We start from the raw sequence: 127,393 nt of genomic DNA on the forward strand, positions 1-127,393 counted from the left end.
CCCCCCCTTCTAAGCCCCTGTCTGTAGGCTCTACTATCCTCAGACTGAATGAAGAAGCAAGACTCATGTTTTAAAGAATGCCATAACAAAAAGTTCAAAATGGCTGCAAGTCCTTAACTTTATGAATCTTGATCTTTTAACTATGTTTTAAATCAGGCATCCTGAAACTTCAGCCCTCCAGATGTTTTGGACTACAATTCCCATCATCCCTGACCATTGGTCCTCCTAGCTAGGGATCATGGGAGTTGTAGGCCGAAACATCTGGAGGCTGCAGTTTGGGGGTGCCTGTTTTAAAACAATTTCTAGCCCCTGTGGAAACATGTTGGTGCAGGCAACTCTCCCTGGCCATCTAACCCAGAATGTCTCACTTTGAGAGATGATCCTCTTCCGCAAAGCGAGTGTCTTCAGCTGCATTAGTGTCAGCAAAGCATTTTCGAAGTAAAAGGGGGAGAGGAGAGCAGGCAGTGTGACAGTTTTGCTTTGTTCAGAGGGGAAATGTAAGCTTGATTTCTACAAAGCAGAAATCCAGTTTCTCATCTCAGATCCCCTTACGTTGAAATTTGCCCCCCTACATATCAACACAGAAAATTCAGTGTTCAAGAATGAGTCTTCAGGCACATAGCAAATGCATTTCCTTTACTTGGTGGAACTTAATTGAACACAAGGGCGTACCCACCATGGGGCAAGTTAGGGCAGCTGCCCTACTCTAGAAGCAGGGCTGGTGGGCAGAGGCGGAGCACAGCCCGGCGGAGCGCGAGTTCGCCATTCCCGCCGCGCCGCGCCGCACCCTCCCTCCAGCTCCCCGGCGCGCCCTCAGGCAAGGCCAAGCGCGGCGGGGAACCAGGGAGCGCGGCGCGGTGGGCGGGAACGCCGAACTCGTGCTCCGCTGGGCTGGGCTCCGCCTCCGCCCACCAGCCCTGCTGTTAGGGAGGGGCACAGCCCGGCGGAGCACGAGTTCGCCGTTCCCGCCCGCCGCGCTGCGCCCTCCCTCCAGCTCCCCGTCGCGCCCTCTGGCAAGGCCAAGCGCGGCGGGGAACCAGAGAGCGCGGCGCGGCGGGCGGGAACGCTGAACTCGCGCTCCGCTGGGCTGGGCTCCGCCTCCGCCCACCAGCCCTGCTTCTAGGGAGGGGCACAGCCCGGCGGAGCGCGAGTTCGCCGTTCCCGCCCACTTTGTGGCCCCTCCCCTTCCGTGCCTTGGCCCCTCCCCTTGCCCCCCCTAGTTTTGATCCTGGGTATGCCCATGATTGAACACTACAGAAAATAAGATAAATGAGGTTAATAACATAAACACAGTATAATATGTTAGCAGTACAAATCTGAAATATTGTTAAGGCTGGGAAACCTTGACTAAACCTTAAGCAAATCATAATTGCCTGAATCAGCAAGGCTAGAATTGGGCAGGAAGCAAAATATTACATAGGCCAAATGAGAGAGAGAGATGCTCCAAGGAAGGGATATTTATTCCCAAATTCTCCTTTGAAGGAGGTGGTTTTTCCCCCTACGCTTTCTGAATTATTGAAGAAAAGCAAGACTGCATTCCACAAAATCTGCAACTTTATTATTATTATTATTATTAATTGAATTTATATACCGCCATATACCCAGAGGTCTCAGGGCAGTTCACAGAAAACTTCATGAAAGAAAAAAACTATATGCCCAAAACACCTACACTTCAACTTCTACATTAATTTCGATTATTGCCTACTATCATCTAATGAAATAATTATAGCAACATCTAATAAAACTACATCAAAATCAAACAATTCTCTTTTTTAAAGGCATACCTGGGTAGAAGTTACATAGAGAGGTTTCGATAGGATGTTACATCAATATGACAAATGTGTCTAGTTTTACATATGAGTATATTTTAAAAGTATCAGTTAAAAATAGCATTCATTGTGGACACGACATGTTTAATGAATCTCTAAGGGTGGGATGACCAATTCAATTCATAAGAGCAGTGGTGTACCTGCCTGGCACGCTTGTCTCCAAAGGACTTTACAAAATTGAAAGTTGCTTTTTATTTCTACTTTTAAAAGCTTGATTGTGTTGTATTGCCGTAGGCATATCAGCTATAAGAACTGGCCAAAATGGGTATGAAAAAGGGTGCCAAAGTGGGAACATTTTTGTCATCAGAGCAGCAGCAGTTCCTACTTCACCTTGAGTTGCATCATGTCTACCTGGGTGCTCTGCCTAGTGCTCTGGTTCTAGGGCTTTCTTTCGAACCCTTTCAGCATCCTCAGCTAGATTATTGATGAAGCTCAACAGCATCCAATAAGTGCTGGTAAAAGACACCCCTGCTGCTACCAAGCTTCTAACTAGTTAATGCGGGATTAATGTTCTTGCAGAATCGGTTATTTTCTTTATAATGAGATCCCTGGTAATTTCTTCCATCCGAGGAGACTTCATCACGGCCTTCAATTTCTCAACAGGCTTCCTGGCCAATTTGGCCCGCCTAGCCAGGGAGTCATCATCCAGCTCAAATCTCTTGCAGAAGGCAACCATGGACCCAAGCAAGAGGGCAACATCACAAGCCACAGGAAGGGCTGGAATGGGAATAGCATTGATGCCAGCAGACGCCAGGGATATTTTCCATATGTGGCTCTTCAGCACAGATTTCTTCTTTTCCGTGACTTCAGGGGAAAACATGGGAAGGCTGAGCGGGAATGCATGTCTCTTTAGGCTGGGCAGATCTTTCTCCAACGTCTCCACCAGTCGGGGGAAGTCATACTTGGCAAGGTCCCAGGAGGAGATCAGAAAGACTTGAGGGATGGTGCTCCTGAAGCACTTCTTAAGCTGCTTCTTTAAGTCATTCCTCATCTTCTCAAGGACTTCCTCTTCATTGAAGGTATTTGGGTAAGTCCTTTCCATGTTGTCTAGATCTGCATCTACTTTGGAGCGCACAAAATAACACTTCTTCTCCATCTCCTGGATTGCCTGAGCTAGGTCAGTGTGGTTGGATCGGAATTTCTCTGAGCCAACAATGATAAAGAAGTCATAGCTGGGGAAATCCACCATCTTAAGGTAACTCTCTGGGGAGAAATCTGGGGATCCAATTCCTGGCAGGTTCCAGAATTTCACTTTGGGGTCGTTAGAATGCGTATAAACCTTTGGATTCAGTGTAGTTTCTGTCACTCCTACAGGGGCAGCACCATCATCTTCTGCCTTCTTGCCTCGGAGAGCATTGATGAGGGATGATTTCCCAGAGCCCGTCTCTCCAGTGATGGCAATGTCAAGCTCAGTGTTTTCCATCTCCTCCATCTCCTCTTTCACCTCAGAAGTTGCTTCCTTCATTCCACCATCACTGAAAACCTCCATAAACCTCTCATATATCTTGATTGCTATATCTACGTTCATGTCTGTATTTTTCAATATAGTCTGGATAATCTCAGTCAACAATGAAAGTTTTTCTGCAAATGAATTTATCCTAGAAGAAAAAGGGAGAGCTCAGACAGGCTTTGTCAATACTATTGGCCCTTCTAGCTGGGAAACTCAGTGATGATTTACACTCAGCTCAAATATAAATATTTTCTACTCAGCAAAAAATGTTTGAATTTTTATATTGTGGGTATTTCAACAAGGAATTCCTTTTGTGCTCAGTGTTGCTCTTAAATTTACATTCTTCTCAGTGTCCACACAACTGCATCATTATCAAAATGCCATTTTATATTTCACCCCCCTTTTAATCCAGACTTTCAATTTCCTTGTTTTTTCTGTTTTTGTTTTTACATATTGAGTTTTGTGTAGAAACTGTAAATTCAGATTAAATGCCAAGAAAACATTGGAATTTTGATGAGGACATTGTCATGTAGACACTCAAAAACTTCCATGTATAAGTAGAAAGAAGTCCTCTGTAAACTGTGGTGTGGAAGCTTCCTCCCAGAAGTGGCTCACTCAGTGGGGCTGAGACACAATGCTAGTTTACAGGCACACCTGCTGCTGCTTACCGAGAGGGAGAGGGCAAGGCAGCAGAGAGGATAGTGTTGCATTCCTGCTCTGGTAGGAGCACTGCATTTGATCGGCTGGTGTGTCTGCACCATGCTGAACTCCCCACCCCTTTGCATCACCTGGTAAGACACAGGGACACACCGATTGGTAAATGAACAGTGTGGCTACACCCCACAGAATGAAGCACTTCTGCTCTGTTCTGATTTTTCTTAAAAACAAATATTTGCTTTGATCCAATCCACTGTGCTCACTTGCGCCCACACTTGAAAGGGTTGCCATAAGGCATATCAGAGCCCAGGATTTCACAAAATACACATATATGCATACACTTTCATACCTTGCAACTACCATTACACCTAGAGTTCTGCAGCAGTGGCTCAACTGCCAGGACCCCTGGGAAATGCCATTCCCCAGACTCCTAATTCTTGTATTTGTCAGGGACCCTGATGCTCAACCCATTGCTGCTGTTGCATTTTTGACATCATGGGAAGCCTACTGCGGACTCTCCCTATTGCCTATACAGTCAAACCTCGGTTTGTGTCTACCTCGGTGAGCGACTGCTTCGGCGAGTGACCGCCGCGGACCCGGAAGTGTTTACATCCGGGTTCCGCAGCGTCGGATGCGCAGACGTGATCTGCACAGCTCGCGCATGCACAGAAGCACTCTATGGGCGCTTCGTGCACACACAGAAGCGTGCCTTCGGTGAATGACCGCTCCGCAGAACGGATTGTGGTCGCAAACCGAGGTACCACTGTATAGTATTATAGGACCGGAGGCTGGCTTGAATGATATATTTGGAGTGGGAATGTTCAGGGATGTGGATGAGGAGATATCATTGAATATATCCTCTCCTAGCTTGTGCTAACAAGCTCCAAACTTAGCATTTCCACAAAGGGTTATTGCGGCCCAGAGTTGCGTATTTTGTGTATTTTTGAAGTATTTTTCCCTTTATCCCTCTTAAAAGAAAAGACACGACACAATGCTCTTAAAAGTATAAAAGATATTTACTTACAAGCATCTCGAGATACAGCACACTCAAGAGGTAGACTGGCTTAGGTAAAAAGTGATATATACATGTGAAGTTCACTTATAGGAAGTGAGACTCCATCTCATCTCTCTCTGGGCTGGAAGCCTAGAGAGAGACTCACTAAGATGTTGCTTCTTAGATGTGTGTAGTCCAAGAGGTCTGGTCCAAGAGAGTGAATTTATCTGCCGCGTTCCCCAACTCATTTGCATGTGGAGGAACAGGAAACCAAGTTAGTCATGTGTTCCTCCACAGTCCTCCAAGTGGACTCTCTAGGAATTGTTGTGATTTGACTGCACCTGTTTCACATCCCACATTTGGGTGCCCTCTAAGCCTATGGTTTCATAACTGTAAGATTGGAGTCTGTAGTAGAAGGAACTGCTAAAGTGGTCAAACTAGTCTGTTCAAGTTCATGGGTCTGCCAAGTCTGTTAGGCATCCATTTGCATGTCTAAAGAGTTGGTCAAGTAAAGATGTATTGCCATAGAAATGACTAGCTAGTGATGATTCAAGAAGGAAGGGAGAGGTTTTCCCTGCATCCGCTGGCTGGATGCCACATCATTACCATGAGCAAGGCTTTGTCTAGTCTCATCTGGAGCTGGGAAGACACAGAGACCAGACCTACTCTCTGTGCTGGTACCAAGGATTTGGTTTAGACCCTCACCCTGCAATAAACCTTAGGGAATTAACATCTTTTGAAGTCTCGCCCCACACAGTTACACATTGGGGTGAAGCCAGTGGACCAGTTAATGTACATAACAGCCAGTCATTGTTCACTTTTGCCTAGTTTCATTGGCAATTTTTTTTGGGGGGGGGGCTTCAGATAACTGTTTTTTATTTCCAGCCTCTTTTTATGCACTCTAGCTCTTCCCTAGTCAGCTCAACAGCCCAGAAGGAAGTTGCAGACAAAGGAGAGTTTGAAACTTCCCCTCCCCATCCCATGATTCTGATGATAATCCTTCTCCTGACAATGCTATTACCTACCTTCTTGGTAGCGGCACGCGCCCTGTGGAACGCCCTTCCATCAGATGTCAAGGAAATAAGCAGCTATCCTAATTTTAAAAGACATCTGAAGGCAGCCCTGTTTAAGGAAGTTTTTAATATTTAATGCTTTATTGTTTTAATACTCAATTGGGAGCCACCCAGAGTGGCTAGGGAGACTCAGCCAGATAGGTGGGGTATAAATAATAAATTATTATTATTATTATTATTATTATTATTATTATTATTATTAACCTTAGGGCAGTGGTGTCCCAACTTTTTTCATAGAGGGCCAGATTTGATGAAGTGAACGGCCGTGGGGGCCGGCCAAAGTTGTTGACCTTTTTTTTGTTGAGTTTTTTTTAGCATTTTAACTGCCACAGGGGCCGGATTAGACCTACCAGTGGGCCAGATTAGGCCCCTGAAATGGACTTTGGGCATGCCTGCCTTAGGGGAAAGCTTCAGAGCAGCAGGAGATCAAACATCATTGGGATCACAAGCCTGCCAACCAAGCAAAGGGAAAGCAGGCTGGGAGGGAAAGACTTTGAAGGAACTCTGTTAGACTTACTTGCTCCTCAATATCCTTGATAAACAGTTGTTTGATGATAGGGTAGTTTATCTTCTCACTTCAGCTGCGCACACTCTCTCCTGTCCTCTCCGGACTTTGTGGCAGAGGACTTAGTTCATAGTTTTACCTAAAAACAAAGCAATTGTCCCATGGTAACCACAATGAAAAACCTGTGAATGGGCAGACCTCAGAAGGCTGTTGAACCAACTTTGTCTTTCTGTCAGGCCGAGATGTATCCCGTAATAGGAAATGTAGGATAGATCCACACCACACATTTATAGCACATTCAAAACACGTTTAAAGCACATGACTTCCTCCCAAAGGATATTGGGAATGCTAGTTCCTCAAACATAATTTTTTTTAGCACCCTTAAACTACAGGATTCCTTGGGGAAAGCCATGTGCTTTAAATGTATGGGGAATGTGCTTTAAACAGGCAAGTGTAAGAGTGTGGACAGGGGTGAAAAGCAAAGGTCAAGAGAACTTTTAACAAAGAGTTTCATTTGTTTCTGCAGTGCCTCAAAGCCATCCTTGGCCACAAAGAGTGAGCAAATCTCTCCTGATTATGGCACATGTCATATGTCTATGTGTACATTATCTCTTTCCTTATGGAAGCTTGGGGAGGGGGCTGACCCTTAGCACATCTGGAGCTGAGGGAGTACATCATGCAGTTACTTAGGGATTGCTTTTTCTTATGTGGGTGAGTAATAAAGAAACCTTTTGTGAAGTTCCCAGAGTCTCGTAGATGTTGCCTGGCAAACAGAGCCAAGAGGTGGATTGAAAGCTGAGCAGGTAAGGTCACATCCCCTAAAATCCTCCTGCTACACCACAAAGGAAACTTCTGATTGCCCCAAGCCAAATGCCAATGGGTTTCTCAGGTAAGAAAACGCCCCCCAACAAATCAGCGTTGCATACCTGCAGGCAGGGACCTGCTTTTTAAAACTTATTCTGCAATGACACATGATATTAGGTAATTTATAGATGATATATGGTGACGATAAAGGCTCAGGAACCATGCCAGGACCGAGAGGAAATCTTTTGCAACCCAAAGAGGCGTTTCCACTTAATGTCTTTTGAAAGTTTTATTGCAAGCTAAATATAAGCATTCTAATTTTAGCACCCACCTAGCAACATTTGCAGTGTGGGATCACAGGCAAAAATATGCTGTTGCCCATATTTGCTCTTCATAAGGCACACTAGCCAAGCACAACCACTGTGGGGAAATGAAAAATACCTGTTGCTGCTGCCCCTTCTTACCTCTTTTTCAGAACATCTCTGGAGCGCAAAGGCTGGTCAGCAGTGGAGGTTGAGACAGGTTGCAAATGTCTCCATGGTGTTCTGCAAGGGTATTCAAGTGCAGGCAAGGGAGAGATAACCTAATCAGTTACGGGAAAATGTTAGGTAACTCAAAGTGAAACAGCAGTTTCTTCAGACCGCCTGTGAAGAAGGCTTATCTTTCTGTTCAGGCTTTCCCTGGCCCATAAGATTGGACCCTATATATTACAGTACATGTTTGAAACTTTCGAATTTCTGTTTCACTTTCTTTAAGGTGTTTAGGTTGGCTTTAGGTTGAGTTTTTGTTTAACATTTTCATGTGTTGTTGCTGTTGGCATCCGCCTGTCTCGGGAGGCAATGGAAGAGTGTGCCTTCGGGGGTGAAGTCAAACTGTTGGAGAGACATGCTTTGTTGCAGCTGAGGCAGGTGAAGGCGTCTGGCTATTGCTGATGCAGGCATACCATGGCGTTTCTCTTTCTGCAATCCTCCCAGCGGTCGTTCCTCCTCTGGTCACTGCTGTGGATACACAACTTGATTGTCTCAAGGCACTGCAGTCACCTGCAAGGGCAGGGTTAATGTTGCCAGCCTTCATATCACGTTTGCATACATGCAGAGTTGTTTTAATGACATATATTAATTAACCTTTTGCAGGTGAGCTCCCATTGCTCTGTCCCAGCTTCTGCCAACCTCACAGTTTTAAAGCATGCCAGTGCAAGTAGATAAATAGGTACCGCTGCGGCAGGAAGGTAAATGGCGTTTCCGTGCACTCTGGTTTCCGTCACGGTGTTCTGTTGCGCCAGTAGCAGTTTAGTTATGCTGGCCACATGACCCCAGAAAGCTGTCTGTGGACAAATGTTGGCTCCCTCGGCCTGAAAGTGAGATCAGCGCCACAACCCCAGTCACCTTTGACTGGACTTAACTGTCATGGGGTCCTTTACCTTTACGGCTTAAAAATAAGCACTTCCATTTTGATCACTGTTTAGCACCTTAAAAGCAGCCAAACTGATGCATTAATTTTATTGGTAGTGAAATAAAATATTCTGCAATAATACACACACACACACACACACACACACACACACACACACAGAGAGAGAGAGAGAGAGAGAGAGAGAGAGCAATGTGACATACGAACTTTTGCTTACTTTGCATGCATGCATTTTGCACTCCAGCTGACTTTCTTCTAAGGTTTTGTGTGGTGCTTTTTTAACCTCACATCTCCCTCCCTCCCCCATCTCTCCATCCTCCCCCCCCCCATCTCTCACAGACATCCTGAGCCCCCTGAGCGATCTGCAATTGCTTCCAGCAACTTGTTCAACTAGAACTTGATTCATGCCCTGGAACTATGTATGCGATTTGGCTAAGCAGTGAGAGGCCTTCCCCAAAGCCATGCTGATGCCAGTGTACTGCCAGCTTCAAGGAGCGATCAGTTGCATATGCCTAATTAATTCCACAGAACTCAATGACACCTAGAACTCATCCATCAATCATCCAGAGTGAGTGTAGGAATTCCTTTCAGCAAACGTATCATGCTTTGATGGACAACAAATGCCTTCTCTCTCATTTATTGAGAAATATGAGCCTGCTCCTTTTCAGCAAGGACAAAACTATTCTAATTTGACGAGATTTGACCAGCCAAGACTCTTGTCTGACTCTGTTTTAGACCTATGGCAGGAAACCTACGTAACTGATGCAGTGGCTACTTTTTTATTCTTAATATGTGATTGTACTGTACTGGAATTTCTTGTGTTTAATTGATATTAACTGATATGTTCTAATGGTTATTTTATAATGAATTTGAAATGGCATGTCTACAGGTGAAACTCGGGAAATTAGAATATCGTCAAAAAGTGCATTTATTTCAGTAACGCAACTTAAAAGGTGAAACCAATATATGAGATAGATGCATGTCATGCAAAGCAAGATATGTCAAGCTTTTATTTGTTGTAATTGTAATTATTTGTCGTTAGGTGGGTCAATTATAAAAGGAATGTAATTTATGAAATGCAATAGCGATGTTTATTTTTGTATTATTGTAACTATTTGTTTTATTACTGTGGAATTTCCAAAAGAAAGCATTTGTAAAAATTAAAAGAAAAATAAAAAATAATAAGTTGCATTATTGAAATAAATTCCATCTGGCTGTGGAGCAGAGGGGAAGAAGCACAGGAGGGCTGTTTCACTGCCTCTGCTCAAAGACCAGCTCTGATTGGTCCACCACCATGAGCAGGCCTACTGAACAGTTTCCAGTTCCTTCCCAACTAGTCCTTAAAAGGACTTTAAGAACTACTGTAGTGTGCTGGTATGCTTCCTCCACCATCCCCACCCCTTTTCCTTGTGTCTATTTTGGGTTGAAAGCCTGATCATATAAGTTGCTCTGGGAGCCTTTTTGGCTAGAGTATTGTATACATGTTGTAAATAATAAATAAACAAATAAAAGCAATTGGGGCTTAAGATATCCATGTTGGTCCATAGGCATAGAGCTACCTAGTCTTCCTAATCTGTTTGCATCACCAATCTCCAGAGGGCATAGCTGCCAAGTCTGTCTGGACATGCGTAGAAGCGACTTCCAGTGCCGCTCTGCCCAATTTCCAGTGTCCAGACATGGGAAGAGCAGCACCCGAAATCGGTTCTGCGCATGTCCAGACATGTGCATAAGAAGCCTCCTGGCAGGTAGGAAATCGGGAGATTTACGGGATTTTTTTCTATTCGGGATAACAGCAGGAAACGGATTAAAATCCGGGGGTTTCCCGCAAAAAACGGGAGACTTGGCAGCTATGCCAGGGGGGTGTTTTCCCAACCACAAAGGTTCCCTGTGAGAAAATGTGGCTCTTGGATTGGAAGTTTCCTAGCAGTACATGGATCAAAAGGAAGCTATTCTTCAAAATCAGTGCTTATCAGAATTTTATCAATGCAGTTTCCCCAACTCAAAAATCCTGTTCAAAAATGCATAAGGTATGGCTGAGCGTGCATAAAAATCCATGAGTTTGTGAAAACAACATACAAAATGCATTTAATTTGGGAGGGGGGACTGTTTGCAAAAATGTGCACATGTTCTGCCTCTCTCATGTACAACCAGGGGAAACTGTGAACCAGTCTTTTTAGAAACAAGGAGAGGCAAGCTCCTTTCTTAGCACTGATCTCACTCTAGTTGCAGAGGCTTCCTCGCATGTGTTTGCACGTGGTCCTTGTTCCCATGAAAGAACCGCACGATGCTGGTCCAAGAACCTGAGATCCTGATCCGGTAGTGAATGAGGCCTCCCCGCACGTCGTAGATATTGATCTTATTCTCCCCTTCGCCAGAGGCGAAGTTCAGCACCTGCCCACCGCAGTCTACAACCATGTAGGCATTGTCCTGGACACAGAACGGCTCCTTGGCAAACTCTTCCACGGCAAACTCCAAGCAGTGCCCTAGTTCCTCGGAAAGTACCCCCCAGGAGCGCAAGCTCTGCCTCACTCTCAGCAGGTCTCCGACGCTCAGTGGCTCCTTGTGATTGGCCAGCCTCGCAAGGTACATTTCGGCCGTCCGCTCCTTGATATCACACTGGATCCGCTTCTTTATGACATATACAGAAATCTGGCAGTCCCCCTTGCCGGACCGAAACTCTATGGGGGGTCCATCACACTGGATGACCAGCTGGGCATTTTGCTGCACAGACCAGGGCTCCTGGAGAAAGGTATCAATGGCCTTGGTGAAACAGGCTTGGAGTATGTAGTTGACGCCATCCAGCCGATCGCGGTGCCTTAGGAGATTCTCAACTGTCAGTGGTTCGTAAGAGGGCAGTAGGTTAGCCACGTACAACAGGGCATCCTTCATGATACTGAGAACACTGGTGGGCTTCCACAATTGCTTGGTTGTCACGGCAACCTCGTGGTCCGTGCCCATGGGGGAATAATCCGCTTTGTTCACAGCTAGCCACATCGTGGAGAGGAGAACAGCGAGCGCCACCACGACCGCGACGGTCAGCAGTTTGTTCATGAATCTCCAGAGCTGAGCTGTAAACCACGGGATGACGATGCTGAGAGACCATTGCAAGACAGTGCTGAGGACAGAGGCCATGTTTCCTTAAAAAAGAAGGACATATCATCAGCGCTTGGAGGTGGAATTCATTGATGGTTTTTGTTTCCACAATTTAGGTTAAAGGTTCAGTATCTGGAGAACCACAGGTTCCCCACCTCTGGTGCCTAGGACTGCAGCCTTTGTCAACTGATCACCTGGGTGAATCCATTAAGCCATCCATCGATATACAGTAGAGCAGGCATCCCCAAACTGCGGCCCTCCAGATGTTTTGGCCTACAACTCCCATGATCCCTAGCTAACAGGACCAGTGGTCAGGGATGATGGGAATTGTAGTCCAAAACATCTGGAGGGCCGAAGTTTGGGGATGCCTGCAGTAGAGCCTTGGTTCTCGAACGGCTTAGTTGACGAACAAATTGGCTCCCGAACACCGAAAACCCGGAAGTAAGTGTTCCAGTTTTCGAACACCAAATGTCCAAAGCTCCTGCAGCCAATCGGAACCCACGCCTTGGTTTTCGAACGGTTTCAGGAGTCGAACGGACTTCCGGAACGGATTAAGTTTGAGAACCAAGGTTCCACTGTGCTAGAAAGGTGCCTTCACAATTAATTGATCAGCAAATCCAAAACAATAGTTTTTAAATTTAAAAATACAGCTGGTGCCACCCATCATCTTAAAAGAGGCTTTCCCACCTGTGTTTGTGTGAGAGAAAATAAAGAGCATATCGATGTAACGTATGCATGCTTGCATCATCTATTCTAACTGAAAACTTTGCTGTGCAACTCAACAGATTTTGCAATGGTCCTAAAAAAGGGAGGCATGCAGGCATTGTACAGTATGTCACATTGTATTATGTGTGACATTCCTGATCCTTTCTTACAAAAGACAGTGAGGGTGGGATTGCAGCCTCATGTTGTGCACACGCTCACCCGCTAGTGCCACAAAAATTTAGTTTTTCTCATTCATGTTCATCTCTAAAATGCTTTCAGTCCAGATTCATTCTAGATCCTGCCATGCACAACAGTGGGCGTGGCTACTTAATTCTTATAGGAAACCCTCCCTCAGATCAGATAAAACAAGCACTTATTCATGCAGAACCTAGTTAAGCTATGTAACTCCCTCCCACAGGAAGGAAGCGATGCTCACCAACTTAGATGGCTTTAAAAGCGGATCAGGCAAATTAATTGAGGAGAAGGCTAGCTAGACTGCGGCAGAATGTGAAGGTTACAGGGAACCAGGCAGAGGGCCTTCTCGGTAGTGGCACCCGCCCTGTGGAACACCCTCCCATCAGATGTCAAGGACTATCTGACTTTTAGAAGACATCTGAAGGTAGCCCTGTTTAGGGAAGTTTTTAATGTCTAATGCTTTGTTATTTTTTATGTGCTGTAAGCCTCCCAGAGTGGCTGGGGAAACCCAGCCAGATGAGCGAGGTATAAATAAATTAAAAATTGTTATTACAATAAGCCAAACTGTTTCCCAGAAGAGAACTGCTCCTGTTGCAGCTTCCGGTTTCTATTTTGCACATGTCCTATCAATAAATCCTCCTCTGGTTCTTGCCAAACGAACCACTGCGTCCTTAACGTTATAAACCAGACGATTGCAACCCGGATGAGCAGCAGAGTCACCTGCATTTCTGTGTGGACTGTGATCCTAGAACAATAACATCTGGGGAAGAAATAAAAATCTCCTACCGGTACTAAAAATTGCACCTGCCTCCTCTCAGTGACTGAAGTACTTACATATCGCACGCCGCCGTTTCTCCGTCCTCCTCTCCTTCAATGAGAACAATCCTACTTTGTTAACTTTTCAGTTTCGGGTTCCTGCAATGCATGTGACTCCACATTGGCGCACGGTGCTGCCTCTAACGGCGCGCAACGAACAGGTCCTAAAGCCGGTTTCCCCTTACTCGGTTCAGGGGAAATAAAGAAATAAAGCGTTTCAGTGATCTCGCCGATTGTCGCGATCGTGCCATTTCTCTCCCTTGAAAAATAAAAAATAAATATTTAAAAGCATTTTACCTGCTTAGATTACTGCCTTTATAAATAAATTTATCCGCGCGCGCCCCCGGCCGCACACTTCGCACGCCTTTTTGTATATACACCACACAGCAAATTTTAATTTTAACCCCCACCCCCACCCTCGCTTAAAAATAATAATAGCGATTCTGTTGCGGTCCGAACTCATTCCTTCCACCAGGAGGCAGCAAGGAACAATCAGCAGCTTGGAAACCGAAAGTAGATCGTACATGTACAATCAGGGCGCTTCTGGAGCCGGCGCGCGGGCAAAACAAAACGGCCCCTCGGGAAACCCCCTCAGTGCCCCCCCCCCGACTCCAAACGATCTGCTCCACATTCTCTCCTAGGTCACTCTGCTGAACGTCTGGATCTCCACGGATTTGCCTTGAAAGGTATGTGGGGTGGATGGGGGCTGGAGAGGAGCTGGGGGCGGCTGGCCAAAGTTTAGCCAGAGCTGAGTTCAGATCGCGAGCAATTCAGATTACAGGGAAAGGGAGATTTCCCCCAAAGCGGCTGGCTCCGCAAGATCAAGAGATCCCCTTCGCCCACCCCGCCTCCCGACCGGTGGATCGCTGCGAATCTGCCACTGAGGTCGCGGGAGGACAATCAGAGTCCCGCCTGCAAAAGGACGGGATACAGCGGGAGGAGTTGGAAGGAAAATGTGGGCCGGCGGCGCACACACTTGACTCGGAAAGCCAGCCTCCCATCCATCTGGATCCCGGGGAAAGCGAAGACCCGGCTCTGGCACGTTCGTGGACTTTTCAAAGCCTTTTTGTTTCTGCTTTTTCGGAGCGGGGCGAGGGGCGAATGTCGTTTCAGTAGGTGGCCCTTGGCTTAAAATGTTTGGAAACTGTTGCTGCCTTGGCTTAAAATATTTGGAAACTGTTGCTGCGTTGGAGGTACTTAAGAAGCAGGAAGTGGCTCAGGATACGACGCTGAAAAACAAGAGCGCAGGACAACAGACGCATTGCTATTAGTCATAGGGAATCTCCAGCGGCAAGTGCAGTACTGTATATGCTGCCAGGTATTAACTAGGAAGCAAATAGCTCTCGCCTTCCTGTATGCTTCTGAGAAGCGTCTGCTTAGCCACACTGGAATGCAGGATGGCAGAGTGCATTGGACTTTGGGCCGATGCAGCAGGACTCTTAATAATAATGATAATAGCAACAGCAACAACTTATTCTATCAGCGCAGAACACTAGCCAAGGAGGACCAAAATTGAGAAGATCCATAATTGGTATAGGACTGTAAATTATTTGATGTGTTAATGCGAATGGAAGTCGATAAAATTGCAGCTGCGGTATAAGGGCTTGTTATTCTGACTAGTGTGTATTGGAATTTATAAGTTTTTGGAGTGCAGAGTTAAAGTAAATCATCAAATCGTCAATTCTAGCACGGGGGGCAACAAAATAATATAATTTGGCATCTGAACAATTGGCATTATTAATTGGATTATAATTTGGTATGGGCAATGAGGCATTTAATGAGTTATTGTAATTGAAAACTAATAGAAATTATTACCCCCCCAAAAAGAGAAGATCCATAATGGAGAAAATCCGGGGGGGGGGATTGTAGCCTTGCGCAAACAAAAATTTTGGCCTTGCTCAGAACGCCATAATTACGAAAGATTACCAAAGTCCACCCCAGATTCTATTACTATGCTTCAGCATTAGTACGTACTGTGTATTTTGTAAGTGATTATAATGTTCTATAATTTTTTCCCCTTCCTTTCTTTCTAAAAGCAAACAAAAACCGAAATGCAATGCTCCCTCTTTTGTGAAATTAGCAGAATCTCACAAGGCAGTCAAAGTGAAATGCTCTCACTGTGTGTGTGTGTATGTGTGTGTGTGTTTTAAAGGTCAACGTGCTGTATGTGCTAAGGCAAACTGTCAGTGAAATTCCTTCTGATTTGTTTGCAGAGTTATGCAAATAACTTTCTGGTGCACTTTTCCCTTATCACAAGAAGTGAATCTTAGTGAGCCACTGCTGGTTCATTGTAGACAATATTAGTATTAATCCAGTGATGGCGAAACGTGGCCCTCCAGCTGTTTTGGGACTACAATTCCCATCATCCCTGACCACTGGTCCTGTTAGCTAGGGGTGATGGGAGTTGTAGTCCCAAAACAGCTGGAGGGCTGAGTTTGGCCATCACTGTATTAATCCAAATCGGCCAATGGTCTCAAGTCGGGAAAAGGCAGCTGTGTGCAGAAGAGGGGGTTGCTAAATAAAGAGCTTTTTTCACCTCTGGTCCAGCATCTTGTATTTATCGTGGTCAACCACATGCCCATAGTTTTAACTGCACTGCCTGAATCAGTGCTTTCTTTTCTCTGCCCTAAATCTTCCAACATGCAGCTTCCTTGGAGTTCACAAATTCGGGGGGGGGGGGGGGAGAGAGAGAGAGAGAGAGAGAGAGAGAGAGAAACATTTCTCTTGAGTACTTGTTCATCTCCAGAGCTCCTTGCGTGAATTAGGCCCCTTAAGTTGGTTCTGAAAACATTTAGCAGGGAAGTAGCAAAAGGAAGTGGTTAGGCTGTGTGGGAATAAAGCTGAGAGGCTGGGCTGTGAGCAGGTGCCTGCATTTTGAGGATGTGCATTTAAAGCAAAGGAGAAGAGGAGGAGGAACTGAGATGCTTTGAAGAGAGGTAGTGGCCATTTCTGATGCAATGGTGCAAGGATGAAAAGGAGCTTGCCAGGACCAAGTTGGATAGGGTGAATTGTTGGTTCGCTGTCAGCCAAATACCGTGGCACTTTTCAGGTGGAGAAAGTCAGGCCTGAAGTAGGGAGAGAGAGAACTCCCCTTGACTAAGACTATAAAGGTGCAAACTAACTGATGCTTTGTTGAGCAAACACCTGCTGGCCTGGGCCCTAGTCCAAGATGGCTGCCAAGAGACGACGTGAAACAGAGGTTGGCAAGAGCAGCCCCAAAAGGTGTGTTTTCCTTCAATGAACTTTCACTACTAGCACACTGGGGTTACAAGATCAAGGAACAGACAAAGAGCGTTTTAGCCACGTTCTTTGAGTATAAACAGTATTTTGTTATTCATACCTCGCTGTCTTTCTCTGGGGGAACTTTTTCATTTTTAATCATTGCGTTTTCCTATGGAAACTTAAAGTTCTGCTCATTCTTTATTAATAAGAATAATAAGAATAATTTGATTTCTCACCTGACCCTTTGCAATAAAGGCCCCGGGGTGGATTGCAACAATTTAAAACACAATGCTAGAAACGGTTTAAAACACCCGGAGGTGTTGCTTCAGGATGCAAACACTGTTGAACGGGAATGATACAATGAAGGTGTTAGGCGCACACTTGTAGGGAGGGGATTCCACAATTTAGGGGCTACCATTTGGGGCCTAAGTCATTTTAGGGCGTTAATCACTAGTGCAAGTGTTTAAATTGGCTACACACCAACAGTTTATGTGATGCGTCTCTTTCACCCTGGGAAAAATGAAAGTCAAGATTCTAAAGTCAGTTTGAGGGCCAGTGGCCACATTCCTTATACAGTGGTACCTCTACTTACAAATAACTCTACTTACGAATTTTTCTACTTACAAATGGAGCTCCGTCCGCCATCTTGGATGCGGTTTAGATAGGATTTTTTCTACTTATGAATTTTTAGATAGGGTTGCTTCGACTTTCGAATTTTTTCTCCCAATGCATTCCTATGGTATTCGACTTACAATTTTTTTCGACTTACAAATGTGTGTTCGGAACGCATTAAATTCGTAAGTAGAGGTACCACTGTACTCAAGCAAGAGGCATTATCAGAGTTCAATGGCAAAACCCAGAAAAAACATGGAGGTGTAGGGCAGCTGAGGGGTGTGGCCTGAGGAGAGTTCTGAGGGCCATATAGAGAGGCCCAAGGACCTTTGGTTCCCCACCTGTGGACTAAACAAAAGGGAAGCAGGCTATTGGTTCTTGCTTCAGAGGTCGGAGCCAGGCAGCTCTAATTTCCCCTATCCTGATAACCTCTCACATAACAAATTTTGGATGGAATAAGGCCCTATTTATAACATAAACATTATTCAAGACAACGTTGGCCCCTTTTCTCTTTCTCCAAATATCCAGCCCAGAGTTGAGCTGGCTGCATGGCTCTCTAAATGAAAGAAAGGTGCCCTGTCTCATGCTATCTCCTCAGATGATGTCTCAGATGTGGAACACATTGTCCCACAATAAGTGAAGCCTGTTCAATGTCTCCTTATGTGTTACATTCTCTCCCTTTCCTGCCAGGCCTCGACACGATCCTATGGCAGTTCAGCCGCCGCCGGATTCTCAAAAGCAAGCCTCTGCATATGCAGAAGAATATGATATCATCACCGAAGAAGACATCGAAGAGATTAGGGACGCACTTGAAGGAGGAAGAATGGCAGAAGCAGCATCCAAAATATTGGAAAACCTGCAGGCTTTGGAGAATGCCCAGCTGGACATTGCAGTAACGGGAGAGTCTGGCGCCGGCAAGTCCTCGTTTGTCAATGCCATTCGAGGCCTAGGGGATGAAGACGAAGGATCTGCCGACACTGGGGTTGTAGAGACCACGATGGTGCCCACTCCTTATCCACACCCCAAGCACCCCAACGTGACTGTGTGGGATCTGCCCGGAATCGGCACTCCAGATTTCCAGTCCAGCACTTACCTGGAGCAGGTCAACTTCTCCCGCTATGACTTCTTTATTCTCATTGCCTCAGAACGCTTCAAGTCCAACCATGCCCAGTTGGCGAAGGAAATCCAGCGGCTGGGCAAATGCTTCTATTTTGTGCGCTCAAAGGTAGACTCAGATCTAGAGGCCACCAAAAAGCGCCGGCCAAAAGCCTACGACGAGGAGGCGATACTGAGGAAGATTCGAGAGAATTGCAAAGCGTGCCTTCAGGCCGAAGGAGTGGCTGCTCCCCAGGTCTTCCTCCTTTCCAGCTGGGAACTAAACAAGTATGACTTTATACAGCTTGAGGAGACGCTGGAGAAGGAGCTGCCGAGCCACAAGAGACATGCATTCCTCATGGCCCTGCCAAACATCTCTTTGGCCATCTTGCAGAAGAAGAAAGAGGTCTTGCAGAAGCAAATCTGGAAGCTGGCTACCGTCTCATGTGGAATAGCAGCTGTGCCCATCCCAGGCCTCTCTGTAGCTTGCGATACAGCTATTCTGGTTAAGTCTCTTTCGGAATACCGTCAGAACTTTGGCCTAGACGAAGAATCCCTCGGCAAATTAGCTGAGAAAGTTGGCAAGACTGTGGAGGAGCTTAAAGAGGTGATCAAGTCACCACTGGCCAAAGAAATCTCCAGGGACCTCGTGGTGAAGATGCTAACCAAAGCCGGTGGAGGAGCGTTGATGCTGGTGGAGTACTTTGCCAGCACAATCCCTGTATTTGGCTCCGTGACAGCTGGAGGGATATCCTTTGGAACCACCTATTACATGCTTTACAGCTTCCTAAATGAGGTGGCAGGTGATGCTCATAGTGTCCTCATCAAGGCCTTTGAGTCTGATGTTTGAAAGAGTTCTTCGGATCTCGTGTAGTGGAACATGATGGGTGCTTAGCTTCCAAATGTATGGAACGGCACCAAATCAAACAGAGCTCTGTCCTACAGTTCCCGGGGTTCTTTGGGGAAAGCTATGACAGTTAAACTAGAATGAAGCTGGTTGAAACTTGTCGTGTAGATGTGAGCCATATGCATTTGACTGGAGGCCTTTTTGAATTGGCTTGCTTCCTTTAGTGAAAAACTGGATGGTGAATGTTTAATTTTGTTTTAATGTTACCCCTCTAATGACTTTATAACTAAAGCCAAGATTGTGCTGTTTTATAGTGAAGCTCCTTGGGCAACGTTCAGGGCTTAACTTAACAAAGAACTGGAACACAAATCAGTTCCTTTTTTACTAGTGGTTCAAGCCACAGATTGTGACAACCTGAATCTTTAGGCCTGTCTTGCTTTCCTTTCTTTTTTCCTTTTGGAATAATAAAATGTGGCTAATGTAAAGCATCTAGAGTGGACAAGTTCCTTGGTTTGAAGCAGAAGATTTAAAACAAGTGGCATCTTCTCACTCATAAGTAACTCTGAGCCAGGTCCCATTGTCCTCTAGGAAAAACTTTTATCTGGCCAGCTCCAATCCCATTAGCTATATTGGATCTCCAGGTTAACTTCTAGATTCAATATTAAAGCAACAGCCCATACTAAGGAGGAAAAAAATAAAGGCTGGGAGAAATTTTAATGGGATGGGGCACACATTTCCCACGAGCCTTTTGGGAGCTGTAGGTAAGCCCAATAACATTTTGTTCAGATTTTAAAAATGCATTCTTTGGCAAATGAAATACTGAGCTTGGCTAATAACCCAAGGAAGTTTAACCAATTTGTTCAGCAAATCCTCTCGATTCTGAGTACACGTGTCGCTTAACAAGTAAGACTAGTAAACCATGGCTTTGGTTTTATAAACTGAATTCATACAAGACATGTTGGAGCTACCTATTATGAGCCAAAATCTAAATTTCCATGTTTCTTATAAATCCTGCTCTAATCAAACATGGTAAGCGTTTTTGAGGGGGAGGGGCATAAGACAACTTATGAAAACTAAGTACAGAAACCATACGAGAATTCCAGGTCTTGTCAGATCTCAATTGCTGTGATGTAGCTTTCCAGACAGCAGAATGTTTCATGTTTCCTGGGGCACTGCTCTGCCATCTAACATTTCTCTGAGGCCAAAGCATGATGTGGTTATGTCTACGAACGTTATCTCCAACCACTTCTGTCAGGGTTTGTTGTGACTACTCTTGAGTAACGACCGTCCACATGCTTGTCTTTCAGACGTTTTTATTGGTGCACATTATTTACAGTGTAACGGATTGCTCATTTCATGTCTACCCACTCAAGTCAGATTCCTGCACTAATTCCTTCCGCGTTCGCGACCAGCATAAAAGCCTCGGAACTGAGAAGCGCCTCCCTTTCCTCCTCTTTCTCAATTCCGGCGTCAGAGGGACGGGTCTTCTGTCTGACCTATTCTTGTCCACTCTTCCCGCCTCCCTCTCTTCCTGCCTATGGAACAGGGGCTCTTTAGTGTTGCCAGAGCCCTGATACTCCCTCTCCGTTTCCTGACTCGCCCATTCAGACCCCTCGCTCTCATGACTGCTTGGAGACGGGCTGCTTCTGATGAGGGGGGGGGGGTCTCTATAATCCCTTCCCCCTTACAACATCTATGAAGCATGACAGGAATCATGTCACAGACGAAAACCTCTCAAGGGATTTGGCTGTAGTACATGTACTTCACTTCTGCCACAAAGTCAGTGACAGTCAGCAGAACAGGCTGTCATGACGATGGTAGGAAGCGATGGAGGGAAAAGCAGTGAAGTGTTCCCTGGAGGAAATATCCTGGCAAAGCAGCACCCAGCACAGTTGACCCCTGCATCCCGCCCATCAGCTGATTGACAGGTGGATGTGGTTTTGTGGATATCATTTTGTGGGTCAGATTACACCCAAAAGTGGCCCATGGACCAGAGATTCTCCACCCCTGTGCTAAAGAGATGTTCTGCCACCTCCAAGGTGGATTGGAGGAAATAAAATATATATTTTCAAGCCAACTTTCATTTCTCACATGAGCACATCGCTTGAGAATCATGCTTGCTTATCTTTTTCTAGGTCAGGGTTTCCCAAACTTGGGTCTCCAGCTGTTTTTGGACTACAACTCCCATCATCTCTAGCTAACAGGATCAGTGGTGATGGGAACTGTAGTCCAAAAACAGCTGAAAACCCAAGTTTGGTAAACCCTGCTCTAGGTTGAGTCTTCCGATACCCCTTCTTCAGAGGGATGCAATGATGGACATTATTCTTTCAATAATTATATAGGCCAGGCTATGCTCAACATATAGGTATCTATGCATATCCACACTGGAGATACTGTTAGCAAAGGAGGCAGTCCAGAGTTTTGGGGGAGAAAGCCACACACAATGTGAAACAGCACGAACAATTTATTAAACAAGAATGTCATATTCCCCAAAGGGAAGTTACTCTTAACTCACATTGCTGCAGGAACAAGAAAGCTAGGCTTGGATCGAGGAAAGGGGCAGAGACTTGAGGAGGGGGAGATGTGTTGGGGTCCACATCCCTCCAAATGGAAGGTTATGAGCAACACACTCGACTACAGGGAAGTACTATCTCAACATATACAAAGCAACAACTCTCGCTCCCCACTGACCTTTGCCCTGACCCACCACTGCAACTGCGGATATATATTTTTTCTGCCCAGAAGGGTAGGAGGAGGTTGCAGGTGGTTCTGTCATAACTCCTACACTGGCTTCTGCTTTCTGGAGGGAGTCGCAGCCCATGAGAAGACATGCACAGCTCTCTCGTCTTTGCATGTACGTAGGAACGGAGCAAGACCCATGCTGGGCGGCAGGCAGTACGGTGGCCCAGTAGGGACACCACACCAATCCTGCGTTTTTGCTCCTTGCAACTTGCATAGAATCACCGAAGGAGGGCTAGGGCCCACCCCCAACAGCTCCCTCTCTGGGAGACACACCTCGCTTTGCGCCTCTGGATGCCAGCTCAGATGCCCTGGCCCACCCAGCTCGGGGGGGGGGGAGCCTGGCTGCTGTTCGGCAGCTACCAATGCAAGGATGTCACGCTCAGGCCAGCAGGCGGCTGTACTCGGAGAGAGCAGAGGATTTCTTCACACCATCCCAGATGCGAGCTGCATAGTGGAACCTGCCCGGGAGAGGGAAAGTAACATGGCAGTCAGCTTCAGCCCAAAGGCAAACAGAGTTATCTGCTCTGTTCCACAATAGCATCACAATACCCATAATGTTATGGCAAGTTAATCTGTATACGTATATTATTTATTTCTACTTTCAACTGGCAGTTACAGATATATATATATATACACACATACACATGTGTTTGTGTTAATTTTTTTGGAAGCAAGTAACAAGGGAGAATGAGCACACTAGAAAGATACAAGACCCCCAGAAAACCGAGGCATGCAAAAAGAAAGAAAGAAAGAAAGAAAGAAAGAAAGAAAGAAAGAAAGAAAGAAAGAAAGAAAGAAAGAAAGAAAGACAGGGTAGAGAACCCATGCCCGACGCAGACAAAACTCAGGTTTGCACGTTTTTGTCAGCCACATCCTGTTTCTAAATTTATGTGCGCAGGAGAGCTAGAAACTTGCTTTAATATACAAAATGTGCTTCTTCAAAGGCAGATTTTACAGTTGAAATCTGATTCTGCACTTATGCAGTGGGCCTGCATGCAGAGGAAATTGTGCAGCTCTTTCTCTGGCATACCAGAACAGGAGAAGGGCAGGCCTGTTCACTCCTACATAAATAAGGGTGACTCACAACGCTACCCAACTGCCTTCGGTGGCTCACAACACTACCCAACTGCCTGCAACTCCGTTTACTGGGGCAAATGAACCTCTTGCACCTCCTGAGGGTGATCTATATAGTGCACAACAGACTGAGAGCATGCCCACTCGCAGGAGCGAAACGGCGAAACTCACAATGCGTTTATAGTAGAGGCATTCCTGACTCTCACCCCTAGGTATAAAATCCTCTTAAATCACATGAAAAGGTTAAGATGGAGCCACTTCAAAGGATGAGGCACATCTTATACACAGCAATTTTTGCTCTGTTCTGAGTGGAAGTCTTCAGAATAACATACTTTTAGACATCACGAAATGTCTAGTATGTATCTCAGCATTGCCAGCAGTGCCGGATTTACGTGCAGTGGTACCTCGGCTTACAGACGCTTCAGGTTACAGACGCTTCAGGCTACAGACTCCGCTAACCCAGAAATAGTACCTCGGGTTAAGAACTTTGCTTCAGGATGAGAACAGAAATCGTGCGGCGGCGGCACGGCAGCAGCGGGAGGGCTCATTAGCTAAAGTGGTACCTCAGGTTAAGAACAGTTTCAGGTTAAGAACGGACCTCCAGAACGAATTAAGTTCTTAACCTGAGGTACCACTGTATAAGCTAAACAAGGTATAGCTTATGGCCCCACTCCCTTGGGGGCCCCAAAAAAAATTAAAGGGAAAAAAACCTGGATGTACTTTGATAAAATACATATTTTGGTATGTGCAAATGGCTTTAGATACCTATTAGGTCCATAAATTACCATATAGCATATATTCAACACAAAAACAGCAACAATTTGTTGTTGACAAAGGACAGCTGGACATATAAAGGGCCCCATTACCTTCAGTAGCTTAGAGCCTCATCAAACCTAAATCTGGCCCTGATTGCCAGTTAAAGAGTCTGATGCACAGGTTGCTATCTCTGTGAAATCGAACTGTTCTGGCTAATTGGGAGCAATTAGCAATTTACAACATGTTTAAGTTTATGGCTTTGTTAGAAGTGTGGTTTGTTTCGAGCTTTTATAGCTTTACAATAAGCTTAAGGTTTTGTGGTTTCGTGATGGGTTTGTTTTAAGAAAGAAAATACTGTTTTAAGATAAGGGAATGGGGACCAGAAGGCTGGTAATGCGATTCTGGTCTGTATCACCTGTCTTGGTGCAGACATCAAAGACATGCAAAATATGCCTTCCTCCCCTATGGAATAGACTCAGCTGGGCGACCTTGAGGCGAGGGAAGTTATTAACAGGACGCTCAGCTCTGGGGTCTGAGCCATTGTCTGAAAGCAGCCATGGCAGGGTGGTGCAAAAGGCACCATATTCGCCACGCTTCCTGGAAGGCAGGCACCTGCCAGCACATGAAAGGATGACACATAACTCACTAAACTCAAAAGGTAGCCTAGCTACTAATATGAAGATTTATTGTGACATGAGCTTTTGAAAGCAGAAGCATACTTTGCCAGGTGTGGGAAGCTGGAACGTTATTTAATTACATAAAATGATTAGCATGGAGAGCGACTTGCCTGACGAGAACGGAGGCTGATCAGATGCTCAATGGGCCTTGCAACCCCCCAAGTTAAGCCCCCTCTTAAGTTATTCTCCTATGCTACTTCAACCACCAAAATCACACACACACACACTTTCTTTCTCTCTCTCACCAGTTCTTTTCTGTCAGGATGGTGTGGGAGAGCTGAGGCCGGGACATAGACATAATCTGGCTCCGAAGCTTGGCAATCAAAGACTGGAAACTGGGGTGCCCCTTGTACCCAGGCAGGAGGGAGAAGAGGGGGCCGCTCCCAGGGGCTGCAAAGGAAAGGAAGACAGGCGGGTTACTCCATCTGTTGGCGCATCTGGAGCTTTCACCAGAATGCAAACAGCCCTTTTCCAAAAGGGATTGTTATAAGAGGGGCGGAACTATCACCCTCTTTGGAGGCTTTCAGTGGATGAAACTACACTGGCACAAGTTGGATGGATGAACACCTTCACCCAATCCAGCCCACCCAGCCCAGCACACTGGGGATGCAGATTGCAGTGTTACATGGAGCAGCGGGGAGTAATTCAGTGGATGGATTTTGCTTTGTGCTCCACGGTTGCTGCAGTTCATCATATCAGGGCAGAACTATATGCAATCCATGTGGAAACCTAAATCACTAATGCAACTTAATTCTGCTATTTTGGCTAAACAGGGTAGGCAGGAAAAAAATGTGCTCTTAAAGCCTTCCCTTCCTGCAGTTTTCCCACCCCAACTGTTCTTCTAGTAAAAGCCTATATTTTACCCAGAGTAAAGGTAAAGATAAGGACCCCTGACAGTTAAGTCCAGCCGCGAACGACTCTGGGATTGCAGTGCTCAAATCGCTTTACTGGCCGAGGGAGCTAACGTTTGTCCGCAGTTTTTCTGGGTCATGTGGCCAGCATGACTAAACCGCTTCTGGAGAAACCAGATCAGCGCACAGAAACGCCGTTTACCTTCCAGCTGGTGCGGTACCTATTTATCTACTTGCACTTTGACGTGCTTTCAAACTGCTAGGTTGGCAGAAGCTGGGACAGAGCAACACGAGCTCACCCCGTCGCGGGGATTCAAACCACAGACCTTCCGATTGGCAAGCCCTAGGCTCTGTGGTTTAGACGACAGTGCCACCCACGTTTCAAGTTACCTAGAGTAGACCCACTGAAATTAATGGACCTAACATAGTCATGATCCATTGCAATGGGTTTACTCTGAGTAAAAGTGGAATACCACCGCATATCGGTAAGCTCTTTTTTCGAGAGAAGTAACTTGGCAGATCGCTGGAAGGGAAGGATTCTGAGCACACGAAAGGGCTAAGCCTGTTGCCAACCCCTCCCCATCTTCCAACCAGGAGCCACCTGCAGCTAATTCGTATGAAAAAGAAAGGGGTAGGCAGGTGACTGGATTTCCAGGGCTGATGTAGGACCATTGCTGTGCATTGCTTCTCTTTTTCAGTTTTGATTTAGTATTTGTATCCACCTTTTTAAACAACAATGCTGTGCTTGAAGTGGCTTGCAGTAGCAATATAAAAAAAACGCCAGCAATTGCAATCACTGTAATCATATCTAAAGCATGGCAGCATATAAATAAAGCAGAAAACAAGTTCAGCAAGCAATGCCATTCAATACCAACTCATAATGAATCAAAATTCCAGAAATGGCTGCTGAGCACCAGCCCTGCTCCAGGCGACATGCTGTCTTGCTTGAGTCTCTCAGCACGCATCCCTTACCTGCTCACATGGCGGGTTAAATATTAAATGTGGATTCAATTATGCTGGGGACCAGTTTGAAGAGGAAACTGCCCAGAGAGAGAAGGCAGTGGGGGCTTCAGCCCTTCTACCTGTTTAAATATCAAGCAAAAGGGCTGGAGACACAACTCCAGCTACTCACCTGCCCTGGGCAGAGCATCATCCGAATCGCTGTCCATAAAAGGCAGTAGGAACAGGTTGACCTCTGAGTCCAGGTAACTTTGAGGAAGGCCAGGAAATATGTTGCATTCCAGCATGGAGAGGGTGCCTGGTGGAAAGAATGAGTGCGGTTAAGCAGACAACTGTCTTGATATACCCCGGAATACGGTTTTCTGGGTTTCAGGGGCTTAATAGGTGGCAGCCAGGAAGTCAGTGCTGCCTGCTGGCCCACTGGGTCAGCAACATGTTGTATTTGGGATGAGAAAGCCCAAGTCTCTACATTGCCTCCTTCGGCAGGCTTCATCTTCTAGTATTTTAAGCTCCACAATCTGGCCTTTTAAATATTGGAAAGAGGCACATTACCCTTATATTTCAGGTGAGAGTGCATCATAATCTTGTCAATAACCAGGTGCATCTGCTTCAGGTTCCGGGGGCAGAAGTTCTCTCTCTTGGCTTTGTTCTGGAGAAAAACTAGGCAGAGAGAGAGAGAGTGTGAGAAGATTTACAGGTGTCCTAAATGTGCCTGTCCCCATTGCTCAATCTAAACAAGAAGAGATAGGGCCCTCCCCACCCTAAGCCAGAACTCATCCAATTGTGGCGCTCATATGAAGGGGAGTTCTCTCTTCAGATTTCTGAATTGGCAGCTGTTAACCACTGTGGGAGTTATTTTGCCACATCTACCAGGACGCTGCACAAACACACAATCTAGGGTCCAGCTTGCAGCTTGGGGAAGCTCAGCTGTGTTTCAAGAGAAGAGCTGGGGAAACACCAACTAAGATGCCATCGGTGGCCTCTTTCTGCTTTGCCCCTTGTTTTCACCATCCCTTGGGTCTCTGCCTCCACCACCACCCACCCCACCATCCTTTGCTTTCCTTTTTTTTAAATTCATCTTTATTCATTTTTCACATAAGAAAAACATACAAAAATACAAAAAGCAAAGAAAGAAAAAACACAAAAAGAAAATAAAACAAAACAAAAACACAGCGAGAAAGAAAAAAGAAAAATTATCTAATAATCTTGTATCATCATCATAACATTTGGACTCCCCCGGTTCCCCCCCCCATTGGTTCCCCATTTCCAATTCCTTATAGAACAGTTTTCACATATTACCAATTACTTTCCAATTAATTAAAATTTCCTCTCTAATTATCTCCTTTCAATTTTATCTATTAACTCAATTTTTATATACATATATTCTAATTAATTCCCCAACTTAAATTTTTACCAGAAATGAAATTCCATTTTAATACTTCATTCTTCCCCCCCTTCCCCTGGACCCAGATTACCCAGAAATCCCAGCAAATTCCATATTTCATACCAGTGTCGGACTTTTCCAATCAATCCAGCCTGAAATCACATGATTAAACTTTTTAACCCACCCCCACCCTTACCGCAAGCTTCCAACAGTGTTTTATACGCCCAACATGTTGTTTCCCCATTTTTCTTGCTGCTTCCCAACACTTTGCTTTCCACCCCACTGCCCACTCCAGATCCCAGGGCCAGCTCCAGGTGTCATGAGGCCCCAGGAAAAAGGGCTCTCTGGTGGTCTCCCTCCCTTATTTGTGGGACATTGTCTGGTAGCAATCCAAGCAGCACCAAATGACTGGAGGCTGCTTAAATTCCCACGATGCCCTGAATTGGGGGGTCTGGTGGAAAATTAGAACTGCTGCTATGCCTGGCCACCAGCTGCTGCTCTTGTTGGGAGTACCCAGATATAATTTTATCTTTCTTTAGGGAGGCCCTTTGAGCAGGTGTCAGCTGTAGGCCATCGTAGGACCCTGCCAGATGCAATCACTCTTGGAGACAGAATACTGGGGTGAGGATGGGACAGGCCACTGATCCAGCCCAATAAAGACGTGCTTATGCTGTTTTGTACCAATGTGTGGGTAGTATTCTGTGCCCTCATCCGAGCCAGAGGAGCCGCTGGATTCGTGACTGGGAGACGGAGTGGAGGGTTTTACCATCTCAGCTGTCTGCAAGAACCTGCAACAAAAAGCCACCAGTGGTTGAAGACTAGGAATAATATTTTGCAATGAATATGTAAGATGACGCATTGTCTGAATAGACCTTGTCCCATCTCTAGTGGAGAATGGAAATACTGCAGGATCTTTCTGCTACTGGCCATTTTCAAAATTTTATTGTTGCAAGGGAAACCAAGTGATACCAATTCTGAGCACACAAATAGCTGGGGCAGCTTTAAAGATGGCAAAAGAAGCATGAAGGTGAAAGAGGCATTTTTCTTTTTCTTTCATCCAGAGATACTGGGCTAGCACCTACTGGTTGACATTAAGATGGCCAGTTAGTACCCACAGAAAAAGATATCCCTGTACTGTCTGAAATGGACCAAACCGAACCAGTCCATCACTATCAGACGTACACTCAGAACTTACAATACAAAACGAACATTTTTTCCTCTTGTCAAGACTGCTTCAAAACATATAGCACAAAATGCCAACTTTTCGGAAATACTGGGTGTTTCTCAAGGATTTTAAGTACCAACAAACAGGAGAATCACCAAAAGAAAAAAATCCATTCTCAAGACTGCAAATTTTTCTCAAGATCAGCCCTACAATTTAGCTTTCGAAATCTCTGGATTTTCAAATATACCCGTGCAACTTCAGAGCTTAGGAAACAAAATGAGGACTTCCAAGTGCATATCTGAAATCTATCAATTCCCTTAACTTACTGGTAACAGCATATATAAAGAACATGAGGTCCTATGTTTTGTCTAGTAATCTCCAGTTAAACGACACCCAAATCCAATGCCTAATGAAATCTTAGGGACTGAGTAAATTTCCCAGTACCCAGAGGGTCATATCTTCAGTGTCCTGTATAGCTGGCACCTCTCTGTAGCTCCCATGTGGAAAAGAAATTATGCTTTATTTGTATTGAATTATAGAAGTAGCAAAATCCACCACTTCTGGGAACAAGTTGCATGCTACCCAAATGTAGAATTCAGGTTCAGGTTTGAAGGGAAAGATTATGCCCGGCCCTCTTGCTTAGGCAGCAGGAAAACGAAGGGGCTTAACTGTGATGAGTAACAAGTAACTAAAGAGTTAACTGTGTACTGTAGCACCTGACCACTGAGGAAGATCATGTTACAGAATGTACCAGAAGTGTTTCTGTATGTTGCAGTTGGTTTCGTTTCTGCCTGGGAGACGGTCGCAAGATGTCTGCGCTCTCACCAGGTTGTTTGTTATTTTTCTCTCTAGAATAAACTTAAGTAGTTATTAGAACACCTTGGACTCTGTGTGTTCTTAAGAGGCTTTTTATCCAACGGCTATACAAGCTTTCGCTGTGTGAGAAGAAGAACTCTGCTGTGTGTGTGTGTTTTACTGCCAGCCCGGTTCTACGGAAGCAGAGAAGCGCAGAGGAAGCGCGCCGGGCGATAATCAGAGGCTCCTAATTGAGTCATAAACAACTCAACGGAGCCCTATACCCGTCACAGGTTATGGGTCATAGAACCTAATCAATCACCAAAGCAATAAAAGGTGATTGCAGCTGTAAAAGCCTTGGAGAAAGCCGGTGTAAAGAGCTAGCTGGGAGAAACCTGTTGTTTTGCAGTCGGCAATCAATAGATGCACTCGCTAGCAGGAAGACCCTGTACCAGAAGGCTGGGATCCGCAGTCTACCCGGAGGAGCAACGTGAGCTATTCTGAGTGAGTACACAGACACGGAGCCCGGGGGTGGACAAGATGGCGGAGCAGCTACAGGAGTCATTTGTCGTGCCGTTCCAGAGGTTGAATGGCGACAACTATGCAGAGTGGAGAGAAAGGGCCAGAATGTGGTTGCTAGGAAAGGATTTGTGGACTTGTGTGTTAAATCCTCCAACCCCTGTCGCTGATAATTCAGCAGCTGAAGCACAGAGGTTTGCAGCAGAAACCAGAAAAGACAATAAGGCTCTATGTGCCATTGCCATGAGCTGCGATGCTACACAACTGCCCTATGTGCAAAATGCTGAAAATGCCAAGGAAGCCTGGGACAGTTTGGAAAGGGTCCATCAGAGAAAAACAGCTGGAGCTAAGCTGCATGCTATGAGGCATCTCTTTGAGTTGAGACTGAGACCAGGGCAACCCATTAAGGAGCACATTGCCAATGTGATTGATGCATTCCATAAGCTGCAGCGGCATGAGCTTGTGTTCAAAGAGAAGGAAAAAGTTTATATTTTGCTGTCTAGTTTGGGAAACGCCTATGAACATTTGTGTTTAACATTTGAGTCAATGCCTGAATCTGAACTCACGATTGCTTACGTTTCTGGGCGTTTGGCGGATGAGGAACTGAGACGCCAGAAAGAATCGGCTGAGAAGGGGGGCCGTGGGCGCAGAGAAGCCAGTGGGGGTGCAGTAAAAAGCACTGAGGAATCCACTGTGAGTGCGTGCGCAACAAGGCTTTGCTATCGGTGCCAGCAGCCTGGGCACGTAGCGAGATTTTGCCCAGCTCCGGAAGCAGCCAAGGTCACTCAGCCAGGTGCCAGGCAACCCAGCGGACGTGGTCGTGGGACCAGCCAGCAGCGCCGAGGCAGAGGACGTGGGAAAACTCCAGATAAGCCTGTCAGCCGTCTTTCTGCTGCCTTAGCAACGGTTCGAAACAGAGGACAGGACAGTTTCGCTTTTATTATCGACTCAGGCAGCAGCCATCATCTTGTACCGCCTTCAGGACAGATCCTGAACTGCAGGCCACTTGAAGATGAAAAAAGCCTGCATCTTGCTGATGGCTCTTCTGGAACAATTAAAAGCAAGGGTGTTTTTTATATGCAATGCTTAGACACTAACCTTGATGTTTATGTTGTACCAGGCATGGAAAATGGTCTTTTAAGTGTGTCTTGCTTATTGCGTGAGGGCTTTGAAATAGGTTTTGCCAATGGTGTTTGCAAAATTGCCAGAGATGGGGCTGAGCTGGTAAGTGTTACTGTTGGGTCTGATGGTCTGTTTGTCCTAGATGGGAGGGGGCAAGCAGGTGGAAGTAACACTGGTGATGCTCAGGCTAAAAGTGCCAATACCCCAAAGGGCACAGAGGGCGCTATCCATAAGGATTGTATTCATGCTTGGCACAGAAGGTATTGTCACATGTCTTTTCCTTATGTGAAAAAAGCCCCTGATTTTGTCAAAGGTTGCAGGTTCAAGCCATGTCAAAAACACCTGCAGTGCCGCGCATGTGCGAAAGCGAAGACGAAGAGATGCTCTTATCCTAGGTCTGAGAGGAAGAGCACAAAGCCGTTTCAGTTGGTGCACTTGGATATTTCTGGGCCTATGTCAACGTTAAGTTTAGGTGGTTCAAAATATGTTTTGTGTCTTTTGGATGATTTCAGCCATTTTTCCTGGGTCATAACACTGAAAAAGAAGGGGGAGGCTGCCAGAGTGATACAGGAGTGGGTAGCCGAGATAGAACTACAGTTCTCCGTCACTGTCCAGTGTTTTCAGAGTGACAGGGCGGGAGAGTTTTTGAGTGCAGAACTACAAGGGTTTTTCCGCAGCAAGGGAATTAGGCACAGAAAAACCGCTCCTTTTAGTCCACAGGAGAATGGTTTAGCTGAAAGGAAATTTAGAACGCTGTCTGAACTGGTAGAGGCAACGTTGTTTGATGCAGGACTACCCCAGAAGTTTTGGGGGGAATGCTATAAATTTGTGAATTACTGTTCAAACCGCGCTTTTAATTCAGTTGTGGACAACACACCCTACTACATGTTGTATGGCAAAGTTCCGAAGGTGCACTATTTCAGAACTTTTGGGTGTGAGGCTTGGGTTCTAATTCCAAAGCAGAAGCGCAGAAAGGGAGGATCAAGATCCAGAAAAATGATCTTCTGTGGTTACGAACCAAACTCAAAGGCTTGGAGGTTTGTACCAGCAGAGGGGGACCAAACCCGGGTTCACATTAGCAGGAGTGCTACGTTCTGTGAACAAGAGGGCTGGAGACGCATTCATGCTAACCCCGAAGTTCTTCTTGACTGGTCTTCAGGTTTTGACCAGGAAGAGGAAACTCAGGTAGCTGATGCTGGAGTTCCAGGTGCTGCAGGACCAGATCCAGGTCAGGTAGCTGGTCCAAGTGGTGTAGCTCCTAGGGAAGTGAAGCAAGTAGTCAGAAGCGCACCGACTTCACCCCAGGTCAAGCCTGGGAAGTACAGCAAACGTGGTAGGTCACCCACTTCACCCAAAGCAAGCCCAGAGGGGGCTGCAAAGCGTAGTAGGTCTCTTGACAGTGCTGCTAGTCCGAGAGAGCCACAGTCAGAGACAAGCAGTTCGGATTTAGAGGGGGAAGATGTGGGACCAAGGCGTTCAAAACGCACCACGAAAGGTAAACCACCTGAAAGGTTTTCAGCTGTCAGTGTATGGGCGAACCTAGCAGTGTGTGAGCCTGAAAGCTTTGAAGAGGTGCAACAGTTGTCAGTGGAGGAAGCTAGTAAGTGGAAAGTTGCAATGGAGAAAGAGTTGAAATCCATGCAATCTCTTGGTGTGTATAGCCTAACACAGTTGCCAGAAGGTAAGAAAGCAGTCAGTTGTAGGTGGGTCTACAGGCTGAAACCCACAGTGACTGGAGAGCCTCAGTACAAGGCTAGATTAGTGGCTAGAGGTTTTACTCAGAAGAAAGGAATCCACTACACAGATGTCTTTAGTCCGACTTCGAGAGCGGAATCTTTCAGGATGCTTTTAGCGACTGCAGCGCAGAGAGGCCTAGTGGTCAACCACTTTGATGTGGACACCGCTTATTTGAACTCTGACCTCCAGGAGGAGTTGTACATGTTGCCTCCTCCAGGGTTTGAGAGTGACGTGCCAGGTCAGGTGTGGAAGCTGCACAAGTCGATCTACGGTCTGAAGCAATCCGCTAAAAATTGGAATTCATGTCTTGATTCTGTTTTGAAGAGCCTAGGTTTCAGGAAGAGTCTAGCTGACAGTTGTCTGTATCTCAGAGGTGAAGGAGAACAGCAGGAACTGTTGCTTGTCTATGTTGATGACTTGATCTGCTTAGCAAAGAGCCAGATGCAAGTGCAGAAGTTTGCAAAAGAGCTAGGCAAGAGGTTCAAACTCAAGAATCTAGGTGCAGTGAATGTTTATCTAGGTGTGCAGATAGACAGAACTGAGGATGGAAGTTTCTTGCTCAGTCAGAAAGGCAAGATTGAACATTTGCTTGAGAAGTTCAGAATGTCTGATTGTAAAGGGGTCAGAACACCCATGGAGACAAACTTTGTGAAAGAGTCACAAGTGAAGGACAAAGTAGCGTTTGAGAGTCCTGAAGTGTTTCAGTCAGCGCTAGGGAGTCTGTTGTATTTGTCACAATGGAGCAGACCAGATATTGCTTTTGCAGTCAATTTGCTCAGTAGAGAAGCATCGAAACCTAGCGTGCATGCTTGGAATGGCATTAAGAGAGTGCTTAGGTATTTGCAGGAGACCAAAGAGTATTGTTTGGAGATGTCAGCGCAAGGTGAGCCACAACTCACTTGTTTTGCAGATGCTGATTGGGCCAATCAGGAGGACAGGAAGTCAGTGACTGGTTTGGTAGTCAAGTTTGGAAATGCCCTGATTGGTTGGCGGTCGCGCAGGCAAAGCCTAATAGCAATGTCTTGCACGGAAGCCGAATTCTGTGCGTTGTCTGCGACATGCACTGAATTGGAGTACTACAGATGTTTGGTCCAGGAAATCTGGGGTGATTGTAGCCAGCCCATCACTGTTTGGGGCGACAATCAACCATCTTTGAGACTGGCGGAGTCTGGACAGTTCAAAGCCAGAACCAAACACTTAGATATCCGCTTCCGAAACGTATGTCAGAGCATACAGGTAGGCTTGGTGAAGTTGAGGTATTGTCCAAGTCAAGAGAACCTAGCAGATGGGTTCACAAAACCCTTGAGTTTCCAACGGCATGGGGAATTCTGTGAAGGGTTGGTTTTGGGGTAAGTTTGGATACCCGCTATCCCCAGTGTTCAGGTGAGAGGGGGTGTGATGAGTAACAAGTAACTAAAGAGTTAACTGTGTACTGTAGCACCTGACCACTGAGGAAGATCATGTTACAGAATGTACCAGAAGTGTTTCTGTATGTTGCAGTTGGTTTCGTTTCTGCCTGGGAGACGGTCGCAAGATGTCTGCGCTCTCACCAGGTTGTTTGTTATTTTTCTCTCTAGAATAAACTTAAGTAGTTATTAGAACACCTTGGACTCTGTGTGTTCTTAAGAGGCTTTTTATCCAACGGCTATACAAGCTTTCGCTGTGTGAGAAAAAGAACTCTGCTGTGTGTGTGTGTTTTACTGCCAGCCCGGTTCTACGGAAGCAGAGAAGCGCAGAGGAAGCGCGCCGGGCGATAATCAGAGGCTCCTAATTGAGTCATAAACAACTCAACGGAGCCCTATACCCGTCACATTAACTTCTGACCCTGAGGCACTAGGGCAGGCTTCCTCAAACATGGCCCTCCATGTGTTTTTGGCCTACAACTCCCATGATCCCTAGCTAGCAGGACCAGTAGTCAGGGATGATGGGAATTGTAGTCTCAAAACATCTGGAGGGCAGAGTTTGAGGAAGCCTGGTCTAGGGCCTTTGGTTTGACTCTTTTGTTTCCTACAGCTGTGTGACCAAATGTCTCACCTGTACAGGCTCAGATCAGTAAACCAGTCTTGTACCACGATGACCACATGACAGACAGTGAAGAGGAAAGCAGCAATCTGGAGGGACTGGAAGGAAAGCAGGTGTGAGTAGGAGACGGGTCAGGGCTTGGGACCTCAGGGTACAAGGTATTCAAAATCAGATGCACTTTTGGTGGGAAACACCCTTTGGCATTATATGGGGTCAGATGAGTTTATTGAAGGGACAAGGCCAGTGAAAAAAAGAGTTGAGGGCGAGTTATATTCTAAGGATTACAGAAGATAACAGAACTGAGCCAGGAAGCTGGCTTGAAAAGGGCAGGAATTCCCCGTTTCTCCAGCTTTGTTTTCACTTATGCCTTTGCATTATTGTGAGGACAAATGGGACAGGGAGCCACCTGCCTCTATAGGGAGGTTCACCCCCATCATCTGCCAGAGGTGAAGACTCTGCAGCTTATTCCCTACATCCACATCCGCCACCATTACCCGACACATACAAATGGTCCCTACCTGCATCTCAACGTAAGTATGAGGCAGATTATACTCCGGAGGCAGCTTGCGGTCATTGTTGATCAAGTGATCTAGAATGGAGGGACTGAGAATGGGCTACAGAGAAGGAGAGAGAAAGGAAAAAGCCTTTGGAGGGCTTGTTCACCCTGATTTTTAACCTAAGGCTACCCTGTTGTCAGTCCTCATTTCTTAGCTAAAGCTAGTCCTTTCCTAGGCCACTGGGTTTTCCTACTGAACGATGCTACCACGTTCTCAACAACTCATGGATGAAACATTATATCCTGTGAATTGAGAACGTGACCAATGTATATTCTTATTTGTTTTGTCTTTCTTCACTCACCTAGATGCTCAACAAATTTGGTACTCACATAGCTCCAACCTCTCCTTTCTTGAACGCCATCTAACAAACCCAGTGGATCACTTTCTGCTCTCAAGACTGGACTAGCTGCTCTGTCCTGCTCTCCCACACTCTGGGAACAGATTTCGTGTGGAAGAGAAGCGTTATAAACTGCCTTAAAGATCAGCTGCCTTGATCAAATAAGCTTCAATCTCACAACAAAAACAAATAGATATTTCACCAATGGTGTTTGTGGCAAGGCAGTGGAGGCCTGGCATTTAAACCCATCCAGGGTCTACTGGAAGCTGCATGGAGAATCCTCCAAAAAAAGTCGGAAGCAATTGCAGAAAGATAACCAAAGTAGAGACCTGAGTGTCAAGGAAGATGATACGCTCCTGAGTGATGAAGAAGTCGATACCACTGGTCTGGTTGCCCCCACGCTCCTTGATCTCCTGGCTCTGAGTACGGAACACATAGGTCCTGGAAGAGAGGAGAACGGATTGGCAGGAAAGAGCAGAGTTTATAAATCTATTTTGAATTGCGCTTGTGGCAGTGAAGACTGATCACTGACTGGCTCAGCTAGTGCGAAGGCATGCAATGTTCAATCATTCCTAGTGCTTAAAGAAAAAAAGATGAGAAAACGTCTGCAGCCACACATGTCAGTGTGAGGGAAAGAAAAGCTGTCAGTTTAGCAGGGATTATAATCTTACTTCGGGACACGGGTGGTGCTGTGGTCTAAACCACAGAGCCTAGCTAGGGCTTGCCGATCAGGTCGACTGTTCGAATCCCCATGACGGGGTTAGCTCCCATTGCTCGGTCTCTGCTTCTGCCAACCTAGCAGTTTGAAAGCACGTAAAAGTGCAAGTAGTTAAATAGGTACCGCTCCAGTGGACAGGTAAATGGCGTTTCTGCGCACTGCTCTGGTTCACCAGAAGCTGCTTAGTCATGCTGGCCACATGATCTGTCTGTGGAAAAACGTTGGCTCCCTCGGCCTATAGAGTGAGATGAGCGCCACAACCCGTCGTCCGCGACTGGACCTAATGGTCAGGGGTCCCTTTACCTTTACCATACTTAGTTACTGGGGACAGAAACAGATTCATGAGGCTGTGTTTTAACTGTTTTTACTGTCATGACTGTATATCACGTTGAGATGATTGTGTAGAAGACAATAAACTGATGACGATGGCAACAAGGCAAGCTTAGGGCTGGAAAGAGATTCTGGGATGTAGAGAATCTAAGGGGCAGAAATCTCAGAGGCAAAGTGGTTGAAGGAAAGATTCTAAGTACACAAATGAGAAACAGATGAAGGAGGCTTAAGGGCAGAGGAGATGGGGGGAACCATTAAGAGGAGGTGGAGGATGAATGTTACATATTGACTTGAACCAGTCAGTTATTTGGTTTAAGGCTTCTAGTACCGCTACATCAGCCTCAAGTAATGCCTCCAGCCAATCAAAATCACAAGGCAATAATCTTCAAAGCTTTATTTGCAGCACGCCCAAGATGCATTGCCCTGCATCTTCAGGCAACCCCACCCCCTAAACAGCTAAGAGGATCGCCCAACAGAGGAAGTCTCCCCAACTGCTTTCCTTATTCTATGGAATTCATTCTCTCAACTTCATCATCCAACCCTTTCCATTAAACAGCCTGATTCTGCAGTTGTAGTTACGGTTCCCCTGAGCCAAGCCCCCAAATTACCTTTGATCCTCTTCAGGCTGGTTGGCAGACAGCAGTGACATTACCATGGATTTTCCTGTGCCCTGCAGCCCCAGCACTCCAACCACCAGCACATCTGTTTGGTCCAGGAGATACTAATGTGGGACAGAGGGTGGAAAAAACACTTGTAAAATGTAACCAGCTAGGACAGAAATCACAGGAGTTTTAAAGAGCAGGGTGATCTAGGTATTGTTACCACCGTTTCTCACAGGGAAAGAACCCATCCCCAATGCAGGCATGCTTGATCACAGAACAAGTGCTGAGGAATTAGAAAGTGGGATTACCAGGGGAGCGCAGAAAAGCTGCAGGAAGAGGAAGGGGTGCAGATGAGAGATGACCAGTAGGAAACCCCTGGACTTTCACAGTACCTCAATGGCGCTGTCACACCAGTTCATCTGGTCGTCCACCAGCTTGATGCTGTGCTTCATCTTCTCCGGGGCTAACAGCTTGGCCTGGCCAACCACAGCTGGAATGGCAAGAGGGTCTGAGGTCAACAGGGGCCAGGTGATAAGTCCCACATAAAGGTTAAGTGCGTCATTATTTATTTAACTGATTAGTCGTTTAATGCAAACATTGAAAAAAAAGGTTGCCAAACAGCTTACAAAAAAAGTGAAAAAGGCCTAACGGAACAAAACAACGCATTCCAGTGAAGTCATTCCAATAAACCATAAACAAAATATGGGCAGTGATCATTAACAGCTTTCATAAGTCCCATTTGCTCCCCATTAAATATTGCAGCTCTTTCTAGGAACAGCAATGGCATTTCATAAGGCGAGTCCGACTTTCCCAAGTTCTGCTCTGCCCTACTTCTTGTTTGAACTTTCGCCAGACATTCCCACACAACTGCAAGTCATTCCCCACCCCCACAGTCACAGGGACTAGCACAGTGCTCCCCAAACTTTTTACACCTAGGCACCACCCCACCGCCACATTAAAAGTGAAGGCACAGCACATCCACCCAAGGGAGGATACATGCAATATTTCTCCATTGGCACCTAGAACAATGCGTGGGACTGCCCATTTAACAGCACTTCACAGAGGTCGGACCTCCCTTTGCCCGGTAAATACAGGGTCAGTACCAGGGACAGACATAACTGTGCACCCACAGTGCCTGCTGCCACCCTCCGAAGTTTCCCGATCCTGCAGCTCTTCCTCCTCCTATCACTGCTTGCTCAGTCGCCCCCTTTCGAGTACGCAAGCAACAACAAGTGGCAACTCCTCTGGGCAAATGGGCAACAGTGACTTGGTAGACAAGGGAACACCTTGCCCAGAGCCCCACCACCACCCTACAGCAAAGCAAATGGAATGGGCACCAAGTCAGAAATGGGGCAACTTTCTGAGCTGCTGGTGATTCCAGAGTGTCAGTCCATTTTTGTGTAAGGGCTTTATCCAGGCATCTTAACTCAGGACACAATCCTTTACACGCTTACCTGAGATTAACCCCCAATGAACTCAATAGGACTTAGTAGTTTTGAACAGATGTGGATAGGATTGCATTGTCGCCCTCTTGGGTTAATGCCAGTGCCTTTATTTTGGATGGCCACACAAAGTGCTGGATATATAGTGGTACCTTAGGTCTCTAACGCCTTGGTACTCAAATGCCAAAAACCCAGAAGTAAGTGTTCCGGTTTCCAAACGTTTTTTGGAAGCCGAACATCCAATGCAGCTGTTGGCTATTGTTCCCAGGGCAACCTGCACCAATCTGAAGCTGTACCTTGGTTTTCAAACGTTTTGGAAGTCAAACAGACTTCAGGAATGGATTAAGTTGGGCACTTTTGTTTTCACTATTTATTTTGCATTTTTGTTTTTGAGGCTTTTTTGGTTCATTTGTTTTTGTGACTGTGTGGAACCCAGTTCAGCTACTGACTGATTGATTGTGTGACTTCCCATCCAAACAATGGCTATCATCAGTGCAGGTAAGAAGAAAAAAAAATAATTTTAATTTTTATCTTCTACAATACTGTCTTATTTGTTTTATAGTACAGTACATTGATTGTTGCTTTCATTTTATGAATCAATGATCTCGTTAGATAGTAAAATTCATGTTAAATTGCTGTTTTAGGGGTTGTTTTTAAAAGTCTGGAATGGATTAATCTGTTTTGCATTACTTTCTATGGGAAAGTGCACTTCTGTTTTGGAACGCATTGGTTTTGGAACAGACTTCCAGAACGGATTAAGTTTGAGAACCACTGTATTCAGTTATGTTGGCCCAATTCACCAAAGCACACTTTATGAGGTCCGGTGACACACACGACTAGAAGCTTACACTGAGAAGTGAAAGCAGACATTCTTGAGATGCTTTGCATACCTGACTGGCAGGGGTGCTTCTTAGCACTCTGTCTCTCATGGGAGTTTCATTACAAATCAGGGCCTTGGACTAGTTAATTTTACAGTGGTACCTTGGATTACGAACTTAATCCATTCCAGAAGTCCGTTCTTAAACCAAAGCATTCTTAAACCAAGGCGCGCTTTCCCATAGCAGCGGGGGACTGAATTTACAAATGGAACACACTCAACAGGAAGCGCAACATGTTCTTCTTCCAGGGCAAAGTTCACAAACCAAAACGCCTACTTCCGGGTTTGCAGCGTTCTTAATCCAAGTTGTTCATAAACTAAGCTGTTCTTAAACCAAGGTACCACTGTAGTTGATGCAGTGTGTAGACAATGCATCAGGACCTAATACGGTACTTCCTCCATGTCCCTTCTCTCCTAATCACAGCTGGCCTCTGCAGCACCCAAAGTCTCTACATTGATTTTTTCCGGAACAGGCCAACAAGGCTACACCTCTGGAAGTTGCCATCTCTCGTGACTTACGGTCCATGACGCTGCTGGGTGCGGTTGAGCCCATGCCCCGATTCTGGATCTGGTAGACCGGCTGTGTGGGGCGCTGGCCCTCCTTCTCCACCTTGGCGACAGCAGCGGGGGGCTGAGCGGATGTCTCCGTTGCCCCCGCGGGACCTTTGCCTTCCTCCCGCGACTTCATCAGCACAATCGGCTTCTCTATGGCAGGGGTGGCGGCAGGCGCTGGAGCAGGAGTGGGGGTTGGGGTCCCCTTGGACTGTGAGGACACAGAGGCTGAGGACACAGAGGCCGAAATCCAACATCTCTCTCAGCCAGAAACGGGAGCACAGCCTCATTGGCTCAAACGCAACACTGCCTCCTTCCCACAGCTGGACACATGACTCCCCCCACCTCTGTGCTACCTAAAACAGCCAGGGTGGTAAAGAGGAGTCCCTTCTCTTGTGGGTGTCTATGCTCCAGATTCCTTGTTCCTCCACCTCACCCTATGTAACTTCCAAAAGGGAATTCACGCAGAGAAGATGAAATGAAATGAAGAGGGAATCTCTCTCTCTCTCTCTCCTCCGCCCCCAATCCCTTTTGAAACAGAGAGGTAAGGAAAGAAAGAATTAGCAGCTAAGAAGTCGATATAATATTCCTCTTGAGGAAGCGGATGAGAGTACATAATTTTATATGCACCCCACCTCTGCACAGTTCGCACCATGCTCAAGGCTACTGACAACATGGGGAAAATAAATAACTGCAACAAACAAAAGTAAACAACAAATAAAACATTAAGAAACACAAAACTAATTCCACATCACAAAATCTAAAATAAAGATACAAAAAACAACAGCAACAATGCCCCCCACCTACCCACCCACCGCCCTGTGATCTTCGGCTGAAGGGCAGTATACAAAATAAATAAATGAAAAATAAATAAATTATAAGCTCAACAATAGCCCTGCCCTAGCTGCTAACCTCTAAGCTTTCTATTTATTATATATCAACTGTCGATGACCGACAGCGTCAATAACTTCAGGTAAGCTTTGGATGGCAAGCCTGTTGCTCAGGAGCAAGCCAGAGCAGCCACAGGAGCTCTTACTGGCCTCCTTGGAGGGCAACCATGGGATTGAGCTGGGAACTAAGGCCTATCAGGCTACAGTGTGGTGGCACTATGTCTCCCAACCTACCCTTTCTGCAGGTGGCTTGGCCAGGATGATGGGTGTCTTCTGCATCACGGTTCCCACCGGCTCATCCACTGGGTCCTACAAGGAGTAGAACAGGGTCAACTTGGGGCCCCACATCGTTCCCTCACCTTATTCCCACCGCAGCCAAAGCGTGGAATTTACCCGCCGGTCTCGCTCACGATCCCAGGGGACGTAGTCACGATCCCGACCCGGCCCAGACAGGCTCTGGTGACCCAGCTCCTTGTCACGGTTCCAGCGGCGACGGCGCTCGTACAGCCCAGGCTGGCTGTGCCCCGACTCGGACATGTGGAAGCAGGACCTGGGAGGAGGAAAAACAAGTTAAGAAGCTGAATAAATAATAGTAATATCTGAGAAACAAACTTTAGTCTGAGTACATAAACAGCAACTGTCACCTGTTTCCACAAGGATGCTAAGAGACACTCAACCAGCAGGTTTTGGGGAAGGGTCAGAAAGATGCAACAAAGAGCAGAGGAATATAACAAAGGAAAAGGGCTCTGCCAAGGCCTCTCTTGCTATTTACATTGTGACGAGTCCTTTGCCTGGGGTCTCAGCTTGGGAGAACGTGGCTGTGTATGGAAGAAGGTGTCCTTTTCGAGATCAAGGGCTATACTGGGAAGCCTTTGAGGGTTGGATTTTACTATACCTACCGTACCTCTTGGGTTCCATGATCACTGCAGACGGTGACAGCAGTCACAAAATTAAAAGAAGCCTGCTTCTTGGGAGAAAAGCAATGACAAACCTAGACAACATCTTAAAAAGCAGAGACATCACCTTGCCGACAAAGGTCCGTATAGTTAAAGCTATGGTTTTCCCAGTAGTGATGTATGAAAGTGAGAGCTGGACCATAAAGAAGGCTGATCACCGAAGAATTGATGCTTTTGAATTATAGTGCTGGAGGAGACTCTTGAGAGTCCCATGGACTGCAAGAAGATCAAACCTCTCCATTCTGAAGGAAATCAATCCTGAGTACTCACTGGAAGGACAGATCCTGAAGCTGAGGTTCCAATACTTTGGCCACCTCATGAGAAGAGAAGACTCCCTGGAAAAGACCCTGATGTTGGGAAAGATTGAGGGCACAAGGAGAAGGGGACGACAGAGGACAAGATGGTTGGACGGTGTTCTTGAAGCTACCAACATGAGTCTGATCAAACTGCGGGAGGCAGTGGAAGACAGGAGTGCCTGGCGTGCTCTGGTCCATGGGGTCACGAAGAGTCGGACACGACTAAATGACTAAACAACAACCACCGTACCTGAACAACCCTCCACTGGGTTGTTTCTTGGTCACGCTTGGGTGTGACTGAATGTTGAGAAGCAGCATGTGCAAAGCCCACACACACATTGGTTATTAAGAATACTCCAAAAACCAACAGGGTGGAAATTGCTTTTTCTGCTGTAAACTATCGGCCATGAAAACCAGAAGAACAGAAGTACAACTTGGAATAGAATATTCTTCCATTGTCTCTGAAAATCCAGTCGACCGAGTTTCAACCACTGACCCATCCATCCCTTTCCCAAGGCATAATCCATAACTGTTGAGATACAGGAATTTAGGCCTCAGGCCCTGAAACCTGCTCCAAGGTGGGCTCACAGCTCAGCAATAGTATGCAGAGCACCCTCAGGTTCCACCAATGTCAGAGCTAACCAAACATGGAGGCAGGACTAGGAAAGACCCTACCTGAGGACTTAAGAACAACAGCTGCCACTCAGCGCTGAGCTGGATCATTTGCCTTCACTCACTGAGTGAGTTGCACACTGTTGTTGATTTTTAAAGGTGGTGTTTTGTTTTTTGTAAGGCTAGGACCTGAACCGATGAATTCGAGAAAGATGATTCTGACTAACAATCAGGAAGAAAAATAAAAAAATTCCTTCAGTAGCACCTTAAAGACCAACTAAGTTTTTTATTTTGGTATGAGCTTTCGTGTGCATGCACACTTCTTCAGATACACTTGAAACAGAAGTGTCAGACCCTTATATATATACAGAGGGTGGTGGGGGTGGGTGGGAATGGGAATGGGAATTTTTGATTTCAGAATTTTTCTTTGGTTTTCCAAACCACTGGAAGCTTTGCTGAAGATCGGTATATAAATGTTTGAAAATGTTCCTCAATCTTTAAAGAGCTGTGCTGTATACATTCCGGTAGGCGCAACATTTTCTCCTCTGTACCTATCAAAATTCCCTCTTCCATGCAACTATTAAAAATATAAGGGCCCTGCTCGCACTTTAAAGTGACTAGGTGCAAAGGAAGGGAGTGTTGAACCTACCACTGTGTTGCAGCTTGGGATCAAAAGTGTGACCTGGATCAGCAAATTACTTTAAGGTTACTGGCCTAGATTAAACACCCATCTGACTCAATGGCTGCATCCAGATAGCACAATAAAGCTAAGCCATAAGTAAGCATGGCTGGAATAAACCTAGCTTCCCTCCCAGGGATAGCCACAAAAAGATCCGGAGTTTTTGCTTCTAGTTTTGATTACGGTAACCAGTTTTGGCTTCAGCATTACGTCCAAACTATGTTTAATCCTTCCCAACCTGATGCCCTCCAGATGTTCTGGACTACAACTCCCATGAGCACTGGGTATGAAGACAGTTGCAGCCTAAAATATGTAGAGTAAGGTTACCAGATGTCCCAGTTTCCTGGGGACAGTCCCCGGATTTACAAATCAGTCCCCATACAAAATCCTATCATTCCTACTGAAGTTGGATCCACTGAAAAAAATCTGGTAACCTTAAGTAGAGGTCACTATGGTTTGCTGAAACTCAAGCTACCTCCCTAAGCCGCAGTGTGAAGTGACTTTGTTTCAAACACACCATCGCTGAGCTTAATGTGGACAACATGGCATGATGTGGATGATCAAAACATGAAGCATAAGCTTCCTTATGTCTACGCTGGGAGATAAACAAGGGTTATACCAGCCTGAGGGGAGGGGAGGCTTGTTATTGTCACAGTAAACCATGGTTGTTGTTGCTTTTTATTTTTGCAATGTCTGAACACAGCTAGTGTATGGCAGCTTTCCCAGATCTCGTTTCAAATGTGAGAAATCAACCCTGCGGTGCTCATTATAGCTGTGCATTAAGCACCTCAACAGGCAGCTGCAAAGAGCAAGATGGAGATGAGGAAGAGGAGCGGACCTGGAGGAAGAGGAACGGATTTAGTCCGCTTAAAGTTTCCATGCAAATAAAAGAAGCTTGTGGGGACAAAGAGCAAAGTAAACATGCCTTGCTTAAAAATAAATACGTAAATAAGAGTGGAAATGGAGCATGGGAGACACATGCAAATGATAATGCTTCTGAGCATGTGCAGAGTGTCTCACGACTTACTAATTTAACCACCTCCATTTACAGGGAAAGTTCCAGGTCTGAAGTCATAGCTTCTAGGCAAGGTCTAACCATAGGTTGTTGTTCTGGTGGGGAGTGGGGGGGGGGCAAGCAAAGGGACTATATTAATTGGCGGAAGGATCCACGCATATAATTCAGTTTTTAACATCACTAATACAGTACTGTATACAGCGGAGGGATATACTGTACTGTATATAGAGGAAAATAAGAGCCAGCAACCAGCGGATGGATACCGCAAACTCATTTTAACGTTCAACGAATGGATACTAGCGCAAAGCCCGAAACTACCCACTCTCCGTCCCAGAGAAATACCTGAGCGGCGGGGCGGTAAAAGCCAGCAGCCCCGCTTACGCAGGAAAGAGACCTTCCGAGCGTCCCTTGAGGCAGCCTTAGGCGGAGGAGGTAGCCTTAGGCGGCGATAACACCTCGTTGAATGCCGGTTAGAATGCGGTCCTGCGAATCAGCGCATCACGGAAGGTAGCAGGAGTGCGAACCTCGTCGGCCACCGTTGCTTGAACCAACGCGCATGCGCTGGGCGTCATTTCTCGCTCCGGGGACGGGTGAGCGCCGTTGGCTTTGGATTGACGCATGCTCAGTCTGCGGCAAGTGTGTGCATTGCAGCGCTGCTTTCGGAGCCTTTCGTTTGCCTAGGCAGCGTTGCCGAAGTAGTTTCATTTGTACGCATGCGTCGGAAGCCGACAGACCACTCGTAGTGGATCTCATTCCGGGGGCGGGGCGTGAAACCAGAGCGAGGCTAAAGGCCAGGCAGGGCGAACGGGGTAGGCGGGGCTTCCCATCTGGGAATGGTAGTGGCGTGTAATGGTTGGAGCAGAATAATAATGATAATGATGATGATTACAACACAAAACTTTCCCCCAGCTATTAACTAGAACTTGCCATGGGGGGAGTATTTTGGTGGTGTTAATAAATACTGTAAGATCATAAAAAGAAGTAGAAATGTGTAGCAAAAAAATAAAATAAAAACCCTGGCTGGCTAATTCAATACTGTACAGCATTCAGTGCAATAAGCTCGTTTACCCTGGAGTAGCGGGACCCACTGAGCTACAGGCTGCGTCTGGTCAATCATGTCTTCACTGAAAAAGCTTTTTTTCTTCCTGCATTTGCCTGAATCCCCGTTTAATTCAATCTAAGCTAAATCCAAATCAAATTGGAAATTCACAAAAGGCACACAAGCATCTCTTTGAGCCCCCCTTGGGGCGGGGGGTGTCACAATACTACATTGGCAGCAAAAAACCGCTCCTGGAAGAATTATTCTGTGGGGAGACTGAAAACAAGAGCAGCCAACTAGGATCCGAACTCGCAGCAGCCTTATCCACTCACTTTGTTCTCACCCACTTCCTTTCCCTCAATCCGAAACGACCGCAGCTTCGTAAAGCCTGATAACGATCAGCGCTGCGGATCCTTGAAAAACAAAAGACCGCCCCCCCGCCCCCCCCCCGCAGCTTTGCTCAGGCTCAGAGTTGGAATAGGTAATACAAGTCCTAAAAGGGTCCCTCGGAGCATGTGCAGAGTGTCTTTGACTTTGCCCCATCCAATGAGCTTTGTTCACAGCATGAGACTCGGGGTCGTGGTTTCGAGCCCCACGTTGGGCAAAAGATTCCCGCCTCGCAGCGGGTTGGTCTGCACGATCTTTGCGGTCCTTTCCAACTCTACAAGTCCTTCCAGAGCATGTGCAGAGTGCCTTTCAGCTCCCACGGGCTTTGAAGCATCCTGACTTGGAGTGGGGGAAAGGTCCCCTTGACCACGAAGGATGGTGAGCCCCAGGCGAGCCTTCGGCGCCATTAAGCTGAGGGAAGGAGCACGGGGCGGGGAGTTCCGCAGATCACCTGAAAGCGCTTGGCTGGCTCTTTGCTGGGCGGAGTGTTAGGGGGAAAGGAATCGAAAGACTACAACTCCCAGCAGCTCTTGCGCCGTCGCCACACCCACCTCCCCAGCAATCTCCGGGCTCGTTTCCGGCCGGGCTGGAAGCGCCGCCGTGCGCTTTGCAAAGGGGGAGGCGGCTGCTGCAGTAGGAACAGCAGCGGCCGCGGTGCAGCAGGTCGCGTGCGGCGCGCTCTCCCCGGAGCGCGGGCTCTTGCGGGTGCTCCGGGGCGCCGCCCTCCGAGCACCATGCGGGAAGGTCTGCTGGGCTGGCCCGGAGCAGCGGCGAGGCCTGCGGGACACGCCCTGGTAAGGTCGAACTGGCGCAAAAGGAGGCAAGTTTGCAGCCCGGGGAGGGGGGGGCGCGCCAGCAGGCGACCCTATCCCTGCAAGGGAGAGAAAAAATGTCCGCGGTTAGATGCTAGGCGGGGCTTGGAAGGGGAACTGGCCTGGATTCGCTCCGTCTGTATAAAACGCAAAAAGGAGTTGATTCACAGCGGAGGCTGCTCAAATGGGGCGCTGCCCCACCGACTTCAGCCTGCCCCAGCTGCATGCCTTCGTACTTACTGCTAGTCCAAGGGGAATCACTGGCCGCCAGCTTCCTGCTCCTCCCCAGACTCAGAGTTGCCCCCTGAGCAGGGAGGAGGATGGGGACAAAGCTAGAGGATTAGTTGGCTCTGTCATTGATTCTCATTCCACCCAGGGTGGGTCTCTCTGCCATTCATTCTGCTGGTCCCAATGGAGCTAAAGGAGGGATGGGCGGCCTGGATTTCCGTTTTGTGTGGCATGCGCACTGCTTTATCAACTGATGATGTGCTGTTATATTCCCCCCCCCCAAGCTGCAGCACATGGCCAGGATCTCTAAGCCATTACCACAAGCAGGAGCCAATCTAGCTGCACACCTTCATACAGCTGTCCCAGAAGAAGCTAGGTGGTCCTGTGACGACCTGCTGGTCCAGAGTCTGGATTCAGTCTCCTTGTTTTTGCAGAGTTATGCTTGGCGGTGCTTGTGAACTGCAGTTCCTGAGCTTTAATTGTGGGAATGGCAGCCAGATCTGCCGTTCAAGGCATGTAGTCCGAACTCCTGGGCTAGGAACAGGAGCAGCTGCCTTCTAGTGAAACAGGTCATTGGTCCAACTAGCTCCTGCTGCACCCCCGCCCCACCAACCACTTGAAAATGGCAGAGGGTCTTGGGGGACCACTTGCCGTAGCAGTTGTAACATGCTGTGCCAGGCGCCGCATGGTTTTTAATTGCATTTTAGCAGATGAGCCTTAGACCACCTGGATGAAGCTTGTTGGCCACTGAGACAAGTACTAGTCTACACTGACTGGCAGTGACTCTCCAGGGTCCCTCCTTGGGGCTGCCAAGGATTGAACCTTCATGCAAAGCAGATGCTCTACCAATGAGCTGTGGCCCTTCCCTAAAATGTGCATGGCTCTGTTTCCATTTGAGTGCAAGGCATCCTTGGCCAACCTGATGGTGGTGGTGGTGGTGGTGGTGGTGATGATTTATTATTTGTACCCTGCCCATCTGGCAGGGTTTCCCCAATCACTCTGGGCAGCTTCCAACAGAGATTAAAAATATCAGTCATTAAAAACTTCCCTAAACAGGGCTGCCTTCAGAGGTCTTCTAAACATCAAGTAGCTGTTAATCTCTTTGACATCTGATGGGAGGACGTTCCACAGAGCAGGCACCACTGTCCCAAGCTCAGCAGGTGGGCCCATTTCATTGTCCAGGGTGCATCAGTTCCCATATGACACAGCTCACAGTTGTGAATTCTGATTTTTCATGAGAAGGCGAGGATCGTTCAAGATGTTTCTCCTCATTTCAGGGCGCTATGGACTTGGCAGGGATGGATGTTGGAGCTGAAATTGAACTGACAGAAGATGGGTCCCTGGATGAACTGCCTCTGCACTTGGTAGGCAACAGGGTCTCAGCTCTTCTCCCTGTGGTGTGGGGATAGCTGAGTTGCTTCGTGTTTATGGATCTGCACCAACGCGTGGCTTATGAGGGTGGTATGAGAGGCAGAGAGCATACCTAGGGTTCTGCACTCTTCTCTGTACTATCCCACCCACCCCAATCTTGCATTTTGTCCCAATTCTGTGTGTTTGCCAGCTATTTACCTTACACTAACCCAGAAGGTTACGGGGAGCATCAAGTATACAGTGGTACCTCTACTTACGAACGCGATCCGTTTCGGGGTGCCGTTTGCACCCCGAAAAGTCCATAAGTAGAGCGCCACTACTGCGTGTGTGCAAAGTGTGATAGAGCGCTTCTGCACATGCGTAAGGTGCGCAGATTGCTTCTGCGCATGCACGCGTGTCGAACCCGGAAGTAAACACTTCCGGGTTTGCCGCGTTCATAACCTGAAAAGCCACAACACGAAGCAAATGTAACATGAGGTATGACTGTACTAGTAAAAACATTTTGGTTTCTAAATAATCCCCATTACCCTAAATTAAGCCTTGTTGCTTATAGTGGTGAAGAGCATGAGCAGCAAGCTGGAAGTCCTGTGATGCAGATCTCTACCCCACAATGAACTTGAGCAGTAGCCATAAATGCAAGTCACTGTCTTGTATCTTTTACATGGGGATATCATGGGTTTGCTTTGCACAGTCATCCTTCTTAGGATTGTCAAGAATAAACCTTTGATTCATTTGAGAAACAAGCATATCACTACTAAATAATATTGGGTTGAGTCCATTGTTGGCTTTGTTCAGAGTAGGCCCATTGAAAGTAATGGACAGGACTAACTTATACCCATGGAAATTAATGCATCTAACTTTGTATACAGCTGGAGTCAACCTATTTGTTTTTATCTTGCTCTCCTTCAGAAGTGTGTGCAGAGGAAGGCCATAGTCCACTCTCAGGGGGAAATGGTTTATTGTATTTATTTACGTATACTGATGGAACTGAAAGTGGAATCCCTGTGGTTCCTTTGAGGTCTCCCAGCCAGGCCCTGATCCATCCCAGACCTGCTTAGCTTCAGCAAGGTGGTGGGCTCGTGTATCATTCAGGAATTGTTTGAACTAGGCAGTGTTCTCAGTCCCAAACCTTTTAGAGGTTAAATGGGGAACCTGTGGCCCTCCAGATGTTAGATTCCAAGTCCCTGGCCTTTGCCCATAAGGCTTCTGTGGACGGGAGCTGGATGTCCAACATCTGGATGGCCACAGATGGATAGGTTTGCAGTATAAATCCTGAGGGGTGGATATCATAAGCTCCATACAAACCTTTTGGCATTCTCCAGGCTTCAGCAGAAGTGTCACTTTCCCCCACAACTTACTAAAACTAGGCAGGAGAGTCCATGGGGTTCAAGTGCTTTTAGGAACTCAGACATAGGCTTGGGATTCTAACCCACCCATTTCTCACATTCATTTTCTCCTCTTCTGATCACATTCCATTACTTGAAAACATGTTTGGTTTGGGATAGTTCTTTCTCCTTTTTTCTGCTTCTTTTACTTTTCTTTTTTTACCTGGTTTGACTTTTTTGGATGATTTTATTTTGATCTATGTTGTTGTTGACGACCACTTGGGGATGTTGTTTTAGAACAGAAAAGCAAGTGGCCCACAGCTGCCAGAAATCCCATTGACAAAATTACTTGTCCCAAGAGTCCGCCAGGCCTTGCATTTTGCAACCATAAGGCTAGAAGCTTAAAAGAGAGAGTGCTCAGTAGATCGAGAAATGCTGAGACGATCGAGAAATGCTCAATACTTGTCTTCTGTTCCCTTCCTCCTCCCCTCCTCCCAAATTTGGAAATGTGATGTGCGCACAACTGTGTCGGTAGCATGTGATGCTTAATGGTGTTTGGTGTGGTGTTGTTTTTTATTGAAAGTATTTCAAGTATAAAGGAATATAGTGATGGAGAAAAGAAGTGAGAGGAAAAAAGAACAAAGATGTGTGTAAGGGGAAATATACATACAAAAATGCAATGTAATATACTCCCATGCATTCTTCTATAAATTGATGTACTGTCATTATCCTAAGCGTACGTAGATATTAAACGTTCTGTATCAACTCATTCCATATATTTTTTGAAATATTTTTTTATTAATTTTACAAAATAAATTTCACATTTACCACATTTAAATTTTAAAATCTTCCCAATCTTAAAATTCTTCCCAATCTTAGGACTTACCTCCTCCCCTCTGTGGGTCCTTTATATGTCTAAATCAACTGCATATTATAGTTCTTCCACATTATGGCCCTCCAAAATATCCACCATCTTTGTAATGCTGCAAGAGTTACTGAAAGCCTGCCAAAGAACTCGAAAACATTACAGTGCTCTTTTAAATGCAGTCTATATAGCTCCTGTTCCCTGTTGAAGCTTTGATCCTCTGTATCCACTCACTCCAAACAATGTCTTATTTTTCCAAACAAAGCCTACGTCTGTAAGCATTCCGCAAGCAGGAATGGTGTCTGGTGTTAAGATGTTCTGTTAACATCTCTCTCTCTCTCCTTCCACCACCAGGAAAACGCCAAGAACTGTCTCTCCTGGGAAACCCTGGACACCTCCAGCAGCGATGACGACGGGGAGGCCTATTTCACCTTTTACCTCCCCGCTCGGCGCCCAGCCCGGCCTGCTCAGCACCTCCCCGCTCAGCGCCCGCCAGCCTCCCCCTCCACCCGGTCTGCCTCTTGTGCAAAATGGATCCCTCCCTTGTACCCCTGCCCGCTGCGCCCCAGCCTTCCCGCTGCCCCTGGGAGCCCGGCGTTTGGCGCTCACCAGTGCCAGAAGTGCCTGCAGGTCTTCATGGAAGAGTGGCACTACGCCCAGCACCTCAAGGACCATGCCCAAGAGGAGCTGCAGAAGCCTGCGGCGCCACCGCCCCGGGCGCGCTCCCCGCCCCGCAAGCTGCGCTGCCTGGAGTGCGGCAAGCGGTTCCTGCACCCGGAGCACTTTGCCCGGCACACCAAGTGGCACCTGAAGCTGGTGCGGAAGGGCATCAAGGTCTGCCACAGGAAGGGGTGCAGGCGCTCCTCCTCTTCTTCCTCCTGCTCCTCTTCCCCCGCCTCCCAAGCTGCCTATGTTTACAAGCCCGCCGAAACGCAGCCGGGAGCAAAAGGCACGTCCGGCCTGCCAGCTGTGCAGGAAGCTCCGAGGCAGCCGAAGAGCCTCCAGGCGCCCCGGGCCCAGAAGGCCAGCAAGCGGAAGTCCTCCAAGCACCAGAGGAAGCTGCCGGCTGCTGGTGCTCCGCCTGCCGAGAGCCTGCTCGGTCCCCCCCACCCGGGGCATTCGGTGGCCATCTTAGACGGGGACGTCGGCGTGGCCCTGCTGCAGCCGTGGCAGAAGCAGGAGGCCATCTTGGAAGGCCAGGTGGCGGGGGGCCTGTTCCAGCCGGCGGTCATGAACGCTGACAACCAGATCATCATCCTGGACGGCGACGAGGCAGAGGTGCAGGCCACTCTCTTCGACGGGCAGGGGAACGTCAACGCCCTCCGGCCTCTTTTCCTCCGGGCCGAGGAACAGGCAGCCATTTTGGACACTCCGGTGAGCCTGAGCTCCCTGCAGTTGGGGGGAGTCAATAAGGACCAGGCCACCCTTGCCTCTGGGTGGGTCTCCCAGAACCCTTGCACGCTCCTCCGGACTGTGCTGCTCCAGACGGACGAGCAGGGGGCCGTCGTGGACGGCCAGGCAGAGCCCAGCCCCCTGCAGCAGGTGATCATCAAGACTTCAGAAGGGGCATCCACACTGTATCTGGACCCAGACCCTCACCTTTCTTCTGTGGACTTGGCCACCCTCCACTTGGTCCCTTTGCACCAAGAGTCTCAGTTTATAACCGTCCCGTACGGGAACGCGTTGACCTTGGACAGCACAGATCCGGTGTGCGACGGGAACGGGGCTTGGGAACAGCCCCAGGCCGCCACCGTGCAGTTCTCGGGGTACGTGCCGAACCCGTGTCAACAAAACAAGCAGCCGTCTCCCCCGGCAACCGCCACCCTTTCTCCCAAAGGCTCTGTGGTTGTCCGCCTGGTCCCCGGCACGTCTGGGGGCGACCACCCCGAGGTCTTGGATCTGGAGTACGACATGGGCGGCGGCATCCCTGTGGCCTCTGAGCCGTGGGAGGCAAACGGGAGGGCCGGGCCAGAGGCCTACGGTGCCGAAGTGGTGGCGGCAGCAGAGGAGGACTTCATCGTGGTGGAGGTGGACCCTGACTCGAGGGGTGCCAAGATGGCGGCAGTGGGCCGCCCCCTCGGCAGCCACAAGCGGCAGGCCTCCCGGAGAAGGGTTCGGAAGCCGGCCAGACGGAAGAGGACTGCGTGGGGCTTCCGGTGCCCCGATTGCGGGGCACGCTACAGCCGGATGTCCCAGCTCCGCGCCCACCAGAAATGGCCCCGGCGCCGAGGGCGGGGCTTCCTGTGTGAATGCGGGACTTCCTTCCGCGGCCTGCTACACCTTCTGAGACACCAGCTGCAGCACCTGGAGGAAGCCCTCTTCATCTGCGCGGCCTGCGGGAAGTCGCTCAAAGGGCACACGGGCCTCGCCAGGCACGGCTCCTGTCACCCTCGCCCGGTCCACTTCAGCTGCCTGTGCGGAGCCAGCTTCCAGCGCCTGTCCCGCTACCTGTGGCACCATGTGAGGAACCAGCGGCCCGGCCTGCGGGTGTACACCCTCTCAGGTTTCCTCCCCTCGAGCTGAGCCAGGTGGGCTCACTCAGTCAGGGCCTCAGGAATATCTGGGGGTCCCGTTGAGAGCGGACCCTCAGCTTTGCCCACCAGTCCCTTGGCGGTTCGCCTTGTATGTCTGGTGACCCGAAGACAAAAGGCTGCTGCTTCCAGGGGAGTGGTAGTCTGACATGGTTTACTGGTTGTGAAGCTTCACTCGTTTCTGTTGGGATGTATTTCTTTTGTTTTGTTCTCCTCCCCTCATGTAATTATGACTGTGAAAATTAAAACAGCAAAAGATGCTGAGTCCATCACTCTTTGCTTACCTGCAGAGGGAGGCCTGTGTGGTAGCAGAAACCTGTGTTTCTTATATGGGTTGTGTTCACAAGAGGAAGGCTGAGGTGTGTAGACTGGCATGGGCTCACCTGGCGTGAGGCACATGGAGGGGGACAGCTCCCATCATCCCTGACCATTGGTTGGAGTAACTGGGGCTGGTGGGAATTGGAGTCCAACAGCACGTGGGGTGGGGTGGGGGACCGCCATATTGGCTGCCCTTGGTGTAGCAGCTGAGAACATATTTGGGTTGACTGCAAAGGTGCCCCCAATGAACCAATCAACAGCTTCTTTTCACATTGTAAGTTATTTTCAATACAGGTACCTACCGGTATGAAAAACTAGGGATGGCAAACACCATCTTAAGAGGTGCTTCCACCTGCCAGAGAATGCAGAACGCATCTTCTAATATGTTTTTGCAACATGTGTGCATGAGCTAAAAACAACTTGTGCATATATCTATGCAGTTCTTTGGCTACATCCAGACTCAGTTGAAATTAAGTCCAATTGAAATCGACGAGTCACGTCGTAGCCACGACTTTATTTGAGAACTTGTCGCTTTCAATGGTAGAGCTATATGGATCCAGCCCGTTGCCTTTTCCTGAATCCACATGAATGCAGATTTAATTAATCGTTTGATATGTACACAATAAGTAGTGATCTCTATTCCAGGGGAGTAAAGAACTCTGGTCTCTTCATTGGAAGTGGCTGGTGAGGTGCAAACCCCTCTCCTTAAAACTGCTGCCTCGGTGTGTATCGCGATGGCACCCCAGGGGTGGGAGGGAGGATGAAAAGTGGTCCTGATGTTTCCTTCCTTGGGACTGGTGTGCAGCCATCATTTAGCAACGGGGATAATGGCTTTCATTCATTTTTATTTGGACCATTTATATACCGTTTGTAGTTAAACAAAACTCTTTAAGTGGTTTACAACATAGGTTAAAACATCTTAAATAAACAGCAGATACCAAAACAAAAAAGGAGAGCATTTCTACGTTCTCTAAAACGTAACTAAACAAAGCATCCTTGTCAGTATCAAAATAAACATTGCCACATAAAAATCAGCTGTAAAAAATGCAAGGAAAATCCATAGTAAAGGACTAAATCCAAGCATCCTCTAAAGATCAGGAAGCTAGCAAAATAATTAAAAATGAGCTAAGAAGTATAAATTTCACCTTTTTTTATTAAAAAAAACAAATCTGATTCACGATGAAGCAAAAGAAAATCAACTCATTCTTCCCCACCACCATACATCAATCAATCAATCATCCCATTAAATGAATCAATCCAATTAAATGCCTAGCTCCCTACTCAGCAATTTGCACAACTTCATCTAACTACAGGTAAAAATGCAGAGACCGTTCAGTTTCGCTCACACACACACACCTTGCATGATCAACACACACTCAAATTTACTACCGTATTCTAGCACGCCCTCCAATCTCACTCCACAATCGCTGCCATAATTCTGTCTCACATCCTCGCACGTCTGTGCTATGAGATCCAGACAAATGTCAAGTACTGACAAGCAAGCAGTAATATAGACACCCCATAGGTGAGCATTCATACCAAGCGTTCCCCTTGCCTCTCACTGGGGAAGCGGCAGGTTATCACGAGGCACGATAGAAACCACTTTCTAACAGACTGGGCAATGGCACTTCGTCTATTCCTTCCTCCCCTCTAAAGAAAAAAGGAGAAAATGCTATAAAGGAGAAGAGTGCCGCCTATACATACACCGCCAGCTTCCCTCATCTCTCACCTGAGAGACCAGAAGCAATCCAAATATCAAGTTTTCGCCTTAGGGGAGAGGTAGGAATCTGTACCTCCAGTTTTATGTGCTTCACAAACTTCTGCAGAAAGGAAGGAAACTACGGCAGTCGGCTCCCCACAGAAGTATGGCTTCTAAAAGCTGATCCCCTAGGAATGTAAGAAAAGCCTGCTGTGGATCAAGCCCATTTAGACAAGCATCCTGTTCTCCTGCTGGCCAGCCAGATACCTGTGGGAAGCCCGAAACAAGGACCCAAGTGCAAATTGTGATTCTCCTGTCCGCACACCTTGGAAAAAGAAAGCATGTCTCTGCATTTCAGTGTTGACCTGAAAACCAAGAGCTAAGCAGCTCTTTCTCCACTAGATGTTGACTTCCAAAGTTTTCCCTCTGGCCAGACAAAGGATGCTCAGCGGCTGATTCCCAAGGTTTCCCACACTTCGGAGACCTCCTTCGAGTTCTCACTGAACAGCTAGCCTAAGCAACCCTTTGAGAACTTCACTCTTTGTCTCAAGTTGGACCACCGCGTCCATCCAACCGTCTTTCATCTACTTTGCCTGCCTCCAAGGTCCATGGCACAAACAAGGCATCTTTCTGCCCTCCATGCCTAACATAATTTTTTTAACGTACTGAAGCTGGGACCCTTAGGGTATGCTCTAAAACGATGGCTCTTGCTTGTCTCTGGAGCTCCTGGTCAGGGTCTCCTTGCCAGCAGTTGTGTTTCTGCAGTGTTGTCTTAAGGCACATTTGTTCCAGATGCATAGTAAATGTCAAGAGCAGGCGGGCAAGTGGTCTGCACGCTGTCAGAAGCCTGCCTGCTTAGCCCTAGCTTATGTTAAGTCACTGGTGTAGCATTAACCGCCTTAAATGATAAACCCACCCCCGGTACAGACACACACAAGCTTCCTCACCTGCAGCAACTGTTACTCTCTAGGTGACCAAGAACACGCTTATATGCAAACCTGAACTTCGAAGGTGTGGGGTCCTATCCCACCCATCTCAGGAGATCCTGTGCAGCCAGTTAGCAATTGCTTCCTGGAAATTGCATTCCTGCCCGGGATGGACAAACTGTCTTTTGCCAAAGAAAGCAAAAAAGAAAAGGGCAAGGACTTTGCACAGGTTTCAAGCACACTTATTCCTGTATCTTGTCCTCTTGCCGCCGCCCCCCCCCCCCAGCTCAGGAGCCTGCTAGAGGAGTGGATGTCCTGTCTTTTGATTTCTGCATCCTGAGTCCCTCTTGCAAGACACAACCACCTTTGCAAAATCCATTCAGAGGTTCGAGAAGTCTTTTCTGCGGAGAACAAAGTTCCGAAAGCTCCTCCTTGCTCCTTTTCTTTTGTCTGGTGATGCGATGGGTCGGCTTTTCAAAATGCCTGTAGTGGTTCTCCTCCACCACAGGGTGGCGGTGTAGTCCCGTGTGTTCCCGACACACTGCCTGACGCCCATGAAGAAAGGCAGGAGGCGTTTAAAAGTTCTGTCTATGGAGGCTTCAGCGGGATGATCAAAACCATCTCTTTAGCCACCTGGAAGGGAAAGGAAAACAAAGGTCACAATGGCACTAATATTGGAGGAATAGATAGAATCATAGAATTGTAGAGTTGGGAGGGATCTAATCCAACCTCCTGCAATGCAGGAATTTTCACTAAAGCATCCCTGGGGGGTGGCCATCCGACCGCTCCTTTAAAAAATTACAATGAAAGGGGAGGATTATATTAAAAGTAGACCACAGGTAGCTTGCAAACAAGTTTCCCCTCCATTTTGGGTGGTGGTGGTGGTGAGACAACAAATCCCATTCGTCTCAGCCAGTGATGCTAATGGTTCAGAATGATGGGAGTTGTAGTACAGGAGCGTCAATTCAATTCAATTTTATTTACGGTCACAGACCAGCTCACATACAGAATCAAAAATAATAAAACTCAATGATGTAGCATTAAAATTTACACGGCAGGGACAGTACACGTGTATATATCACAGCATTTAGAATACAGTATGTAAATTAAAACTGGGTCGCTAAAACATAGCCTAAAATTGCCGTTGGGGGCAGTACAGGAGCGTTGAGAATGTCAGAGTTTTCGCCACTCCCACTTTTAGAGCCCGGAGCATAGGACAGAGGTCCCGGCACGTCTCTCGAGTTCTAGGCTCCAGAGGGAAGAACAGAAAGACAAATCATTCCACCCGGGGAGAACTTGCTAGTCTATTCAAATTGTCCCAACAGATTCCGATGGCATTATGTGGGTGTTTTCGAGTTGCAGAATCTGTGCCTCGAAGAGGGTTTTCGTTGCAGAGTTCTAGTTGCCGCACCTACCCAACTGCAGTTGGCGTTTAGAGCGCCCGCGGTTCCTGCCGCTGCTTGGAGTCCACGAGTCCCGAGAGAAGCCTCGTCATCTCGTCCAGTTTCCTGTCCAGGGACTCGATCCGCTTCTCCAGCTCCCGGTGGGAGCTGCTGAGGCTGGAGCTTAGGTCGCACATGATCATCTGCATCTGCAGCAGGGGAAGAAGAACAACAGTTCAGCCTTTGCTCAAGTTACTTCCCAGGGCTGGCCCACAGGTGGCGCTCTTGTCCTCAGGGATTGGGGGGGAGTGACAAATGGGGTTCTGTAGGGTGCTGTCCTGGGCCCTGTGTTGTTCAAGAGCTTTGCAAACGACATGGATGAAGGAATTGAGGGGAGGCTCATCTAATTTGCAGATGACACCAAACTGGGAGGGGTAGCTTATGGTGCAGAAGACCGAATCGGGATCCAATACGACCTTAACAGATTGGAGAACTGGGCCAAAACTAACAAAATTGTAAGGTTCTGCACTTAGACAGGAAGAACCAGCTGCACAAATAAAAGATGGGGGGGCACAAATCGCCTCTTTCAAAGTCTGCTATTACATTATATTTTTGATATACTGTATAATATATTCACACTGATATTATTTATTACATTTCTATGCTGCCCTTCATCTGTAGAAAACAGGGCAGTCCAATACCAGATTTAGCTAACACTTCTTATTTAGCCTTTTGGATGACATCAAGTCCATCACTTTAGTCAACCCAGCCTACCTCACAGGGTTGTTATGAGGATCAATGGAGGGGGGGTGGCAGAGAAAATGAATGTGCTGCCCTGAGCCCGCTTGGCGAATGGCAGGATAAAAAAGAATCTCAACAACAAAAGCAGCAGCAACACTTTTATTTGGAATAATTTACTTTCCCCCGGGCACAAAATACAGTGAACTTTTGTGAACTTTTTTCAGAATCCGAATGTGCTCCGTTTTGAGTGCCACACTTCAGTTTTGAGTGTTACGCTGAGGTCTGTTTTTGCTATTTATTTTGAGTTTTTGTTTTTGTGGCTTTTTTTTTGTTTTATTTTTGTGACTGTGTGGAACCCAGTTCAGCTACTGATTGATTGATTGATTGACTGGCTGACTGGCTGACTGGCTGACTGGCTGACTGCAGTAACATTGTTTATTGATTTCATTTTATGGCTCAATGGTATCATAAAATTCATGTTAAATCACTGTTTTAGGGGTTGTTTTTAAAGGTCTGGAATAGATTAATCTATTTTGCATAACTTTCTATGGGAAAGTGCACCTTAGTTTTGGAACGCTTTGGTTTTGGAGCAGACTTCCAAAACGGATTAAGTTTGAGAACCAAGGTACCACTTTACCGTCATAGAAGCTACACCTCCAGGAACTTATCAGTGGCCTTTTTCTGAGGAATCACTAATGCTTATGTTGGAAACACACTGTGCTGAAATGCATTGCATTGCCTTAGATTAATAGAACCACAGAATTGTAGAGTTGGAAGGGATCCCTGAGGGCCATCTAGTCCAACCCCCTGTGATGCCAGAATTCTGCTGACAGCAGTTTCTGGGTGGGCTCAATCTGCCAGCCTTCTGGTTAACAGCCAGATGCACTGGTCCGTTGCACCACAGGAGGGTCAGCAGAGGATGCATACAGGCTGTGCATGTAAAGCATGTTCCCCGCACCACAGCCCAAAGATGCCTGGGAACTATAGCTCTGTAAAGGGTAAACTGCAATTTCCCAGGATACATTTGTTGGGGAGCAATATGCTTTAAACTTGTGTGTGCATAGCCTCTTATCGACTGGGCAACAATGTTCCCTGCACACAACTCGCCTTAGAGACATCCATCATGGCATTCACTTGATCTCGGATCTTCCTGTGCTTCATCCTCACGTGTCGGAACCTACGGGGAGAACAGAGAAGTTATTTCCCCTCCTGGGCTTTCGCCAGTGTGCTTCCTTTCCAAATTGCAATGGAGAGAAGAGTTTTAACAGTTAAAACATACGCAGCAGCCGTGACCCGCTGGTGCACTTTCCTCAGGAAACCCTGATAATTGTCTGCGCGCGCGCGCTATAATTTCTGGCGAAATAGACAACACCCTCCCAGGCCCATCTGCGAGTGGTTCAGAGCTCTTGCATGCAGGGCGACCAACGGATAACAAATCTAACCGGCCCTTGTCACCGCCGCCTCCCATCTCAAATCGAAGGACCAGTTCGATTCGAAATCCGCGCTTGACTAGGAATCTTTATGCACAAAAATGGAAGGAAGAAGAAGTTCCAACCAAAGAAGGACGAATAAGCAAGGTGATGTAGAATTGGGCAAAGTTAACAGCAAAAATAAGAGGACTTAATGAGGATTGTTTTGCGGAAGACCACTCGATGCCGTCCTACCACAAATCCCAGGGCTCTGAGCCTTCTTCCCTTGGGGGTTACCCTGATGGTTTCGCCCACCATTCCTTGGCACCCAAGCAGTCCACGAGATAGGGGGAAACTGGCAGAGCAGGACCAGGGCAGTGCAGCCCTCTGCCCCGGAAGGTGCCTTGCCCAGCCTCTCCCCCCCCCCCCGACTTGGTGCTACACCTGAGCACCCCGTGACCTGGGAGCGATTCACTTACATATGGATGGCTGCCAGCAGCCTTCGGTGATGTTTGCGTGTCCTTAAGCCATCCTTCCTCTTGGTGTGTTTGTGCAGCATCCAAGCCTCCTGCAGCACGTTGGCGGCCGACCACTTCATCTACAGGTTGGTGCAAAAATGGAGAGAAAGGGGAGAAATATGACGGCTCGCTAAAGCTCAGTTTCCCTTCTCTGTCCCTAGGAATGTAAGGAGCTGCCTTAGATGAAGTCAGAACACAGGCCCAACAGCTCAGGGCTTCCCTCGCCCTGACTGACAGAGGCTGTCTGGCGTTTCAACCAAGGAGACATTGATTGGAGATGCCAAGGATTTAGACCTGGGGTCTTTTCGCACGCAAAGCACGAGCTCTACCACTGAGCTATGCTCCTTTTGCAGAAAGTTATTGATGGTCTACAAGTGGACTAGGGAACTTTTGGCCCTGTGGACGTCACTGGGAGACAACTTGCCAGCCCTACCAGGAAATCCCGGGGATTTGAACCCGGAACCTTCGGCAAGCGAAGGAGAGTCTGCCACTGAGCTGCAACCCTTCCCTGCAGTGCCATTCATGACCCATCAAGCGGAAGAAGGAGGAAGACTGACAACTGCATTAGCCTTTGATTTTGCCGGCTAGGACAGGACATCTGTCAAAAGTGTTGTGAAGGCGGTGGGCAGTGGGGGGGGGAGGCCAGGGAGGAGGAAACCCACAAGGAAGTCTTGATTTGCATGTATGCCTACACACACCCTGAGATAACTGGGCAGAGAGCCCAGGAACAATGATATTGTTTATTGCAGGGGGTTCTTAAACCATGGTCCACGGGGCACATTAAAATGGCACCTGCCAAGGTCATAGCGAGAACAACAGAGCCAGACGTGTTTCAGGTTTTTGCCCCTTGCTGGAAGAGCTAACCACACAGAAACATGCCCCTTGTTTTTGCATATTAACATTCAAATAGGGGATCCCTTTAGCTCTTCTGCAGGGCAAAATGCTGCAGCAGAAACCCCTGTAGAGTTTCAGTTTGGAAGGGCTGCCCGACAGGGAAGGAAAGAGGAGTAGATCTGCAGTTCATCAGTGATAGAAGAGTGACTCTTGGACATATTAAGTTTGTCACTGGTATGAGCTTTCGTGTGCATGCACACTTCTTGGTCTCTAAGGTGCTACTGAAAGGATTTTTTGTTTGTTTTGTTTTGTTTTGACTACCATCCCATCCACCTCATTATTGTAGACACCAGGGATGCTGCCCTTTCTCTCTGGCCTGTAAGACTGTCCTTCGGCTACACACTTTTCTCTCATGTGCACCCCTCCCGGTCCTCTTGGGGTACCATTGCCTGGCTGAGTATTTTTTGCCTGGCTGAGTATTTTTGTTCCTTCGACTGTGATCATTAAGGGTGTGCACAGGCCCCTGACCCAACCAAAAGCCCAACCAAGCTGACCTGGGAACCCACCTGACCCATATCCAGCCCCCCCCCAAAAAAACTGAGCCAGTAAGGCCAGCTCACCTGGACACACACTTCTGATGCCCCCCCGCCTCCTGCACCTCCCTGGCCGTTTTAGAGGCTATATAACAAAATGCAAAGCAGGAACATGCTTTGCGGAAAACACAATGGTAGCATTTCACTAGAAATTGTAGCCAACAAAGATACACAACTCTGGAAGGAGGAAGGTATGATGTAATACCCAAAAACCTTCCTGTGACCAGGAAGCCCTGTCTTCTGTTGATTCCTGATTTCTGGTGAATGATGACAAGAAAGAGGATGTTTCGAAATGAAAACAGAAGAGGCATTAAGGAAACTCAAAACCTACACTTCCCACATTAATCTTGCTGAAATTGATTGATCTGAAAAGTCAGGGGGTGGGCAATGTGACGCTCTTGGCTTAATTTCAAAAATCCTCTGCAAACAATTAATTCAGATGTCTGGTGAGAGTAACATATTCCTTTCCTGGCAGCCCTCTGGGTGGGGGGGGGGGAGGAAGCGAGGGTAGGTAGAGAGAGTGGCAGAAAAAAAGAGAAAAGGTAGCAGAGAGAGAAAGAGGAGTGGCACGACCCACTGTCAATATGCAGGCTCCAAAATATTATTCCCCAAGGGACTGCAGCCCTTGATGGACTAAAGTTACCCACTCCAGGTGCAGGTAATGGGAGCTATTCTCCTCTGAGGAAAGGCTGACACCTCTGGTACTTTTTCGTTGAGAGAGAAGGTGAGTAAGAGGTGTCATGAAAGCAGGCTCTCTTAAGATCTCTCTCCCTGGATCTTAGCCAAGTCAACCGAAAAATCACGCTATAAAAAAACCAACTCAACAACTTTGGGGTTTGTTCAAAATAAGCTCAACTACTACTTTTGGGGTGTCCTGGCTTTTACTTTTTGAAATATGGCAACCCTACTTTTCCGGGGACAGTCCTAGATTTACAGAAGCTGTCCGTCCCAGTCTCTGATTTGATCCCAGAATGTCCCTCTTTTTCTTAGGACATTGTCAGGAACCAGACAGAAGGGTATTGCTCTGAGGAAGAATGGTGGGGTCCCCCTCTCACTCTGCTCAAGGGCCTGATCATGAAGGGGCTCTGGAGCAGGAGGATAGTATTGACCTAGAGCAATTGTTTGCGGAAGGACACCGTTCAGCAACCAAAGGGAGAGGAAGAGGAAGAGAGAGAGCTGGTGGGATCTCCCTCACTAGAAAGTGTGCAGCCCAGGAGCTCTAGAGCCAGGCATCTGGATAGGGTAGCCTCTCAGAAGGCTCAGTGGTGGAGGGATCACGTGGTGAGGAGATGGGAAGACGGAAGTAACTAGAGGGAAGTGGGAGGAACTCAATTGGGAGCACCTGCACGGTGAAAATGGACGCTGAATGTTTGTGCTGTGTTCAATAAAGCTCTCTGTTGCTGCAAAAGACTGCTTTCACTTCATGCTGTTTTCTACAGAGAAGGGGAAGGTAAGCCTTGCCTGGCAGCCTGGCAGACACCCCTATTTTAATCAGAGAAATGTTGGAGGGTATGGAGCTATGCAACCCCCAGAGCCAAGGAGGTAAGTAACTATTCAACCTTTAGAAAACATCTGAAGGCAGCCCTGGATAGGGAAGTGGGTTTAAAAAAAAAGTTTAACGTTTTATTGTATTTTTCTTTATGTTGGGCAATTTCTGCCTGGACGCTGTTTCCAGTGGCAGAATACCGGCAATGTCTGGGAAATTCTGGACGTATGGCAACCCTGAGATAAAAGTGTTTCTAAGCACAGCACAAAGGTGAACTATAGAACTCTCTCCCACAGGAGGCAGTGATGGCCACCAACTTTGATAGCTTTCAAAGAGGATTGGACAAAATCATGGCGAAGAAGAATATCAGCAGCTACAAGCTCTGCTTTGCCATTGAGCACCAGTTCCTGGGAATCGCAGGTTGGCAAAGTGCTTTTTATCCAGCTTGCTGGTTCCCCACAAGCCTCTGTGAGCACAGGATACTGGACTAGATGGGCCGTTGCCCTGATCCAGCAAGCTCATCTTCTGCCTTACCTCTTTGGCACATTGAATGTCCATCATGAAGTTATGGACATGTTTTTCAGCCCTGCTGAATTCCAGCTTATCAGCAGCAACAGCCACCAAGAGGGCTGTGCAGCCCACTCCCTGCAAAAAACAACGAGGACAATGAGTTTGAAGCAATAAAACTGGAGGCACAGAGGAAATATATGCCTTGTGCCTCGGGTCACACTAGGAATGACTGTGGCAGATAGGGACTATGATAGCTCAGTGGAAGGGCACATATCTAATTTCAGGATTTTCTGTATCGTTAGCCTAGTTCCTTGCATAGCTCAGAAATTTAAAAACTAAAAAATCAGCCCAGTTGGTGCATTTGATATCAGTGCAGTTTTGAAAAGCTCATTCTGCCATCTTGATTAAAAATGTCATCACACCGTATCCAAGCACAGATGAAAACCTGGCTCCTTGATCTCGGGAACTACTGTGCAAAATTTGGTAACGATCTCTTAAGAGATGCCCAAACACATAATGAAGAAACATGCAACTTTCCAAAGTATATAGTAGGTTATTATGATTATGTTTGTGATCATCATTAATCACTTGCTACATGAATAGTCTCTAAGCATCTTGGAAATACATAAAGCATTTCCTCAACGTAAATCACAAGATTTATATACCACTTGTTTGAAATAAAACCAAAGCAGTTTAAAGCAGAGCACACAATTGTGTGGGGAAGGCCCCCCAATACATTTTTGGACTGCAGCCCTCACCAGCATTCTGACCATGGACCACACTGGCTAAAGTTGATGGAAGCTGAAGCCCAAAATCTCAAGATCTCCACTTGGGCTACCCGTGCAACACAATAATAAGGAAGATGAGCAAAACAATACAATTCAATGGAAATGAAATGTAGAAAGTCACACACAGTGTAAATTTGTGTTGTTTCACTCACATTCCTTGGGGGGAAATTATTATTGTTTCTGGAAGTGGGGAGGGCGATATCATTTTTTTTAAAAAAATTTATTTGTTTTATTGATAAATATCAATATATTGCCATCAAGGATTTATGGCATTCTAATTTAAAGACGAAAAGTTAATTCCAAACTGTAGCATATTCCACAAAAGGCATTTGAACATTGTTTTCACCATTAATATATAAAATATTTTTTTGCCACATTATTGAAAACGAATCTTTTTTTGGTTTGTCCTTCATTTCTGGGTTAATTTTTCAGCAGTAGCTATGGACCAGATCTGACTATTCCTTATTTAATCCCATGATTTTGAAATACCATACAGAATCCATTATCCATCCAAGCCATCTTCATCTGTCCAGCCCACGTTCCCAGTAATGCTAAGGAAAGGATTGGTATCAATTCTTGTTTTGTTATCAAATCAATTCGCCAAGAGTCCACTGTTACATATAGCATCCGACAGCCCTTGACAGGCAGCACAAAAAGCGGCATTTAGCACTTGACAGCTTCATGGGATTTCTTATTTGACGCCTGACCAATAATAATAATGATACTAAAAAAATCAAATCAAGATATTTGAGTCTAAAGCGCTCAAGTCCAGCTGCCAAAGTTCTGAAGTAGCATTGCAGCATCACATTTTCAGATACAAACTTTCCGTTTCAGAATCAGGCAACTTTCTGATTCAGAATTGAGAGGAAGTGTGGTGTAGTGGTTAGAGTGATCGACTAGGACTTGGGAGGCCAGGATTCAAATATCCAGACAACCACAAAGCTTGCCGGGTGACCTTGGACTCAGCCTCTCAGTTGCTGCCTAATCAATTTTATTAGTCCACGCTTTCCTCCAAAGAGCTGAAGGTTCTCCGCCTCCCCATTTAATCCAAAAAACCCCTTGTAAGGTAAGGCAGTGACTGGCCCAAGGTCACCCAGTGGGCTTCACAGCTGGGTGGGGTTTGGAACCCTGGCTTCGCAGGGTTGTTGTAAAGATTAAATGCGGAGCTGTAGAGACCACATAGCGACTTTGAGCTCCTTGAAGAAAAGGGTGGAATATGGACACAATAAATACGTAAGTTTTTTGGGGGGGGGAGCTGGGAGTCGGATTCGGGATTTGCAAAAATGTGCACATTTCAGCTCTGCACCATGCGCAGATGCATCTCTTACCATAACACCGGTGAACACGCACACAACTTTTCCGCACACCGTCACCGGAACAACATCTCCATAGCCAATGGTTAGGAAAGTGATGGGGATCAGCCAGAAAGTGCTATATAGGTAGTCATTATCCATATGCTCCCTGACAGGTAGGAATGAAGAGAGGTGCATCAGGAAATGTGTAATTCACATTATTGAGAGTTACATTGCACCCTTCAGGGTTACTTAAGAGGACAGGAGAAATAGTAAACTCCTAAAAAGTGAAATTAAACACCCATACGCAAGAGATTAAAATAGCAGATCAGTGAACAGGTACCAGCAGTGTTCAAACTGACTCAAAATAGGCCCTGGGAAATAAAAAGACCTTTGGAACCTCAAGCACAAGCGCATTCTTGTGACTCCCTGCCACTGGAATTCAGAGGGGTACTGCTTCTAGCCAGGGAAGTAAAACTTGGCCACCGTGGCTATGCTGTCCTTGCCACTACCACCACGACTCCCTCACAGGCCCTCTCCCTCTGGGCCCAGTCTGAATCACTGCCCAAACAGACAGGGAGTGGGGCAGGGAAGGAGCGATGGTATCATTTGTCTCTCTTTGCTCGGGCAAGTCGATGAGGGGATAACAAGCCTTTCAAGTTTTGCTCGTAGCAGCCTAGCATAGTGGGGAGGGGGACACCAGAGAACGAGGAAAATAACCAAGCGGGGTTGGGTACATTTCCCCATGAAACATAACCCAGTTCAGTTAGGCAAGCATTCTCTCCCATCATGCACCAGGGCAGGCATGCCAACACTGCAGCTTTTGAGCGGGAGACTGTTGGTTTTGCAACTGATCTTCCTCGCCCACTACTTTGAAATCCGATCTATGGGCTTTGCCTATTTATTGTTGTTTTTTTTTACTGAGTGTCACCTGAAGTGACAAAATGCTTGTTTATTCTTTTCACGGAGGCTGACTCAGTTGCTAGCCTCCGGCTCATCAGGGGAGTTTATTTACCTGTTGGCTGGGCATCAGGTGGAAAATGGGATTGTCCTTTACAAACAAAGGCCTGCTCTGAAAAGGAAGAGGGTAGAGCTCTGGGCTGCTTCAGGGTGGAATGGGTTCCTTCTATGGATGAGACCATCTATCTGACAAAACTCATGTTCTGTAAGCAGAGAGTGCCAGGCTCAGTCTGCAGCTAGAACAGAAGTGGGGGATGCCGTGTCTTAAAGAGGGACACAGCTAATCAGAGTCCATTCTAGTTTGGTCCCCATCATCCTCTCTCCCACGTTGTACAACAGCAACCCTGAGATTAAGAGGAGGAAGCACATAACCAGGGTCACCCCCCCCCCCTAGACTGGTTGCATGTAAGGCTGGTGGGTGGGTCGGCTGAGCTTGGTGGGGCAGTGCCCCATTTGCCCTAATCCAGAATGCAGCAGCTAGACTGGTGACAGGGAGTGGCCACCGAGACCATATAACACCGGTCCTGAAAAACCTGCATTGACTCCCAGCCTACGTTTCCGAGCACAATTCAGTGTTGGTGCTGACCTTTAAAGCCCTAAACGGCATCGGCTCAGTATACCTGAAGGAGCGTCTCCACCCCCATCGTTCTGCCTGGACACTGAGGTCCAGCGCTGAGGGCCTTCTGGCAGATTCCTCACTGAGAGAAGTGATGTTAAGAGGGGACCAGGCAGAGGGCCTTCTCGGTAGTGGCGCCTGCCCTCTGGAACGCCCTCCTGTCAGATGTCAAGGAAATAAACAACTATCTGACTTTTAGAAGACATCTGAAGGCAGCCCTGCTTAGGGAAGTTTTTAATGTTTGATGTTCTGTTGGGAGCCGCTCAAGAGTGGCTGGGGAAACCCAGCCAGATGGGCAGAATATAAATAATAAATGATTATTATTATTATTACTAACTGACCCTCACTACCTAACGCCAGCACAGGCAGGCCCCGGTCCTTACCGTTCGCAGACAGACAGCACCCAGAAGGCGATGAACCACAGTCCCATTGTGAAGATAAGCAGCACTCTCCCCGGCTGGCTGTTCACCATCACCCGTAGCACGAAGGGGTACTGGAAGTGGATCTTGTTGAGGGACCCGATGCTGCGGTACGAGGCGTCTCCCAGAACGCTGCTCTGCAGCAGGGCCGCCCGCGTCACCAGGTAAAGGCGGAGGAACATGAGCAGCGACAACAGCATGTCGACCTCGGAGAGGAACAGGAAGGCCTGAGTGGGTTGGGGCTCCAAGCAGGCGAAGTCTCCAGTGGGCAAGGGGTGGAGGGAGCAGACCAGCAGCTCCAGCAGGATAAACGCCAGCTTCCGGCAACTGACAGCAATCCGCCAGTCAGTCAAGGAGTTGTCCATCATGAAGAGCTAAGGGGAAAGAGAGTGGATAATTTTTTACAAAATTATGCCATCAAATGCCAACAGTGCCCTTCAGCTCTCTATATTGGACAAACAGGCCAAACCCTACGCCAAAGGATAAATTGACATAAATCTGACATCAGGAATCGCAAGACAGAGAAACCAGCAGGAGAACACTTCAATCTCCAAGGACATTCTATACAAGATCTCAAAGTAGCTGTCTTATTACAAAAGAATTTCTGAAATAGACAGGAAAGAGAAGTTGCTGAATTGCAACTTATTATCAAACCTAAAACCATGGAGAGACCTGGTCTGAATAGAGACATTGGATTCTTATCTCAGTATACATGATAAAGCTATTTTTAGCCATCTCAACCCTTGCTTTATCCTGTAAAACCAATTGCAGTCGTTAACAGTCGTCCACAGGTTTACCGCACCTATCTGCCAATCATTCATTCCCACCACCCTTCTGAGAAATAAGTAATACCCCTCCCCACCCTCTCACTATATATAAGGGTCTGGTGACTTCTGTTTCAGTCTATCTGAAGAAGTGGCATGCAACTGTGGTATTCTAGCAACTGGTATTCATAGAATCACAAAATCACAGATTCGTAGAGCTGGAAGGGTCCACCAGGGTCATCTAGTCCAACCCACTTTAATGCAAACGTGTATACTGCCTCTGAAGCGACTTATCCTCCATGAAGCTGCCAGCTCCTCTCTCAAAGCCACCCGAGTCTGTGGCCATCATTGCCTCTTGCCTGCAACACTCTGTAAGCACTTTCAGTGGCAGGAGTTCCTCTTCCGCTGGTTAACCCCATGGCGTGTGTCATAAGGTCTGGCATGTGAATGCGCAAACACTTAAGAGTGTCTGCTAGGCAGGTTTTCAGCAGCCCACGTCTCTTTGCTAGCCGCCTGCACCTCTGGGCGTGTCTGTGTGACTCAAGGTTATATATTTATCTGCAGGCAAAGCAGGCTGATAATACTTGAGGAATTTCAAGCTCATTGAGGGGGGGCAGGGGGGAAACCCAACGTTTGTTAAGAGCTGCCACTGTAATTCTTGTAACATATAGAGTAAAAATGAATACCAGGCTTATATGTGCTTGGGCGACAGGAGTTTGGGCTTTATCAGGTTTCGCCAGCACAAAGCATCAGGCATAGTTTTGACCTTACTAATGCTTCTGACTATATTGGCAGCTCCTTCAAGTTAAGTTCTCCCTTACTGGCCTGCTCTGAAACGTATTGAGGGTAAAAACCAAAGTTAGTCATGCTCAGCGTCAATCAATGGAGCTGAGTAACTTAAGTCCATTGAATCGACCTGAGCACAGCAGTAGCAGCAGCCTTTACTTCCTCTTGCAGTTTCCATGCACTGTCGGAGGCAGTATGTTTCAGAATACCACCAGTGGATGGAAACTGCAGGAGGGGAGAGAGCTACAGGCTCTGGCCTAATCCTGCAGGCTCTGCTTATGTTATTATGATTATCATCAAACGCACTCAAAATATGGGTGCCACAGGTTAAGAAAGGTATTGACAAGCTGGAACGTATGCAGAGGAAGGCAACCAAGATGATCGAGGGATTGGAAAGCAAGCCTTATGAGGAACGGTTGAGGGAGCTGAGTGTGTTTAGCCTGGGGAAGAGGAAACTGAGAGAGACGTGACAGCCATCTTCAAATATCTGAAGGGCTGTCGCATGAAGGGAGAAGCTCCAGAGGCTAGGACCCAAACCAATATCTTAAAATTGCAAGAAAGGAGATTCTGACTAAACACCAGGAAGAACTTTCTGACTGCAAGAGCTGTTCAACAGTGGAATGGAGTCCCTCGGGAGGTTGTGGGCTCCCTTTCATTGGATGTTTTTAAACACAGGTTGGATGGTCATCTACCTTGCAGGGGCAGAGCTTCATGGTCTGCCACCGGGGGCGGAGAGCAGGCATGCTGCCCCCAGGGACATGGCGCATGTTCTGGAGGCGGGGCGGGGCACGCGATTTGGGGTGGGGCACAAGATTTGGGGTGGGGCACGAGATTTGGGGGCGGAGCATGCCACACATGATTTGGAGGCGGGCAGCCACGATGGCACCCCTGGGATCGCACTGCCCAGGGTGCCCCGCCCCCACCGCCCCTATCTTCCTACGCCCCTGCTCCCTTGTATGATTTAGTTGAGATTCCTGCATTGCAGGGGGTTGGGCTAGATGACCCCTGGGGTTCCTTCCAACTCTATGATTCTATGCTTTGTGCTCGAGGACAATTGTTTCATTCACGCAGAATCCAGGCTGGCTTAATCAGTTAACCAACCGGTCGATTAAAACTCACACAATCAACAGAGTTAAGTTGTATTTATAGCACAATCCAAGGCGTGTCCACTTTGGAGGGAGCAAAATCTAATTCAGATCAGTGGTTTCTGCACACCCACCAATATTCTGAGACTTTGTGACATCTGGTTATATATCTTCATCCTGATTGCTTGAGTTTGAACTGATAACACTAAGCTAAACTGAACGATGATCAAAATGTCCTTCTGGCAAATTGCAGGAGAAGCTAACCTGAAAAGGAAGAGCAAAGGACCCCACAAATCACACCAGAGCCAGCCCTCCACGATATCCTGCAGCGACCACAACTCGCCCAGTAGCTGGATGAAACATGCCGTGACTCAGTCAGGAAACAGCTCACTCAGATCAGCAGCGGAGATCAAACAGCCCAAAGGAAAGGAAAAACCCTTCTGAGATGTATTTTCCAAGTGTCACTAGCTCCTATGCGCGGTTGAGCTATATGGGTCTGCGAAGAAGGCTGAAGTTCTGGGCTTGCGTCCCAGACCTTGAATGCAAATCCCCGCCTGCCAGCCTAATCTTTCCATTTGCCTCCTTTTCCCCACAAAAAGCTAGTTCTCGGCCATTTTTTCTTTGCAATTAATTTATAGAGTGGAGAAACATTACAGGTTCCGAAGCGGGATCCATGCAGCCACAGCCGCCACCACCCCAAGGTCAAAGGTAGGGAACATAGGAAGCTGAGTCAGAGACCATTAGTCCTTTGGATCCAGGAGACAGAAAAGAGAGTACTTCTTCACACTGCAAACTACAGAACTCGTTCCCGCAGGAGGCAGTGACTTGGATGGCTTTCAAATAGAACTGGACAAATTCATAGGAGGATAAGGCTATCAGTGATTATGAGCCATTGTGGCTATGTTCTGCCTCAACAGAGGCAGCAATGCTTCTGAATACCAGTTGCCGCAAGAGGGGAGAGTGCTCTTGTGCTCGGTTTATAGAATTATAGAACTGTAGACTTGGTGGCGCTGTGGTCTAAACCACTGAGCCTCTTGGGCTTGCTGATCAGAAGGTCAGCTGTTTGAATCCACGACGGGGTGAGCTCCTATTGCTTGGTCCCAGCTCCTGCCCACCTAGCAGTTTGAAAGCATGCCAGTGCAAGTAGATAAATAGGTACCACTCCAGCGGGAAGGTAAACAGCGTTTCCGTGCACTGCTCTGGTTTCGCCAGAAGCAGCTCAGTCATGCTGGCCACATTACCCAGGAAAACTGCGGACAAACACCAGCTCCCTCGGCTTGTAAAGCAAGATGAGCGCCGTAACCCCAGAATCATCTGTGACTGAACTTAACTGTCAGGGGTCCTTTACCTTTACCTTTTAGAGTTTCATATACGTACCTTCCCATTTCCATCTTCCTGTTATAATGGTTGCAGCTTCCCAAAATGAGGTAACCTTCGGCTGAGTGACCTGTCCTTCACCCAGAAGCCCTACTGCCAGGAATTTGTTTCAAGCCTTGGGTCATTGATTTGGGGCATAATTATCCCCCTCCCAAGCCTCATCCTGTCCCTCTTTAACAAGTACAACACCTACTTTTTCTCACTCTGTGTGCTACTTGCTGTGTGCATACCAAAATATGTACCAATTACTGGAGAGAACCTGTTTTGGGGAGGTTTTTATTTTTTCGTCGTTTCCATGACAACACCTCACCCCCAAGGGGGGGGACCACCACAGGCAGATTTGCATCAAGGAGGGCAGTCCAAAAGAAGGAAAGAAATATGCTAATTTTAGAATTAATTACTATAACGGAGATAGAAAAAACACTTCACAGAAAACTGTGACCCAGGTGACTTTTCATGAAGCTCAATAGGTGATCTAGGTCCTTTGTGGCCATATTTACACCCTACATTTGAAGTGCTATGGGAACGCTTTAAACAGTTGTAGCTTCCCCCAAAGAATTCAGGTGGCTGTAGTCATTGAGCTACAATTTCCAGAGAGATTAAACAAGCAACCCTTCTTCCCAGGGAATCCTGGACATTGTAACTCTGTGAGGGAAACAGGCGTCTCCTAAAAACTCTCAGCGCCCCGAACTACAGCTCCCATAATTTTTTGAGGGAAGCCATGACTGCTATCATTGCAGCATCCTAGTGCTTTGAATGTATGGTGTGTACGCAGCGTTTTGTCAGACTCTCTGACCTCCACTGCGCTCATTTGAGAAATAGTCCCATAGTTAGGCTTACCTGGATCTCTTTGATGTGAAAAGCCAGGATCGTGATCAGCAGCCCAGCTGTGGAGAGGGTGATGAGGCACTTCACCATGAAGGAGTATGCAAACCACTGAAGGGAAGAGGAGGGAGAAGTGAGGAGAAGGGCCCAGTGCTATTAGAGCATTATTATCATGAACCCCTTCCTATGAAGAACCTTGAAGTGATTTTGCAGTACAGTAGAAATGCATATCAAACTACTGCTTATATAGAAAGTTAAAACAACAACATATGCATAAACAACGAAAAGCCATTGCATATATACAGTGGTGCCTCGCTAGACGAATTTAATTTGTTCCGCGAGTCGCTTCGTATAGCGAAAAATTCATTTTGCGAAGCGGCTCCCATAGGAACGCATTGAAGTGCGGTTTCCCATAGGGTGCCTCGCAAGACGGGGGGGGGATTCGTCTTGCAAGGCACCCTATGGGACAAAAAAAAATTGTATTGCAAAGCGTGCCATAGGAAACTTTGTCTTGCGAGTCTCCATTGAAATCGAAAAACGCATTCATCTTGTGAAAAATTCATCTTGCAGGGCATTCATCTTGCAAGCTACTACTGTATATATATATATAAAAATTATAGATACTGAGTGGATTAAAAGTCATAGCTGAAGGAGAGCCTGGCTACTGAATCAGGCCAATGGCCCAGCTAGTCCAGCTTTCATAATGGCCAGCCAGTTGTCTACAAATAAGTAGGCCCTGGGTGCATTTCAGCCCCTCAAGGATGTCAGCTATTACGCCCAGAGCCAATGGTTCAATGGTGGCCGCTCTTTGACAAGAGTCACAGGCTCTGGTGGTTTGCCTCCCTTCAAAAACATTGAATGGTAGAACTTCATTCTCAAATTCCTGTGTTGCAGGGGATTGGACTAAATGACCGTTGAGGTTCCTTCCACCTCTACAATTCTGTGATTCTATGAAATGGGATCATCTTTATCATAGTGCTGTGGGGTGGGGAACCTCCAGCCCTCCAGCAGAGCCCACCAGGCCTCCCCATTCGGCCAGCAAAGGCCACTTTGGGGAAGCCACGCTTGTTGTTGTGAGCACATTGAATTTGTATCCACAGATCTCAGGGTGGTTCATAGCATAAATATACAAGATAAATACACAAAATGCATAATAAAAACAAGAACAAAACCAATAAACCCCCCTTCCTCCTGCAAGCACATTTAAAAGGCCATATAACAGATATGTGCAAAGTCCGCTTTGGGGGCCTAATGCGGCTCGCCGCTTGATTTAACCCTGCTCCCGTATATGTCCTGGGGTAGTGAAAAAGCTCAGCAACTTCGGGCTAAACCTCAACCCTAAAAAAAGCTCAACAACTTTGGTCGGCCCTCACGCATGTTCACTTAATCAAATCTGGCCCCCTTTGAAAAATGTTTGGGCACCCCTGCCATATAATGTTAACCAGCCAAGGTCTGGTTGAAGAGGAACGTTTTCGCCTGGTGCCTACAGGTGTATGCAATGAAGGTGCCAGGCGGACCCTCCTGGAGAGAGCATTCCACAAACAGGGAGCCACTGCAGAAAAGGCCCTGTTCTCGTGTTGCTACACTCTGGACCTCTCACGGAGGAGGAACACAAAGAAGGGCCTCAGATGATGATCACAGGGTCTGGGTAGGTTCATATTGGGTTCAAATTGATGCTTTTAACTGTTAAGTTGTTTCATTCTTTTTGTAAACCACCTGCAGGTTGCTGCTGTTGTTTTTCACAATCAAGTGTTAAATAACTTTTGTGAAATAAATAAACAAGTTATTTACCTCGGTCTTAGGACCAAATGACACACTGTGTGTACTCTGTTGCAACAGTGTTGCAATGGACTTGCTTTGTTTTCCACTTAACTGAGAAAAAGAGCTTTGAGGAGGACCGCAAACTGTGAGTGGGGAGGAAGCAAAATTTGTGGGTGCTTAGCTCTTCCCTCCAAGCTTTGGGCGAGGGAAGTGACTTTTAATCAGAAAAGTAGTTATGCAAAACCCCTCCCCGTCCACTGTTTGCCCCAGAATTGCAGCCTCCTCAATATTTCTTCTTTCCAATGTGGCTGGAGAGGGGAAGTCAGAGCTTCTGTCCATGTAGCTGCGAGTAAAATATACAGTAGTTTGATTCTCACATTCAATTCATGCCTTGGTGCATGAATTCAATTGGGAAGGTGCGCATTCAAAGTCCCTAGCTAATATTATGGCTTGATCATAGTATGAATTTGGTTGCATTTTTTTTCGGGTTGGGGGGTCCTTTCTTGCAGGTTTTGCCAACCCGCTTTTTCATAGATCTTCAGTCAGTGCATCTGACTGTTAACCAGAAGGTTGGTGGCTCCAGCCCACCCAGGGATGGCTACGGGCAGGATTGCTGCATTGCAGGGGGTTGGACTAGATGACCCTCAGGGTCCCTTCCAACTCTGCAAATCTATGATCCATATTAAATAACAGTAATAATAGTAAACAATAGTAATAGTAAACAAAGCTGAAGATGCTTGTTCCGTAGCTATTCTACGCTTTTATGTTGTCTGTTATTCACAACAAACCCTAACCTTCCACTGGTCTTGATCTACAACGCAGCAGAAATACATTTTAAAAAGGTCATAAAACAAATGGTACATAATACAGTTGTGTGTGTGTGTGTGTGTGTGTGTGTGTGTACATACAACAACCAACAAAGCAGACAGCACAACTATAGGAAACTAAGGCTATGATCATAGGTGTGGCAGATGCCGCCCCCCCAAACAAACAAACAAACAAATAAAAATGCTTAACTAACTGACCAATTGTATCACAGGTAACTTGGTTCTGCCCCCCCCCACCTAAAGCCTGTCCCCTCCCCCAATAAATCCTGGCTACACCCATGGCTGTGATCATGTGGACAGTTCCTGGGGCATAGCGTAAGTCCCATTTAATTCAATTGGGCTTACTTTTGAGTAGACATGCATTGGATCATGCTGTAAATCCCACTTGATGTTTAGCCAAAAAAAAAACCACAACTTTTTTCAGTTGGCCCCTTTATACTTATATATACAGTGCTTTTTTCTGGGGGTACGCATACCTCTAAACATTTTGTGAATCTTTGTACTTTTGTCCATTTACTGTATTTATTTTTCCCAATTTGAACTATAAAATGGTGGTTTTCATGAGTCCCCATAAACATTTTTTTTTAAAGCACTGCTTATGTAAATTAACCATACCCATTAATTTCAATAGGTCTAACTCTGAGTATGACAAACATTGGATGTGGCTCATACCTTTGTCATACGTAAGCATATCTGTTAGAACAGCAATGATATAAATAATACGGCTTAATGCTCGCAAATTTCCAAGCACTCCACATACAGTGCATGATATAGCTCTAGCCTTCCTAACAACCCTGCAAGGTAGGTCAATATTATTGCCCTCCATAATGCAGATGGGATGGAGGCATGGGGCCGAGGAGGAGCAGATTGCCTGAGACATAGCTGCCAAGTCCCGGTTAGTAAAATAGGGGATCAGCAGCGCCGGCACCAGAATTCACTTCTACGCATGTCCAGACATGCATAAAAGCAACTTCCGGTGCCAGCGCTGCCCGATTTCCGGTGCCCAGACATGGGCAGAGTGGCACCGGAATTACGAGATATTTCACCATTCGGGATGACAGCAGGAAACAGCTTTAAAAACGGGGGTTTCCCGGGGGAAACGGGAGACTTGGCAGCTATGGCCTGAGACCACCTAGGGACCTCAGCCCACAGATAACATTCAAAGCAGGTACTTCCTGATTTGCGGATCCTTCTCCTAAGGCTCCTAGGCTACACCAACTTGCAGGAAAGTCCAGGATGGCATTCAAGAATTGACTGCCAGCATTGACAGCTGAATGGCACCTCAGGGCAACCTGGCTGGCACAAAGCTCAAGCGAACAAAAGGAAGTAATTGTTCACAGAGTTAACAAAAAGGTTATTAACCAGGAAGGGGGTGGGAATCACTGCAATAATTTGGCTCCATTGAAAAACCTGCACTGGCTTCCAGTTTCTTTGTGGGCCTTGGGCATCTGCCAGAGGTCCAACAGCCCAACAGGTCACAACCACAGATGTCATTTACACACACACACACACAGAGAGAGAGAGAGAGAGAGAGCCTGGTGCTCTAAATAGTGTCGGGAGAGCTGGGAATAGCCATTTTGATTTCCCACAATGCCCTTGATGTAGCCTTGCTCCAAGGAATTGTGGGGAATGGAAACAGCAGCTAGTATTTGTTTGGCATCTGTCTGTCTCGGAAGGCAGTGGAGGACTGCGTCTTTGGGGGTGAGGTCAAACTGTCAGAAGGTTACATGGCAGCTAGAAACATCAGCTTAGTGTAACATCAGCTGGTTAAAAAAAAATTAAGGATCGGAGGATCGAAGTGGTTTGCAAAAAGAGTGAAACAACAAAAAGTATCAGTAAAAACAGTTAAAAACAACTAGTCAAACCTCGGTTCCCAAACGCCTCCATTTTGGAACGTTTTGGCTCCCAAACACCAAAAACCCAGAAGTAACTTGTTTTCCAGTTTTTGAACATTTTTCGGAAGCTGAACATCCGACGCAGCTTCTGCTTGAGTGCAAGAAGCGCCTGTAACCAATCAGAAGCCGTGCTTCGGTTGTCGAACATTTCGGAAGCCAAATAAACCAAGGTTTGACTATGTTTTTTTTAAAAAATAAAAGCAGCAAGAAGCTAAAAACCTGATTAAAACACATGTCAACATTGAATATCCATGGGTAGACCTGTCTAAACAAAAAACACACCAATTTTTTGCAGGCACCGAAAACAGTATGTACAGTGAAGGTGTCTGCCTGATGTCAAGATGCATTTATTTATTTATTGCGCACTGTACCCTAGTAGTACAGTATGTATTTTTTGTACAATTTGTCTGGAAAACTGAACCAACCCAGACCCTATGATCATCCTCTGAGTCCCTTCTTCGTAATGCCTTCTCCGCAAGAGGTCCAGAGGGTGGCAACACAAGTACAGGCCTTTTCTGTGGTGGCTCCCCATTTGTGGAATGCTCTCCCCAGGGAGGCTCACCTGGCACCAGCATTAGGTGCCAGGCAAAAATATTCCTCTCTTTTGGCCAATTAAACAATCTATGGTTTTTTAAACAAACTTTCGTTTGTTACTACATTATGTATCTTCATGTTTCTATATTATAAAACACCCTGTGAGCCTTGGATAAAGGGTTTTTTAAAAGAAATTTAATAACTAAGATAAATAAATGAATTGCATAACTCAGAGAAGTATGATTTTGCCTGTGTTTCCATTTCTGGTTACTGTTTTCTGCAAGCGGAACTTGGGTTGGTTTGCCCTCAGACGGGTACTGAATCAAATGTCTCCCACTGTCCATAAGGGCAAGTTTGGCCAAACAGCATCATGTGAAGTTTTGCCAACCTGCCAGTGCTGTGATGTATGTCATTCTTTGCCCTGAACCGTGCTGCAGAGGGCCTTCTCAGTAGTGGCACCTTCCCTGAGGAACACCTTCCCTTCAGATGTCAAGGAGATAAAGAACTATGCAACTTTTAGAAGACATCTGAAGGCAGCCCTGTTTAGGGAAGTTTCTAATGTTTGATGCTTTCTTACGTTCTATATATTCTGCAAGCCGCCCAGAGTAGCTGGGGAAACCCACCCGGAAGGTGGGGTACAAACAATATTATTATTAAAGTTTGCAAGCGCGTTACCGTTTTATTCCAAAACCGGCAGCTCTTTGCAGCCCTCAAAGAGGTGGTTCTACTTGTTTCTCATGGAACAGAAGGAGTTAAAACCCTGCTGCGTGGGGCAACAGATGAGGGGTGTGTGACCAATCTCCGTGTGCTAATAAAACAATTGCATCATTGTGGGTTTTGTTGGAGGCAACAGCCTTCACCTGGGCAACCAGCTACCACCTGAGCCAGGTGTTTCCAGACAGGCTTACTGGCACACACAGAAAGAGAGACAGACTAAAATCCTATTTACACGCATTTGGAAATTAGGCATAGAACTGGGATGTAGAAATAAATGTGCCCATGGTAAAGAATAACTCGGCACTCTCTTCTTTCCAAGTCTGAAGGGCATTGCATACATCCCTTAGGGCAGGTCAGCAAACTTTTTCAGCAGGGGACCGGTCCATTGTCCCTCAGACCTTGGGGGGCTGGACTATATTTTTTTGGGGGGGATGACTCAGTATAAATCAGGTTCCCGTGTTCCATCACAGTAAATATCAGCGTTCCCTTACGTACGCCGTTTCCTTTCTGTAAGTAGGGATCACAGTTAATACTGTAGCTCGCTCCATCCCCCTTGTTGGTGTCAGGCTCATGCCAAACCATTAGTCAAGTGGCTTACATAAAGGGAAACATGTGGCAGTAGAAAACGGTCGCCTTGAGGAATTCTTGAGTTACGGTGGCAGGGAGTTCCACAGGCCCTGGAATGTAAGAAGTAAGGAAGCACAGCTATCGAAAGTTGTATTTCTAAAAAGCGGGACTGTGGCTTAGCAGCCCTGATGGTTATGACTGGAGGCAGTACTGCTTCCGAATGCCACTTGCTGGAAACCGTAGGAGGGGAGAATGCTGTGGCACTTGGGTCGTGCTTGAATCTGGAATCTGACTGGGCTTTGTGAGAACAGGATGCTGAACTAGGTGGGCCACTGCAGGGATTTTTGTGTGTTTGTTATCTTACGTTCCCCTCTAGGACTCCTAAATTTTGGGGTGCTCTTAAGTTCCAATTTCGTGTTGTCAGCCTGTGTCCAGGTGAGTTCTTTTAGAACCTGCAACACTCCAGATTAAGATATTCCTGCCCTGCACCCCAGTCTTTCCCTCGAAAGTGATAAAAGCTTGGAAAGGTAAGGGGTCTTTGTCCTGGGGAAAAACATTTGCCTTGGTGGCGTTTCCAGAGCTAAGCTCCAGAAAGACAAAGGGGGGGGAGCACTTTTGGCCATTAAAGGACCAAGGCAGGACGGGAGACACCCTGGGCAAATATTATTACAATAGGGAAGGTGCCTGAGAGGGGAGGCACTCGCAAGATATATAAGCAAGGCAGGCCTCAAAGGACAGCCAAGACAGACAGATAGAGGCAACAGCGGTGCAGGAGGGGGCAGCGGAGAGAGTTGAATAATGAGTGCTGCCTCCTCGTCATGAGTCTCTTTTTAAAGCCAAAATATATCCTGACTTTGGCTACATTCACACCATATATTGAAAGAACTACGATACTACTTTAAACAATCACGGCTTCCCCTAAAGAATTCTGGGAGCTGTAGTTCGATATGGGTTCTGGGAGGTGCTACGATTCCCAGAGTCCCCTGTGAAAAGGGATTGGTTGTTAAAGCGCTCTGAAAATCGTAATTCTGCGAGGGGAATTTTGGGTTTCTCCCAACAATGCTCAGCACCTTTAACAAACTACATTTCCCAGGATTCTTTGGGTGTGAATGTGACCTTTATTTGCTCCAGGGGTCTTCCCAGCTTTGCCCTTGGACAGCCCTGCTCTGCTTCCTCCTCAAGTGCCTTTGCCTGACTGGAATGTGTCTTTCAACTGTGATCATTCCTCTTGTTGCCCAAATGGAGGTTAGAGAAAGGTAGGGGTTGGGGGTCGCGTGCAGAAATCTGCGACTTTTACTGTGCAAAGGTAAGAATCATGCTTGTGATCCACCCATTTTGTCTCCGGCCCCACCCTCCATTTGGCAGGCGGCCCCTGGAAGGTCACCCATGAGGGCATGCGGCCCTCATGGGTTCCTTCTTTGGCTTGTTTCTGTGAAGCCATTGGCTGATGGGGGAGTGGAGGTCCTTGCACCAAGAATAACCCCTTTTCAACACTTCCTCATTTCGCTCCAGGGCATGGAAGCTGATTTACTTCACTTTACAGATCAACACCAGCTTTTCATTCATGCACTAGCAGCAGTAATAGCTGGTCCAAGGTGTGGTCTGAGCATCCCTCAGGCACCAAAGTCTCTGCCCTAGTATCCTTGGAGAAGCAGGAAGGCATCCACCTGTTTTGTGGACAGATAAACAACCCCATGCTGAGCAGAAATGCAACATGTACATATTTGCTCAGCAAGTAGCCATAGATAGCCTCCACAAATTTTTCCAGTCCTCTTTTCAAACCATTCAAGCTGGCAGCCCTCAACTATGGTACTATCAAGGCAAGGGGAAGCCATCATGGAACCTGACAGGTGTGCAATTTTTTAAATTTTTTGTGAGTTGTCTTAAACTGTTTTGAATATTGTCTCTTAATGTTGCAACCTGCCCTAGGAACTTAAGGTGAAAAGCGGGTCATAAATGAACAAACAAACAAATGAACTACAACTCCCATCAGCCCCAGTCTGCGTGGCCAATGGCACCGGATCCTAGGAATTGCAGCCTGCTACCTCTGCAAAGCAAACACATCAGCTACCGCTCCATTAAGGGCACAGAGTCGCTCGCCGTAAAGATGGCAAATTAAATTAACTTGCCACAGCTCAAGGGTGAGGTGGAATAAAGGGACCAGGAGCGGAAATAACAACTTTTGCGGCTTGGCGGCACCCACTAGGCCTCAAATCCCTTCCAGAGTTTGGATTAAAAGCTTAACATTTACAACTTGGCTCTCCTTTCCATTGAATTCCAGTCATTGCACTTGCAAGGGTTTGCGTATGTGTGTGTGTTTTCTCCCCTTTTGTGACGTCTGCACTCCTGCCATCCCTAACCACTATCCCTTACTCTCCTCCCAGCGCTGGGAAGGAACTCCTGGAGTCTCTTGGCTCCTCTCCGTCCTTGCCCTGGGCAGTTCCCACTGCTGGTGGCTGCTTCTCCATGAGAACACATGTCACCTGGCCCATCCGGATTAATATTTATCCTGTCACCAGTCCCAATGCTGCCTCCCCGCCCCCTCCAGCTCCACAGCCCCTGCCATGAAGGGAGCAATTGTGTCCTGAACAATCGGACAAGAGAAGGAAGTTGGGCTTCCTCCATGAGCCGGGAGAAGGGGCTTGCCCGTGCCAGGAATGGTAGGATAAGGAAATAAAGAAGGGAAAAGAGAAAAGCCAAAAAGACACAGCCTTGTTCTCTCTCTGAGGTGGTAAACCTTCCTCTGAACTGGGCCTGCGTACACAGCACACCTTTAGAGCCCATTTCCCCCAGAATCCTGGTTGTGGTAATTTACCTCACGGAGCTACAGTTCCCAGCCCCTTAAAGGAACTACAGTTCCCAGGTGGGGTTGCCTTAAATGTATGCTGCCCAAGACAAGTAATCTGAAGTTTGTGTGCTAGTTAATCTGTTGAAAGATTCAGGACAGTGCAGGATGCAGAACTAGATGGGTCACTTGCCAAATCCAGCAAGCTCTTCTTACCAATTTCTTTTGTCTTACATGCTACCGGCTGGCTGGAATCTGAAGCTGCAAGCTCTCCATGCTGCAACATATTGTTGCAGGTAGCCTTGAAAAATGCACGAATGCAAGAAACTCAAAAGGCCAGCGTGCCGCTTGTTCCTCTGCCTGTGAATCTTCCAAAGGCTGAAGACCAGGCAGATCTTAGTCCTCCTTGTGGTGCAGCGCTAAAAACTGCTAGCACATTTACAAAGCTAAGCAGGGTCTCGTATAGTTTCAAATTGGATGGGAGACGATGTGTTAAGCTACATCTCTACAGTTTTATGATCAATGGGTGGACTTCTACGATCTTTGTGCTGATCCAATTCTAACATTTCAGGCTAATGGGGACTGGATACGCACCATACATTTGAAGCACATTCCCCTTCCCACAGAGAATCCTGGGAAGTGTAGTTTATCCCACAGAACTACAATTCCCAGCACTCTGGGCAAACTACAGCTCCCGGGATTCTTACCCAACCTTAGCTGCTGAATCGGATCTTATCAGATGTTTGGAAAATCCCAAGAGAGATTTTGCTCAACCGAGCCTTAATTCAACGGGCAAGATCGGATTTTTGCAAGGCACAGCTGCTAAACAAACAAACAAACAAACAAACAAACAAACATCTGTTGGATCTGGGGGAATTAATCAGTACACAATAAGATCAAAATATGAGTCAAGCGAAAGTGTGAATGAGTTCTTTATCAATAAACAACTCATCTTTCAGAGAAGCAGGTCTGTTGTGCAAGAACTCCTGACCAGCTATAATTGTGGAACCTGAATTTCCCAGAACGTGACTGGGTCCCACCCAAAAACAACAACAGGCTGGAAGTGCCCAGGGACCTCAGTGGACTGAAAAGTGTGGGGTGAACCAGCGAAGATGTATAAAACACCCCACAAGCCAATCAGGATGAATGTTCATTGTTTGCCCCACAAACAAATCAGAACATGTGCTCAGTAAAGACCAGATCTAGGTCATACCATACATTTAAAGCACTCTGATATCACTTCAGACACTCATGGCTTCCCCCAAAGGACCCTAGGAAATGTAGTTTAAGGGTGCTAAGAGTTGTTAGGGGACCCTTGTTCCCTGCCCAGAGCTACAATTCCCAGAGTAGTTTCCATCTCTTTTCCCAGGGAACTCTTCCAAAACTAGTTTTCTTTCCTTTTTGCATTACTTTTGCTTTCTTTACAGTGGAACCTTGTGTTACATACCGTCCTCCTTACTAATGCTTTGGATAATGAGGTCTGCTAACCCAGAAGTAGATGCTCCCGGTTGCGAACTTTGCCCCGGGATGCGAGTGGAAGCCACTTCGCTGGCGGCGCAGCCGCAGGAGGCACCATTAGCGAAAGCGCACCTCATGTTAAGAGCGGTTTCAGCTTAAGAATGGACCTCCGGAACGAATTAAGTTTGTAACCGGCAGTACCACTGTATCAGTGATAATAATAATAATTTGTTTGTGCCCCACCCATCTGACTGGGTTTCCCCAGCCACTCTGGGAAGCTTCCTGATTAACAGTATGGCTGACTGGCTAGAATCCTGAACATAAGCATTCCATGCTGCAGCACTTTGTTGCAGGTTCCATTCCTATGAGTCATGAGATAAACAGGGGAAGGGGATGTTGCCTAATATTCGGCCTGCGAACGTCCAAAGGCTGAGGACCAGACAGATCTTTGTGCTGGTCCTGCAAGGCAATTTTTTAATCTTCTTTCAAGACAGTTAACTGGGACTGTGTACAAAACACACCTTTAAAGCACATCCACCTGCCAAAGAATCTCAGAAACTGTAGTTTACTCCTCCCAAAGCTCCAATTCCCAGCACCCATAACAAACAAACAAACTACAGTTCCCAGGAGGGGAGGGGATGTGCTTTAAATGTATGTTGTGTAATCTGAAGTGCACGCACTAGTTGAAAAATTAGGTCTACTCTGATTTCCTTCATCCTATTAGAAGCCGGCATCCTAAGCTGTAGCATTCCACACTGCAACATTTTGTTGCAGGACCACGCTGTCCTGACTCTAGAGCATGTGCAAAAATCCCAGAGCGCCACTTCCTGCTCTGTGTGCCTAAATGTCACTGAGGCGACTCAGTGAAGTCCTTTCTGTGCACCTCTGCATCTCAAGTCGCATCCTTGTGTTGCTGTCTTCACCTTGTTATTTCGATGATTACAATAAAATCCACTGTAAAATGGAAACGTTTCGTTAAACATTATTCGGAAATGGTTATCATCAGTCGACTCACACACCCTTCATCGGAAGCTGACACGGGGAAGGTTACACAAATTACCACAATTTGATGGAGTGTGTGCAAAAAGGAAGGGGCTCCGGCAGTGATTATGGGTGTGAAACTAAATTGGTGTGTGTGTGTGTGTGTGGCACTTGATATGTTGCTGGTCCACAACCCCATCACTCCTGACCGTTTCCCATGGGGCTGATAGGAACCAGAGTCCACCATACACAGGTTCACATCTGTGATGGGTCAGATGTTCCAAATTCTCAAGCCCCCTTGTTTTTCAATTTGGAAATGCCGGTGGCTCTGCATTAGCTGCAGGTGAACCAAACATTACTCTTGCCACCTTTTATGGTCTTTGTTCCTCTCCTCGACACTCTCCTGTCCCAGGCATTGCAGAGCACTCCCCCCCCCTCATCTTGTGACGTTGCCCCAGTTTTGCCTTTTCTCTGCCTGTTCCCAAAAACGTATTTCCTACGTTCACCCTTGGGTGCCAGGGGAAGACACCTCTCAACACCTGCCCGTTGCACAGCTCCACATGCCAAAGAGTCAACATTAGTCCCTTTCCTGATTTTATCTTTCACCTCCTGCTTTGATTTCGTTCCAGCCCATTTCCACTAAAGTGCTATGAAAACGGGTTTTTTTTCCTCCTTTGCCTAAGGTAGAATTACGTTTCTTACCAGATAAGAAAGGTCAACTCTGTGAGGGTAGGGACAAGTTGCTCAGTAAATCCCAGAGCTGCGTGCCTCTGCTTGGCTCCTCTGCAGGTCCATTCACATCCCAGTTTGCAAAACAATTTTTTTAAAAAGTCTATTTACGGTACTGTATGTTGGAAAAATAAGCACCCACCTTTGTTCTGTTAATGAAAAGTGGAAAACTCCCACCCTTGCAACACATTAAAGAGAACGAGGGGGCAGGATTCCAGATTGTACCACTTCAGACTGCAGGTGTGTTTGGGTCATACTTCTGGATATTCCGGCATTCAACAACAATGAAAATAAACTCCTTGCATGCAGAAAACTAGAACACCAGGGAGAAAGCTGTGTTAAAGTCCCCCCCCCATTTTACTAATTTATTACTTTGTGGGGGGACATGGAAAAAACCCCTAAAGTGGTACAGTCCAGAATCCTACTGCCACATGTCAAACAGCTGGGAAGCTAAGGCTAAAGTGGCAATCCAGCCATGGGCCTTCCTCCCAGCTCCTGTAGCTGAGTGAAGACTTGAACTCAGGCCTCTGAGGATGCCACATGAAACTGGATTACAAACCTCCAGTCAGAAGCATGGTTTCAGAGTCAAGCAGGGCAATCAAAGCAAAGTTCCTTGCAAGAGCTGGGTTGTAAGCTATGCAAGAACTGACCTACTGGAGCAAAACCCAGAGCTGTTTGCAAGAGCTCAGCTGTTAATCAAGTTAATCAAGAACGCTGCAAGATTCAAGTTTTTTTTAAGTGGAAACTGGTGTTCCTGGCCAAATAGTCCAAGGCAGATCACTTGCTAATCTGTTATAGTAAGGTTTTAAAAACAAAGCAGAAGTAGGATTGAAATCCGCTTAATCCTGATGGGTCAGCAAATTTTGACCCACCAAGCTGAACGCAGGCTACCAGACATGTAAGGTGGCTTTTGTGAGATTGAAGAACGATCCCCTGGCTTGCCTGTCACTGCAAAAATGGGGAAGGTGTCAAGCACCAGCCGCTTCTATAGATGGTGGCCTAGCAGGTCACCAGCTGCATGGTCCTGCCTCTGAAAGACGCCAACGTGCATTTCTTTTTACCTGATGTTTAAGAACAGGCTCTGAGGGAGCCCAAATATTAAAATGCCTGAGCTGGCAGGAATCGGATTTATTTTCAGTCTCAGTACCAGCGAGTGACGAGGGCAACGGGGAGGTCACCATAGCTCACAGAAGGCAGCTCTACTCATGGTACTCCTTTTTGAATCCGAGTGCAATATTTAAATTGGAGCACATTTACTGAAACGGCATTTGCCCCGCCTCAAAAATAAAATAAAATAAAACAGCCCCCTTTCCTTTCCTCTGCAGCCCAGACAGAGTCCTTTGCCTGGCGTTTCCCTCCTTGTTTCTTCCAGCCAGCTTCTCCGACGTGTTCCCAAGCAGGGAGCGGTCACGGAGGGGACCTAGAACGGATCTGAGGTCTGTTTGCAGACGGAGGTTCAGGAAGGGCTCTTCATCTTCCAGGGGAAGCTTGCTCCAGATCTCTGTGCCCTTCGGAGACGGAGCTGCCGTCACATAGCAGGGCAAAAGCAAAGAGACCTCAAGCTGTAGCAAGGGAAAATATTTTCCCGTCCCAACGGGTGGGGAGGTAGAGGGCAGGGGGGCTGCATGCCAGGACTCCTGGGTCCAGCGCCAAGCTCCAAGGGCTTGTGCACTTGTGCAAGTCATCCTCAGACTTTGAAACAAAAGGCAGCTTTCTGTCACACGCTGTCCCAAACACAAGGAAGTGTGGGCACAAGATGCTTCCTCAGTTCTCTCCGGGTCTGTGCAAGGTTTCCCATCAAAATTGGGGGAAGAGAAGCTATAAACCCAACACAAAGAGAGCATATGCTCTGCTCCTGTTGTATCTAATCTAATCTGCAATGTGAAATCTGTCCCAGGAGAGGCACAGCATCACTTTTGGGATCTGGACAGCACTGGGCATGCAGCTCAGGACATGCAGGGTCCAAGTTTAGCATGGCAACAGCAGCTACATGTCCAGCTCTTGTTCTGATTGAGACCTAATAACAAATGTTTTTAAAAATGGGAAACCAGGCAATTTTAGAACACTCTCTCAGAAGTCTTCACATCAGCCCTATAAGGTAGGTATTCTCGCTTCATTGACTCGAAAACAAAGCAAAGCAGCCCAAGCAGGTTTTTGATCTCTGGGCAATTTGCCAGACCTCTTTGCGTTGAAGCCAGAACTTTTGGACTAATTGCCATATTTATTTTTATTTTATTTTTTTAACAAAGCTGGAATTTTCAAGGTCAACAAGCTCTTTCCCACACTCTTATAGAATCCTGTTCTGCAGAACCCCAGTCCTTCTCAGCAAGCCATTCAACAAAGAAATGGCCTTATATGAAGGCAAATTATTGGTCCATCTGGCTCAGTATTGTCCACACTGATTGGTAGGGCCCTTCCTGTATATTCTGCATACATGAGAGACTGTAGAGTTCCTCCATTGCCCCATAAACATCACAATAGGATCTGTGCTACAGAGCTGGGGGGGGGGTGGACAGGCTTCAAACTTACAGCAATGATTTTGTGGAGGAATTTTGCCAAAACCCTGAGATCAGAAGCAGATTTAGGGGAGAGCAACCAGTTTGGTCGCCCTGGATGCGCAGCCTTGGGGGTGCCACAAATACTATTGTGAAACACTTTTTGCCTTTCTGTAACCTTGAAGCTGGAGCCCATCAAGCTTTCTAACAAACCAAAATTCTATATTTGAAGTCTTAACCTTATTTAAGTGTTACATGGCTTCAGAGAAGCTGTTGTCGTGGTTCTTGACTGTTTTAGATATGTTGGAGTGCAAGAGGCAGGGGGCGCTGAATTTTGGTGTCACCTAGCACACCACTTAAATTTGAGGTCCCTAGGCCTGCCGCTGCTGAGATCCACCAACCAGAGTCTGGTATGACAGACTTACATGTAGAAATAAATATGAGCTCAGGAATTCGTTTTGAGTACCAAGGACTGAACGAAACTCGCAAAAAGCTACTCCCGGTTAATCTACCAGGAGGGTGGAGTCTTTTTGTTGCTGCTATCATTCAACAACTGGGATATAGGTCTACCTCTAAACATATACAGTACTAAGGTATCTTGCAGATTTTGCAGAACCACACAGTTGTGAATCATTACCATGAATTGCTGTCGATCCCAGCAACTTATTTTGGCTTGCCCATTGCAGCCGTCTCTTGCAATGCCATCATTTGATGTGGGAGAGGAAGAGGTGCGTGACCCATCCCACTCCCCATTGAGCTCACACTCCTTTTGGAGCTCATTTCAGCAGGTGGATTTTAAGCGGTTGCAGGGCTGATTTTCAGGGGAGGATCAGGGTTGTGGGGGATAATTCAGCACCCCTTGGCCTGTCTGTTCTTCCTTGCATGTTAAGGGTTTGGTTCTTCATTCCTTACAAGATACAACACCTGCTTTTTTATTCTCTCCCCCCCCCCCCAGCCGCAGTGATTCGCATGGTCTCCTGCCCTCAACCTGTGAGTAAGTAGATGAAATTAATATTCTCTCCACCACCACACAAATTGAGGTAAAAAAAAATAACTTTGGAAAAAGCAGGTCATGCCCCAATTTATTGTTCTCCCTAGTGCTGCTACTTCCTCCTCCTCTCTAGTCTGAACTGCTGTACTTTTAAAAAACATTTGCACGACAGGCAAAAATTTAGCAGGTCTTTCCCCGGTTACCATATCTCCAGGTAACACTGCTCCTGTTGTGTTTCTGATTGTCATACCTCTCTTACCAATGCAACCCTCTCAGGCCTGCAGGCACACAGACACACACACACACTGCAAAAAATGGCAACACTGTTTGGCATTTACAAAGGAAAGCTCAGTGATTGAATTCCTGGCACATTCTGGAAAGGAATCAAGGAAGTAGTACGGTACGGGTAGGTAATCACCCTACAAAGACCCGTCTTACACTCTGGGAATGACTGCTCCACAGGAAGTCTCCTTCATACACTTTATAGGTTTAAGAAGCACTTTATAGATGCAAGTTACAGCCCAGCCACCTGCAAACCCTTTCACTGCCTCAGCTTTGGTGATGTCACAGAATGTTTATGGACATTCTAACAACTGAGGGGAAAGGAGCAGTTATGGAATGCTGATGACTGGTGATGTCACAGAATGTTTACGGACAATTATCCAACCACTGGTGACTCAGAAGGGTCAGATAAGCAAGACTGACAATCTGTCTCAGACAATCTTCCCTTACCAAATGGATCACTTAGGCTGGCCTACAAACAAGCACACAATCAATTGCAGGCTTTAACCTCAGCACCTTTTGTGTTATGCAACCGATACAAATCTTTCACTTCAGCATGCCGTTGCCCCGCTATGCTGGGACTTGTCCATTTAGTCCTGCACCCCACCCCTGAATAAGCACATTCCCTTCCCTTTTCCATGGTCTTGATGTCCCCAACGTCCTTCCACCCTGCAGGTCTCTAATTGCAGCAAGCGCAAAATGCAATAAATCTCAAGGGAGGGGGTGGAGGAGACAAGCCAGAGCAAGGACTTTCTGTTTCCTGCTTCTCTGGGATAAGGTATGGGAGACATATTTACGGGATGGGAGATCAGCAGAGCTTGGCATGCTTAGCAATGATCTGCACCATACAATCAAAGCACATTCAATGCTCGTTTAAAACACATAGCTTCCCCCAAGAATCATGGGAACTGTGGTTTGTTGTGGGTACTGGGCATTGGAGCTATATGGGGGGGGACTACAGTCCCCCAAATTCCTTGGGGGGAAGTTGTGTGCTTTAAGTTGTATTGAATGTGCTTTGAATTGTTGCTGACACCTGTCTGTCTCAAGAGAGAATGGAGTGCACTCCAGGGGTGAAGTCAAACCTTTGGCGGATCACAGCACCTGCTGTGGCTGCAGAGACCGGTAACTTGTAACTGCTGCCTCCTGCGTTGTTTTTGCTGCGTTAGGGGATTTGAACCCTGGTCTCCCAGGCCGTAGTCCGACCCTCTAACCACTACACCACACTGGCTCTTGATGATTTTTGTGTGCCTGCTGTAGCACTTATAATAATTTTTAATTGCGTTTTGATTGGTCCCTTCCTTTCTTATATTGCATTCCAGTTCGAATTCTAGTTCGAATTCATTGCATTCCAGTTCGAATTCTGCAAAATTTTGCAGAATTCAAAGGGTAAATGTTCCTCTTCACAGCCTTGCCCTGGACCACCAAAATGAAGTTCGTGGACCACCAGTAACCCACAGACCACGGTTTGGGAAGCCCTGCCCTATAGTGCACGAAAGGGGGTGGGATTAAGACTGGGAGAGCATGGCCAGTCTAGGCCCATCTAAACAGGTTGTGCAAAGAGGAACTCTGAAAAGACAGATGCAAAACGACAGAAACCCAAACCCCACTTGTTCCCTGTTTTCCCCCCATGGCGCCAGACAGTCAGCAGCATTTGTGCGAAGTGCTTCGGAAAGTCTCCAGTTGAAGAACCTTTGGTTCTGAAACATGCTGAGCTATGATAAAGTTTTAATTGTAGGTGCTTTCGAGATCCTTTTCGTATTCTTTTCTGTTTCTGTGCCTCCCATTTGTTTTGGCTTTGAGAGTTGAGCAGAGGATGCCCTCTAAATGCCAGTCTCTGGGAATCGCAGGTGGGGAAGGTGCTCATGGCTTGTGGGTTTTTGTGGGTTTTTGTGGGATGCTGGACTAGGTGGGTTTTTGTGGGATGCTGGACTAGGTGGGCCATTGGCCTGATCCCATAGGGTTATTCCTGTATTCTTATTTGAAACTCAGCCTCCCAGCTGCTCTGCAGGAGCAGCTCAGTACATCTAAGCTTTAATGCAGGGATGGGGCACCTGTAACCCCCCCACAAGTCCCATCATCCCTGACCACTGTCTGCGCTGCCTGGGGAGTGGAGTGAGAGTGGGAGCTTATCAACAGCTGGAAGGCCATAGGTAGAGTAGCAGAACATGCTTGGCATGCAGAAGGGCCATGAAATCTCCAGGCAGGGCAGGGGAGGTTCCCTGTCTCAAATCCTGAAGAGGTGTAGAGAATACTGACTAGCTGCAATGTAGCTTCCCACGCACCTTAAGAGGAGATTAGCTTCTATGTTTGGCTGCTGGTTTTGTAGGAAGGCCCGCAGCAGGTTGACTTCACCCCCCGCCCCCCCAGGCACACTCCATTGTCTTTTGAGAAAGATGGATGCCAACCATGGGTGCAGCCAGGATTTTTGTGAAGGAGGCAGGCTTTTGTTTTGGGGTGGGGAGAACCTCAGATTTGTACTGATTTTTATTGGTTGGGGGGGGGACAACTGTCCCCCCCCCCCGGCTACACCCATGATGCCAACAGCAACATTAATCCGGCGTTTGGCAACCTTAATACCCCCAGCTGTCTTGGACAACATCTCTCATCCCCAAATCAGCTGGCAGACACAATGTTGGAATATTCCAATAAAAAGCATTGTTAATATCCTGCAAAGACACACCGCATCGTTTTCTTCCAGTTTCACGCTTTCTTATTTCAGAAGTCTTATTTTCCAGCATGAACAAAACTTCCTAAACTACATAAACTGAGCGCTTAAAGTCAGTGGCCTATTATCACCAGCCATCACTGTCTGGCTGCCTTTGGCTTCCTGAAGTAGACAAGCAGATGATGTAGACTTTTCATTTGCATTACAAATGTGGGGGAATACAAACACCAACTTAAGCCTCACTTATGAAGAAAGCTTACAGCCCTTTTGTTATCAAGGGGAAAAAATCTACAGTCAAGAGCTGCCTCCAGGGCAAGGGAAGAGTTTGATGAAGTCAGAGCCAAGATGACTCAGACCAGAGAGCTGTGCTACGCAGTGTGATGAGGACGGTTTGCAAGCTCCACACCTAGATCCACCAGCACAACTTACCCAAGGAGAAACTCTGTTCTCTTGGTTGTGGTGTAGCCAGTCTGAGCCAGCGTGACATAGTGATTAGAGTGTCGGATCTAGGACCTGAGAGACCAGGGTTCAAATCCCCACTCAGCCAGGAATCCCACTGGGTGACCTTGGGGCCAGTCACTGCCTCTCAGCCTAACCTACCTCACAGGGTTGTTGCGGGGAGGGGGACAAGTATCAACACCAACTTGAGCTCCTTGGAGAAAAGGTGGAATATAAACATAAAATTTAAAATTTATTTTTGTTTGTAACTCTAAGTTGCTCAAGTTCCACACGGTTCTCTTGCTCCCCATTCCATCCTCACAACAACTCTGTAAGGTAGGTTAGCCTGAGAGGCTGGGACTGGCCCAAGGTCATCTGGTGGGCATCGCTGGGATAGCTCAGCCAGCTCTTGATCTCAGGGTCATGGGTTCGAGACCCAAATGGGGTGAAAGATTCCTGCATTGCAGGGGGTTGAACTAGATGTCCCTCATGATCCCTTCCAACCCTACAATTCTATTATTTTAACCCTGGTCTCCCAGGTCCTAGTTCAACACTCTAACCACTACACCACGCTGGCTCTCCCTTCCACTACATCTCCCTGTTTAAAGCACCATCACTGTTTTGTCTTCTGTTGGCGCTGTGGGGTCGTGCTGTGGGTTAAACCACAGAGCCTAGGGCTTGCCAATCAGAAGGTTGGCGGTTCAAATCCCTGCAATGGGGTGAGCTCCCGTTGTTTGGTCCCTGCTCCTGCCAACCTAGTTACAACCTAGCAGTTCGAAAGCACGTCAAAGTGCAAGTAGATAAATAGGTACCGCTCCAGTGGGAAGGTAAACGGCGTTTCCGTGCGCTGCTCTGGTTAGCCAGAAGCTGCTTAGTCATGCTGGCCACATGACCCGGAAGCTCCCTCGGCCAGTAAAGCGAGATGAGCGCCGCAACCCCAGAATCATCTGCTACTGGACCTAATGGTCAGGGGTACCTTTACCTTTATGATGTAGAGGTGTCTTTTTAAAAAATAAAATGTTACTGCAGACACACATGGACTTGTCTGTGGACACAAACAGTGGATTTTTTCCTCCTCCAACACAGAGGTACACAAATCAGTGATTATGGAGGCAAGGGCGTACCCACCATGCGGCAAGTTAGGGCAGCTGCCCTACTCTAGAAGCAGGGCTGGTGGGCAGAGGCGGAGCACAGCCCGGCGGAGCGCGAGTTCGCCATTCCCGCCGCACCGCGCCGCACCCTCCCTCCAGCTCCCCGTCGCGCCCTCTGGCAAGGCCAAGCGCGGCGGGGAACCAGAGAGCGCGGCGCGGCGGGCGGGAACGCTGAACTCGCACTCCGCTGGGCTGGGCTCCGCCTCCGCCCACCAGCCCTGCTTCTAGGGAGGGGCACAGCCCGGCGGAGCGCGAGTTCGCCGTTCCCGCCCACTTTGTGGCCCCTCCCCTTCCGTGCCTTGGCCCCTCCCCTTGCCCCCCCCCTAGTTTTGATCCTGGGTACGCCCATGTATGGAGGGTCTTCTTTTCCCATGGGTGTTTTTTCTTTTTGCTTCCCTAATCAGGGAGATCTGGGGTGGGGAACCTCCAGTTCACCTCCTCCTATGAAGTCAAAGGTGGCACTCCAAGCTTATCAATCCAGCCCTCAGGATTCTGCCCTCTGGATACCCCACCTCCCCAAGCCATTGTCCTCGCTGGACCTGTTCTGTGCTCTTTCACTTGGCTGGAATGCATCCTTGAACTGGGACAATGCTTCTTGCTCGTCAGAGTGTAGAGATGTGTTTTGAGTGCTCAGAAACCTCTGTTTTTTCCGCGGCTGTAACACACAGCCTGCTGTAACAAAGGTTAAGAAACACCCATAGAACCCCATCCCCAAAATAGCCATGGTTTGGAGGACACAGAAGTGTCCTCACATATCGAGTGTATAGCATCAGATATCACAGGCCACAAACGGGAACCCAATCGTGCTTTTGAGGCAGGAAAATCCAAGTGCAATCCCTTCCCAGCTGAGACACACAAATTAAACAGGAGAAGGAAGGAAGCTGCTGGGATGTTCTTTTGCATGAGTTGCATTGGAATGAGGGGCTGTTCATTCCAGGACCAATCCAGAAGTGATGCAGGAAATCCCTAAACAGGAGAGATCTCTCTCTCTCTCTCTCTCTCTCTCTCTCTCTCTCTCTCTCTCTCTCTCTCTCTCTCTCTCTCTCGCAAATGTTAAGAAAAGCTGCAGGACTTGTGAGGGGGAAGACTGAGAGATGGGCGATTTCACTATTTTTCTGGTTAAATTCTGCACCAATCTTCTATTTGCCTAGGGTTGCCAGACTCAATAGAGGACAGGACTTCTGTGCCTTTAATTGCCCTGCTCTCTTTTGAGTCTAGAAACCTTAAAGAGAAACCAGCAGACCCTTTGCTTGGAAATTAAACAAAGGGTCTGCTGGTTTCTCTTTAAGGTTTCCAGACTCAAAAGAGAGCAGGGCAATTAAAGGCACAGAAGTCATGTCCTCTATTGAGTCTGGCGACCCTATATTTGCCCCATGGGAGGAAGCACAGTGATACTAGCAAAACAGCTGGGCTAAATAGCTGCTGGAAGGTTGATTTAACTGGGAAAGTGGCATGGAGTGAAAGGGTTAAGCACGTACACACACACACACACACACACTCCTGATTAATACCTTTGGCTGTTATTAGCAATTTTTAAAAAAGCAAGACGCTGTTAATAAATTCCCCACATCATCTCTACTTTGCCCCTCAGTTCTCATTCACTTCAACGGGGCTCCTGCAAAAGGACTACTAAGAAATCAAGGTGTTTAAAAAACAACAACCCCTTCTCTGTGGATGATGCCCTGCAGATTGGGTCCACCTGCTTTCCTCTCCTTCAACCTTTCACAGAGCTGCAAATCCACCACCAGAGGCCGCTGCCTCACCTTCCCTCGTGGGACGGCCACATCCGAGGCAGAATCCAGGCAGGCACCTACTTTGGGAAGGTCTTAAGGGAGGGGATAGAGAACCCGGGGACCCTCCAGGACTAGGTGTTATTGGACCACAACATACATCACACAAACCCCAGCCAGCACTGCCAGTTGTCTGAGATGATGGGAGCTGGAGTTCAGTGGGACAGATGTGTGCAGGATTCTTGCATGGCAGGGGGTTGGACTAGATGACCCTTGGGGACACCTTCCAACTCTACAACTCTGTGATTCTAACATCTGGAAGGCATCAGGTTCCCCAACCCTGAAACACAGCAAGAGCAGATCATCAGGAGCCTTGGGGGTGTTTCACAACAGCAGTGATATTCACCCACAGTCCTCAATATTTAGCAACTTGTGGTCCAAAATGCCAATATCTCTGACACCGACCTACTGACTTTTAATTATATGGATATATAATGGACATGCCTCCACCACCACTTTCAATGAAGCAATTCTTGAAGCCACCGTGTGTGCTGGTGGCAATGAGTCCCGCAGGTTAATTTAATAGGAAAATTTTCATCTGTATGTTAATTAACTCCCGCTTTTATCACCAGGAGTGGGGGGTTGGGGCAGGGCACTCTTGAGGAGCAGGCAGAGTCAGGATTAAAAGCCATGCATGTTTATTGTTCTGAGGCTATTGTGGTTGTGTTGCAATGTGATATTGCACTGGGGAATGGAAAAAGAAAATCTTTGGTTTAGGAAACGGCAAATTGCCTCCATTTCCTTTTGATACCTATTTTGAGGGTTTGGTGCAGATGCAAAGGGGTATGGGCAAGGAAACGTCACGTTTTCAATCTTGCCCTTCTCCCAAGGAACTCACAGTGTGGTCAATCCCTTCGCTGGCTACCTAAGACCAAAGTCACTCAGTGAACTTTATTGCAGAGTTGGGTTTTTAAAAAGACTCTTCCCACCCAGCCCACCCAAGACCAAGCAGTCAGTGCACCACAACGGCTCTCCAATTATACCGTGTTTCCCCTTTTTTAAGACACCGTCTTATAACTTTTTTTCCTCAAAAAAACACAAGGTGTCTTATTTTCAGGGGATGTCTTAATTTTTATTAGGTTTTTATTACAGTCCGGTACCTTACTGGCTCGGGGTGCTGCCATCCATCCCATCGCTAACATGGGAGCCGAGGGGCACGAAATTGAGGCGGGAGAGCGGGGGGGGGAGAGATGAGAGAGACGCGAAGCAGGTCGTCTGAAAGATGCCTGTGTACGCCCTGTCCCGTGAGGGGGAAACGAGACCCGTGTCCACACCTTGTCCACACCACCGAAACACGCATTCATAAGGGGCGGCAGCTCGAGGAGCTAAACTTCCTTTCCCGCTTGAGCGCGCACGGAGGCGGGCGAGGGTGCGCACAGGGACCCCCTTCGGGATTCCTCTGCGCCCTTAAACTCAGGAGGTCGAGTAGCCAGCCAGCCAGCCCCCACGCGCGCTACATCTCTGAGGAAACACGCTTTTTTTACACTGATACACAGAATCAGGAGGAGGCGCCGGCGGTGGCACCCTGACTCCAGAGGGAACGGGGCGAGTTCGTCGTGGCCCACCCGACGAGCACCCCCGTGGGTTTTTTGGGCAAGGCGGCGGCGGTGCCTGAGGCACAGCTAGCAGCGCCGTAGCCGCACTCCCTGAGGCACTCCCGCCTCCCCACCCCGGGCCGTTTCCATTAGCGGGCGGAGCAAGGTGGGGGTTCCCTCGCTTGCTCCTCGCCGCCCTTCTCCCTCCAGGCATTGGCGAGGCCGCCTGTCAATCAGCCGCCAACTCGCCCGCGGAAGGGGCCAGCAGTGCTCCCTCCGCCGTCCATCGCGCGGGCCTTGGCCCAGGCAGCCCACGACGTTCTGGTGGCACAGAAGGGGCCAGCAGCACTCCCGCCACCATCTGTCGCCCCGGTGGCGCGGAAGGGCCTGCAGGCCTCCCGCCGCCGCTCTGCCTCGGGCCATGCTTCCCACGACGCTCCAGCGGCGCGGAATGGGCCAGCAGCGCTCCCGTCGCCCCGGCGGCGCGGAAGGGCCCGCGGAACTCCCACCGCCGCTCAGCTTTGGGCCATGCAGCCCACTGCGCTCCGGCAGCACGGAAGGGGCTAGCAGGCCTCCTGACACCAAGGGGTTTCCCCATCCAGGCGCTCCGCCGGAGTGGAAAAAAGTCCTGGGAAGAGCGGGGGGGGAGTCCTCCTAGCGCGGCTTGCCTGGCGATGCGCTCAATTCATGCACCCCACTCCCACCTGGTCTCAAGCCTCTCTGAGGCTCTAAAGGAAAGCAACAAGGTATGCCTTATTTTCGGGGTATGTCTTAAATTTCGCAAATACTTAAAACTCCTGCCATGGCTTACTTTATGACTACGTCTTAAAAAAGGGGAAACACGGTAGGTTGTACATGTCAACGGAGGGACTTGTGGTTGATGAGAGTGCTGCCAGCTTTTGAATTCCACAGAATTCTTCATCTGGTGGAAAAGCAGCAGCAGCAGCAGGCTCTTAGGCGTCTCATCAGGGATGGAGAGTTCCCACCCTCCCTGACCATCAGCCATGCTTGACTGGAGTCCCATAGCATCTGTTGGGACACCACAGGCACCATCCGTGATGTATAGAGAGAGCAAAGACCATGAATCTCCCCCAGCTGACTCGATTTTAAGAGACGGTTTCTTCCTAACCCCAAACTGCACTCCTTCTGTATCTTCTCTGCATGAGGCAAAACTTTTTAAAGTCCCCCAAATGGAAACGGATCTGGGGCAAACACCTGCTATTAAAACACAGGAGGCCTTTGCTAACCCTGGAGCCTTTCAGATGTTTTGGGCCACAATCCCCATCCGTCCAAAACATCCGGACAGAGAACATTTGGTTGGTGAGGGCTGTTAAGAGTAGAGCGTAAAGGTGACATACCTGACAGCGTCCAAACCAAGCCAGTTCGGTGTGCAAAATCATCAGGAAGATGCCGAGCAGAGCTATGCCCAGCGCCCAGCCAGCCAGCTTCTTCTCTTCCCCCAGCAAAACTTTCCTGCCTCGGAGCCGCCGCAGGTTGTCTCCGGGCTCTCCAGGGATGGGCAGCACCGTGGTCTCCGCCGGGTCTTCCTTGATCTGCATCTCTTGCGCGCAGCCGGGGACGGTCGAGCGCTTGGCCGCCGGGGTTGGGAGGCAGGGGCTGAAGACCCCCTGGGCAGCCCCCCATCCCTGCCTCTTGAGCAGCCAGCAGGCAGCCAGGGCGAAAGAGGGGGGCGGTAGGGGTATTATGGGGCGGTGGCACCTGCTGGCGCTCCGGGGTGGCCGGGAAGGAAGAGGGTGGAAGAAATAAAAAAGAAAACAAAGCACGAGCGACGCGTGGGGAAAGCGAGAACGAGATGGAAGGCGAGCTGGAAGGTCCGGAGAAGAAAGAGAAAGTGAAGAGCGTGAGTTTAAAAAAAAATGGAAGGAAGGAGGCCAGAAGGAGAAAGAGCGCGCGGCGAAGTTCTCCAAGCGCGCGGAGCCGGAGGCAGCGATCCGGGCAAGGAAGAGGGTGGAGAGTGGAGGCAGCCCCAGAGAGCGCCGGAGGAACTGGGCAAGTCGCCGGCGGGCCGGTCTCTGGTGCTTCGTCACGGGGCAGGGCAGGGCGGGGGCTCCCCGGGGAGGGAACAACGGCGGAGGGGAGGCGGGAGGGAGGGAACCCGAGCGCCGAAGCAACGCAAGGAAGGCGCGCCGAAGGGCTGTAGCGCAGCTCAGAAGGTGCCGCCTTCAGTGCCCCCCCCCCCGGGCCCAGGCATCGCCCAGCGGGTCTGTGGGTGTCCCCTGCCTCATGCGAACTTGGAGAGCCGCTGCCGATCCGTGTGGGCCACGCTGAGCTAGGTGGAGCAACGGCTTGACTCGGTAGAAGGCAGCTTTTTGGGCTCCTGCAGGATGGGGAGGTGTGGCTCGCTGGGGCTCAAGCACGTGGAAACTTGGTAAAGGTTTGTGATCTCTCTCTCTCTCCTCCTCCTTCACTTACTCAGCCGTAAGAGGAACCGCTGGCGCATGAGAAGCGCAATTCTGACCTCGAAACTGTCCCAACACTAACGAATAAGCGGGTGGCTGCCGCGGGGAAGGATGAAAGAGCTCTGCCCATGCTCAGAGGCACGCTGTTCCTGAGGAAGGCAAGCTTTAGGTGCTTGAGAGCTGAAGTGCTGCCCTTATCGGGGCAAGTTTCCCGTCGTTGTCTTTTATGCCGACGCGGTACTCTGAAGCTCAAAATCTCTACCACACGCCACCAGCAGCACCCTAAGAAGTTCTGTCCAGGATGCAAGGCTTAGTCAAGCCTCTGGAGGCACGCAGCAACAAGAGAGGAGAGAGTACCTCTGAGATCCTGCAGAGCGTATTCTTCCTACTCATGACCAAGTTGTCAGACAAGCAGAATTCAGACAACTGTTTTATAAACCACCAATAGGCACTGATTACCAATAAAAACATGTTTCAGTCTTGGATCATACAAGGCTGCAATCCTATAGGCAATTTATCTCAAGTCCCAATGAGCTCAATGGTGTGACTGTATGAGGCCACCCCACCCCCACCTTCACAGCTTGTTTTGGCACCTTGACTCAGCCCCTGTTCCCTTCGGTTCACTTTGGGAGGGTCTCACCTCAGATCTCATATCCAAACCAATATTTGGGAAACCATTGCCTTCCCATTGAGCGATGTGATAGCCACATTTAAACTTTACATTTTTATTTTTATTTATTAAATAAAAGAATCAAAATTAAACTGGCCATAACTTTCTGGGTTTTTCCCCCACACAGGTGCATGAAAGCTGGAGATATAGTAGGTCCACAAAAGGGGATGAACCCTGTAAATGTTCAGGCAGGTGGATCCTGTTGTTTGTGTGCTAGCCTCCTTCAAAGTTCCAAAGTATATTTAAGGAATGAATTATATACTGTACTCGCCAACTAGGCATCAGTGAGGGGATTCTTACCCTAGCCTAGGTAGGTAGGAACTAAGCAGCAATGGAGAAATTATAATTAGGTCCTAGACACTGGCAGCAATTATTGTATTACTGTATAATAGCCTAGCTAGATACAGGCCAAGGAGTACTTTAACAGCCTGGGTCGGGATTAGGCAACTGCACTACTGAGGCACAGTAGTTCAAGTAACCTCAGCCAAGTACACCAGGGTCCTCGGACAGAGGGCATTTTCAGATGAATGGAATCTGCTTTGCAGATGAAAAACCCTTTCACCTTAAGCACTGCCAGCCAAGGCACAGGTCTCCCACCCAGGCACCGGATGTGTGATGCCACCGAGCTTCCTTAACGACAAACCCTATAGTTTTGGATCCCCTCCAATGAAGCTGTGCCAGTTCATCATTTGGACACACGGACACAGTGGGTGCTATTGCAGAGATGGGCACATAGCCACCCCCAGGTGGACAGCAGCTCTCAGAGAGCTGGCTGCCACTGCCACCCAGGTGTGCAGCCTGGGGAAAGGGGCGAGGCACCCAAATCAGGGATTTCAAAGTTAACGTAGAGCACAGAACGAGAGAGCTCCAGAAGCAAGAAGTTGGGTGCCTCCATGGTTTCCGCATTTTCAGCTCAGAGGTGTTCTTGCTGGCTGTTTTCGGGTAGGAAGGAGAAGCACAGGCCTTTCTGAATAGTCAGGTAAAGGAACTGCACTGCTGAAGAAGCATAGCTACCCAGAGGCAGAGGAGCCCCCACTTTCTGAATCCATATGTGTCATTGTTCTGGGTGTGGCTGTGCATGGGGCAGGGGAGAATCCATAAAGCAATAAAGAGTCACTTCATTGGTCTGTGACCTTCATAAACCATTCATTCATTCATTCATTCATTCATTCATTCATTCATACAGAGACATAATAGGCAATCAGGAGGCTGCAAATAGCCATGCAGTTAGAAGCCGTTGACAGGCCCATTCCAGCTTAAGGGCCACTTTCCTAGAAAGTTAGAGCATGGTGCTGATAATGCCAAGGTTTCAAGTTCAATCCCCGTATGGGACAGCTGCATATTCCTGCATTACAGGGGGTTGGATGACCCCCCCGGGTCCCTTCCAGCTCTACAATTCTAGGATTCTCTGATTCCCTTCTGGACCACCTTTGAGAGGGGGAAGGGGCAAAAAGTGAGCAGAGCAATAGATGTCAATTTTACCTTTTTATGGTAGGCATGTTTCTGCACATGCACACCAACACGCCCTCTATCCTCCATCCAGGGAAGCAAAAGGCATTATCAGAGTTCGAAGATACCCTCCAACCAAGCAAAAACACCTCCAAGAGGGTGCAAAACAAAGTCAATGAAGGGTGTGGTTGACAGCATCAAGGGCCGGCTAGAGAGAGTCCTTCCTGTGCCTTTTACAACACTCAGAAATTCAAAGGTTGAAGCCTTCTCCATTGTTATTCCATGCTGGGGATAAAAACCCTGCACCTGTTGAATTGTGAGTTCATGCCTGCTTGGCAATCCTGCAGAGCAGATGGACTTCTTGTTCTCCCCCCCCCCCCTTGGTCCTCTTTGAAGGCAGGGGATCAGCCCAAGCCTGGGATCTTTTGGAAGGCCAACAAGTTCTTTCTTTCTTGGGGCTGGTTCCCTCCCAGATTTAGGTGGGTCCAGTTATTTTATTTTGCTCGACGTTTTAATATGTTTTGTTAGAATTCTCCAAGTCTCCTGAAGAAAGTTAAGCAGGGAAGGAAGGAGGCTGTGGAGCAGAGCTGGCCCGAATCATTTTGAAACCGACAATCCATCTCTCATCCATGCTGCTGGGCCCACACTTTAAAAAGTCGTCCCTTCACTACTCAGACTCAGATTCCTGTCTTCATTGATCTCCACTCCATCACCTGAAGCTTCATCCTGCTGCAGGGGCAGTCTGACGTGGAGAGAATTGCTGCCTTGTTTTGTTTCTCTCATAAGGGCTTGAACAATGGTGGGATGGCCGAAATTCAACAGGCGAAGCTTCCCTAAGCACTGTTTCTAGCAGCCAGGAAAGCTCCACCTGTTTAACTTCCCAGTGTGGGCACCTTCTCCAAAGATCAGCAGCCCTATCGGAAATCCTGGCTCAGGGTCACAAAAAGAATGTGTGTAAGAGAGATCAGGGGAATTTCCTCCATGGGCACATGAAATTCAGGGCCAAACAGGGCTCGGGCATAGGTCACATCCACACCGTACTTTTAAAGCACAAGAATCCTGGGAATTATAGTTGGCTGCTCACAGAGCTATAATTCCCAGCACTCTTAAACTACAGTTTCCAGGTTTCTTTGGGGAACCTTATGCGCTTTAAGTAGTATAGTGTGGAATTTGACCATAGAGGCTATTTGCAATGGAAGGAAACCCCCAAGTTTTTGCAATAGGAGGAAACCCCCAGGTTTTGAGTTTAAGGGGCTTTCCTGCACCCATGAATTCCTTTCTGCTTTTTTCCTGCTTCATTGTGAGATTCTGCAGCCATCAGTTTTTGAGTTTTCTTGTTATCTTGTACTGCAGGGATGGGAAACTTGCAATCCTCCAGATATTAACAGATTCCATTTATCTGCAGCCCCAGTCAACATGGCCAGAGGTCAAGGATGATGGGAGTTGTAGTTCAAAAACAGGTGAAGGGTCACAGGCTCCCTATCCTTGTAGTATAGAGTTAGGCCTATGTCCCCACTGGGGAAGGATGTGTAGATCCAGAATTGGCCTCCACAGTCACTTACAGACTCACGGTTAAGACTGTGTTAATGGAAGACAATATTTCTCGGCTATGAGTGATCGCCAAAAAAGAAGAAAGAAGAGTTAGGCCGCTGGTTCTAGCCGAGTACTATTTGTTATGGTCAGTAGGTGCTCCCCAAAGATCACAGTGGAGCAGGGATTTGAACCCAGTCCTAGTTCAACATTTTAACCCCTGACTATACTGACAGGGACGCGGGTGGCGCTGTGGGTTAAACCATAGAGCCTAGGGCTTGCCGATCAGAAGGTCAGCAGTTCAAATCCCTGCAATGGGGTGAGCTCCCGTTGCTCGGTCCCAGCTCCTGCCAACCTAGCAGTTCGAAAGCACGTCAAAGTGAAAGTAGATAAATAGGTACCACTACAGTGGGAAGGTAAACGGCGTTTCCGTGCGCTGCTCTGGTTCGCCAGAAGCGGCTTTGTGATGCTGGCCACGTGACCTGGAAGCTGTACGCCGGCTCCCTCAGTCAATAATGCCAGATGAGCGCCGCAACCCCAGAGTTGTCTGCGACTGGACCTAATGGTCAGGGGTACCTTTACCTTTACCTTATACTGACAATATTTCAGGATTGTTCAAAGGGTTACCATGATTTGTCTTTTCTGGTTTTGTAGTTATTTATTAGCTTATGCAGTCCCACACAGCCTAAGGCAGAGCTATCCAATCTGAGTGTCGTGACACTTTAGTGTGTCGGCTGCAGTGTGTAGGTGAGTCATGCAAATGTTCCCTGCGCTCCTCCCAGGGCTGGAAAAGGGGTTAGTTTTACCTCCGGTTTGCTAGTAAAACTGAAGTATTGTGTCACGAAACGATGCATGTGTAAGAAGTGTGTCACCAACATGAAAAGTTTGGAAAGCTCTGCCCGACGGTGATTACAATCATACAGGACATCCAGTAGCGAAAATGTACATTTGGGTGAATTTAGAAAATAGGGTTGTAAATTCAGAGCTGAAAAATGCAACAGAGTGGAGGCCGTGGCAGGATTTAAGCTGTGTCCAAGCTTCACAGGGATATAGCCCCAGCACATATTCACAATATGAGTACTGTACTCGGCTCTAGAACATGGAATTCAGCTAACTTCTCATAGGTGTTATTTCTAAATCAAACACAGCCAGAGCACACAGTGTAGTGGTAGCACTCGACACCTCTGAACATGTGCAGAGTGCAATTCGCTGACCGCTCTGAGCGAACACAGGCCTTATCCTCAGACATGCAACTAAAATTGCAGCATTTCCCTCCCTTTCCTTTCTTTAGTTGTGTGAGGGAGGGAGGGAGGTAATCTGCTTCAGTCATGGTGAGTCAGATAACGTTGGGTGGATTTCCTAGTCTGGACTGCAAAGCCACAAACTGCAGCAGTGGTGTGTGTATGAGAAAGGGCTATTTTGCAGGGGCTAATTCGGGTTGGCAGCACTGGAGCTTTCAAGAAGTGAGAGGCAGAAGTGCTTCTTCCTGCTAGGGTTGCCAGACTCAATAGAGGACAGGACTTCTGTGCCTTTAATTGTCCTGCTCTCTTTTGAGTCTGGAAACCTTAAAGAGAAACCAGCAGGCCCTTTGTTTAATTTCCAAGCAAAGGGTTTGCTGGTTTCTCTTTAAGGTTTCCAGACTCAAAAGAGAACAGGGCAATTAAAGGCACAGAAGTCCTGTCCTCTATTGAGTCTGGCAACCCTACTTCCTGCTGGGCCTTCCACTTCCTGGATCCTGTCCTTGAAGCCAGGAGGGGAGCTAAAGTTGGCATTTCCTCATTGGGTTAGAAATTCCTCAACTCCTGTGGAATAGCAGGTACTCTGATGTGCCTGTTGGCATAGGGGAGACGGACCTATGCAATTCTGCCAATGCCATTCTGGGCTGCATCAATGGGAGTATAGCATCTAGATCTAGGGAAGTAATAGTACCACTGTATTATGCTCTGGTCAGACCTCACCTGGAGTACTGTGTCCAGTTCTGGGCACCACAGTTCAAGAAGGATACTGACAAACTGGAACGTGTCCAGAGGAGGGCAACCAAAATGGTCAAAGGCCTGGAAATGATGCCTTATGAGGAACGGCTTAGGGAGCTGGGTATGTTTAGCCTGGAGAAGAGAAGGTTAAGGGGTGATATGATAGCCATGTTCAAATATATAAAAGGATGTCATATGGAGGAGGGAGAAATATTGTTTTCTGCTGCTCCAGAGAAGCGGACACGGAGCAATGGATTCAAACTACAAGAAAGAAGATTCCACCTAAACATTAGGAAGAACTTCCTGACAGTAAGAGCTGTTTGGCAGTGGAATTTGCTACCAAGGAGTGTGGTGGAGTCTCCTTCTTTGGAGGTCTTTAAGCAGAGGCTTGACAGGCATATGTCAAGAATGCTTTGTTGGTGTTTCCTGCTTGGCAGGGGGTTGGACTGGATGATCCTTGTGGTCTCTTCCAACTTTATGATTCTATGATTCTATGACCTTGAGGGCAGCTCTTGAGGGCAAATGCTCATTCACAGAGCTAAATATGAGCCAAGATGGCCTGAAGATCTACCTACCTTCAATAGCAGCATAGAAGCTCAGCAATTGCCCTTTAGTACAGCTGTGGGGAGATGAACAGAATTGCACCTGTGAACATTCCCTCTTCCCAACACAATTGCTCATAGGAAAGGGAGCCTCATCTTCCTTCACCTCTGGGATCCTGGGAAGGAATTATCGTAACAGAATCATTCTTCAGTGCTGGGCTCAACCCTGAAAGATATTTTTTTAAAAAAATTAATAATAATCCAAGGAAACGCAGTGCTTCTGGGCATGTGAAAGGTGTGTGACTAAGCACAACCGATTACCTTGCAAACAGAGGCACAGAATTACAGGCCAGGGCTTCCAGATTGAAGTGTGACTTCCAGGGAGATATATACAGTACTGTATATGTTTTTCTTTTGGAGTCTCTAGACCAGGCATCCCCAAACTTCGGCCCTCCAGATGTTTTGGACTACAATTCCCATCATCCCTGACCACTGGTCCTCTTAGCTAGGGATCATGGGAGTTGTAGGCCAAAACATCTGGAGGGCCGCAGTTTGGGGATGCCTGCTCTAGACAGACGAAGAAGCAAACTCCAAGTGATCTGAGAGGAGCTGGAGGAATGGGTGTGAGTGGGGTTACATTTGCTAGCCTGAAGAAACGGCCTTGCCACAACCACATGGCAAAGTGTGAGTCAGTTGTGTTGGCTGTAAGTTTAGCCTTGAGCTGTTTATTAATAATCGTTCATACAAGACCGGGGAAGTGCTTTGCCAGACTTGTTAATCATCCTTGTGATGACAGCTGTCTGAAGTGAATCATTATCATTATTATTCCCATTTTACAGAAAAGAAACTGAGGTGCCAGACAAGAGTGACCACAGTGTGTTGGAAGCCAGTGATCTCCCAGGGAGAACCCAGCTTCCCTCCAGAGCTCTCCTAACATGAAATCCTATTGTGGATTAGCTATTACATAACTATGTTTCATACATACTGTCATATTCAGGCAGTATGGGCATGATATCAAGGCAGGTAGAGCTATGCACAGCACGTTGGGATAGGGAAAAAAATGCAAAAATAAATAATCTCCTCTCTGCACCCTCAACAAACTACAGCTCCCAGAATTCTTGGAGGAAGCCACAGCTGTTTTTAAAGCGTGCTTAAAATAGTGCTTAAAATGTATCGAGTGAGTGTAGCCAAAACGTATCAAAGGAAGAATCAGAAGGGAAGAAGGCAACTTATCAGCCTGAAGTCTGTGGTTCAGCCAGGGTTCAGATGTGTTATATATCACCTGGGCAATGGGGTGCTAGCAAAAGGGGGTTACAGTTGTACCTTGGTTCTTGAATGGAATCCATTCCAGAAGTCCATTTGACTTCCGAAAATGTTCGGAGACCAATGCACGGCTTCCGATTGGCTGCAGTAGCTTCCTGCACTCAATCGGAAGCCTAGGAAGCCGCGCTGGATGTTCGGCTTCCAAAAAAAAGTTCGCAAACTGGAATACTCACTTCTGGGTTTGCGGCGTTCGGGAACCAAAATGTTTGACTCGAAAAGCGTTTGAAAACCAAGGTACAACTGTATTTGGAGGGTGTTATGTACTAAGCTTGGTTCCTAGAACAATAGGCAAGTAGGATAGTAGAATGCAACAACTGATTTTCTTCCAGGAGAAGACCAATCAGGCTCCAGGAGGGAAGCAGAATCAGCCAATCAGACGGGACTCATTGTGTAAATAATGTATATAAAAGCCTGAGGTTTGGGGGGGGGCATTTCATTCACTGTTTTACAAGCTGCAATAAAGAGCATGAAGTCACTACAGGATTCTGAGTATATTTCAGAGAGTCTATCTCAAGTGCCAACCGACCTCTTTTCCAGCTGCATACCAGCAATGCCTCCCCATCAATCCAAGTTGACAACGGAGTCTTGAGGGCTGCTCAGATAGGATGATTTAGGTGCATAGCTAAGATGTTCAAAGTGTACACTCCTCCCTGCAAATAAGTGATGCACAACTACTTATTTAAATTTTTTGTAGATACATGCATCAGGCAGGCAGGCTTGGCTTTGTCTGATTTGGAACGCAAATGGTGGCTAATCCAGTTTTATCCTTGAAAAATGTATGAACTTTGAGCCTTTTCACTCAGAAAGGCATTTTTATTTCAGCAGTCTTTTTGTCTGCAAATTTAGATTGTGCCGCCGCCCAATGTTACCGTTGTTCTTTCTGTGTTAATGTCTAGACTGGCTTACAGAGCTGCTTGTAGTTAATTGATCATTTGTATTGTTTTCCTGTGACTACTTTTTAAACCTATGCTGCTCCCTGCTCTGAGTACATCAGCAGAAAAGTTGACAGAAAATACTATTAATGAAATAATAACAATCAAGAGATGTAGCTCAGTTGGTAAAGCACGAGGCTCTTTATCTCAGGGCCATGGGTTCGAGCCCAACGTTGGGCAAAAGATTTCTGCATTGCAGAAATATATATAGGATGTTCACCACTCATGGGTACATTAGTATAAAAGCAGGATCGAAATAATTGATTGCTGTGGTTTTAAATCTTTGCTGGCAGCTGCTGTGGGCTGTATCCAGTGCTTGTGCATTATTCAGAGTAGACCCATTGAAATTAATGGACATGACTAATGGGCTTCAATGAATCAAATAAATAAATAATAATAACAATTTAGGTCCTTTTGATTTCAATGGATTTTCTTCTTCAAGTAGAACTTAGGTAACAACCCACTACCCACATCAGTAGACGAGTAGGATGGAAATTGTTATTATTATTAGTAGTATTTCATTTATTATAGCATTTCAAATAAGTGTACAAAAGCTACTAGCCTGCAAGGAATATTACTGAGGGCTGGCAGAGGGGAGATGGAGTGCTCTGTCCCTCCTTCAACAGCCGTCTGCATTTCTAAGCCATACCCTCCAGGTGTCCCTATTTTCCAGGGCCGTTCCTGATTTAAAGAAGCCGTCCCAGTTTCTAATTTGATCCTTGAATCCTTAGGATGTCCCTATTTTCATTGGAGAAATGTTGGAGTTATCCGAGCCCTGAGCCGTCTGAAGGCAATCCTGTATAGGGAAGTTTTTTTTGTTTTTTGTTTTAAATGTTTAATGTTTTGTTATGTTTTTAATATATGTTGGAAGCTGCCCAGAGTGGGGCAACCCAGTAAGATGATCATGTGTGGGATATAAATAGTAAAATTATCATTATGGAACTGGACGTCCCTGTTTTCATTGGGGAAATGTTGGAGTGTATGCTAAGCTGGATAGAGAGGGGGTTTCCTACACCCATTTAGTTTCTGTGCTTAGCGCAGGGAAGTATGGAGCAACTTGACCAAACTTTCCTTGCTCTCTCACTCACTCATCCCAATAGAATTCTGTTTGTGATTCCTTCTTGCCTATGGCTACCAGCCGAGGCATTAACACAGAAGGAACTGCCTTCCTAGAGTTTGATATCCATCAGGGATGGAGCCATGGGACATGCTTCACAGCTGGAGTTGGCCGTTCACCGCATCATGAACACAAAGCCCTGCTCCTCTCCACACCAAACCCCGCCATGGCGCCATCCAACCATCCCAACTTTGGGCGTTGGCTTTTGCCTGACGCAATGGGTTTGATGCCACTCCGGTGAGTCATCAGTAGTCACGCATCCTGGAAGCTTTGGGTATTTATTTATTTTTAGGGATCCCATCAAAGGAGTACCCAGGGGGACAGACCCAGCTTGCCAGCATGGAATGTGCCTCCTCTGTTGACATTCGAGGGGTCAGAAGTGGTTTAGAAATGACAGCGAAGAGCCAAACTCAGCAGCTGGACGGCTTTCAAATGCAGCCACCTGGAATTTTCACAAGGCCCCCGCTGCAGTGCTCTCTCTGATCCACCGGTCCGACCCAGAGGAAGAGCCTTTTTGGCATCTGGCAGTGTGAGAAGGCAGCATCTCCAAGTGTGGCTGAATGAATATCCTTCAACAGTCAGAGGGCCTTTCCTTCCACCTTGGCTGCTTGCCTTTCTGCTTGCCTTTGCATTCTAGTTGAAATAACTAAAGGGCATTTTGTGTTTAGAAAGGAAGGTTGCCCTCCACAAAGCTGGACAATAGGTAACTTTCTGTGGGTAGGGTCACCCAAATAAGGGATACACAACATCTTGATTCCGATGGAGGACAGCCGTCTGGGAAGCTTGCAATGCTGGGGGATGAATTTTGAAATTTCACATTTAATAAACTTTGAGAGGTGAAATCAGACAAGCGTCTTCCTATTTATTTTGCATGTTCCGATAGGTGGAGTATTGGCATTCAACAGACATTCCAGAGCTGCTATCTTAGGCCTTCTTGCCTGCTCACAGGAAGTCCTATCCATACCTTTTAAAAAGCCTGTTTGGTAAACATGTAGAAAGTGCTCTGGTTTTTATTTTTATTTTTAAGTGCAGGCTGTTTCTCCCTAAGGACTGAGTAGGTATCTCTCTGTTCGTTTTAATTCATTCCATTTATGCATTGCCTCCTAGGAAACTTCTCAAAGCAATTTAACAACAAAAAAGATTTCATAAAATAGTAATAATAATAAAAGATTTCAATTCCAATAGGAACACAGACTGGGGATTACACACACACACACACACACACACACACACACACACACACCACCTCCACTTAAAGCGCATGTTGAAAAAGAAAGGTCTTTCATAGGTGCCCAAAAGACAAACAAGTGCAAATATATTGTAGACGGATATAACTTCCTCCTGAGATTGGGCTTTTTGCAATAATGAAAGTGGCAGGAAGATGCACTGAAAAGTGTGGGGCACTAGCTTTGATGCAATGACATTTAGTCTCCCCTAAACAATTCTGGGTGAATGCTCATTAAATTGCTAACATCTCTAATCTCCCAGGAAACAAATTCAAGCATGTCTTCTGCAATAACTCCTAGACATCTAGGAGCAGAGGGAGGGAGACACACACCCATTCAGGTATTTCCTAGCCATTTTGCCAGTAATCTCCCTAACCAAGAAAGAAATAAAACAAAAAGGTGCTAGCCAGCTTTTCCAGGGTCTATCGAAGAAGCCTCACAGTCATCCTGGCTCCACAAATCTTCCTATCCCCAAAGCACACACCACCTTGCAACATGTGTATTTCTGTTTGCTCTTTGTCTCTCTCCTCGAAGGGACCCGAGGCAACATCGAACATTTCAAACCTTAAAACGAACAATACAGCTTCAAAGCGCACTGAGATGCAATAAACCTGGAATATCATGATTTAAACTAGCGCCATAAAACACAACAATAAAAAAGCTACCGGCTATAAAATAATGTTATGTACAGGTAGATGCGGAGAGAGGGTGGGGAGATTTTCTGTCATGATTATCATTTATTAAATTCGTATACAGTGGTACCTCAGGTTAATAACTTAATTCGTTCCTGAGGTCCATTCTTAACCTGAAACAGTTCTTAACCTGAAGTACCACTTTAGCTAATGAGGCCTCCTGCTGCCGCTGCTGCACGATTTCTATTTCTGGGTTAGTCCACAGACGTCAGGCCGGTTCGCAATTTTCAATATGAGAACCACAAAATACCTAGCATAAGTAAGAACAGCAAGTTTATGATGTACACCCCTCAAGAGAGTTCATTAAAGCCAGGGGTAGTTGGTCAATATGATGCCTCCATATTGATGCCTTCCAATATGTATGGGGCTACAATTCCCATCATCCTTCACCACCGGCTATGCTAGCTGAGCCTGATGGGAAATGGAGTCCAACAGCTTCTGGAAAATGCTGCATGCAGTGCCGGATTTATGTATAAGCTAAACAAGCTACAGCTTAGGGCCCCACTCTCTTGGAGGCCCCCCCAAAAAATTAAAGAAAAAAACTGGATGCACATTTCCAAAAAATAAGATAAAAGCAAATAAAATAAAACCTACATATGGTACAACAACAGTGGTTTGTGTTGTGTAGGCTCTTATGATGTAAGTCATGGGCCCCGCCTGCTAGCCTGCTCCCTAAAATATCACTGGTTTGTTCATTTCTATATATAGGGTGCCTGCATTCTGCATGGACTGTTATGTGCAAATGCTTTAGATACCTATTAGGTCCATAAATTACCATATAGCAGGGGTGTCAAACTCAAATTCATTGGGGGCCGCATCAGCAGTTTGGTCACCCTCAAAGGGCCGGTTGTATCTGTAGGACTATGTGTCCACTCTTTATTATCATAAATTATTGTCACTGCATTCAATTATTACTGTTTTTTTGTAATAATGTAAGTAATAACTAGCTCTGAAAGCAGAAACATAGTCAGAATAATGGCAAGTAGATATTCAAATGTACAATTATTGTACAATTTATTGAAAAATGAATTTTGGTAACTGCACTGGGTGGTGGAGGCTCGCTAGGGTTTCATGCAGGACCTTTGCAGAGCTACTAGTACCTGGAGGTGCTGGGGTCCTTCTGCATGCAGGACAGATGTTCTGCCAGTGAGCCACCACCCTTCACCAAAGGGACTGGCTGAGGTTGACTCACTGGAGCTGCTCTCCTGGTTCCAGGGTTTAAGGGCCAGAAGTATAAAGCAGCATCCTATGTTTCTGAGGAGAGGGAGAGGGAGAGGGAGAGGGAGAGGGAGAGGGAGAGGGAGAGGGAGAGGGAGGGAGTGAGGAAGGAATGAAGGAAGGAAGGAAGGAAGGAAGGAAGGAAGGAAGGAAGGAAGGAAGGAAGGAAGGAAGGAAGGAAGGAAGGAAGGAGTGGGAGGGAGAGAGGAAGGAAGGAAGGAAAGAGGGGAGAGAAAGAAGAGTAGGAAATAAGGAAGAGAATAAAGAAGGAAAGAGAAAGAGGGAGAGAAGACGGAAAGGGAGAAAGAAGGAAGGAAGTAGAGGGAAAGAAAGAATAAGAATGAGGGAGAGGAAGAAAGTTGGGAAGGACGGAAGGAAGGAAGGAAGGAAGAAAGAAAGAAAAGAGGGAGCAGGAGGGAGAGAGGAAGGAAAGTGGTGAGAGAAAGAAGAGTAGGAAAGAAGGAATAAAGAAGGAAAGAAAAAGAAAGAGGGAGAGAAGACAGAGATAAAGAAGGAAGGAAGGAGAGGGAAAGAAAGAATAAGAACGAGAGAGAGGAAGGAAGAAAGGGAAGGGGGGAGGTCGCCGCCTTGATTCAGCGCCAGAAAAGAGCGCGAAGGGACCCAGGGGCAAAAAGCATTTCCCCGGCCCCAGCTGTTTGTCGGCGCTTTGTTGGCGCGGCGCTTAAGCAGCAAGGTCCCACTGCTGGGTCCCGCTGGCTGGGGCGCTCGGCGGGCCACATGACGAGGTCTGGCGGGCCGGATTTGGCCCCCGGGCCTTGTGTTTGACACCCGTGCCATATAGCATATATTCCACACAAAAAACAGCAACAAATTGTTGTTGACAAAGGACAGCTGGACATATAAAGGGCCCCATTACCTTCAGTAGCTTAGGGCAGGGGTAGGCAACCTAAGGCCCGTGGGCTGGATGCGACCCAATCGCCGCCTCAGTCTGGCTCACAGACGGTCCGGGAATCAGCGTGTTTTTACATGAGTGGATTGTGTCCTTTTATTTAAAATGCATCTCTGGGTTATATGGGGGGCATAGGAATTCGTTCATCTCCCCCCCCCAAAAAAATATATATAGTCTGGCCCCCCACAAGGTCTGAGGGATGGTGGACTGGCCCACGGCTGAATAAGGTTGCTGACCCCTGGCTTAGGGCCTCATCAAACCTAAATCCAGCCCTGATAGTGGCCTTTGTGAAACCTAATAGTGATTTTTTTTTTCTGCAACCTGTAGAATGCAGTTGCAGAGGATGCTCACAAAGCAGAGGGCTATCGATGGCTTCTAGCTGGGATGGCTCTGTGGAGGCAGCTTTGCTTCTGAAAATCTGCTGCTGGAAACCACAGGAGGGGAAAGTGCTCTTGACTCAGGTCCTGCTTGAAGGTAGGCCTCAGGCATCTGCGTGGCCACAGTGAGAGTCGGATGCTGGACTCAAGGGGCCGTTGGACTGGTGCACCTGGGCTCTTCTGAGGTCCTGAGGTCCAGCCCACAAGCCCTTGCAAAAACAGCGCTTCTGTGCCATAACGGCCTTTCAGAATGTTCTCAACAGACCTCCAAATGCCTCTCCGAGCCAGCGAGGAAACACAGGGCATTTATTGCATAAGATAATCCCAGGATTCCTCTCGGCTCTGAAGAACGGTGCACCAGCCTTGGAGAAGGAGAGAAATTATGATTCATAGAAGGGGCCATTATGACACACAAGTGCTATTTCTGTGATGGGCGGGAAGCCACCGGAAGTTGCCGTCTTGGCTTGTCCTGGAAAGACTGAGAGTTTCAGTCCCCTGGATGAGAGGAGTTCCCTGGAATGAAAGCACAGATGTAATAAGATCTAACCAGCTCCTCCTTTGAGTTTGTCAGAGCCAGTTACTTGCCAGGGTGATCCCAATACAGTGGGCTGGGCGTTCAGAAATGGATCCAGGAGAGAACAAGCTTTGGGCTATGGTTTTAAGGAAGAGGAAAAAGGAAGCAGAAGTGAATTCAAAGGATCAAGAATAAATGGAGGCCAGCTACCCATCAAGAGGTATAGTGCCATGGCTGTTTTGGGTGGCCAGATTTGAGCATCCTGAAATGGTGATTTATACTTACAGATTTTTCCCCTGACCAAATGTATGTATCTATTTATTTATTTATTTACTGGCTGCCCCATGGCATAGATTCTCTGGGCGGCTTATGAAAGGGCGGTGGGAGATTTTAAAAGGGGCTGGACTCCTTAGGAGGATAGGCAGGGTTTAAGAAGAAGAAGATTTTCAGAAGGTGTGGCCTACTGGAAATTTCACTTTCCCACCCTTTCCAAAATAAATGGGTATGCCACTACTCATTGATATCAGGGCATGCACCTTGGCTGTATTTTTCCCCAGCACTTCCTAAAACTATTTTTGTTTAGTCAAGGCTCCCCAGACATGCAATTTTGTTGTGCATATTTTGTGTTAAGAACTGGACAGTGGGTACAATTCTTGTTTGTGTAAATAGCAGTTTATTTTTTGTATGTTTATGTGTTTATATGTTTATATGTTTTTGTATGTTTGTATGTTTATGTGTTTCTATGTTTTTTTATTTTACTTTTTTATTTATAAAACTCAATTTAAAAAGAACTGCTGATTTTCGTATGCTTTGATACATTTCATCTCTGTTGGTTTTTTATAAAGTTGCAGGTTACTGGCATTTTCAAATAAATATTTTCTATTTTATGTAAACCGCTTAGAGGTGTAGGACTTGAATCTCCAGGTGGGCACTACAGATAAGGCACACTTGCCCACCTGCCAGCAAATCACAGCATAGATACTCCGCAAGGTCTGCCCTCCTCCCCTCTCCCAATTAACCTCCATCTCCAGGACCCACGTCCATGACATCACCAAGGGCTGCCCCTCTGTCTCATGTTTGGCTCTTGAGATCTCAGGGTCTTGGATACTCTAGACCTGGAAACCCTACACAGCAGACCTTTGAATTTCAAAATCAGGAGTGAAGTTTTGCATGACCCCAGAACAAAGCAGCATCTCCTCCTAATGTCTCCAGATCACGCAGGGTCCAGAACCAGGACAGCCATTCTAAATTTCTTTTCCCCTGTGGATTGCTTGGAAATTTATGGGGATCTTGTTGTTGTTTAGTCGTTTAGTCGTGTCCGACTCTTCGTGACCCCATGGACCATAGCACGCCAGGCACTCCTGTCTTGCACTGCCTCCCGCAGTTTGGTCAAACTCATGTTCGTAGCTTCGAGAACACTGTCCAACCATCTTGTCCTCTGACGTCCCCTTCTCCTAGTGCCCTCAATCTTTCCCAACATCAGGGTCTTTTCCAAGGATTCTTCTCTTCTCATGAGGTGGCCAAAGTATTGGAGCCTCAGCTTCACGATCTGTCCTTCCAGGGAGCACTCAGGGCTGATTTCCTTAAGAATGGATAGGTTTGATCTTCTTGCAGTCCATGGGACTCTCAAGAGTCTCCTCCAGCACCACAATTCAAAAGCATCAATTCTTCGGCGATCAGCCTTCTTTATGGTCCAGCTCTCACTTCCATACATCACTACTGGGAAAACCATAGCTTTAACTATACGGACCTTTGTTGGCAAGGTGATGTCTCTGCTTTTTAAGATGCTGTCTAGGTTTGTCATTGCTTTTCTCCCAAGAAGCAGGCGTCTTTTAATTTCGTGACTGCTGTCACCATCTGCAGTGATCAAGGAGCCCAAGATCATAGTCAAACTTTATAACTTTTTTTAAATAACTATATAGTATTTCCCTTAACTGGCAATTTGTTTGGGGGAAAGACTGCAGAAGCAAGCTATTATGAAAATAATATCTAGGCCTATGTAGACAAGTCTTATCGAGACATGAAGTTGGCAGGTTTGCAATCTAATTTGATGCAGGTTTACACTGTGAATTAGGAGGTTTGGCCAACTTCTGAAAAGCCCAAATTGTGAGATTTAGGTCAACCTCACCAACAATTCTTTTAAAAACAAGAAACCCGCAAGCACGTATGATTGCTATTTTTAGTCGAAAAGAGGGAGGGGAAAAGAAGAACTCAATTTGCCCAGATTTCCTGCTTCTTTGCCTAGTGGTGATTCTTCCCATACAACTTGAGGTCACGCAAGTGATAAGATACCCATTTGATTTCAGTTTATCTTGCAGGTTTCATGGGTGCCAGGTGGGTAGTGGTGACAACATTCATGATCTTCATGCCGCCATGCTTTTAAGAACGATCAATAGATTTAGATCTTTGTGAGTTTGCAACATTTGCAAAAAATATTACTCTGCATATGCTTGCTTCAGCTGTCAGATTTCAAAACTCGGAGATTCTAGGCAAATCTGATCTGTGTTTTGCAATTTTATCTCAATGTGCAAATGAACTTGAGACAGGAAAGAGTGGGATTTTGCAACTTTGAAGGTGACTCGGAAACTAAAACTGACAGAGAAAGCGGTTGCCAGACTGGTGGCTGGGAGGGGCCGCTGGTCCTGAAAGATCTACCGTACATCAGCCCCCAGTATGTTTCCAAACACAATTCAAAGAGCTGGTGCTGACTTTTAAGGCCCTAAATGGCTTCGGCCCTGTATACCTGAAGTAACGTATCATACCTTCCAACATTTCTCCGATGAAAATAGGGACATCCCATTCCATAATGATAATTTTACTGTTTATACCCCACACATCTTACTGGGTCGCCCCAGCTACTCTGGGCAGCTTCCAACATATATAAAAACATAATAAAACATTAAACATTTTTAAAACTTCCCTATACAGGATTTCCTTCAGACAGCCCGGGGGTCAGAAAGCTCCATACCCTCCAACATTTCTCCAGTGAAAATAGGGACATCCTAAGGAAATGTGGGACGTTCCAGGATCAAATAAGAAACAGGGATGGCTTCTCTAAATCAGGGAAATGGAAGCACTTGGAGGGTCTGCCATCGCTACCCACACCGTTCATCCCAGACAGTGAGGTCCAGCTCTGAGGGCCTTCTTGCAGTTGCCTCACTGCGAGGTTAATTGAGGTTACGGGGCCTTCTCAGTAGTGGCTCCCTCCCTGTGGAACACCCTCCCATCAGATGCCAAGGAAATAAACAACTATCCAACTTTTAGAAGACATTTGAAGGCATCCCTGTATAGGGAAGTTTTTTAATATGATGTTTTATTGTGGTTTTATAACTTGCTGGAAACAACCCAGCATAGGTGCCAATTCCTTGGGGCTCTGGGTGCCCAAGCACCCACAAAATTCCCCATGAAGTGGCTGGGCACTTACAAATTTCAGTGCACAGCGCATGGCACTCACAGCTCTGGGCACCCATGGTTGTGGGGCCAAGTTGGCACACCTGTAGCCCAAAGAGGCTGAGAAGCCAAAAGAAGAAATTTGTTACTGGCAAGGTATATTTTGAGGAACTTTCCTCCATCCGCAAATTGTAATTTAAGCCAATAATTTAAGAATATGTAGCTGGACTCAATGAAAAGTTGGCCACCGGATTTAGCACCCTGTACTTCTCAGATACAATAGCAAAGTGTTGTCGATATATTTTCCTGCTGGGGCCCTTGAATGTTTTCACAGTTTCATGGCCAGCAGACAATCAGGCGAAGTCTCTCCAGGGATGGAGGAGCAACAACTGAAAAAGCTTCACCTGTTGAACTTCTTCTCATAATGCAAAAGTAAACCTGGCAGCCTAAATGTGACATACCATTGAATGCTATGCTGTGCCACATTCCCAATCTCTCTATTGCTGCCATTTAACAATACACGACAAGCAGAAATCCAACTGGTAGAGCTAAAGGCTGTTTCTCTCCCTTCCCCCCCTTTTTTAACAGGACTCCTGTATCACTGCAGCTGCCTAACCAGCAGAAATGTAGCTGGCAGAGCTTTTATAATGGCTATCACCAAGAATGAAATTCTGTAGCTTTTCATGCCAAAAGTGCTCCAGTTTATTTTTCGCCCTGCTTTCGTTGGGCTACGATGCAAGCTTGACACTCCAGGTGACAATGATGCAATAGCCCTGGGGAGGCATCGCAGCACGACTAAAAGCATGGAAGGATGTGTGGCCAGCCCAGGATAACCCCACCATTAATGGACCATTATTGGGGCAATGTCACATTGCAGAATTACACCTCCACACACACACACACCCCAAAAACCCACCCACCTAGTCCCGGTTGGTCAGCTACACTGGCTGACTGCTGTGTAGGACAGCCACATGTTGGAGAGGGCAGGATTCCCACACTTTTTAATAGTTATGTGGGAGAGGGGATTTCAACAGGGTGGAACAGGACAGTGTACAGTGCAGAATTTCAGCAGGTGCAGTGATGGGGGAAAGTTCTGTCTCTTGGATTACTGCCTGTTAAGCACAGGAAGAGCCCTGCAAGGGAGAAAATAAAAAAAACTTTGTTCTAGGTAAGCAGGAAAAAAACACATTTTCTGCAGACACCCATTTCTCCAGCAGCACCCAAGAAAGAAAAACAAATGCATCGCTAATCTCTTTAGAGGCTTACCACATTTGGCTAAAACCGCTAATCGGGGACTCTATGTAAGGAATGTGGCATCTCAGGCTTGAACTTCTGGTCCCCTTCCGCATCTGGGTCAACACAGAGGGGCACTTCACCATCTTCTCTATTTCTTCACTAGTTGTGATGCACATTTCTCCCAATCTTTTCTCCAAGGAGCTTGTGGTTTCCCCCCCCTCCTCATTTAATCCCCGTTAACAACCCTGCGAGGTAGGTTAGTCTGAGAGGCAGCCCAAAGGCACCCAGGAAGCTTCACTGCCCAGTGGCATAGCATGGTGGGGGCCACAGGGCCAGTTGCCCCAGGTGCAAAATTGTTAGGGGGATAAGATTTCAACACCTGGTGGTGCCTCAATACAGCTGTGTGCTCCCATCATTGGGCTCCATTGAAAACGGCTTCTCCATGCAAAGCAGGAAGTGACCTCTTCAGACAACAGAATGACTCTTCTATGCCTATCTCTGTGGCTACAATCTCCTGGGTGATGCAGACGCCTACCCACACCTCCACGCAGCCCCAAGCACTGGCAACCCATGCTATGCCACTGTCATGGCCATGTGAGGATTTGAACTCTGGTCTCCCAGGTCCTAGTCTGACACACTAACCACTAGATCACATTGTCTTCCTCCTCCTCCTCCCAGAAAGTGAAAATTCCCATGCTGATCTGTATGTAAGAGGGTCACCTTTAAATAAATCCCATGACGTTGTGCAATCCTTCAACAGCCAACGTCACAAAAAAGGGTTGATGTTACAGAATTGTGTAACATTTGTACGCACTATCTATAGATGCAAATTCAGTGGCGGGGGCGGGAATACTGCAATTTATGATGCAATACATCTCACCATCATGGGGAAGAGTCCTGGGGGCCAAATGTCTGCTGACCAAGTACTAAAGGGCAGCTATTTCCAGACTCCTGATCTTCCTTCTTGCAGTTCTTCAGCTTCACACCAGGCAGCCCTTCCAAAAAGAGAGCTCCTTCAGTTAACAGCATGTGCAAGGAACCTTTGTCCCACCAGATATTGCTGAAGCACACCTCCCATAATCCCTAGTCATTGACCATTCTTCCTGGGGCAACATCTGGAGGGCCAATGGCTCCCCAAACCTGAGTTAGAGGATTGTTCCTTGACAGTCCCTCAAAGGGTGGTCATCTGTCATGGATGCTTTAGTTGAGATTCCTGCATTGCAGGGGGTTGGACTAGATGACCCTTGGGGTCCCTTCCACCTCTACAATTCTATGAAGCAATGCACTTTTTAATATATAAATGAGGGGGGGGGGTTTGAGGATTTTCTTCTGCAGCAAAAAAAAGTTCTTCTTCTTCTTCTTCTTCTTCTTCTTCTTCTTCTTCTTCTTCTTCTTCTTCTTCTGTGATCACTCATAGCTGAGTAAGATTGTCTTCCATAAACATGGTTTTAACAGTGAGTCCATAAATGACTGTGGAGGCCAATTCTGGATCCACACATCCTTCCACAGTAGGGACATAGGTTTCCGGGTGGGAGTTGATCACGGTGAGGGTTTGCCATGCGTGCCTTCCTCTTAGCGCGTTTCTCCCTTTCGTCCTGAGTTTGAGCGTCTTCAAAGCCCACGACACCTTTGGTAAAGGCTGTTCTCCAACTGGAGCGCTCACAGGCCAGTGTTTCCCAGTTATCGGTGTGTATAACAAAAAAAAGTACACAAGCCCTACCTGGAGATGTCAGGAATGGAACCTGGATTCTCCTGCACAAAAAGTGAGTGCTCTACCATGCGCGGTTATCTAACTGTGGAGCAGCCCTCCCTTTGAAGTATCTGACTTTCCAGGGAGAGACAGCATCCTAAAGCAAGTTGTGCCTCCGGCCAAGAGGACTGGGTCTACATGGCAAAGAACCCTCACTGCCTCCCAGCAGAAAGCGCCCTCACTGTGTCCTTGCTTGGGAAGAAGCAAGCTTAGAAAGGGTCACTGCTTTGTTGTTAGGAAGCTTCCTTGCAATGTTAGCAGGGGGCATGCTATGCCTCTGTTTATGCCTGCATTGAGATTAGTGCCTCCAAGCTGTAGGCCCTCGAGGGCAACAATAGCAGGTCTGCAGAAGACTTTTCTTGTTTTTCACTTCACCACCCAACATCAGGAAGGATCCCTGGGCAGATCTACACCATGCATTTAGAACATGTGACTTCCCCCAAAGAATCCTGGGAACTGTGGTTTCCCCCTTACAGAGCCATAATACCCAGCGCCCTTAACAAACTACACTTCCCAGGATGCTTTGGGGGAAGTCACGTGCTATAAACATACAGTGTGAATGTTTCCTTCTGATCATCGGTTTTGGGTTGGCGGAGTAGAAAGTATATTTAGTGAGGGGGAGGCAAGTTTTAAATGTTTAAGAAGCAACCCTTTCAAGGGCACAAAAACACTTACAAAACTAAGGGACTGAGAGGGCTAATTAATTCAGGCAACCTTGTAAAATCCGGTGAAGAATTTTAATAACCAGTCGGAAAAGTTTAATGGTTGAGGTTGTTAGCTTTTACAACCTGGAAGAGCTCCTGCGCATTTAACAGCTGCTGTACTCACAAAAGTTTCTAAGAGGTGCAACTTGTTCCTACCACTTATCTTCATGCCAAGAAAAAGTCTCCTTCTGAGTGTTTGTTTGTTTGTTTTTTCAGAAGCTATTAACAGCACAGGAGCCCTGTGAAGGAAAATTTGGTCACCATGCTTCTCAAATGTCATCACCAAAGGTTGCCATTTTTTTTCCTGGCTGCGCTCCTGTGTCTTTAACATGACCAGCAGACACTTAGTAAGCAAAGCTCCTCCAGCATGAAAACTAGACTAATCCAGAATACAGCAGCTAGACTGGTGACTGGTAGCAGCTGCTGGGACCATATAACACCGGTCCTGATCTGAAAGACCTACATTGACTCCCAGTAAGTTTCTGAGCACAATTCCCGGTGGATAGAAGCTGTGTGGTCTAAGGCTTGAGGGAGCATTAACAGTGACTTCCCAGAAAATCTCAGGGATCCGCTTGGGGTATAAGGTTTAGGCAGTCCCTGAGATATCCTGGACCCAAATTGTTAAGAGCCTTGTAAATTAATACAAGGATCTCGAACCTGCACTGGTAGTATATGAGCAACCAGTGAAATCTTTTGAGCACTGGAAGGGATGCGCTGGCGATAGTCCCCATTGGCAATCTAGCCACAGTATTTTGCACCAGCTGGAGCCTCCGGATCAGGCCCAAGGGTAACCCCGCATTTATGAATCACTTCCTATGATAAGGTTACCAGATGTTTTTCAATGAATCCAGGGACACTTTTCAACTTCTATGGATTTTGTATGGGGACTGATGTGTAAATCCAGGGACTGTCCCAGGAAACAGGGACGTCTGGTAACCTTATCCTATGATGCATCACAAAATGATTTGCAATGCAATCTATATGTATAAAACAATATATATATATATATATATATATATATATATATATATATATATAAGCAACTGAAACAATTGCAAACACGTGCACACACAGCCCAGTTAAAAAAACAGTTACCAGACCCTCTGAGTGTCCCTATTTTCCAGGGATAGTCCCCAATTTACAGAAGCCATCCTGGTTTCTTATTTGACCTTGGAATATCCCACTTTTCCTTAGGATGTCGGTATTTTCATTGGAGAAATGTTGGAAGGTATGGAGTTATGTGACCCCTGAGCCAAGGAGATAAGTAAAACACATTGAGAAGACATCTGAAGGCAGTCCTGTGGGGGGGGGAGTTATTTAATGCTTAATGTTTTATGAAGTGTTTATATGCGTTGGAAGCTGCACAGATATTATAAGCGGAGTATAAATGTTGTTGTTGTTGTTGTTGTTGTTGTTATGGAATAATAGGATGTCCCTATTTTCATTGGAGAAATGTTGGAGGGTATAAGTTACTTCCTGGTTGGTTTGGCTGTGCCTTTCTGAAATCCAAAGTAGGGAACTGTATAGCTCATCTGTTAAGCACGCCCTAGCTGGGCCAAGATAATTTGCAGAGGCATTTTGCAGGAAACAGAACAAAAGGCCTCTCTCACCTTTCTGGGTAAGGGCACAGCCCAGATAAAGAGCTACCAGCTTGTTCACTGGTCCCTCTAGTTTCACACACTACAGTGCCTTGATATGGTTCAGAAAGGGCAGATAAGCTTTATCATTGGCTGACTTCTGCTTTATCAAGCTACAGTTAGGCATGGCTAGAGGCAGGAGGCGGGTGGAAGCAAGGAGGGACATTGTCTGCCCTACGCAAGATAGGATACTGGGTTTTGCTCATGGATCATGTTTCAGTTTGTCCGTGCTGCTGACTAAGCAAGTTGGGCTGAAATCCCCTCTTCCACGCAGCTATTCAAGGCGCAGAAACATAGGAAGCCTCCTAATTAATGCTGAGTCAAAGCACTGGTGAGCCAGCTCAGTGTTGTCTACACCAGTGTTTCTCAACCTTTTTTGGGCCACGGCACACTTGTTCCGTGAAAAAAATCACGAGGCACACCACCATTAAAAAAAGTTAAAAAAATTAACTCTGTGCCGCCCTATATTATAATTATGACTGTAAGAAACACTTGCCAAATATTGCTTTCCGGCGGGCTAGTGTTGTGTATTGGCGGCCGCCAGGCTCGTTTGCACTGAGCTTTGGGAAAGAGGAGGAGAAATATTGCTTTCCGGCGGCTCAGTATCGTCTATTGGCGACCGCCAGGCACGTGACAATGCAAATCGCCCTTCTCGTCGCCGCACGTCGCCGCACACCAGCCAGCGTCTCGCGGCACACAGTTGAGAAACGGTGGTCTACACCAGTGGTTTTCAGCCAGTGTGCCGTGTGTTATGAAAAATGTACCCCAAAATGCGTTGCCTTTTAAGAAGGACAGACGCGGGTCGGAAGCTCCAAAATTTGCACTAAGTTCAGCTCCGCCGGGAAAATGACAGAGACCACACGATGCTGTCAGGAAAAACAAACTGATCCCTTTATTGCAGAAATGCAGAAACTACAGCTGTAGGGTCCCTGCCTCTGGAAAAGGAAGGAACCCCGGGAAATGGTAAAGTCCCCTTATATACCCTCCTGTCCCTGCATGGAAATCTCTGTACTGGGAGGGAGGGGGAGACAAGGGCGACGGGTGGGGGATCGGATTAGCTGGGTGCGGAGATGACTTTTCCTTTCAGATGGAGAGATGTCAATCGCTCTTCTCCTGTCGCTGATGGTGCTCCCTGTTGTTTGGCAGGAAGGGCAATCAGTCGAGATGGGTGCAGAGGTGGGGCAGTTCCTGGCGATTTCCATGGGGTGGAAGTCCGCCCGGCAGTGTTTTCCTCCAGGCCATGGAAGGGTGGGCTACGTTGAGGATGGCAATTTATTTGAATAAAGTTGTTCCAGCTAATCCCTCTATTGTCCGTGTGTCCTTGAATGGGTATAGGGTGGTAGTAGGGCAAGGTTCAGGTGGGTTGGGATCATACAGGGTTCATACAGAAAATATACCTGGAAAACATACCTAATACAGGGATTTCTAATTAAAAGGTAGCAGTCCTGACATATACAGTTCTAAGATATAAAACAGCAATTCTAATACAGAGGCAGCGGATAGAGATTTCATGGTAAGAGAACATATAATAGGCTGTATTATTAACTTGAGTAGAAAAGTGTCACTTTGGATTTGGGCGGTTTCCCCCCCCCTTCTTCTGGAAACATTGTTTTGTTCTGGGCGGAGGGGAGGTGGAGAGGGGAAATGTGTGAGTTTATGCTAACTGTTGTGCATATGCAGATCCTTAAGCCTTCCTTCAGGCAGGGTCGAGTCCTAGCTGGAGGGGTGGGGAGACAGGGAAGATGGCATTGAACAGGATTCTGGGTATTGCAGCTGTCAAATTCTGTCACCCCTCTCTGTTCATTAATAATGGTGTCCTGCAAACCCCCCCCCCCAATATGATTTTATAACACGTGGCACCCTGGGGTGCCTTGAATGAAGGTCAGGGGTGCTGCGGGCAGCACTGGCCTCTGTCCCACTTTCCTTCCTTCCTTCCTTCCTTCCTTCCTTCCTTCCTTCCTTCCTTCCTTCCTTCCTTCCTTCCTTCCTTCCTTCCTTCCTTCCTTCCTTCCTTCCCTCCTTCCTCTGATGCCCTCTTGTGTCTCTGCCCTCAAAGGCTTGCGCAGCTGTTTGTTGCAGCAGCCCTGGCTACAAGCTCCCCAGGCGAATGGTGCCTCTGGGGCTGGCCAGGGGGTGCTTCCCAGAGCCCTGTGGGGCAGTGTGAGGGGGCACGCCCGCTCTTTGGGGCAGGGAGCAGCTCAAAGATGGGGGGAGCAGCAGCTGCCCAGAGGACTCCCAAGGAGAGGGGAGAAGAGAGGAGGCTGAGGGAAGACTCCACAAGGGAGGGTGTTTGGAAAAGGGTGAGAGGCTGCCAGCTCTGCAGGCAAGGGGTGACATAATTTGGCTCCTGAGCCCCACAGAAAGAAGATACTTGGTCAAAGGAGCCATGGACTCCAAAAAAGTTGAAAACCTCTGGTCTGCACTGATTGGCAGGAGCTCTCCAGGAATGAAGGCCGGTGTCTCCTCTTCTAGCCATACCTGGAGACGTCAGGAACTAAACCTGGGACCTTTCTGCATGCAATGTGGATGCTTTTTGCTGGTTCAGATCAACCCATGTTAAGAAAGCTAGGCTTGCTGCAATCACCTCTTCTGCACAGCAATTAAAGGCAGCTAGCTGCCTCGCAATCAGACAGACCCTTCATGGAATCGTAGACTTGCAAGGGACCCCAAGGGTCATCTAGCCCAACCCCCTGTGATGCAGGAATCTCAACAACCTCTGCTTAAAAACCTCCAAGGAGAGTCCACCACCTCCCGAGGGAGACTGTTCCACTGTCAAACAGCTCTTTCCGTTAGAAATGTTCTTCCTGGTGTTTAGACAGGCAGAAGCTCTCCAGAACTTTAGTCTGGTGTCTTTTCCCCCAGCGCTTCCAGGGGATGGTGGGGATTGAACCAGGGATCCAGGGACGTCCTGCACACAAAGCAGATGCTCTAACCAGTGAGCTACAGTCCACCATTGCTATTGTCTACAACATGTCTCCTTGAATGGGACTAGCTTGCAAAGGGCATCCTGCACCAAGAAACACCCCAGTTGGCGCAGCCAGCCCTCTGCGATTGATGGTGTTACAAAGAGAGTCCCTTCTCTGTATTTCTAAGTTCGTGAATGAATGAGAATAGGGAAGCCAGAGGCCACTTGCACACCTATAGAGCAATAGCCCACCCTGGTGGCTTTAGGAAGGAACTGCAGCTAAAGAAATTCATGACGATTCCCTTTAGAAGCATCTCAGTTTCTGAAGCTACGGGATGCTAATGCTAACATTTCACGCATTGCAAAGGAGAACAGCCTGCAGCACTGTGTGAAGCTTGTTGCTGCCATTTATCTATTAATAGATCGGAATATATGCTGAGCCTTTGCCAAAGAGGTTGCAACATTTGGGACTGTCTAGTTTTCAGAAAAGGAGAGTTAAGAACGTTGCAAGATTCAGGACAGATAAAAGCAAGCGCTTCTTCATGCAATGCCCAGTTAAACTATGGAACTCACTGCCACAGGAGGCAGTGACTGCAAGCAACCTGGGTGGCTTTAAACTACACAAATTCATAGCTGGTAAAGCTCTCAGTGGCTACTTACCACAATCACTATGTTCTGCCTCCAGGCAGAGGCAGTAATGCTTCTGCATACCCGTTGCTGAACAGCACAGGAGGAGGGGAGGGTACTCTTTTGCTCAGCCCCTGCTTGCATGGTACCCACAGGCCGCTGTTTTGCAGCTGTGGGAACCGAATGTTAGACAGGCTTGTCCATTGGCCTGATATTGTTGTTGTGCTCATAACTCAGTGAGGTGGGTTAGGCTTAGAGGCAGCGACTGGCCCAAGTTACACAGTGAGCTTCATGGCTGAGAGTGGGGATTCAAACCCTGGGCTCCCACCCCCAATAACACATTGGCTCCCCATTGTGTATATGTACACAGAAAAGGCACATGGGGTGCAACCCTAGAGCAAAACGGTGCATGTTGTGTTACTTTCACATACGAAATGTTCTGAACTGGTTATGTCAGCCCTGGGAAGATATTGCAAGTTTACAGTCTTTGCCCATCTGGAGCCCTCCAGATCTTTTGGAGTACGGCTCTGTCTTGCCAAATGCAAGATGGTTCTTTTAAAATTAGTTACAGCTGGGTAGCCGTGTTGGTCTGCCGTAGTCAAAACAAAATTTAAAAAATCCTTCCAGTAGCACCTTAGAGACCAACTATGATTTGTCATTGGTATGAGATTTCGTGTGCATGCACACTTCTTCAGATACACTGAAACAGAAGCCACCAGACCCTTATATGTATATAGTGAGAGGATGGGGAGGGGTATTACTTATTACTCAGAAGAGTGGTGGGAATGAGTGATTGGCAGATAGGTGTGGTAAACCTGTGGACGACTGTTAACGACTGCAATTGGTCTTACAGGAAAAAGCAAGGGGTGAGATGGCTAAAAAAAGCTTTATCATGTATAATGAGATAAGAATCCAATGTCTCTATTCAGACAAGGTCTCTCCATGGTTTTAAGTTTGGTAATAAGTTGCAATTCAGCAACTTCTCTTTCCAGTCTATTTCTGAAATTCTTTTGTAATAAGACAGCTACTTTGAGATCTTCTATAGAATGTCCTGGGAGATTGAAGTGTTCTCCTACTGGTTTCTCTGTCTTGTGATTCCTGATGTCAGATTTATGTCCATTTATACTTTGGCATAGGGTTTGGCCTGTATGTCCAATATAGAGACCTGAAGGGCACTGTTGGCATTTGATGGCATACACAATGTTAGAAGATGACCAATTAAATAGTCCTGAGATGGTATATTTGATGTTGTTGGGGCCAGTAATTGTGGGTAATACCCCTCCCCACCCTCTCACTATATATAAGGGTCTGGTGACTTCTGTTCCAGTGGATCTGAGGAAGTGTGCATGCACACGAAAGCTCATACCAATGGCAAACATAGTTGGTCTCTAAGGTGCTTTTAAAATTAGATTCAGAAGCTGTTATAAGCAGTAGAAGCCGCAAAGGGGGGAGGACGTTTATCAAAGAAAATCACGCAATTGCTCTGTTATAAAAATAAAAGGAACGTTCACGCCTGCCAAAATCTGTACACGCCCCCGCCATGCAGAGCCACCTCGGTCACGTGGAACTGTCTACACACCTCATTAACCGACCATAGAAAATCCTGATGTGATCGCTGCAGGCTTCCTTAACAACTGATAACACCCCCCCTGGAATAACAAAAGCCGTGGTCCTGTCAAATCTTCTCCGAAAGGGGAAACAAAATGTTTCAACCTAAAATAAAGCTATGTAGCCCAGGGGAAAACTTATGAAATCATTTGTTACGCTTGAGCTATAAAACTATCTGTATC

General features: G+C 47.2%; 6 protein-coding genes across 9 annotated transcripts; 2 read left to right on the top strand and 4 right to left on the bottom strand.

Annotated features, from left to right (window-relative positions):
• Positions 1 to 1,251: 1,251 nt before the first annotated feature.
• On the bottom strand, positions 1,252 to 8,907 carry LOC118086238 (interferon-inducible GTPase 5). Its single transcript, XM_060275666.1, has 3 exons — positions 7,777 to 8,907; positions 6,521 to 6,647; positions 1,252 to 3,427 (listed from the first exon to the last, which is right to left on the bottom strand). The coding sequence occupies exon 3, from the start codon at positions 3,355 to 3,357 to the stop codon at positions 2,323 to 2,325; it is 1,035 nt and encodes a 344-aa protein (XP_060131649.1). The 5' UTR covers positions 3,358 to 3,427; positions 6,521 to 6,647; positions 7,777 to 8,907; the 3' UTR covers positions 1,252 to 2,322.
• On the bottom strand, positions 8,899 to 14,046 carry LOC118086966 (uncharacterized). The gene is made up of 2 exons (XM_035119089.2): positions 13,550 to 14,046; positions 8,899 to 11,859 (listed from the first exon to the last, which is right to left on the bottom strand). The coding sequence occupies exon 2, from the start codon at positions 11,852 to 11,854 to the stop codon at positions 10,937 to 10,939; it is 918 nt and encodes a 305-aa protein (XP_034974980.1). The 5' UTR covers positions 11,855 to 11,859; positions 13,550 to 14,046; the 3' UTR covers positions 8,899 to 10,936.
• Positions 14,047 to 14,085: 39 nt separating this feature from the next.
• Positions 14,086 to 22,123, top strand: LOC118086961 (interferon-inducible GTPase 5-like). 3 transcript variants are annotated; one of them, XM_035119081.2, is made up of 2 exons: positions 14,086 to 14,217; positions 18,056 to 22,123. In XM_035119081.2, exon 2 carries the CDS (start codon positions 18,072 to 18,074, stop codon positions 19,308 to 19,310), a length of 1,239 nt encoding a protein of 412 aa, XP_034974972.1. In that variant the 5' UTR covers positions 14,086 to 14,217; positions 18,056 to 18,071; the 3' UTR covers positions 19,311 to 22,123. The 3 variants fall into 3 exon arrangements, with proteins under 3 accessions (XP_034974972.1, XP_034974973.1, XP_034974971.1); XM_035119082.2 differs by lacking the exon at positions 14,086 to 14,217 and adding an exon at positions 14,393 to 15,062; XM_035119080.2 differs by lacking the exon at positions 14,086 to 14,217 and adding an exon at positions 16,222 to 16,753.
• Positions 22,124 to 22,182: 59 nt separating this feature from the next.
• On the bottom strand, positions 22,183 to 45,663 carry SMG9 (SMG9 nonsense mediated mRNA decay factor). 2 transcript variants are annotated; one of them, XM_035120242.2, is made up of 14 exons: positions 45,317 to 45,663; positions 41,810 to 41,966; positions 41,651 to 41,725; positions 40,494 to 40,737; positions 38,048 to 38,145; positions 37,662 to 37,774; positions 36,335 to 36,446; positions 35,630 to 35,725; positions 35,124 to 35,209; positions 28,433 to 28,539; positions 26,920 to 27,027; positions 26,540 to 26,665; positions 24,802 to 24,946; positions 22,183 to 22,507 (listed from the first exon to the last, which is right to left on the bottom strand). In XM_035120242.2, exons 2-14 carry the CDS (start codon positions 41,951 to 41,953, stop codon positions 22,429 to 22,431), a joined length of 1,533 nt encoding a protein of 510 aa, XP_034976133.1. In that variant the 5' UTR covers positions 41,954 to 41,966; positions 45,317 to 45,663; the 3' UTR covers positions 22,183 to 22,428. The 2 variants fall into 2 exon arrangements, with proteins under 2 accessions (XP_034976133.1, XP_034976134.1); XM_035120243.2 differs by lacking the exon at positions 45,317 to 45,663 and having other exon boundaries at positions 40,494 to 40,754; positions 41,810 to 41,824.
• Positions 45,664 to 46,991: 1,328 nt separating this feature from the next.
• Positions 46,992 to 54,612, top strand: LOC118087124 (uncharacterized). Its single transcript, XM_035119481.2, has 3 exons — positions 46,992 to 47,194; positions 48,718 to 48,804; positions 51,356 to 54,612. Exons 1-3 carry the CDS (start codon positions 47,135 to 47,137, stop codon positions 53,522 to 53,524), a joined length of 2,316 nt encoding a protein of 771 aa, XP_034975372.2. The 5' UTR covers positions 46,992 to 47,134; the 3' UTR covers positions 53,525 to 54,612.
• Positions 54,613 to 54,678: 66 nt separating this feature from the next.
• Positions 54,679 to 98,476, bottom strand: KCNN4 (potassium calcium-activated channel subfamily N member 4). Its single transcript, XM_035119482.2, has 9 exons — positions 97,820 to 98,476; positions 72,876 to 72,971; positions 67,988 to 68,397; positions 66,065 to 66,197; positions 63,973 to 64,083; positions 60,487 to 60,605; positions 59,706 to 59,775; positions 57,891 to 58,066; positions 54,679 to 57,108 (listed from the first exon to the last, which is right to left on the bottom strand). Exons 1-8 carry the CDS (start codon positions 98,018 to 98,020, stop codon positions 57,908 to 57,910), a joined length of 1,299 nt encoding a protein of 432 aa, XP_034975373.2. The 5' UTR covers positions 98,021 to 98,476; the 3' UTR covers positions 54,679 to 57,108; positions 57,891 to 57,907.
• Positions 98,477 to 127,393: the final 28,917 nt, after the last annotated feature.

The sequence above is a fragment of the Zootoca vivipara genome, chromosome 6 (assembly GCF_963506605.1).
Source record: "Zootoca vivipara chromosome 6, rZooViv1.1, whole genome shotgun sequence".
Classification (NCBI taxonomy): Eukaryota; Metazoa; Chordata; class Lepidosauria; order Squamata; family Lacertidae; genus Zootoca; species Zootoca vivipara.

Coding starts and splice junctions, on each gene's coding strand:
- SMG9 (XM_035120242.2), bottom strand. CDS start 41,953: ATGTCCGAGTCGGGGCACAGCCAGCCTGGGCTGTACGAGCGCCGTCGC. Junction 36,447..37,661: donor CAGCCTGAAGAGGATCAAAG/GTAATTTGGGGG, acceptor CCTCTCTTCCAG/GACCTATGTGTTCCGTACTC. Junction 26,666..26,919: donor CTCTCACCTGAAATATAAGG/GTAATGTGCCTC, acceptor TCTTTCCACCAG/GCACCCTCTCCATGCTGGAA.
- LOC118086238 (XM_060275666.1), bottom strand. CDS start 3,357: ATGAACGTAGATATAGCAATCAAGATATATGAGAGGTTTATGGAGGTT.
- LOC118086966 (XM_035119089.2), bottom strand. CDS start 11,854: ATGGCCTCTGTCCTCAGCACTGTCTTGCAATGGTCTCTCAGCATCGTC.
- KCNN4 (XM_035119482.2), bottom strand. CDS start 98,020: ATGCAGATCAAGGAAGACCCGGCGGAGACCACGGTGCTGCCCATCCCT. Junction 64,084..66,064: donor GCGTGTTCACCGGTGTTATG/GTAAGAGATGCA, acceptor TGTTTTTTGCAG/GGAGTGGGCTGCACAGCCCT. Junction 59,776..60,486: donor CTGCTGGCAGCCATCCATAT/GTAAGTGAATCG, acceptor TTCTCCCCGTAG/GTTCCGACACGTGAGGATGA.
- LOC118087124 (XM_035119481.2), top strand. CDS start 47,135: ATGCGGGAAGGTCTGCTGGGCTGGCCCGGAGCAGCGGCGAGGCCTGCG. Junction 47,195..48,717: donor GGCCTGCGGGACACGCCCTG/GTAAGGTCGAAC, acceptor TCCTCATTTCAG/GGCGCTATGGACTTGGCAGG. Junction 48,805..51,355: donor ATGAACTGCCTCTGCACTTG/GTAGGCAACAGG, acceptor TTCCACCACCAG/GAAAACGCCAAGAACTGTCT.
- LOC118086961 (XM_035119080.2), top strand. CDS start 16,701: ATGGCTGCCAAGAGACGACGTGAAACAGAGGTTGGCAAGAGCAGCCCC. Junction 16,754..18,055: donor GGCAAGAGCAGCCCCAAAAG/GTGTGTTTTCCT, acceptor CTTTCCTGCCAG/GCCTCGACACGATCCTATGG.